A 125,267-nucleotide genomic window follows, 5' to 3' on the forward strand; every position below is an offset into this window, starting at 1 on the left:
AGCTGGGCCCCTCCGTGGGGCCCCGCGGCACAGGGGGCCACTTCTGACCAAGCCTCCCGCAGGCTCCAAATCCGATCCGCCCTCTCGCCTCCAGAGAGGTCAGGGGACCCGCCTCCCATGCCCTCCGCCCCCGCCCCGCTCCGCGCCGCCGCTCGGCTCCGGGAGGGGCGGGGGCCGCCCCCCAGCGGCTCGCTGGGGGTCAGTCCCCTGCTCCCAGGCGAGCCGCCCCTCCATCGGGACCCAGGGGCCAAAAAACACAGCCGATCACAGCGCGGTGCACTGCAGCCTAATGCAGCGGCCTGCGCACCAAGCGCGGGAGCCAGGACCGGTGGGTGCCAGGTCCCGAGGGCGCTAGAGTCGGCCGCTTGGTCTCGCCCGGCTGTCGCTCCCCAGGGCCGGGACCCACTTTGCCCAGCCTGGACAGGGTTCTGTCCCTGAGGGGTGCGGCCTACCGACCCCTGGCCGCGTCTCTCTGCCACCAAAGGTCGCCTATCCTAGCGGCCAATCCGATTTCCCCTGAGCGGGCGAACACACGTCGTCCCATACCTTCAGTCTCCGACCCGGGGGCCACTACCTCCTACCCGTGTTCCTCAGTCCAAATTCTGCGAGGCCAGATTCCCGTCCATTGCCCCCACCCCTATTCGGGGATCCCTTTCCCAGACTTAATCGTCGTCTTCTAAACTCTCCGTCGCCAGAACCTGGGCCTCACCTTCTTTGCCTGTTTCAATGTCCCCCATTCTTGATCCTGGGGCCCCTCTGCGATCTTCGCTCACCTCAATCTCTGCCACTTCTGAAGCCTTTCCGGACCTCTCACCCTAAATCCGGGGCCCAACCCCTCTCTCCCTGGGCCGGGGCCCCCTCTGGCAAGCCCTGGGTCAGCAGGGCCTCCCCTCCTGCCGGTCCCCGTCCCTCAATCCCGGCAGCCAGCACTCTCCGCGGACCAAACCGGCCCCGGGAAGGCGCCGCCGCCCGGGGGACGCCAACTCAGCCCGATGCGTCCTACCTCGGCCAACAGTCGGAGTCCCCCGGCGGCCACTCCCGGCCGGCGCCGTCCCCTGGTGGAGATGCTGCGCTCCCCGCCGTCCGCGCAGTATGGCCTCGCTCGGGGCCACTCCTCTTAGCGCTGAAGCTTTACAAAATATTAATAATAAAGAAGGCAAGAATGAAAAAAGAAAGCCTTCATTCCCCAACTCCCAAATCAATTTTTCAAGGGGGTGGGGCAGAAGAATTTGTTTGGAGGGCGACCCAAACTTCTGCGAGAGGCCAGCGGGGCGCCTGGCCTGGCCGGGGCGCCCGGGCCAGCGCTCCGGGCCAGGCGCCGCGCTGGGCACAAGCTGGGGGCGAGGGGAGCCCTCCCGCAGGGTGGGGGGGGGCGGCGACGGCACTATTTGACGTGGAGCCGCCGGCTCATCCCGGCGCAGGGATACGAGGCGCTCCAATGAGTTCAAATGTCAGGAAGTTTGAGGAGGGGTGAGGCGGCTCCCGGCCGGAGTATCCCTCCGCCGCCAGCCCCAGCTCTAAACCGAGCGGCTCCTCCTGCGCACCATGGCACTGGAGTAGTGCGGGGAGCGCACCCGGAGCCTCGCGGCCCGCTGCGCCCCGCCCGGGACCCCGCTGCGCCGCCCGCGGCCCCCCCCCAGCCCGTGGGGCCGCCCCTGCACCCCCGCCCCCTCCCCCGCCCGCCGCCGCCGCCACCACCGCTGCCGCCGCCGTCTCCTCCCGAGGCTCCGTCTGCCGCCTCCGCCGCAGCCCGGCTCCGAGGCTGACAAGCAGGTGACAGAGGAGCCGGCGCGCGTGGCTGCGAGTACCCAGGAGAGCGCGGCGCGGACTGCAGCCGCCCCGGCCCGCCCGCACGACGCCGGGGCCCGGGGCCAGCGCGTCGCCGCTGCACGCTCGCCGGGGGAAACCCGCGGCCCCAGCCGCAGCCCCAATCCCGCCGGGGCCGCGCCTCCCTGGCTCCGGGGCCACGGCGGCGGCGGCGGCGGCGGCGAGCGGGCAGGCGGGCGGGCGGGCGAGCACCCTGGCCGGCGGGGCCCGCAGCGCGCCCCGCGTCCCATGGATATAGCAACAGGTCCCGAGTCGCTGGAGCGGTGCTTCCCCCGCGGGCAGACGGACTGCGCCAAGATGTTGGACGGCATCAAGATGGAGGAGCACGCTCTGCGCCCCGGGCCCGCCACTCTGGGGGTGCTACTGGGTGAGTGCTGGGTCGGAACGCCCGAGTGGTCATGGGCAGGGAGCCGGGTCCTCGTCCCGAGGTGGAATAGGCGTCCGGGCCAACGGATAAAGGAAATTGTTTGCAGGACATGGGGGTGTGGGGAACACAGAAGACTCCTGGAGTGATCACGAGAGGGGCAATAAGCTAGACGGGCATCCTGCGGGGTCAGAGGTATGCAGGGACATCACCTAGGCGGAGGATGGACAGGACAGCTCCAGCCGCCGCCCCCTATCCTCATCAGGCCTCGGTTCTAGAGCTGCCACTCCGGGAGGGAGGTAGGGACCGGGGTGATGGAGGACCCAAGTAGCCACCTTTGCAAGCTCGGGAGTAGTGCTGGGTCACTTGGGAAGGGGGACTTTCTAAAAGAAAAATATCCCCTGAGTCACCCAAACCACAGGTTTTGGGGAGATTGGGGACAGAAGACCACGAACGCCACTGTGGGGCGTGTCAGCCAGCGAGCGCCCCAGCCTCACCTCGCCTGTCTCGGTCCCAGCCGGCTACTCCGCGCGGTGCTCGTTCTTTTACGTATTAACACCAAGCGCTGGATCTCCGGAGAAGGGGAGAGCGCAGCGCGGAGCCAAGGCTCGAGGCCCGTGGCCTGTCTGCGCCGGAGTCTGCGGACTGGGGCGAACTAGATGAGGCTGCCCGGCCCTTGGCGCGGCAGCCGGGGGAGCGCAGGCGGTGGGCGGCGCGCTGGGGCTGCCCTCGCCCTTGGAGCCGGGGCTGCCGGCACCGTGCGGCCAGAATGCCTGGGACAGGCTGGTGGGCGCTGACGGCCCGGCTCTCGCCCTGTGCGCTGCAGGCTCCGACTGCCCGCATCCCGCCGTCTGCGAGGGCTGCCAGCGGCCCATCTCCGACCGCTTCCTGATGCGAGTCAACGAGTCGTCCTGGCACGAGGAGTGTTTGCAGTGCGCGGCGTGTCAGCAAGCCCTCACCACCAGCTGCTACTTCCGGGATCGGAAACTGTACTGCAAACAAGACTACCAACAGTAAGCGCCTCTCGTCCTCCTCCTTCCCCGCCGCCGCCCGGCACTAGAGCCCGGCCGCCCCCCCTTGCCAAGCCGGGCCGGCGTCCGCGCTACCACCGGCTCTGCGTGCCGCTGGGCCCATCAGCTCCGAGGGTTCCGCGGGCTGCGCGTCTCCGGCAGGGACGAACCATCTTAGCAGGGCCGACATTGGTGGGGTGACCCGGGGCCTCCGGCAGCCCCTAGTTGCCGTCCTTTGTCCGGAAAAACCTGCGCTGGGCCGCTGATTGGGGTGCAGGACAAGGCCCTGGGCCGATTGGGGGATAGTTGCTGCGGTTCTAGAACAGGGCCTGGCCCCACTGAGGCCTGAATTGGGGACCAAAAATTGATTTCCAAACAAAAGCAGTGCTTTAGGGAGTCCGGCCCTGGTGGTGTGCTTGTCCAACCCAAAGGCAGGCTTTGTGGGGATCTGGGATTCCTGGAGCAAGGAGGTGGAGTGCAGGAGTGCTGAACTGCCTGAGCAGCCCCCATACTCCTTTCCTGCCAGTCTGCCTGCTGCACTTTTAATCCACGATGGAGAGAAATATGTCCATTCTCCCCAAACCGGTCCATGCGGGAATTTTGCACTTAAAATTTTCGTTGGCTGGAGAAGCTGTATAGAAAGAAGACCTCAAGAGGTGGCAAACCACAATCTGGGGCTCCCCGTGGGGGTGAGGAACTGACCAAGTCAGCCTTCCCCAGCAGGCCTTCTTTCTTGCAATGTGTGTGTTGGGGAGGAGTGGCCTGTCCTGCCCTGGTGTAGCTCAAGTCTCAGGGTTGAGGCCAGAGGCTGTGGGTTGAGCTCTACCTGCTGACTTTTGTTTTTAGCTGAGACTGTGGATTTGTCTGGCAAGGGACTTGGGACAATTAAAAGTAGAGGAAGGCTTTTATTTTTTTTCTTCTGCATGGGTTTTGTGCCTGGCAGTATGATTGAGAGGGAGGCAGAGGGGCACAACAGCCGAAAGAGGGATGTGGGGATCCCCAGGGCAGCATTGCTGAGACAAGTGGGTACCTGCGAAAACTTTCTAATGAGGCCCAGAAAACCCTTTCAGATGGGGCTACAGAGTAGGTAGGCTGTTCAGGTGGGTTGGGGCTCAGAGGGAACTGTGCCCACGCCTCTGGGAGAAGGCTGGGCTTCCAGTGGCTGGTGGTCAGTGCAGCCTACCTGCTCTGCCTAGGGACTGTCTCTAAATCCAGGCCCTGATGGGAATTGGAGCAGCTGCTGTGCCCCTTCTCTGCCTCCACAACCCCTTGGCTGAGGCCTGAAAATAGTGGGACTGCAGGCCAGAGCCCCCGAGAGGGCATCAGGCTCTACTCTAAAAGACTCTGGCTGAGCCCCACACTAGGGCCTAACCAGGCTGTGCTTTTCCTATGTTCTTCCTGCTGCCTGATGTCTCTGCGAGTAAGAACTGGGGCCCGGTTCAGAGAGTCAGCTCTTTTGCTGGTCCCAGAGCCTATCTGAGGTCTCCCCTCTGTCTGGAGCACCCCGACCCCCAATTGGACACACTGCTGTTGATAGGGTTTGCGCTGTGCCCTGGACTGATGGGATTCTAGTTCAAGGAGAAGGTGAGGCCGCCAGTCAGCTCCGCCACAGGCAGGCATAGGGCAGCACAAATAAAATGGGGAAAGGAGTTTGGGGTAAATGTGGTCAGGGGCTTTGGGAGAGCTCAGGGAGCCAGCCCCTTGGTGGGGCTCACCAGCCTCCAGCCCACCCACATCCTGCGGTACTGTAGCCCTGCTTGCTCTGCCTGCCCGCCGGAGCTGGGCTCTGGCAGTGCCACTTCCCACTCAGCTCAGCCACCGGCCTGGACAACTCAACACATGGGGACAGGAGGCCCAGGAAACTGGAAATGGGTCTCTGGGTCATTTGTGCATGTTTTTGACATTTTTTTTTACATATTGGAAAGACTCTTTTCAACCTCTTGTTCAAATCTGCCAGTTCTCTCCCCACCCCCAGTCGTTTATGGAGCTTCTTTTTAAAACAAGGAGAGGATACTCCTGGTTCTTCACAGAACTATAAAGTCACAAAATCTGAGTTGGATGTTCCCCTTAGACTTGAGCGGCCAACCCCCTCATTTTACAAAACAATTAAACATTTGTGATTGCTCTGTCAAAAGTATATTTGTTTAGAAAAGAAAAACAGCACCTAAGAGCTTTCTTCTTCAGGGCAGTAGGGGTGTGTTTGCAAGTGAATTTTGGATCTGGGCGAATCTCAGGTCTCAAGTCCCTAGTCTGGGTCTTGCAGGGCTGCAGTATTCAGGCGGGCATTATTCACGCCCCTCACGGTGTCCCCCTCCTCCCTCACCCCCTCTTTCTTCCAGTAACGCCAATTAGGTATCTGCACTAGGCGAGCTGGTTGGGGGCTGAGGAGGAGTTATCAAGACAATCCTGGGGACAAATACCCAGGCGGGTCTCTCCTGGGTTTCTCAGGGAGAACCGGTGCAGCCAGGCAAGCAGGGGCTCAATGGGAAGCGATGTTCTTTGCACAATAAAAATATATTTCACGATTTATTTTTTTCTTTGAGGATCGCAGAGGCATATTTATTGCATCTGTGTGTAAATGCTTTCAGACGAGAATCCAGGCAAGTGGGCACAGAAACGTGCCTTCTCGGTGTTGTTTTGTCTGTGCGTCAGCCGTATTGGGAAATTAACAAACCCCCTCCACCACCACCGTAACTTTTGAAAAACGTGTCTTCCCTGCGAGGAGCGGCGGGGTTGGTTCATAGAAAGAGGTTACTATTTTTGTTAAGCGTCTCTTCCTCAACTCCGTTTGTTTTCAAACAGAGTTGGGACACCCAGAAGCAAAGCATTATTTTACGCACCACGGGGGTAATTAATTGACATTCGGGCGCATTTAATAGCATTTGATCAAATCCACCGGCACGCCCTGCACGAGCAAAGAGAGCACGGGCCGGCGTTTGGCATCTTCACGAAAAACTCGGAAAGCCTCCTTTTTCTCCTACCTGTTTTTTTGTTTTGTTTTTTTTTTTTCAAGTGGGGGGCTTCTTCTAAGGAAAAATCCAAAAGCATGAGATCCTTCTCCTGTGCCCGAGGCTCTGCCCCCTCGTTGCTCGAGTTTCTCGGACAGGAAACCGGTTACAAACCGGGAGGAGACGCGGCCTCCAAACGTAAAATCACGAACACCCCACTCCTTCCACCGGAGAACACATGAAAAAATGACATTACCTCCCCCCCCCCAATTTTTTTTCTTGGCAGCTTGGCCAAATAGAATTATGTAACTCTTTTTTTGCCGTCTGTCGCTCGTCTGGAAAAGGTTTCTATCCTGAGGAGGTGGCGAATTCCTCCTGGAGGAGGCTCCGGAAGGGGGGAGGGTCGGCGGGGAGAGTCCAAAAATCTGTCACAAAATGGAGTCTAATCGCTTGTAAGACAGCTCCCAGGTCTGGCGACCGGAGACCCTTCGGTGTGCGAGCGGGAGCCTGCGTGCTCGGGAGGACGCGGGGCTCCCGCCCGGGCCGTGCGCCCACCTCGGCCTCCGGGGCTGGCGGCGCCCTTCCGCCGGCGGGGCCTGCCCGGGCGGCCTCGCTGCTCCGCCTCACTGACAGGGCCCCGCTGAGCCTGCGAGGGTCCACTTGGGCTCGTCTGCCCAGGTAGGATGCGTCCACCTCGGCAGGAGGGGGTCACCGAGGCTTTGATTGAGTTTCACAAAAAGTCGCCTGAGTCCCGGGGTGATTTTTTTTCTTTTTTTTTAATTTACCCCAGCTGGCCGTATGTAGCTCCAGTGGCCCAACCCCGCTCTTCCAGCACATTCCTTTCCTTGGAAGTGTTTACACCGGGAAAGGCCTTCCTGGGAGGCTCACCTCCCCTCGGAGCACTAGCAGAGCAGAGCCCCGGTGTGGTGCAGGGAGAGCAAAGTCGGCCCCAGTCTTTTCTGGCTGCTGCTTCTCCCAGCTTGTGAGGCCTCCCATAGGCCTTAGTTCAGGGTGCCAGTTACGAGCAGCACACCCTCCACCGGTGGTACCCGAGCTGGCATGGCCCCCATCAGACTCATTCAGGGCTGTAGACTCTCCTGCCCTCAATGAGGGCAACGGTAGAGGGTCTGTCCTGGAAATGGGTCTCCTTGGAAGGAAGAGCCAGCGCTTTGCCTTATGAAAGGGCCTCCCCAGGCTCTCCTTGGGGAGCTGATCGCTGAAGGGCTCACTTTGCCAGCCCAAGCCTAGGGACTGTCTAGCCCCTGGGAAGGCGCCTCTCCGTTTAACCCCAACCCCTTAGCTGCAGGCGGAAGGGTAAGCAAAGGCCTTCCTGAGGCTGCAGTCCTCTGCTGCTGAACGGAGGCATTATTCACAGCTGACTCCTGACTCACCCTGTATTCCCCAGGCTCTGGGCTCATGTAGCCTAATTTGTTTGCCGGCTTTTTCTCGAGTGGGGGAAGCAGGCTATGAGTATCTCCTCTGGGGTATGTGATTGGTGACCCTCAGCTCCCTCCCACCCTATTCACTGGAGCCAGGCTAAGGACCACAAAGCCCTGGCACCCACCTGAGCCTCTTCTGTAAAATGGGGACGTACCTGCCTGGGGGAAAGTATTCTTCTAAGGAGTGGAGATAACGTGCCTCAAAGGACCTGGCATCTTGTTGCCTGGGAATTATAGTTGTTACTAGTATTGTTACCATCAGTGTGGCAAGGAATGCCTGGTCTTCGAGACACACACCACACTGCCCATGGGTTCCATGCCAGAGAGCGGTGCCCTTGGAATGCTAGGCTCGCCATCAGCCTCTCTATGCAGGGAAGATGAGGGGCACCCCTGGGAAAACCATTCCCTTTGCCTGAGTGGGACGCGGTCCTGCCTGCCTCAGTGATGAAAAGAGCTTTAGACTCTGAGGCAGATCTGGGTTCACCTCGCAGCCCCAACACTCAGCAGCTGTGTGATCTTAGCCAGGTGGCTGCCCATCTCTGAGCCCTGGGTTCTCCATTAGCAAACTGGAGGTGATGATATCATTTCTCAGGAAGTTGTGAGGATTACACAGGGCACCTAGTGGGGCTTCCTTCCGTAAGTGTTCTATATTCCATGGGATCCGTTCTCCACTGCCATACCTCCAGAGAGGCAGAAAAACTTATGTTGTAGGGGTGAAAACAGATGCCAACTGATGCATTATCAAGAAGGGCAGGCAGCAGGGTTGGGGCTGGCTTGTTGGCCTATTTCTCTTTGGGGGATGTGGGGGGTGGAGGTTGGTCCAGAGCAAAGACCTTTCCACTGGGGACAATTGGAGTCTCTAGGGTCGGCATATAGCTTGGAAAAACATACTCAATGTTATAATTTCATATTTGAAAACTGTTCAAGATTATTGTTTTTGTGATTCAAATGACAGAAAAATAAAGCTCAACCAACATCTCTAAGGCTGAGAGGGGATTCAGAAGAGGGGGGTACATGGGGGAGAGCTCTTGTGTGTTTCTCATAAAGAAGACGAGGTTTAAAAGGTGAGCAACACCAGCCTAGGTGGTCAGAAGGATCCTCCAGCCCAGAGAGGTTCTTTTGGTCCCTGATGGGCTGGCATTGCCTCCCCAGGGAACTTCCTCTGTCCTATGGCTGTGAGATTTTTAAAACAAAAAAGGGAGGGGGGAACAAATAAAACAAGTCAGTCCTACTTTGGCATTAGTTAGGCTGAGGAATGGAAGATACTCTCAATGACATGAGTTATAACTTCCAATTTGTAGGACACCACAGTCAGGCCTCAGCTTCAGGGGAGGGAGGAAGAGAGGGATGGTCCACTCAGCTGAGGCGCCTGTGCAAGCTGTCAATCAATTGGGAGTACTGGAGGACCGTAGGCCCTTGGCGCTCTGGCTGACCCAGCCCTCTCCAACCCCCCAGATTCTGTGCTGATGGCAGCAAAGAGCAAAACCAAAATTATATATATTTATTGCCACTGTAGTCAGAAGTGGAGAGGCAGTGGTAGTGAGGGGAGGACTAGGCTGAAAACCATATTTGAAAAAGTTGATTCACGAAGGCAGAGGAAGCAAAGTGGCAGACGTTTGCCATTTCATCGACCGGCTGGTGTTCTCCATTCATGTCATAAATGTCTCCTGTCATTTGAAGCCAAGAGCAACATGATTTGGTTCCCCGGTGGCCTATAGGGTTTTTCTCCTTTTTTTTTTTTTTTGCAGTAAATGTTTATTTGTTAATAATATACTTTAAACAGCCTAGCCTTGACCTCAAGTCTCCCGAAGCATCCATCTTCTCTCAGAGAAATCTTTCAAAGTTTGTGTAATTTTGGGGGGAAGGTGTAACTGACGGGGCAGTGAAGGGCCTATGTTTGCTTTAACTGCTGCTGCTTGGTGGAGTGGTGGGGTATAAGGGGCCACTGTGTTCGGAATGGCAACTTTCTTGGGTTTCAGGCCTGGCTGACAGCACTTCCTTGCTGCCCTGTACCTTCGCTTCTCCTGATCAGTACAAATAAATTTCTGCGTGGGCCCTTCCTTTGTTATTCCCGGGGCAATAGTCTATCCATCCATTTCTGTTCAGCTTCTTGACTGGCAGCCGCTAGACCTGCCCGGTGGACCCTGGGGCCCAGGAGGGGGTTAGGGGGAGTATTGGGGTCCGGAGGATGTGTGAGTACATTGTGGGTGGAGGAGCTTTGTCTCAATTGGGAGCCTGGCTTGGACTGGACTGGACCAAGAGTGCTGGCTGATGGCAGAGCACCTGGCTGGCCCTGCCCTCGGTGAACTGGGGGAAGTGTCGATGAAGGAAAAACCCGGTTCCTGGAGTCCGGTTCCAGAAGAAACAAAGATGTTTGCTTCCTGGCTGGCCCGTGCTATAAGAGGTTTCCCTGGGAACTGTGAGGTGGTTGCCAGCTGGGGAGGGTTCTGAGGGCTGCCCAGAGCAACAGAGGTGCTCACCAGGGCTGGCAGGACTGAGGAGCCCTAGGAGCTGCTGGCTACAAGCAGAAAGCTGAGTGAGCCTGCAGGAGCACAGGTCTGCCAGAGGTCCTCCCTCCCCCCCCCCACCCCAGAATCAGATGCCTCTGTCAGGTACTGCGACAGCAATGATGGGAGAGGAGGAACAGCACTGGGCTGAGACAAGCTGGGTGTGGTGACTGCTGGTACCCTTCTCCTGCCTCCTGCTTTCCTCTGGGACTCAATGACTGTTGTCATGTAACTCCAAGATTGCCATAGTTACTGGGCTGTTGGGGTGTGGGTGCTGGCCCACCCAGGCCTGGAGCTGCCCAAGCCTGTGGAGAAGGAGAGGATCAAGGCGCTCTGGGTCCACCTCTTCCAAATGGAAGTCCCCCTGCATGGGGCACATTTTCTTGAAGGAAAGAGTAAGATTGCAATGACAGATCAAGGATGGAGAACAACTCTGTCTTCCAGTGACACAGGCAAAGGGCCTTCAGGGAAGGGCTGATGGCTCTTTTTGAGCCTCAGTTTTCTCCTCTGTAAAATAGGGGTGATAATTCCAAATTCACGGGACAAAGTGAATCTGTCTCAGAGCATAAAGTGAAACAAACCCAAAGGTGCCAGCCTGCATTGGGCATTCAGTCAGTGTATGTTTCCTTCCAGCCTGCCTGCTGGGAAGTGAGCAGGGAGTCGCCCTGCCTGGCAGGAATGCATTGTCTGCCTTGCGTGGGAGGCCCAGAGAGTGTAGCCTCCAAAACAGGCCTCCCTGAGGGGCCTAGCCCACCCTCCTGATCCTCACCCAGATCTGGGGTCTGTGCAGCCCGTGGATGGACCCTCCACTACTATTGAGGCATGTAGGTGCCGTTTCTCTCCAACAGACTCTTGAACGTGGCCAGTGTAGATATGACCTCGCAGGAGCAGAGCCTTACTGACCCCAGAAGGGCAGGCCAAAGTAGTGTGTGTAGAAGGAAAAGGAATTGGTGTTACTTGCGTGCTTGCGAGGTGCATTGACCTTTATCGCTCTAGCTCCGTGTATAGTTGAGGAAACCGAGGCTGAAGGAGTTAAGTAACTTCCCCCTGGTCTAGAGTTACTCTGTAGCAGATTTTTCCACCGGCAGGTCTGACTCCCAAAGCCAATGGGATCCCGAAATCCTTCCGTCCTGATCTTCCCGAAGGCCCAGATTCCAGCTCTGGACAGTTGGGATTCTCCCTAGAGCGCCCAGCCTGGAAGGTTTGCGGGGGATAACTGCCCAAGGTTGGGAGGGGTGGGGGTCACTGCCCTCTTCGCGCCGGAATGCCCTTGTAGGGCCAGCCTTTGCTAGAGAAGGAAAGAGGTTAGAATAACTGCCTTTCTCCCGGCGGGAGAGCTTCCTTCGCCGCCCCGGGCGCGCGGGCGGGGTGGCTCTCTGCCGTCTCCATCCGTGCCGTCCTCCAGGCACACCTCTCTCGGAGGGGGCCTGCTCCTTTCCCCCAGGGGGACAGCACGGTGCATCGGCTCCTAGGTTCCCGGGCTCCTCGGCCGAGCCGCGGGCGCCAGCGGTGGTTGATGAATTTCGGTGTCACCAGGGGTTTAGCCCGGATTTGGGAACCGCGCGCTCTAATACGCGCACACGGTCCTGCCCTTTCTAAAGCGCAGCCCTTTCACCCAGCCGCTGATTTATGAAGGAACCCGATCCGAGGACGGGCTGGGCTGGAGCCGGGAGCCCTGGGCCCCCGCGGCAGCCTTCGGACTCCTTCGCATTTCTGGGGCCCTTGGCGGCTCTGGGCTCTCTTTCTGGGCAGGACTGGGGGTGCCCTGTCAGATGGGGACTCCCACGGCCCAGGAGGAGTGAGTCCCCTCTGAGACAGCTACACTCTCTGAAAGGGCTAGAGGCTGGCAGAGAGAGTTCGCATTTTCGTTCGAAATAGAGTAAAGCCCTCACCCCTCCCCAAATCCTCCCGGCGACCCCCTTGGGCAGGCCCAAAAGCAGCGAGTTGGAGAGGTTTGTTTATCGAGGGAACAGAAAATTGAAAAAAGAGTCTAAGACCTTTTTCCCGCCTGAGAAATGTGCAAAGTCCCTCAGCTCCTGGAGGCGGTGAGGCGGCCCCGAAAGCCGAGTTCTCGGCGCGGAGGCTCGGGCGACCCCAGCCCCCCGCCCCCTCCTGCGCCCCGGCCGCAGCGCAGCGGGAGGGCGGATTTTTTTCAGATTTGGTTTGCAGGGGGGAAATGTGGTTGTATCAATCCACAAATATTTACTCTTAACAGACTTGTATCTGTGGAGATTTCGAACAAAGACAGTTTAGGGGGATTACAAAAACTCTAAACCCCGTTTTTCTCCCGGACTTGGTGCTTTAAATGCCAATTACAGGCGAGCCATATCCAACAGCAACGGGGGGAGGCGGGCAGGGTCGGGGACCGGGTGGGGGGCGAATCCAGCCATTAAATGTAACTTTTCATTATGAGAAGGATTTCGCCGGTTTTATCTTCTAATAAGATTATGTCACGAACACAAGTACCTAGGATGGTGCTGAGTGACAGGGCTCTGTCGTTTAATCAGAGGCTGCGCCGCTCAAACTGCGGGGCCCTTTGTCCGACGGAGTGAACTACGGAAACTTGCCGTCCTAATCCCTTTATTCATGTCAAGCAGAGAAAAGAAGCCGAGCACCTTACAACCGTGTCCCCTCCACCCCTTCCGAGGGCAGGAGGCGGGGGCTCTGGCCCTGTGGCCCCCGGCGCCTTTCGTTTTCCGAGCGCGCTTGGGTCTCCCGAGCCCGCCAAGCGTTGCAGCAGAGGTGGGGGAGGGGGTTGCTTTACTGAAACCTCAATTGTCAGCTTCTGGAAAATGGGGGCAACGGACCCATGAATAGACGATACTGTTTGGGGGAATTTTTTTTGCCTCCCCAGATGGAGAGCATGGGCCTGCATTGTCCCCTCTTCCCAGGAAAGATGGCACTGTGGGGTGCACACCCACCATCCCCCATTAGAGCAGACTGACAAGAAGTGAGAGGCCACGTGGAGATGCTAGGCTGGGGTGCTCCGCGGGGCGGATTTCGTTGGATAGCTGGGACTGATGTCGGTGCGCGTCCTCCTGCGTGTCTCCGGGGTTGACCATTCCCGCTGCTCACTCGACCCGTTTCTTCCGAGGGCAAATTCCTTTGTTCGACCCCCGCGGAAACCCGTTTCTGCACCGGGCCCGTGGCGCCTTTATTTCTCGCCACCACCACCGCTGCTGCCACCCTTGTCCCAGTTTGCAGATCTTTCCTGCGGCACCCAGACCCCTCGACGTCGCCGCCTAGCCCTTGCCCGGCTGCCTACTTGGACAACTACAACTCCAGCCAGCAGAGCAGGCGCCGCAGGCGCGTACTTTCACCGCCGGCGTTCGCCTTCGGGCACAGCGGGAAGCCGCGGGCATCCGAGAAGCGGCCGCGCGCGGTTCCGGGTCACTGCACGGGCTGAAAAAAGCAAAAGCAAAACCAACACCCCGCCAATGAAACCTGCGCGCCCCCACGGCTCCGCTCTGTGCCCCTCCGGAGGACCAGGCCGGCCACCACCGGCTGGCTTCTAGGGTCTCAGACCGGAGGCCTGAGTCATGGGAGCTGGAGGGGCACTTCGGAGGAATTTGCCTCAAATACACCCGGCTCCTTGGCTTCCTTTTAAAGCCCTTAGGCTGTGTTCAGTGGCAGCGGCCCGGGGACCCCAGTGCGCACTGGGAGCGCTCTGGAGACGCCTGACTGCACGCTGTCTCCTCCCTCTGGAGCCCAGGCTCCAGCACCGGGAGGATCGGGCTGAGAGCAGGGTGTCACCTCGTAAAAGCGACAGGCAAGGGCTGTTTTATGGGGAGGGAGAAGGGGCAGGAAGTGTTGCTTCCATCTCTCGCCGCGCAGGGACAGAGAACCCCGATGGAGGGAGCCCTATCTGGGTAGGGGACGACCAGGGGGACAGAATGGGTCAGAGGCAGTGGGGTCCTCGGCCATTAAGTGTGGGACCGGAACAGGCCAGAGCTGGGAAGGGGACTGACCGACAGACCGGGAACCCGGAGCTCACCTCCCTCCCGTCCTCTGCTCTCCCGGAGCCCCCTCTGCAATCCCAGGCTCAGCCAACAGCCCCGGCCCTGCCTCCCAGGCCGGGGGTGGGGGAGACTTTCTCCATCGAAACACTTGATACCAACTTTGTTTTTTTGGCAAGAAAAATAAGCCTTGTTTGGAAAGGGGGGGTGGTGGACGAGTGAGCGAGGGAAGGAGCGAGCCTGCGGCAGAGCAAACTTTGCGGATTAGGTTTCAGCGCCTCCGCCCCACCCCCAGCCCCGCGGCGGTGATTTGTGTGCGGGGGTCTATGACCCTGCGAGGCATCAAACGGCCCGCGGGAACCAGCCGAGTTCAGAGGGACAGTGGGCAGAGGGGCGGCCTAAGACAACGCAGATGGTTCATATCAGCCCTGCCGGGCCGAGCCCTGGGCTCGCAGCGTCTACCGGCCAGCCCGGGCTCCTGGGCAGGGAAGAGGCCTGGGGTCTTCAGGGGAGGCCAAGGCCTGAGCCTGAGTGGTAATAGGGGACCAGGGACGCAGCAGTCAATGCCCAGTCGGCCCCAGCTGAAAAGAGGCCGGGCAGCCAGCGACAGAGTTCCTCCACCTTCGTCTGACCCCATCCAGCTCAGAAGGAGCCTGACCTTCCTTGCCAGCCCAGAGTAGCCTCTGAGCATTGACTGATCAGGAACCTTTGCCAAGTGGCCTTGTCTACCCCACCCCTGCCCAGCAGGCAGCTGATACTCACCCAGGTCATAGTGCTCCTCCCCCAGGGACCGTTAATTGCCTTTTTCTTCTCAGGGAGGTGCTCTGCCTTCAGCCTGACTTCTGTGATGGCTTTGGGAAGCCCCCACCTCCCTCTGATCATTCATTCATTCATTCATTCATTCATTCACTCATTCATTCTACCATTGTGGTAGCGTGCCCTTCCCCTCCCTGCCCACTTGAGCCCTGCTGCCTAGAATGGGCTAACTCTAAGGGACTCTTCTCCTTTCTCACTCAGAGAAAGGAGAACTCAGCTGGTTCTCCCCAAGGGAAAGCTAGGAAGGAGGCTAACTCATACCTTGCCCAAGAGCCTTTCTTTGGGGGTGGGAGCCCACACTGGCCTTGGCCTCTGAGCCTGCTGCCCTCCTCTTCCCAGAACTGGCGCCCAGCTGGCTGTTGACACCAACAGGCCCTGGTCTCCCTGCCCTGATCTTCAGGGCCTGGCTTTCTCTGCAGCCTCCAACAACCCTCTTCAGTGACCACAGCGAGGGTGCAACAGAGCCACACCCCCCACCAGGACCTTGAGCTCCTTTAGAATGTCCCAGCTGAAGGGCTCTTCAATATCCTTGTAGAAATGGGGAAACTGAGGCCCAGGTGTGGCCAGGACTTGCCCAAAAGCTCACTTAGATGTAGCAAAACAGAGGCAGGAACCCCAGTCTGCCCACCACCAGGTTAGAGGTTTATGTGGCCACTCCACAATTCTTTCTAGAACCCTCTCCCAGACTCTGGCTTTTGCAGCAGCCTACTCTGTCCTCCCTGGACTGAGGTCACTGGGAGGGGAAGGTCCTTCGATTCTGGCTCCTGAAAGGGGGGTAATAGGTAAGCCTCCATGATGAAATGATTTTGAGAGCTTTTTGGATAACATGGGCCACGTGGGTTTGAGTTTTATCTTCTAAATTGGGACATTGAGGGACAAAAGCCAGGTGAGCACCGTGCCACATCCCACCATCCCTCCATCCTTCTTGTGTCTGACTCCCAGATACCCTGGGCTTGGCCCTTCCTCTCTAAAGCAGTGGGTGAGGGGGAGCAGTGGGCTTCAGGGACCTCTCGGGGCTCCATCTCCCGGGGTCCCTGCCTCAGGGGAGCAGCCGGCTGGGTTATCTATACACGGAAGACACATCTGTCCTCCACATGTTGGAGGCCAAGCAGAGGACATGTGGTTTGGGACGTGTTATCTTAATCATATTTATTAGCCAATCCTGAAATTAAAAAAAAAAGTTCGATATTGTTACAATTCGGAAAAGATCCCCAAAATCTACAGGGCGACAGATCAGCAGAGGCTGCCAGCAACAGCCAGGTTTCTTTCAGCTGGAATCAGGACATGGCTTTGGAAGTTCTTTGGGTTGTTCTAGTGCGATGGAATCTCTATGCTGTGAAACAACACTTACCGCTTTCATTTTCCCAAGCAGAGATCTGAAGCAGAATTAATTACCTTGCCTTGACTGATAGTTGTTCTGTTGGAGTATGGTTCTAATCCTTATTAACATTCTCTAAAGTCAGGCATGAAATATGACTTTTACAACACACTCTTTGGCATATGTTTTTCTTTCCCAGGATATTTTTCAGGCTATCTCTGAGCTCACTGCTGTTCATTATTTTTGCCATAGGCCTGAAGTCGCCAGCCCCAAAGCCAGTCCCGCACAGAGCACAGCCAAGGGGGTGGAGAGTGGGAATGACACATCTCTGTTCACAACGCAAATTGCGTCTGATTATTAAGCTTTGAATGTTTTCCTCCATCATGTTTTTATTAAAAACTCCAGCAGCATATTTGCTCTTGATGGTGTCTTCATTTAGGTTAAAAAAAAGAAAAAAAGCAGGGGGGTCCCCTTTCGATGGCAGTATGTAAAGAAAATAATTCTTATGACCGCAGAATTACCGTACAAACCTGGTTCTAGTAAAGCTGGCCCTGCTTTGACAAGCCCAGCAGGCTGGGAACTTTTTTCTAAGTGTTCCAGCTGCTGGGGAAACAGACCAGGGAGAAAGTCCACAGAAGCCTCTATTCTGCAGGGTATACGGGGCACTTCTCAGGAGTTAACACTTCCCAAGTTTGTGAGCTGCAGAAGGGGGCCTGGCTGCAGGGGGCTTACTGACAGGTAGGACCAGCCCAAAGAGCACAGGATGGCAGCAGCAATAATGACGATCATAGCTGATGCTTCGTGAGTGCCCCTGGTCATCAGGCACTGCTCTGAGCACTTCCCTGCTTTACCTGTGCCAGGACCTAGTGCCATTATTTTCATTTTCAGATAAGACAACTGAGGCACCAAGAAGTTGTGTAACGTGCCCAAGGTCACACAGCTAGTAAGTGGAACTGGGATTGAAGGCCGGGCATTCTGTCAGGAGAAAACTTTCAGCCATCCTTTGAGAGGGCAGATTCTGGCCCTTTGCTGGGTTCAGTGCCTGTTGCTGGTTGGGCACCAGAGCTCACTGTAATGGCCAGTGTTCACTGTGTTCTGCCTGTAGTAAAGGTCTGATTGAATCTTCTCACTGGCCCAGGGCAGGCAGTGTTATTATCATTTCCTGTTTTGGCAACACTGAAGCTCGACCTGAGAGGTGCAGTTATTTCCCCAAGGTCACACAGCTTCAGATAGCAATGATAAGACTTACCATTTACTGAGCACATGTTATGTCTAGGCTCTGGGCTGAACTCTTGGCCCCCCCAGATCTTGATGAGAGTTCCTAAAAGCCTTATTGTTTACCCTGGTTTCCAGGTGACAGAACTGGGGCTCAGAGAGGTGAAGCCACACACCCAGGGTCACACAGCCAGTTGGGACTGGCACCAGCATGGAGCCAGCAGCTGCAGGTACCAAGACTTGTCCTCTGGACTCTCCTCAGCCTTGGGGGGCACTCCACCAAGACTTCTTGGCGGGTCTCACTTGGGCTGAACAAGTATCTTGGCAGTAGGTGGGGCGTATTTCGGCGTAAAGGGGAGCAGTGTGTCTGTGACCTGCCTCATGCCAAGTGGGCACCCATCATCCCATCCTAGCCTCACTTTACAGATGGGAGCGAGGGTACAGAGAACTTAAGTAACTTGCTCTGGGCCACACAGCCAGTGAGGCGCTGATGGGAACCACACTCTAGTGTTCTGGCTTCAGGGTGGTGTTTCTCAGAGAGAGACTCTGCATCCACATCTTCACCATCAGCGTTGTGCCTCTTGAGTGCTTGGCAGATATACCCTGACAGGAGGGAAGTTTGGAGAGGGGAGGTGATTTTCCGGATTGCACTGCAAGGTATAGCTGGCCAACTGGAATGTGCCCTCCTGCTCTGCACAGGGGACAGGGGAGCAGCCCCACCCCGTGGATGGGAGCTTGGCCAGCCCTCACAGGGCCGCCTTCACCCCGTCCTGCCTCCTGGGCTCAGGCTGCCATGTACAACAGCTACAACAGCTGGGGCAGGCAGGCGCTGTCTGCCCTTTGAAGGGGACAGCCGCCTGAGTGTGTCACTTTGAACTGCAAAGGGGCCTGTGGTGAGGGCTCGGCCCCCTCCCACGTGCCCCTTCCCACCCACCCCTCCAGGTCTGGTTCCAGTTGGCAGGTCTGGAGCCAGAGGGGCAGGCAGGGCAGCGGCCCCCCTGTGGGATGTCAGCCTGATAAGTGAGCAGCGGCAGACCCCTGGAGGAAGCTGGAGCTGGCCGCCCACTGGTCTCACCATCCCACGTGGCAAGAGTTCAGCCTAGTCACCGAGGTGCCATCCTCCCACAGACATGCCCTTGTGGCTGCCAAGAAACATCTCCCCAAACGTCAAAGATTTAAATTAAAATAACAGTAATGATAGTACTAATAATAATAACTTATAAAAGGAAACATCTTCCCCTGGGGCACAGGGAGTATCACGGATTCCACCTCATGCTCTGCTTGGTGAACGCTCATGGCAGGAGGTCAGGAAGGGTGTTAGGTAAGAGACTGGTGCGTGCGGGCTGCCAATCACCAGGAACCCAGCTGGGGGCCTTTGGAGGCTCAGCTGTGTCCTGACTAAGCTGGGCCAGGATGGGGCAGGCCCACCCTGCCCTGGGAGAGCTCCCACGCAAAGAGGGCGGGGTGGGGATAGGGGCAGAGTTCAGCAGAAATCCTGTCAGCACAGTCCCTGTGCCGAGAAACACTGGCCTCTGCTCTGATTTTGTGACCCCAGAGCTGATTCCTTGGGAAGCCAAGAACTGAACCCGATTCTTAGCCAAGTAGACAGAGAAAAGATGTCAGTGCTTTGGAGACTGAGGATTCAGAGTTTGATCTAGGCTCTGCCACTTACTGGCTGTGTGACCTTGGGTTAGATACTTCACCTCTCTGTGCCTTGGTCCCCTCAAAGTCTATTGAGGAGGAAACAACTGCCTTCGGGTGATGAACTTTAAAGGAGAAAGCAGATGCAATGTCCTCATGTTAGGTGTGTGGTTCTTGCTGATATTATTACCGATGCCCCTATAGTCCTTTGTGTTGGTCCATCTTGTCTTGGTTATGTGTGTCGGGCAGTCTCCTTGCCAGAGTTCTCTGTGTGCACCATGCCTTGGCTGCGACAGGGCACGATGCATAGTAGATGCTCAGTTAGTACTGATAGAAAGTATAGGGGAATAAAGGGGAAGAACAGCTCTGGGGCTAGACCGGCTGGGCCGGGCTCCAGGCTCAGCCTCTTTCTAATTGTGTGATGCTTGGTGAGTGCCTCAGCTTCCCTGAGCCTCTGTTCCCTCATTGGTAAAATGGGGATAATCAAACAGCCTAGCTTCTAGGGGTGTTGTGAGTATTAAATTAGGTGATGAATGCAAAGATCTGTGCCGGTAAATGTGAGCTATTTTTGTTAGTGGGAAGGGCCATGGGCAGGGATCTGGTTATAACGCAAGACAGCAAGAGTATGTGCTGGGTTACCCTGGGCAGGTGCCTGTGACGTAGGAAGCTGGAGGTGGGAAGGGCATTCCAGGTAGGAACGCTGGTAGCTGGAATATTAGGGGTTAAATTGGTGGGCCGAGAAAAGTGGGCTGGGATAGTGAGCCTGGCTGGAGGGGCTGCGCAGGGGCTACTGGGACCTGGGGCTGCAGAGGGGGGCGGGGGCCAGTAGCTATGCAACAGGGTTTGGATTTTATTCTGTAGGCAGGAGGGAGCCATCGAAGGTTATTGGACGGGGGAGTGGCAGGACTGGAGAGGCACTTTATGGAGATGACACTGGCAGCGTATGCACGGGATTGGAGACTGGAGACTGGCAGGAGGAGGCTACTGTCTCCTTGGAGGCAAGGACAGTGGAGGGGAATGGAGAGGGGACAGATTTGAGCCAAATTTAGGAGGCAGTTCTGAGGGTTGAGAGGATAGCATGGGGCAAAGGGAGAGTCAGAGAGGCCTGGGGCTCGGAGCTGCGGTGATGGAACCCCCAGGTCCTGAGTACTCTGGTCTGGTCCCAGCACGGGTGAGCCCACTTGGCTGAGTCCTTGACTGGTCTAGCTTCATGGGCATATGACCTGTGCAGTCACACAGGCCCACACTCCGAAGGACTCTGCCTGGTTTAATGCTCTGGCGTCGCCCTCTTAAAATTCTTAATACTTTCTGAACAAGTACCCTGGGTTTTCTTTTTGCACTGAGCCCTGCAAACTATGTAGCTGGTCCTCGTCCCTGAGTCTCGGGCTCTGGCCTCGTGGAATGGAGGCCTAGATGGGCTTAAGCTAGAACAAGGCCTATAGGAATTGAGATCTCCCTGCTCCATTGGCCTGAGGCTTGTCATATTCTTCCTCCTGGCTCTCATCCTGGCCTTCTGGGCCTTCCTCAGCCAGGCCCCACCCCCTCTCATCCTCCACGCACAGCCATGAGCTCACCTGCTATTCTCCACTCATCTCCGACACTTGTCCATATCCAGGTCTTGCTCAGGCTGTAGTGGTTGTGCCTGAGCAAGTGGATATGTCCCCTGGCCTCCATCATCCTGTTTGCTTCTGGAAAAGTCCTCCTGTCTGAAAGCTTGGCACGAGTCACCAGTTTCATGAAGTCTCCCTGGCTTCATACTCTACCCCCCCGCCCCCCAAGACTTGGGTCTATCCTGTAATGCTTGTTAAACATGCACATTCCTAGGTCTGTGGGTGGACTTGTACTCTCAGGGTGAAGCTTGTGAACCCACATCCCTAGCGGAGCCCCTGGGGAGTACCTGTGTACACTGAGGTCTGAGAACCTCTGCCCAGGATACCCCCAAGCCTGGCCCAGGGCTTCGTGTCTGTGTGCTGAGGGAATGAATGAGCGGTGGTGGTCTTCCTGAGTCCAGGCACATTGCCTGGCATGGCATGGTACCGGTGGATGGGTGACTCTGGATGGAAGGTGGGATGGCAGCAAGTATGGATCTAGTGGATGGTTGGGAGGACACGTGGCCTGTCCTGGAGAATCTAGCTGGGCCAAGATTCTTCCTCTCTCCCTGAAAGCCCAGGATGTAGGGGCCAGGCGGCTCATAGTGGAATGGGGGCGGGGGGCAGAATGGGGCATGGGAGGGCAATATTAGTACTCTCTAGGAGGCAGGAAAAGGGCAAAGGTCATGGGGTCCACTGTGTCATCTCACCAATGCTCCTTCGCCCCCTAAAAGGCTACCCGCTCCCTATGCAGTTCTCTCTGCACATAATTATAGCAGCATGGTAGAAGTAAAGGGTTTTATTTTTATTTCTAAAGCCTGTACACTGTGCAGGTACCGAGCTAAGGACTCATGTTATCTCACCATACCCTGACAAGTCTAGGAGGCAGGGTCTGTTATTATTCCTATTTCAGAGATGTGGAAACTGCGGTACAGAAAGGGGAAGTCAGCTGTCCAAGGTCACACAGCTTAGTTCAGTCACCCCACTAGGCTTCTGAGATGCCTGATCCCCTTTGTGGTTCCTGCTTGTGGTATCCCAGGGAAGCACCTGGCACAGAGTAGGTGCTCAGTGAGTATCTGAGGAAGGCAGGGAGGGAGGAGAAAAGGAAGCCAGGCTCACCCATGCGACCGGAAGGACCCCTGCTCCAGGAAGGGCTGGGCTGATGCCGAGGCCTGTCACAACCCAGTATTCTGGGGATGAGAAGTGGGCGGGGGAGCTCAAAGAAGAAGCACCTGACTCTGGCAGGATGGGCTGAGAGGGAGCATCTAGAAAGTTCTGCCGTGTAGCATAGAGGCCAGGAAAGCCTCCTTGCCCAGCAGTGATGGGCACCATGGAGAGGCCTGGATGGGCCAGTCTCCAAAGATGACATCTCATTTCATACAAGCATTCCAGGATTACATGTGGGACCCCCTCCAGGCCAGGCCCTGTGTGGGTACTAGAGGCCTGGGGAGCAAAACGGATGCAGGCCCTGCCGTCAGAGAGCTCATGATCTAGGGGGCAGACCCAGACCCAGCCCGATGGGCCCTGGAGCACTGAGCAGGGTGGGTTCTAGCCAAGGGAAGACAGATGCCAGGCGCAGGCCCAGCACATAGTAGGTGCTCAGCGGCCATCATGATTATCAGTTGCCCACCTACTGCAGCAACCCATTAATCAGCACCCCAGAGTACCAGGCCCTAGGCCCTCCCTATTTCTACTCCAGTGAGCTGTGCTGTCTCAGATGTGTCCCTTGACCTCTCTGAGCCTGTTTCTTTACCTGTAAAGTGGGTACAACCCTTCCTCCTCTCCAGGTCATTTGAAGGACTAACAATGGGAAGATGTGAAGCACTTAGCACAAAGCTTCTTACTAAAGACAATATAAAATTCAAGGAAAAAAAAATGTTTCCTTTATAGCTATTATTATTGTGATGGTCATTATTTTTGTTATTAATAAGAATTCTAACAAAACAAACCACAAGCAGGCCAGTTGACCCCCTCCAGGCCCTGCAGAACCTGACTGTGGCCTCGTTTCCCCCTCCCTCCCACCTCCTTAGAGCCAGCCCCCACCTCCACCCCCCTAACTCCCTGCACAAGGAGCAGGGAACAGAAGTGACTAAGCCGGTCCTGACCTCGCTGGAGCGCCAGCCTCACAGGGGACAGAACCAGGGAAAGGCAGGGCCCACGAGGCTAATGCCGTGGGTGGAGGGCTATGACAGAGGGGAGGGGCCTTAGTAAGGAGACACCTGGAGGAAGAGGTAATGAATGCTGCCTGCCTGGGGAGGTGGGAAAGCCTTTACGAAGCACTGGGCATTTGGACAGAGTTCGGAAAGGCGAGGAGGAGGGCTTTCCAGGCTTGGGGAATGGTGTGGGCCAAGGCCTGGAGACATGGAAGACTGTGGCCTGTTAGGAGACGCACAGTGTCCCTCTCTCCCTCCCCTTCCCACCTTGTCCCTGGCTGTCCTCTCCTCAGGTCAGTGCGATTCAGCAGATTTGATTCCAAGTCCTAGCACCTGCTGCATGCCAGGCTCTGACTAAGCTTGTCACCCACACCCTGTGAAGGCCCATGGCACACCGGAGCGGTAGGTTTGATTTTATTCCTATTGTATAGAAAAGGAGACTGAAGCTCCGGCACAGGAGGCACCCTGCCCGAGGCCACACAGCCGCCTCACAACCAGGTCTGATTCCAGCCCCTGTCCCTCCCTCACCCCCCGACTCTCTTCTAGGCAACTGCTTACTGTCCACTTGCTCGTTGCCCACAAACCATTGTCACACAAGGGAGCATGCAGAACATCCTAGAGCTCACACACAAGCAAGAGGGAGTGGACTGTTGGGATTGGGGAGATCGGAAACAGGTCCACGGGGGACTGAATATAAGAAGTTTTGGAAAAACCAATTGTAATCGGAGGAAAGGCACTCCGGGCTGAGGGTGCTGCTGGGGCAGAGGTGTGGAGACTGACAAGCCCGGCCCACACTCATATTCTGCACGCATGCTTGATGGAACAGTGCAGTCACTCATGACCTTGGAAGTCCAAAGGGGAGTGTGTGTTTCAGAGCCCGGTGGTCTGGGTCTTGGTTCCATCACTTTCTGCCATTTAACCTCAGTTTCTTCCCCTATAAATTGGGCAATCTAAAAATCCAAATCAAGATTTCTAGCAAATGAAGAATCGCTGGCTGCTTTGCAAATATACCCTGCCGGCAGGCAGGGCGGTTTGGAGAGGGGAGGTGATTTTCCCAGGATTGCACTGCAGTCCTCCTCCTTCCCTCCTCCTTCTCCTTCTCCTCCTTTTTCTTCTTCCTACAAAATTGCAACTGAGGAAACTGGAGCTCAGAGAGGTTAAGTGGCTGCTCTGAGGCCATCCAGCTGGGAAGTGAGTGGTTTGGACTCAGGCCTGAGTTTTAATAACTCCTAGGGTTTGGGCACCTCTTAGCGTCATGGGCACTGCCCCCAAGGGGAAAGGAGGTGAGATACTGAGGCCCAGTTTGAACCCAGGCAGTGCCCTGTGGGCTGCCGGCCCTTCAGTGGTGCACAGTGGGAGGCATCCACTCCCACAGCCCAGGAATGGGCTCTGGAGACAACGAGTGACAGAGCAATGGCCGCTTCCTGCAGAAGGGCGGCCTGACAGCATCCTTCACGCCAGTGCTTTCCCTCGATGCCCCTCCTGGAGGCTTTGGTCTCACATAGGAACTAGGACCCCACTTGTGTTCTTTCCAGTGTTTACAGAGAGGCTACTGTGTGCCTCGTCACAGGTAGTGAGGACACAAGTCAGACACAGCCATGTCCCTAAAGAGCTCACCATCCAGTGAAGAGAGAGGCACGTCCCTGGCAGCAGCTCCGTAAAGGCTCTGATGGAGAAGCATGGCGCATGGAGGGCCCTGAGGACAGGGTTCCTCTCCACATTGGGGGGTGTGGAGGAGGGCTACCTGGAGGAAGAGCTGTCCATGCTGATGGCAGAGGGACTATCCAGGTAAAGAGGGAAGGAGAGCAGCTTTTGGGCAAGGGAAACAGTATATGCAAGGGCCTGGCAGTGGGCTGTGGTGGGGGTGCAGGGAGAGGTCAGGTCACACAGGGTCTTGAGGGCTGTGTTGGGGAGTCTGGCCTTTACTTTGGGGGCCGCTGTCAGCCATGTAAGGATTCTAAGCAGGGGAGTGCCTGGGTCAGATTTGAGCCTGAGATTTACTGTGACTGCTGAGTGGGTTGCAGGGGGGAAGGGCAAGGCCAGGAGGAAGCAGAGGACATGAGGAGGGCGCGCCGCAAGGCAGGGTTCTGGTGTGCACTCCTGAGCACCCGTGGAAGTCTGGGTGGGTATCCATGAGCCTGAGTTCCGTGCGCGCCTGGCCCATGGTGGGGACTCGGTGGACATGTGTGGGTCACATGTCAGTGGGCGTCAGGCATCCACGTCTGTGTGCGTGCATCCAGGCACGTGGCTGCGTGAGTCCATCCTTGGTGGTGGTATGTGGTACCAAGGGTATTTTGTGTGTGTGCGCGTGGAGGGTTGTGAGATGGCAGCCCTCTCTGCCCAGCCATGCTTCCTGGGAGAAGCCCAGGGAGTCTTGGGCAAGAGGGCAGAAAGCAGCTGGCTTCGGCCGGACCCACTAGACCTGGTCTTGACACCCCGTCCCCAGCTGGAGGCTGCCGGCCCCACGTCTGCTTAGCTTTAGTACCAGGCTCTCTGTCAGGGGGTTATCACTGCTGTAAATTGTCGGAACAGTTTAATCACTGCAGTACCTGCCTGGCTCGCTGCAGCTGAGCTGCTGGGTGGTGGGTGGTAGGCGCAGCGTTCCGGAGCAGGCAGCATCTGGAGGGGCCGGCTCAGAGCCTTCGCAGGATCCATGGCTGCTTCTCCCACATTCTGAATGCCAGCACCTACTGGGGCGGGGGCCCTGGGGCAGCACCTGTGTCAGTGTGTGTGCGCCTGGACGTGCTGCTCTGCAGGTGTGTCGTGTGCCCGCACTCCATCCTCTGTGCCTATGACAGTGTCTGCCTGTCTCCGTGTCAGTGAGCTCGGGTCTCGGTGCACACGCGCGTTTGTACCTGTGTGCCAGTATCTGTGTCAACATGGGAGGGCGTGCTGCGTGTAATTCAGCGTGTGTGTGGACAAGGGCAGTTCCATGGTGTGTGATGTATATGCATGTCTGTCTTGGGGATGCTGTGTGTGAGAGGGTGCCGGCCATGGTGGGGTGAGATGTGCGGCGTGGGGAGGAGTACATGTGTCAGTGAGGCACTGCATTTTGTTTGGACACGGGGGTTGGGTGTGACCAGGGGAACCGCTGATAGCCCCTCCTGGCCTGTGACGTCGTCCGTCCTGTCCTCCGTGGCTGGCTCCAAAAGCCCAGCCCAGGTTTGAGCAGGAATTTCCTCTCACCTTTATCATGGTCTGAGGGTGGAGGGTGGGGTGTGATGATGGATGACTGTTCTGGGGCTGCAGGAGAATGCGGGTGCCCTCCCCACTCCCTCTCTGAGGTGGGAACATTCAGCAGCTCCTCCCCTCCCCTCCTTTCCTTTCCCTCCCGTCCTCTTCCTCCTCCTTGTCCTCCTTTCTCTGCTCAGGTGCTGGGCCCAGGCTTAGCTTCAGAGCCAAAGGTGTGGATACCCAGGAAGCCTCCCCAGGTGGGGCCCAGACCCTGAGAGGAGACAGACACTGCCCCCTTCTCTTCCATGGCCTCGTGGGGGATGTGCCTTGGGCCTGTGGGCAAGGAGCTTCATCAGGGTCCCAGGCTGGGGTCTCAGGGCCTAGCAGTGAGGAGGGGGTCAAGATGGCACAGTGCCAGGCAGGGCAATGTTCCTGGAGCCCAGGTGAGCCCCCGCTGGTGTCCCTGGCACGTGGGTCACTACAGGTGTGCTCCAGTGCGTGTGCCCAGCTGGTGTGTCCTCACAGGTGTGCCCAAGCCCATGGCCCCCAACAGGTGTGCCCTGACAGGTGCTCCCTGACTGACTTTCTCAGGGCTGGGTTCCCGGGGGCCCCAAAGCCTGCAGGACCCCCGCAGCCTCTGCACCCACCCACCCCCTAGCCCAGAGGCCCCTGCTGCTCGGCCCTGCCCTCGGCTCTGCCACCCTGGGGAGCTGACCCCGACCCCACCCAGCCCCCCATGTCCCAGCTCGGGGGCTCACAAAGGGAGAGGAGGGAAGAGAAAGATCGTAGAGATTTGTCTTGTCTCAGGCTGACAGCAGAGCGAGTGATTGCCAGGCCCGCTTGGCAGTTTTTAATCATTTTATCTCTGTTCTCGGCTCTCCGGGGAGACAGCCAGTGCTTAGCAGTCTGCTCAGAAAGACCTCGGGGCGCGGGGCGCAGCGGCGGCTCCGAGCTCCCATTATTAGCTGTGCTCTTCCGAGCGCGCTCCGATCTCTCCCGGGGGAGCCGGTGAAAAATTAACACGGGCTGGCGGCGCGGGCGTCCGATGTAACTGTAATTACTCCATTGATATTCCTCACACAATAGCGCTGTCATCAGTCATTTACATAAACTTTCTCTCCGCAAAGACGGGCGGAGGTGCCTAATCCTATTGGGTGCTTCCACAGCATGCATTATACATGGCGGCGGGCTCCTAGGTGAGGAGGGGCGGGGAGGGCAGGGGAGGGGAGGGGAGGGCAGGGGCCAGGACTGGATGGAAGAGAGTTGGGAAGGAAAATTAGGAAGGAACTGGGAGAGGCAGGCTGGAGAGGAGGGGATGGGTGAGAATAATTGAAAAAGAGAAATGGACAGAGGAGAGGAGCCAAGGGCAGAGCACAGGGCCAGCTGGGTGGGGTGGGCGGGCGCAGAGCCCCAGCCACACCTCAGAGGTGGGGTCCCCATGGGCTGGAGCCCAGTGGGGCTGGGCTCTCACTCTGCCTGATGAGGGTACTACTGAATCTGGGGCCAGCCCTCCAGGGTTGGGTGAGGGGGGCTCCTGGTCACCCTGCCCCTCCAGCATCTGTCTGTTGTCCTGGGGCAGATGAAGCTGATCCTCCAGGGACCTCTTCTGGGGACAAAGCCTTGCCCCCTCTTCTGGGGACCATCTCTGTTTTACCCACGGGCGGTGGGGGGGCAGGCCTTAAGTCCCACTGGGCATCTGGGCTCTGGCTGGAGGCTCTTCAGCTGCTAAGGAGTTAAAACCTCGCTGGAAATTACCCCCGTAATGACCTAATTAAAGACTTCAGGGCCACCTACTCCAGGGTGAAAGCTAATAACACCGCCCAACAATAATAATCCTGGAGGAGCCCCCCCACCCCATCCCCCGTCATTGCTGCAGCCTCACCCCCCTTCCCAGCACCCTCGCCTGCCCCCCTCCCCTGGTCCTGCCTGTGCAAACTGTCAGTGACTGGGGAGAGACAGGGGCCCAGCCCCCCAGTTGGGCAGGGAAGGCTCAGGAGGGGGCCAAGGAGAGAGGCCTGGGATAGTCAAATTTCCGTTGCTGAATATTTAATGAAGCTTGCGCGGTTTATTTGGTTGGCCTGTCGATTTTTATTCTTCTGTCAATAGCTTCTCATATGTGGGGCTGTGATGATCTTTAGCAGGGCCTCCCCAGGGACGGCTGCCACTAAATGCAATTATGGATTTTATACCTCAATGTGTTTGATATTTCCACTGATCTAATTTGCAGCCTGGTAGTTTATTGTTTGGCATTTTAATGGCGTTCAAATGCTATGGGAAATTTGATTTCTTTTTATAATTCCTCCTTAACGCAGTTAATGCGGGTGGCGGGATGGCCCAGATTTTAGAGTCCAATGTATAGAAAGAAGAAGGGAAAAAAGCGAACACGCCCTTGTTTGTATTTAAGGATGTGTCCATCGAAGGGGGATCTCCCTCTGAGCTGTGGGGCCCAGTGCCTGCTGCCTGCCTGCCTCCAGGCTGGGGATCCCTGATGGCTGCAGCGGAGGTATGAGGGAGCTAACGGTGACACCCAGGGCTCAGGCGTGAGGGACCTGCAGGCAGCCTTTTGCTTCCACTGTCAGGAGCTCCGTGGCCTGTAGGCCTTGTTACAGGATCTCTCCAAGTGGCTTTTAGGTCACTGCCCTGTCCAGTTCTGAGCAGCTTCAGAGGCAGGGAGGCCAACCCTCCCACAGTCACCAGTTTTTGTGACCTATCTAAGGGCAGACACAATGCCAGCCCTGGGCCTTTGACAGTGGGCTGATTCTGCCACATCTGTCATTTCTGTGACAAGTCCTTGTGGGGCCGCAGCCACATTCACCAAATGTATCCACGCTCAAGTCCCAGGTCAGGGATGTGCCCCCTTCTGGCCCTGCCTATACCTCTCCTTCCCCTCCTTGGAAAGGCTAAGCATGGAGGTGTGGCCAGACCCGGGTTCCTGAGGCTGTGCTGGTCCTTTGCTAGGCTAGACTAGAGCAGAGAGGACACCGAAGTCCACAGAGTGAGGTGGACGTTCCCCACCACCTTGGGGCAGCTCCCCCAGCTGAGCCACCTTCTTTCCTGACAGTGAGTCCACAGGCTGACCAGCTGGCCAGGGGTAACCTTCTGCCCTTGGTTAGCAGAAGGCCCCCTTGGTGGGGCCGTGGAGGCCACCGGGAGCCTACTCCCAGGAGCTGCCTGCCCACAGAGGACAGCTTGGGTCAGACTCCCAAGAGTTGTTCTGGATAAGCTAAAACATCTTCTGGGGAAAAGGAGTCTAGAAAGGCTCAGGAAGCTCTTCTAAGCAACCCTCCTGAAAGTGAGCGGGAAAATCGTATAAGACTGGTAGACCGAGTCCCTCTGTCCTGGGTCCCTGGGCTGCCTGGGGCACGATGAGGGAGCTCCTCCTCAAGCCTTCCAGGGAGGGTGTGTCTAGGCTCCCGGTGGCCTAGAGGCCCCAAGTTTTGGTTAGGAATGTCCCCTCTCCTGGAGCACAGTGGAGCCTGGCCCAGGACTCTGGGGATGGAGAAATCATTCAAGCTGCCCTTACTGGGCACTCACTGGGTGCTGAGCAGAGTGCCAAGCACTCTGCACATGTTGTCTCGTTGCATCCTCAGGTACCAAGTGTAGTACCATTATTACCCCATTTCACAGAGACACAGACTGAGACTCTGAGAGTTTTACAACACCTGCCTGAGGTCATAGCTCATCAGAGCCAAGACATGAACCCAGGTGTGTGTACCTTCAGAGGCCCTTCTCTTAACCATGGCGCCTGACACACAGTATGGTCTCCCCAGGTCGGGCCAGGCTGGGGGTGCCGATGCAGGGAGAACCTGTTGCGTTTAATTCTTCTGTCCTTCTTCCCTTTTCTTCCTCATCCCCCCACCCTCCTCAGCATCACTGGCCCTCATTTCTGTCCCTGGGCCAGTCAACCACCATAACCCACTGGGCTACTGGCAGAGCCACATGGGTCGGTTCTGTCTTTGCAGGAATTCTGGACCTTTTGGAAAGGAACGGCTGTCCCTCCCATCCTTCTGGGGGATTGGAACCTTGCCCCCTCCCCCAGGTGTCTGCTGTGTCCACTCCAGCTTCCACACGGTCGCTATGGGCTGTCCAAAACACCGGTCCCACCAGCCTCTGGCCCACTTAAATGTGAGCAGTCGTGGGAACAGCTCACACTCACAGAACCCCTGCCCCAGGCCAGGCCCTGGGTGGAGCATTTAACACACACTTTCTCACAACTCGGGGAGGTTATCCCCACTTTACAGATGAGTCTCAAGAGGACACATTCCTGCTGGGGGCCGAATGAGACTCAAAGCTTCCCCCAACACCCCCTTCCAAGTAGACCAATTCTATTACCCCGTAGCTTTCCTGTGCATCTAATGCCATGGCAATTGTGTGTATATGTGTGTCCTCAGCCAGCCTAGGAGGCTGACAGGGCAGGGGCTGGGTTTGTTCTACTCAGAGTCGATCTGTTGGTACAACAGGGCCTGGCACACCCCAGACCCCAGAAAGATTGCTGAACAAATGAATGAAGGAACAAGTGAAGCACCATAGCCCAGGCTGTCAACCTTTCCTTACAGACATTCTAAGACCTCCTGGCACCATCAGGAGAGATCCTGGTCTGGATGCAGGTGCCGAGGTTGTTCACAGTTTTCTTTCCACGTACCCCTCAGGCCCCATCACCAGATGCCCAGTTCTTACCCCCAGCTCTCTTTCCCTGGACACTCAGCTGTCTTTCATGCCTCTATGCCCTGTCCACACTCCCAAGCAAACCCCACTCGTCCTATAAAGACCCAGCTCTGGTACCCACCCCTCATTCAGCCTGCGCAGTGACCTGCAGGCCTGGCCCTGCCTCCTCGGGGCGTCCCAGCTACCCCAGTCTCATCGTGTGGCGTTGCCACTGTCCCCGCTGCCCTGGCATTGCCTGGAGGTGAGGCTCTCCGCTTATAGCACAGACACTGGGGAAGGTCTGTTGAATGAATGGGGGAGTGAAAGAGGGAAACCAAGGAAGTGCTGTCCTTCTGGTCATCTCACATAACTGCCCTGCCCGTCAGCTAACGCAGGTAACATCTCAGATCACTGCCCATCCTGGCGGGCTGAGACAGATGGACCTCCTGTGCACTCAGAAACTCCCGCCTTGAGGTGGAAGGGAAAATGCATTGAAACTTCGTGGTCCCTGAGCGTGGGTGGGACGCTGTCAGCAGGTGATGAGTAAGCAGTCCCCTGGTGGCTTCCCCCTGTCCTGAGAGCTGTCTGGTGTTAAGTGGACTGCCCCCCTTCCAACCCCCAAACAGCAGTGAAATCAGACCTGGGTAATCTGATGTTCCACTTAGGAAAGAAAACAGGATTCCCCAGCCTGGGAGAAGGTGGGCAGGGGACAGCCTGCTAGCATCAGCTTTAGCCATCAGGGCCTGATAAGATCTTCACAGCTTGTTATCCTGGGTCAGGCTGACGTGTGTGCGCACGGCTGGGGGCAGCTCTCCTGGTAGCTGGGTCTGTTCTCTGTAGCCTGCCAGTGGAGGGGTAAGGACAGTGTGGAGACAACTGCATGAGGAAGGAACTGGGGTCCCCATCTGCCACCAGGAGCACCGACTTTCCTTCCTTGACTCCTGATAGAGCCCAGAGGGGATGAATGTGGGCAGTGCAGCTCAGTGGGGTCACACAGATGAGGGCTCAGCATGAGCCTTGCTCAGTCACTTCCCAGCTGTGTGCCCTTGGGCAAGTCACATACCCTCTCTGAACCTCAGCTGCCTACTCTAACTGGGGAGCACAACCCCTACTCCTGGATTATTTACGAGATTTAGTGACATCCTATTTGTCCCTGACACAGCTGAGCAGTTAGGTCACCATGTCATTCATTGTCCAAACCGAGACGCTTTCAGAGTGAAAGGGAATGGTATTAATAATTGTGCTGGGACCACCGGTATAAACCAGGACTGTCCCAGGCATCCTGGGATTTACGGTCACCTATCAAAAAAGTACTTTTCCACAGGTCAGGGACGGATATGTCAAGGTATGTCATGGGTGCTCCCTCATCTTTCACCAGTGCTTGTTGGTAGGCAAAGGTCTCAGAGGGTCTCAAAAAGGGATTAGCTAGAAACAACACAATGTAGCATTTCAGGAGCAGTTACTACACGCCAGGCACTGTATTCTCTTTTGGATTTGCCACAGTAGCCCTATGAGGTAGCTGCCACTTTTATGCCCACTTCACAAAGAGGAAACTGAGGCTCAGAGGGGTCAAGTAGCTTGCCAAGGTCTCCCAGCCAGGAAGGGGAGCAGGTCTGGTCGATTCCCAGGCTGGAGACCTAACCACTGGACGGCACTGCCCGTTCTGCATCGGCGCAGGCCGGCCCCTCTGCCCCAGCAGCAGAGAGGAGGCCAGGCTGATAAAGGGCCATCTGGAGACCAGGTGGGAGCCATCTCACCCTGCCAGGTAACCGGCTCTTGGGCCTGCACAGGCCTCCCGGGGCCCTCCATGCTCTGTACCCCACCGGCAGGGCATCTCTGCAGAATCGGTGTCCCAGACTGGAGGGTCTCCCCCATCAGCTCGGCAGCTGTCAGGATTAAAGAATGAGATGGGAAGAAAAATCCATAAACTGTGGTTTTGAAAAACCTGTTTGTTGGGTGAGCTATTGATTGACTGGCAGTCTGCTCCCAAGTCAGCACTTAAGCTTAATGGCGACAGGGGATGGTGGGGTCAGCCACAGAAAAAGCAGAGAGACATGTTAGCCCCCTCCATCGTCCTCCCCAAAACAACCTGCTTGGGCCTTGCTGTGACAGTCCCCTTGGAGGAGGGGGCTGCCCCTGTAGCCTCAGGACACTTATCCCTGGGGATCTCTTCCCTACGTCTGAAGCCCCTGTGAAATGCACAGAGCAGTGCCCTCCGTGAAGCAGCGCAGGGTAAGAGTAGCTTTGCCCGCAGCTGAACTGAGTGAGAATCCTACCGTGCACTTCCTAGCCCCTCCCTGAGCCTCAGCTTCCCTTTCTGTAAAATGGGACCGCTACGCCCCTTGCAGGGTGCCAGGAGACTCACATGCACACCCAGCTGGGCTCAAGGTGGACGCTGAGAGAAGCTCCTGGGTATATCTTCCTGAGTCAGGTACTGGTGGAGACGCTTGTTTCACTTGGGGTTCTCTGGAGCAAGACAGGGCTTTTCAGCAATTATGTTGAGTTCCTCAGAATCCCTGCCAAGAGCTGACAGGGACGGGCCTGGGGGCTTTTCCTGCCCTCCCAGCCCACATGCTGTCAGTCTTCCCCAGAGAGGCCTCTGCTCCCTCTCCCACCTGGCCCCCGGCAGCAGGCTGTTCTTCCAGCTCGCTTCTGATCTCTGCCCGGCTGGGTTGCCCCCCCCCCACCGGAGGCCCCCTGGTGAAGAGCCTTCCTCAGCCCAAAGAGCCCACCTCTCAAAGAGACCACCTCCCCCACACAGACTGGGCGCCTTTCTCCACAACTCTGCACTTGGCCCTGGGCAGCCCCTTCACCAGCACCTCCTGTGGGCCTGGTCTGCCTTGTGGGGGCCACAGGGAGGACTCAGACCTGCACTCGTTCTGGGGAACACCCCGTCTGATAAGGGAGACACATTTGGACACCGGTGATACCAGACTGCTTGAGGGATGCCTGGCAGGGAGCAGAACCACTCCTAACCCAGCCTCTGCACGGGGTACCTGGCTCAGCAGGCGGAACATCGGCAGATTTCAGCCCTCTCACCCCTTTGGGGAGCATCTTTCAGCCCTCTCACCCCTTTGGGGAGCATCTTGCACAATCATATAGGGCAGCCTAGGAGGAGGGAAGATCCACAAGAAGACAATTCTGTAGACCCTTGAAGTCAGAGAGGGTGCTTGTGAGGCTAAAGGCTGGAAGATCTGCTCTCCGGGTCCTGGAGCACACAGGGAGGAGGGCAGGGCACCAGGCTGCAGGAGGACGGCTCCATGTGGAGCCAGGGAGGGTGGGGGGCACGTTCCCAGAATTCTCAGATTCTGTGTTCAAGAGTTTGAGTTGACTCGAGCCACAAAGGGGCTTTGAGCAAGGGAGCAGTGGCCCCCCAACTGCTTTGTGGAGGCAGGTTAGGGAGAGAAGCTGATGAGAGAGGAGGTGAGGGAAATGCTGTACCTCTGGGATGGAAGCTCGGTGAGGGCAAGGCCCCCCTGGCCTGTTCAGCATGCTGAGTACATTACCTGGCACCCGCTAGGCTCATGGGAAATAGTTCCTGAGAGGATTATTAACCCAGGGTAGAGGGTTAGAATCTTGGCTCAATTCTCATTTGAGGCCAGAGATCCCTAGCTTCTTGGCAGTGTGACCAGGGGCAAAACAGTAGGCTAAACCCCATTCTTCTTGAGAAGAGGAAGAGACCTCGATTTGGTCCCCTGTGATGTGGCCTGATGCCCCAGAGTAGGAAGTGTCGACAAGGCGACTGTCTGAGGGCCTAGAAAAGCAGGAAGGTATGCTGACCCCTCTTACCTTATTTATCCATCTACCCCACCCTTTCCATCCATCCACCTATCCATCTAGCCATCCACCTGTCCACCCATCCATTTATCCATCCAGCCACCTACCCACCCACCTATCCACCTATCTAGTCATTGTTTGTCCATCCATCCATCCATCCATCCATCCATCCATCCATCCATCCATCCAATATTCACTGAGCGCCCACTTTATCCCAGACCACGTGTTAGAAAAATAAGACACAGCAGTGAAACCTAAGGTGTAGCCTGCCCTGTGGGCTCACGACCTAGTAGGGGAGAGAGACAAGCAGTCAGGTGACTGGATGCAGCATACTCCACCCCCATGAGGCCAGGGCCAGTTTGCACTCTGTAAGACAAGCCCCTTGGCCCCTAGGTTCCAGTTCTGGGGGATGAACAGAGTGCAGCTCTTAGAGACAGTGTTCCCCAAATCAAACTCCCTTAGAGGAGATGGACTTTCTTAGAGGAGGGATAAATCCCTCCAGACATTTTTCTACACATTTACATTCAGTTCTAATGCTGGTAACTTTGGGACAAAATAAAATCGTGCCACACATACTCTTTGGCAACCTCTGTTTTTCAGTTGCTGGGCCGTTCCTTTTACATTGGTGTATTTAGCCCCTGCTCACTGTCTGCGGGCCCAGCGTTCATTTAACCAGCCCCTAACAATGGGCAGGGGGTTTGCATTAGATTTTCACTGTTACAAATAATGCCGCAGTGAACTTCCTTGTGCAGCACAACAGCTTTGCACGGAGGCACAGGAACTAGGTTTGGACATGAACTGGGAACGGAGAGTTGAAGACCACAAGAGGGGAAGGGTATTGTCAGTGAATGGAAAAATGTATGTGAACACCCAGAGGTACGGACCACTTCCTGCTTGGTCTGGGGACTGGTCCTTGGCTCCTGAGGGGGGAACCATCACCTGGCTGATCCCTTCAGGAAGCCACACTGGGAAGAGGCTCAGAGCTTGCGGGACCCGCCTGCTCAGGGCTGTGCAGCTCCGGCCTATGTGTGGGCATCCCTCTCAGTCCTCTTGGGGAAACCCAGAGGTCTTCGCACAACCCCAGGCCCCACTCCACAAGCCACCCTGTGTCCTTAAGGAAACCCCACACCTCAGGAGTAGCCAGCCCAGGGCTGTTCCGGGCATGGACTCGGGGAGTTCAAGGGGACACAGCAGCTGCCATCTCTGCCCTCCCTCTCCTGCTCTCCTGACCCTGGGAACTCCTTGGGTGACAGGAAGGGCAGCTTTCCAGCATGTGGCACTGCTCTATGAAGTATGCATTTTTATTTCTTCAGCACGTTGTGAAATTCATAACACCCGGTAATGACTTCCTCACTGTACTGGGTAAAGAGAAGGAAAGGAGAAAAAAAAAAAAGGACCTTGAAGAAAAATGAACCGTGGCGGGCGTGGACTCCATTTGTAACAATATGGAAATTGATTGTTGAGTCGGAGGAATATTTCGTAGTTTGCTTAGCTGTGCCCGGCACTAATAGCCGGGAACATTAGTGAACCCAGGGAATGAGTTATGGGCACATTAAAGAGGCCTCGAGGCTTTCGGGCCTCCCTCGAAGGCAGGTCCCAGCCCCCTGAGTCTGCCCGCCATGGGCTCTATCTAGCTCCTCCCTGCCCTGGGAGATCCAGGCCAGGCCAGAGCTCTGAAGCAGGAGGAAAACACAGGTGCCATCCTGGTGGTGTGGTGGGCAGGACTTGGGTTCAAATCTCAACTCCTCTCACTGGTTTGCTGCGTTACCTTGGGCTGGTGAGTTGGCCTGTGTCTTAGTTTTCTCACCTGTAAAATGGTGCCAATCATCCCTCGCTCAGGGAGTGTGGCAGCGGTAGGAGCGGTATAAAGAAGGAGCACAGGGATGGGCAGCGTGTGGCTCAGATGAGCGGATGGATGCATGGGCTGTGACTCTCCAGCTAAAGATGGTGGCTGGAGTCGGGTAGATAGATGCTGGGCGGCCAGCTGGGACCGAGGAATTGGGTTAGGGAGGCGATGACTTCCAGTCTCTTCTGAGCATCAGAAACTTCCAGGCCCCGAGCGCCCCCTGGATGGGACACTGTGACTTCTTGACTTGCTCCCGTGAGGTCTTTCCAGGGCCCTGAGACCCCATTGCTCGGAAGTCACAGTCCTCACTCCCACCCACCCAGCACCCTACTTTCTGTCTCGGCGAGAGGCACCCCTCATGCTCCGGGTGCTTAGGTCGGATGTCTCCTTCTCCCTCGCCTTCTACATCCTGGCCATTGGATCCCGTGACTGTCAGTTAAATCTGTCCCCTTCTCTCTGTCCCCTTGCTCATGCCTAGCCCCGGCCTCCTTCCCCTGAACAACTGTGTTGGCCCCTCCACCCTAAAGTCAGGGCACACGTTTAAAAATGTCCATCTGGACTTGTCACTCCCTTGTTTCCAAGCCTGCAGGATCCTTCCAAGAAGTCGGGATCTTCTAGGAACCGGCCAGAGGCATCTCCTGCCCTAGCTCCCTGCATCCTATCCTCCCAGGCCCCTCCCACGTAAGCTCTAGCACCAGGGTTCTCAAACCCAAGAGGCTATCAGAACACCCCCCCTCCCCCCCGAGGGCTTGTTAAATGATACACTCTAGTTTGTACAAAGAGGTTTGTTACACTAAACCCTTCCCAGAGTTTCTGATTCGGTAAATCTGGGCTGGGGCCTGAAAATGTGTACTTCTCCTAAGATTCCTGGTGACGCGGAGGCCGTTGTTCTGGGGAACCTCGCTTTAAGAACCACTGTTCTGGGCAGACAAAATATTTCACTGTTCTCAGATGTCAGTGTCCTTCTTGCCGCCAAAGCTTTGTCCCTGCTGTCCCTGCTGATAAGCATGTTCTTTCTTCCTCTTCTCAGCCTGGTGAACTCCTGTCCATCCCCTCTCCTTGTGTCGCTAGGCAGAGGCCAACCTGGAACCCCTCTGTTACAGTGCCCTTTTGTCCCTGTTGGTACAGCCGGGAACACTTGCCTGACCACCTCTGAGTCTCCATGAAAGCCAGGCATAGGAGGCCTCAGGTAAAGGGTTTCCTGCCCTCCCAGGTGTCTGGGCCGCTTGTCCTGGCACATCAAACACGGGCTCTGACTGCCAGGGGTATGGGCCATTTGTGGGGACACAGACCCAGGTCCGCCCTCCTAAAGGCCAGAGAGAGCAGAGGCCTGTGGGAAGACAAGGCCAGGGTCACAGGCCTGACCGGTCAGCTGAAAGGCTGCTCCGAGGGGGCAGCCCAGTGTTTTGTTTTAATCATGAGTGAGATGCTGACGTGGGCCTCCCTGGGGGCAGCGAGGGGGAGACCAGCCCCGTGGGCGTGTGGAGGCGCTTCTGCAAACAGTGAGGAAAACCCAAGTCAGCAGCAGCGGGGGAGAGCGAGCCAGCAGTCCTGGAAAGAGGACATTCATTATGCCAGGAGGGTGGCAGGAGAGCGCCTGGATACCCCAAGACTCCTCGCTGGCTGCTTGGCCTGCCCACGGCTCTGGCCTGGCCCATCGCCCTTGCTGCCCCAAGGACAGCGCCAGCCTCGCAGGGGTCCCTTTCGGAGCCACCGTGCAGCTGGAAGTTGTTGGCCTTAGCAAAACTTCCAGTGCATCCTTTCCGTGGGTGCCCTGGGCAGCCCTGGACGGCCGGGAAACTGCTCGCCATACCTATTTTAAACACTAGTGTAATGGTTTATGGCCCATAGAGGGATAATTACGGCGTGCAGAACCTGGCTTTTATGGCCCCTCCTCCCCGGGGTGCACTTAGAGAACAGTATGTGTCATGTAGCCAATTTAGATAATGATTCTGATAAAGATAAACGGAATTGTTTATTATAAGTAATTGGGTCTGCTCAGGCCCAGATGAGGCGGTGATGGGAAGGAGGCCGGGCGTGTGGGGACGTGGGGACAGGGGCCTGGACGGGGCTCCAGGGTGGAGACAGGCCCGCTCCCCTCTCACTCTGCCTGTGTGTCGCTCTTTCCCTCCTCTCTGTCTTCCCTCTCCCCCTCTCCTTCTCCTCTCTGGGGCTCAATGGATCCTCCTCCATCTGCAGCCTGGGCAGCGGCTGCTCCTGGGCATAAATAAATCATGGGGGTTTTCTGTTGAGTCAGCTGAGCGGGGGAGGTACCTGGAAGGAGGGCCAGCAGGAGCGGGAGGGGCTCCGACCCACCCCGTGCTCCAGGACAGCCTGGCCTGTCGCCACAGACCCCATGTAGGTCCCCAGGGCCCCGAGGACTGCTGCCCTCCTGGCAGGCAGCTGGCAGGTGTTTGTGTGGGAGGGTCCAGGCAACTCGGGGCAGCTCAGAGCTGAGACACAGCTCGGTCTCAAGGGGGATGGTGGCCCCTGTTGGGGGTCTTTGTGAAGGATAAACAAAATGAAGGGCCTTCAAGCCCAGCCCCTCCCCACAACACACACACACCTGAGACCTCTAATTATGCCTCAACCCCAGGCAGGGCCGTGGGAACGCTGCCCCTGTAACCTGCCCGCCTGACCCCTCTCCCCCAGTTCTTTTCCTGAGGCCTGCTGGGTCTCTTTGTAGGGAGGAGAGGGATCCTGAAGACCTGGATTCTGAAATATGGGGTGCTCAGGACCCACGCACCAGAGTCTCTGAGATGAGGGGTCCCCAAAAGCCAGGCCCTGAGCTGGGAGTTCAGTAAGCCAGGGTGTCCACAGAAGGATCCTGCAAACCAGGGCCATGGAGGGGGATGTAGGGACCTACAAGTCAGGGTCTTAGATGCAGGATCCCACAATCCAGCTTGAATGGGGGACCCTACAAGCCAAGGTTTGGGCTTGGGGGAATCCCATAAAATGAGAGAATCTTATAAACCAGTGTTCTTGAGGTGAAGGACCTACATGCCAGGGCCATTGAGACAAAAAAACAAAGCCACAAGCCAGGGTACCTGAAGTAGAGAGGTCCCTTAGATGGGACATCTCATAAGGCTTGGGGATCCCACAGTAGGGGCTTCCAGTTGCCCATCAGACCCAGGTGTAGGGGCCCCGGCTTGGCTGCCTGAGGCTGCAGCTCCCTCGGATTGAAACCCAAACCGGAGGAGCCACCTGTCACCATGCCTGTGATCCGCAGCGTGATTGAGAGGGGCGCGGCAGGGAGGGGGTGCTGCAGGCCCCCAGGCATCCCCTCTGTGTGGAGCAGCAGTGCAGCAGGAGTCTGAAAAGGAGAAAGAGCGGGGATTTTCTCTTTCTTCCCCGCCTGCTTATCTGATCACAGGGGAGGGAAGGGCTCTGCTTCAAAGGCAGAGTCCTTATCAGCTGAGATTTGTTTGGGGCGTGATAACTGCACCTGGCAGGGAAGCCTTCCTGCAGGTGGGGGGCGGGGAGGCAGCCGGGCGGGGTCAGAGGCTGCAGGGTGCGTATGTCCTCACCCACGATCTGTGAGCATGCACACATCTTTACGGGCTTCCATGGTCTCTGTCAGCAGGTCTGAGTGCCGTGTGTGTCTGTCTGCATGTGCACATGTCCCACCTGTGTGTGACAGTCTGCATGTGGGTGGGCACAGAGCAGACCTGCCCTGCACAGGGGACAAAAGGAAGGGGTTCAAGTCCGGGCCTGGGACTGAGCTTCCCTGGCGAAGCCGGGCCTCCCTGTGGAACCACGGGGAGGGGTACAGCAGGGACGGGGGAGGAGAAAGGGACACGATGCTGATGGACAAGAAAGAATCTATGGGAATCAGGTGAGGGGTCTGGTCCAGCCCAGGGCCAGGCAAGACTGAAGTGGAAAACGAGCTACAGGACCACGGGCCACAGGCAGGGGCAGAGCCAAGGGCTGGGCCAAGTGTGCCAGGAGTTGACTTTGTCTGAGACCAACCCCCCCTCCCCGTTTTTCTTCCACGTCCATGTTTTTTAATTAAACTTTTAATTTTGAGATAATTGTAGATTCACAGATAATTGTGAGAAGTAATACAGAGCGGTCGGCTGTACGCTTTATTCAGTTTCTCCCAATGGTAACAACTTGCACAACTAAAGTACAATATCACAACTAGGATATTGGCATCAAGACAATGCACCCATCTCATTCAGACTTCTTCTGTGTGTGTGTGTGTGTGTGTGTGTGTGTGTGTGAGTGTGAGAGTGATGTAGTTCTATCACGTGTGTAAGTTCTGTACCTACCACACATACGACAGAGAGCAGTTCCGTCACAAGGATCCCTGCTGGGGCCCTTTTCTAGCCACACCCAGCTCCTTCCCAAGTCCTATCCCTAACTGCCTGGGGTTTGGGATTTTGCTTAGTGAATGGCCCTCTGTCTACCAGGTTCCAAGCTGAAAACCAGGGCATTGTCTTGGTAGCTCTCACCTCTACTCCCAAGAATCCAATCCCATGAATCCAATCACCCAGGCCTGGGGATTCACCTAACCCTAATCATTTCTGGGATTTTCCCCTTCTCTCCATCCTCCCATCATTGCCCTGGCCCTTCTCCCTATTGTATCAGGGCTTCCCCCCCCAACCTGCCCCTGCCAACCCACCTACTATGCTGTAACCGAGGCAGCTTTAACCACATCACTACATACCCCAAATCTCCGCTGTTACGCTCTTAGAACAAACACAGGACCGGCTGCTCGCTCTGCCCTGCCCGTCCCCGGCCCCCCCTCTCTCACTCTGTGTTCCAGCCATTCTGAGCTACTCACAGCCCCCGGGATGCCACATTACCAAGCCATCCCTCTGCCGGGGCCCAGTGCCCACCCTTCTTGGGTAACTCCTGTGCCTCCTGCAGGTTTCAGCTACTGTGCACTAGCCAGGGAGCCTCCCCAACACTCTGCCTGGTTCACTGCCGCTCCCCTGGGCTCCTGTGGCCCCTCTGCTCCCCACTCAGCCCCATCCCGTGTATTGTCACGGTCTGTTTACTCGCCAGTCTTCCCCAGAGACAGCAAATAACTTGAAGGCAGAGACTGTGTCTGGTTCAGCGCTCTGAGCCGTGTGTGTGTGCGGCAGGGAGCAGGTGCCCAAACCTAGTTGGTGTGAACGATGAATGGATGGGTAAGCAGGTGGTAGGTCCACAGGTTGGCCTGGTATACCTGCCTGAGGTGGGGACAGCCAGCTGAGGTGGGGCTGGAGCCCGTGGAGGGAGACTGCTTGCATCATTCTTGCCGAATTGCAGCCACATGTCCCAGAATATGGCCTTCCCCTGTGACCTCTGCCTTCTGCCCTCTGACCTGATTGCCAAGGCCTGAGCCAGCTGGCTCTGGAGAAGGAGATAAAGGAACTATTGAGTGCTTCCTCGATGCCAGGCTTGGAGCATGCCACAGGGAACAGAGTGGGCCAGTGGGAAGAGTAGGGAGTAGGGAGAGTTGTGACATAATATCCTGCGTCCGTTTTTGCCAGTTGTGTGACCTTGGGCAAGTCCCTTCATCCTGTGCAATGGCGGTGAGAATACCTTCTACATGCACTTCCTGGGAGGAGGCAGGCAAGCGGGGGGATGAGTGTGGTAACGCTGTGTTTTTCTCGTGGTCTAATTAACTTTTTGGAGGTCCCCAAACCAGGAGGGTGTCCCCAGCTAAGCCCTGAGGGCCCCAATAGCCCTGCCCTTGAGCCCTTCTGTGGGGGCCCCTGTAGACAGGAAGAGCTAAGTCCTCCCTGCTCCAGCTCCCTAGCTGGTTCTCCTGAAGGGGACAGGCAAGATGGGGGCAAGGACGGTAGGACCGAGGGAGCTGGCCAGGGTGCTAGAAGTTGGGGGTCCCCGCCCAGCACAGCGGAATTCTGTCCCAAGAGGGCAGACAGACAGGCAGACAGGAAGGGGAGCACCTAGACGACTGACGGCACTGATGGGGATCCTGGCTTTGCCCCCCACCCTCTGCGATGCGGCACAGAGGGAGGGGCGTTTCTGTTTTGTTCCCCAGTGTATCCCTAGCACCCAGAACAGTGCATGGCACCTAGAAGCTGCTCAAAAAATATTTGTTGAATGAATGAATCATTCCATTGATTCATGGAGTCAGGGGTGGGCACTGGGCCCCGGCAGAGGGATGGCTTGGTAGTGTGGCATCCCGGGGGCTGCGAGTAGCTCGGAATGGCTGGAACACAGAGTGAGAGAGGGGAGGCCGGGGAGGGGCAGGGCAGAGCGAGCAGCCGGTCCTGTGTTTATTCTAACAGCGGAGCTGCGGAGATTTGGTCAAATCACTTCACTTCTCTAAGCCTCAGTTGGAAATAGGATTATAATGCTGCTGTTTGGTTTTCTTTTAGATAATAATTCACATAACACAACTCACCATTTCAGAGCGTACCATCCCGTGTTTGTTGGTGTATGTGCGAGGTTGAATGCTGCTGTTTAGGTCATTGAAAGTGATATTGGTGGATAAGGGGACCCACAAAGTGACTGGCTCGCCCTGCCCTGTGGATGGTGGTGTGTGTCTTAGTTGGTGGTGTACACCTGCTACTTTCTAAAAGGGTGGGAGGCAGCTTCCAAGATTCTTAAAATAAAAGCAGTGGATCAAATCTCTGGAGAGTGCAGGGGAAGGAAATCGAGCACCCGGGCTAATGTCTCACCAAGAGGAGGATTCAGTGGAGCTCTGAGCATCCTAGCAGCCAAGACAGAAGGGGAAGTAGGAAGCAGTAGAGGATTCCCATTATGTGACCACAGGAGGCTGATGAGTTCATCAGCAAAGATTGGTTTTTTTCCTGTTGCCAAATTCATTTTCTTGCAGGTGTGTCACATGAGGAATGGAAAATGGGCCGGTGTCAGACCTTGCCGGGTGCCTGCCCCTCAGAGGCTCTCATTAGACCTTTGATGAAGTGTAATATTGCATCCGCTCTGCAGCAGAGGCTGTCTCCCCCCAACTCATGGTTTCAAGCTGACAAGGATGAAGGGCTCAGAAGCCGCTTGGAGAAGGCGTTTCTGGGGCTCATATGCTGAGGAAGGAATGGAGGTGGTGCGCCAGGGAACTCGAGGGGTATGGGGGCAGGCAGATAGGGTTTAGGACCCAACAGGAGGGTGGTGGCACGGAGCTGCTGTCCATCCCTCAGGACTCCGTGCCTCTGGAGGGTTAGAGCTGAGCTTTCTGGCAAGTGTAAACTGAGGTTGGATGGCAGCATTTCTCACCCTCGGCACTCCTGACCTTGTAGACCAGACAATTCTCTGTTGTGGGGGGCTGTTGTAGGATATTCAGCAGCACCCCGGCCTCCACCCACAAGATGCCACTAGCACCACACCCCCTCGTCATGACAGTCAAAAATACCTCCAGACACTGCTGAAGTCCCCTGGGGAGCAAAATCGCCCCTGCTAGGGACCAGCTGAACTGGAGGTCCTTCCGACCATACACTTTGGTGTGGCCACATTTGGAGATGTTACGCACCGATGCCCCCAAAATGTCCTCCATCCGGGACCTGGCTTTTGCCCATCTGATGACAGAAGGAATCACACTCTTCTGACGTGGCACTGGCCACCTCCCAGCCCCTCAACGGGCCCCGTTGCCTTCTTTTAAGTCACATGCGTGCATTTTTTGAAGATTTTATTAACATTTTGTTCTGAGCTTTTAAAACGGTAAAATAGGTGGGAAATGGGCAAAATAAAAGCACTACTCCTAGTCAGAAGAAGCACTCTTCTCACAAAAGGGGAGGAAAACATGGACATTAACGAACGTGAACACAGCAGTGCGTGGAGAACGCCAGACAGCATTTCTGAAGACTGGGCGGGTGATGATCTGACACACAAAATGCGCAAAACAGGCAAAGTATCCTTGGGAATCTGATCATATTTTTAGTCCTCTGCAAACAGAATTCTGCTTGTAACGTGTAACTCTGCTACCCCAAAGCGACTTGTTTCTGGGCTCGCCATATGCATGGGAGCAGGGCCTGCCTGCCTGGATCGGGGCGGAGGTGAGCGGATAGGAGAGGGAAAGACCCTCGCGATCCCAGAAGCTTCATGACTGGGGGGGCGGGGAACAGCAGGGCTCACTGCAGAGCCTTCACTACTTCCCCAGGGGCATGAATTCCCTGGTCCTGCAGCTCCTGGGCCAGAGTTTTGAGAGCAGGAGGACCGTGATGCAGTCATCCACTCAGCAGGCAGGCATTTGGCAAGCAATTCATGCTGTGGGCCAGCCACCAGAGTAGGCATGGGACATAGGAAAATAGGTGAGGCACCGCAGGGAGCTCCTGTTTTGTGAGAGCACCCAAGGCTGTCCATGTACTGACGTGCAGGTTGTTCATTGCACAAGGTCACGCAACCAAGGGAGTGAGTAGGAGACTGAAATCCATCTTGCATGGGTTCACCTGGTACAGGGCTACGTCTGGCCAGGAGAAGGGTGCCACCTTCGTTTAGCATCAAGGTCCAGCGTGGGCTAGCAGTCCAGTGAAGGGAGCTTGGGGCTTCACTTGGGGGAAGTAGCAGTGGGATGGGAGACATCTGTTCAGAAAAGGGGCAAAGGGATGTGATGGCCGTGTTGGAGATTCCTGGATGTGGAGGGCAGAAAGGGAATTCCAGTGGGTGCGAAGCTCAGGAGGCATGCATAAGGAAGGACACTGTGTTGGAGGAGAATGGTGGCTGCGTGGGAGCAGGGGGAGGGGTGAGAATGAGGCCAATGGGGCAGGAGAGGTGAGTCTGCAAAAGGCACCACAGGGCAGGTTTGGAGTTTGGGGGAAGGGAGTCAGGCAGGGTCTACAGCCAGGGAGGGACTTGTCAGCTCTAGGTCTCTTTGGCCAGGGCATGGGGAGTGGGCTGGAAGCAAGCCAGCTTCGTTTTGGCCTCCCCCCTCCCACAGGCAGCAGGGCTCCAAGGGCCTGGGGCACCCCGTTTGCTGACCCTCTGCCCTCCCTGCCGCCTGTCAGCCCCCTCCCTCCGGTCCAAATTCCCACCTCCTGATTAGATTTGGGAAGGACTAATTAGATATAATTCATTATCCTCAAAAATGAGATCAGAAATCAGGAGCTCTCTTCAGAAGAAGGTGGCCTCGCCCCTCATCCATCATGCCTCTAAGTAACCAATTTAAAGTCAGGCGGACGCACACGGCAGCATTATTACCTTGTCATAAATAGTTAGGGGAAGGCCTCCGAACAAGGCAGCATTATAAATGGTTTTTATCACATTAGTTTGCAGTTATTTGTCATCCACTTTGCTTAAGATAAATGCTGAACAAATAATCAAATTATCAAGCCAAAACCTCAGAAAATCATTTGCATTAATTGCAGCAGGAGAGGCCAGGCGTCCCAATCCAGAGAGCCCCTTGCCCCTCTCCAGCCGAGTTTAGTAGGTGGGGAAAGAGGACTTCCTGGCAGGGGCAGAAAGTCTGCACTGGGGCCAGAGGCACCCAGAGGCCCAACCATGGGACAGGGCAGGCCAGACCCAGGGCTGGGGTGCAGGATAGGGAGGGCCATTCAGGGCGCTGAAAGGCTGTGCTTTCCTGGGGCTGGGGCAGGGTGTTTGAGGGTGGATGTGCTGGGCCTCCTGTCTTGGTGTACACACACACACACACACACGGACAGACACACACACACACATGCCAACTCATACACATGCACACACTTAGGCACACTTACTCTCTGTTGCTGGAAGCTGGTGCCTTTTGTCTGGCCTCAGAAGGGCCCTTGTCACAGGCCTGAATGGGCCCCCTGCTCCCACAGAGCATGACAGCTTCAGAATTGTGCCCCAGGCCTGTCTGGTTCCTGTCCTGGCCACCAGTGCTGGGCAGGTGGTGAGGAGGGTCCTGGGTCTGGGCGGAACATGTCCAGGGGCACCCGCTGAACCCCTTCCAGCTGGGCCCGGAAGGCTCCCTCCAGCAGCAGCCCCTCAGTAGAGAATGGCAATTTCACGCCACCCCCAGGAGGTCCTCCTGTGCCCCAGCTGGGCTTGGGATGCGCCAGCCCTGCAGGCGCCCACCCCCCTCACCCCGGCAGAGCCCGGCCTGGCCCCTCCGGCCTTTTCCACCTTCAGACCAGGGCAGGGACCTGCTCGATCTTCTGGCTGTGTGTGAGTGTCTACACTGGCTTTATAGGGTGACCTGTGTTTGCGTCTACACTAAACCTGGAGGTTGTCCTGGTGTGGCCAAGGCAATATAAGCTCTCCATGGTCAGTGCAGAGCTTCTTGGAGCTGCCTAAGCAGTGATTTCTGAGGCCAGTGTAATAGTATAGTGATTAGCATGGACACTGGAGCCGGATGGCCTGGGTGAAACCCCAGCTCGACCACTGAGACGCGGGCAAATTACTTTGCTATCTGGGCCTCCGTTTTCTCAAGGGTAACTGGGAATAGTAACAATACCCACCTCCACAGGCCACTGTGAGGGTTAACTGGGTTCATATTTGTAAAACGCTTGTAGGAAAGCTGAGAACACCGTCAGCGCCATGACTGTCCTTGAAATACTATAGGTCAGAGCAATTACAAGGCTGGTGTGTACACTTGGGCCGTCTTCTCTTCATGGTTCTATCTAGCTGTCCCTTCCATCTTCACCTGACACCAGTAGTCCCTGAGCACCTGGTGTGGGCCAGGTTGGACTGGGGACACAAATGACGAAACAGGCAGTGTCGGGGCATTTGGTAGGTGTTGTGATCAGGGGCACACAGGCAGCTGCTGGGGCAGGAGCACTTAACCAGGCAGGGGACCCTATGGCCAGTGTCCTCGAAAAAGCAAGGTCTGAGATCTGGGAGGGGAAAGAGGTAGCCTGGGAAAGAAGAGCGGAAAAAGTTCCCCACAAAGGACAACCTCTGAAGGCCGTGTGGACACCCCATGCAGGTGACTCAGGCCCAGGTGGACACCCCATGCAGGGCTGCCTTGAGGTCCTGTTGGCTTCTCGCCAGGAGCTCCAGCAGGGCCAGGGTGGGTTTCGGAGCAGAGCAGGATTGGCCGCTCAGAATGGGGCAGGCAGATGTCTCCAGGGCAGCTGTTCTGGGCGGTGGGCGGAGGGCTGGCGTGCGGGGGCACCGAAGCTGAGCCACAGCACATGGTTGCTGTCTGTTTATTGGGCAGCAAGTAGGTTTAATGGGCCAGCCCGGAGGCCCTGGGCCCTCAGAGGAACGATAGACAAGGGAGGTGCCTCCCTCCTGCCCCAGCTACTCCAGCTCAGCTGGGCCCCGGGAGCCTGGGGCTCTGTGGGGCCGGGTGGTGTCCCTACCCACCCCTCCCCGCCCACTAGCCTGCGGTGGGGCTGAGGCCCGGCATTGAGCAAGCACCTGGAAATGCCAGGCCCTGGTGGGAGGGGCTGGGCCTGCCCCTTACTGTCCTCAGAGCCCTGAGGGTTCCCTATAAGGTGCAGTCATCACAGTAGGGAGAGAGGACACCTGGCCAGGCATGACCTTTGCCCCAGCCCGGGCAGGCCTGCGGTGCCCCCAGCCCAGTGGCCCCTGCAGCCCCCAGCCACCTCAATCACTCATCGCCCCACTCTCTGAACAGCTGGTGCTTCCAGGGAAATTACCTAATGAATCAACAATGTGGCGACTGAGGAGGCGGAATGGCTGGGAATGGGCCTTTCTCCCAGCCCTCGGCCCACTGGGCACGGATGGCACCTGCGGGGCAGCAGAGCCTCCTGCACGCTGCCCCCCGCCCCCAGCACCCTGCGAGTTAAATCTGGAGTTGGGCAGACCTGAGCACCACTGCCAGTCCCTGCTTTGCCACTTGCCAGCTGTGTGGCCTTACGCAGGTGATTTTACCTCTCAGCTTGCGTTTTGTTTGCCTCTGTACAAATGGGGTTAATGTGGTACCTTGTGCTGGAGGCTGTGCCGATTGAGAGAGATGGCTCAGGTGTGGTGCTCAGCATGGGCCTGCACGAGTCACTGCCCAGCACAAGGCAGTCTAATAACAATAATTATCGCTACTATACCTGCCCGGGAAACGTTCGTTTATTTATAGGTCCCAGTGACCCTCACCAAGGAATTCCCTTTCAGCTGCAGGTTCCCTAGCTATAAATTGGGACCAGGAGCCTCTTTGCTTGAGGGTGGTGGCAGGGACTGAAATGTCACAGCCTGTACAAGGCCTCTGGCCTGATTTCCGCCCCTGGAGACCTCCTGGCTCCCAGCCTGAGAGCACAACCCTGGGAATTCTGCAGAACCAGTTCCCTGGTCTAGCCATGTGGGACTCCCACGCCCTGCCCTCAGGGGAAGGATGCCTGCTCCCAGGGTGGGCACAGGAACCTGGGGAGGAACAGCGGAAGTGTGTGGGGCTGGCGCTGGGCTGGGAGCCGGTGGGCAGCCTGTTGGAGCAGGCCCCGAGCTGGGCACAGAGGGCCCATTGTTGCTGGGCCCAGCCAGACCAGGTCCTTAAGAGCGGCCACCGCTGCCGAGTTTCGAGAAGTGTCTAGACAGGGCAGCCTCAGGCCCTGGCCTGACCTTCTGGGTGGGGCTGTGCCACAGGGGACAGGCAGGGAGCTGGTACCCTTGGTTCAGACAGACAGAGGAGGCTGGGGTGGGGACAGGGCTGCCAAGCAGGAAGAACAAATGGGCACAATCCAGACACTGCTGGCAAAGACCGCATTGGCCATGATTCACTTGGGACCTGGGGAGGGGCCTGTACCTGGGAATCAAAAAACCCTGGGTTCCAATTCTTATTCTGTTGCTGTGTGACCTGGGGCAAATGAATGCCCCTCTCTGAGCTTCGCTGGTCTTAGCTGAACAACGTAAAATTTAAGAACTCTGTGGTCCGAGAGACTTGGGCTCAAATCCCAGCTCTGCCACTTCTCACAGCTGTGTGACTTTGGCAAGGGACCTCTGTGAGCCTCAGTTTCCTCATCTATAAAGTGGGGATAATAATAATCCTTTCCTCATTTCTAAAATGAGATGAAACACATAAGATGTTTAGAATGGTGCCTGACAGATAGAGTGTGTAATAAATGTTAACAACTATAGCTATTGTTACCATCTTCTCAATTTGTTTTGGATGAAACCAGACCTGCAGATCGGTTGCCAGGCAGTGCCTGGCACAGAGCTGGTGCTCATACTGGAAAGTGCCTTTTCTGAGAGAGCGTGCTAGGGCCCTTGCCCTTCGCCTCAGTTGCCCTGCCTGTGAAATGGATTCATTTCCAATCAGGCCACCCACTACACAGGGCAGCGGGCCAGACCGTCAATGGGGAATCCCCCTCCCCAGCCTCTGCCTCCCAGTGCGAGTCTATTTTTAGCAGAGTGGGTAGGAGTTGTTGCTCTTATCTCTGCCTGGTATTTTTGGCACATCCTGACTGAGAGGGCTCCTCTACCCTCCGGTGCCAGCAGCGCCCTCTGAGCCCAGCCTAAGTCTTGTGCCAAGGTCTTTCCTCCTTCCCCAGCCCAGGGAGACACCAGGTGGAAGGGATGCCAGTCCAGCCACCCCTCGTTTGCCTCCAGCGGCCTCCAGGCCACCCACAGCTGGCCCCAGGTCTGAGGCTGTGGGGGTCTTACATCTGTAAAGGGGAGCTGAGCACCACGCTCCCCTCCCCCCACACACTCTGTGTGGTTTCCATGGCAATGAGCACAAATCCGCCAGCCCTTCACAGAGGAGCCTTGTTTGTTTTGCCCACATAGCTCTGGAGACCAAATCACAGGCCCGGCCCCCCAAGTACCCACTCAGCCCAGCCCACTCCCCCCACCTGATCAGATGGACAGGCCCAGGGTGGGGCTCAGCACAGCCCTCCTCCTCTGGACCAGGCTGAGCAGCCATCAGCAGGGAGCCCAGCAGTGTCATCTCTCAGTCCCTTCCCCACTTGGAGCCTCACTTCCTTTGTCTGTAGAATGGGGATGTGTCACAAGGTAGAACTTATGATACGGCCTGTACTAGGTGCTTAAGGAATGCACAAGTTGTACAGAATCTTTTTTGTCCTTGCCCAAGGTAATTCACCTTCCTGGGCCTCAGTTTCTCTACCTGCGAAATGGGGGTAAAGATCTCTATGTCATTAGAAGGGGTGAGGGTGAAATAAAATGATGTATATACAGTACTTAGCACAGTGTTCGGCACGGAGCAAGTGCCCTTCAGTAGGGATTGGTTTCTTCTTCCCAACAGTGTTTCTATTGTTGTTATTATTATCATCCCCCGGTGGGGGTGGGGAGCTCTCATCATACCCTCCTGCTTCTCTGCCTTCCTCCAGCCAGCTGAACCCAGTCCCCCTCCTCATCCCCCAACCCCACGGAAACCTGATTTGGGGGAGGGTCGGTGCAGCCTGGCACAGACCATTGTTGGGCCTCCCCCTTCAGCTGGGGCCAGGAGGCGGGGGCGGGGCTGCCAGCTGAGCAGTGACATTCCGCAGCCCTGCTAACCGCTGCTCCTGACTCTGGTGGCTAAATTGAGTCTTGGTTTCCTTAAAATGACTATTTATTGCTTTAATGCAGTATTGAGTATTTACTGAGTGTTGGCAAAAAGGCTGGCCCAGCGTGGGCTCCGTCCGGCTGCAAGCCAGGAGGGCTGCTCCAGGACTGATTTGGAAAAGGGGGGAGGCCCCTCTTTTCCAGAGAAACAAAGGCCCCTCAATGCTTCCAGTGCTGAGTTGCAAGGGCGGGGTCACAGAGTCTCTGATCTGGACCCCACCCCCCATAGTGTGTGTTCAGGAGGCGGGAGCCAGCCTGACACCCCCACCTGCCCCTCACCAGCCGTGGAGAATTGCTGGCCTTTGAACAGAGCAGGCACCAGCTGCTCCCCACCAGCCCCTGGGTAGCCCACCTTCTCAGCAGGGCTAGCCTGTGCCAGCCTGGGGCATTTCAGCTGTGTTCCCCTGCACGAGACCCCCCCACCACACACACACACACACACACTCACTCACTCACTCACTCACTCACTCACACACGAACACCCAATGAGGAGGGTGAGGGACCTCCCTGAGGGCTGCACCATTGTCTCCAGGGTTAATGGAAACGCTGACCAAAAACCAAAAGAAACCGTAATTTGAGGGGCTGCGATGTGCTGGTGAAACAAAATAGGAGGCGGAGGAATCCTTTTCATCATAGCTCAGGTATGTGGGTTGCCTGGCCCTGTGCTAAGGGGCTCTGCCCCGGAACTCAGTCCTCCTCATAACCTGGGAGGTTGCTACTATTTTTGCCCTATTTTACAGATGGGAAAACTGAGGTTTGAGAGACTTGATCTGAACCCAGGTCTGGCGCTGGGCGCCCCACCTTCCAGGGACCCAGGGTGTGTGGGCAGCCAGAGGTGAAGGGGGGTGCTCGGTAGGCTGCCTGGAGGAAGCGCCAGTTGAATCTAACCCTGAAAGATGGAAAGCCTTCAACCCACAGCCCTGGAGGGGCAGGAAGAGGGATGGGTTAGAACAAATGCACGGAGGTGGGCCAGAAGATTCCAGCGTACAGAGTAGCTGAGGGAGGCTGATCAAGTGAATGGGGCCAGATCAGGGAGAGCTTGCCTTTGTGTGGCTGGAGCCTCAAATCCATTTCTAGAAAGAGGAAGGGGAGGCCATGAGAGAGAGGGAGGGAGGAAAGTTGAGGGCAGAGAAAGAAAGGACAAAAGGACGAAGGGAAGTGGGACAGAGAAGTTGTTACAGTACCAGCAGTGAGCATGCGAACAGCTAATGTGTCGGCAGCCTTCCCACGGTGCTGAGTGCTTCACGCATATTTAAACATGTGGAAGGAGAGCTCGGCTGGCTTAGGACTTTGGAGGCCACACTGAAGGAGCAGGGACTGCTCTGTCCTGTTGCAGAGACTCTGAAGACCTCTGAGCAGGGTGACAGTTTGATTTTCACTCCCAAAGAGGCAGGAAGCCAGCGTAAGACCTGGCAGGGGGCATAGACAGAGGTGCCACATGGGCAGAATAGAAGAAGAGAGGACCGAGGGTCTGTGCGACTGGCCCTCAGCCCCGGGGGCACGGCGGGTGTCACCTCCAGGAAAGCTGGTGAGAAGGAGCAGAGCTTAGGAGGAAATGACAAATGGAGCATTTTCTTTCTTTTTTTGTATGTATTATAAAAGTCCTTTTTGCTTGTTGTAAATAAATCCAGACAAAGCAGAGGTAAGTCTGGCAAAATCGGACAGTCCTCCCCCCTCCCCCCACCCCTTCCCAGAGGCAGTTGGCTGATGGGTAATGTTCCAGACCTTTCCTACATGTGTGCAAGCATGTTCAGTGCACATGCAGCTGCTTTTCCTTTCTGTAGGATCTGTTCGTGCTCTGCACTTGCCTGCTCCACTTAGCGACATGCTAAGAACATGTCAGTGCACGTGAATGTACCTGGTCTTTGCAGCCGCGACGTAACAGTCAAGGGAATGGGTGAGCTGTGATTTATGAACCCATTCCCCTACTGACAGCCCTTTGGGCTGTGGCCAGCGCTTCGCTGTCACACACACAATACATCAGCAAACGTCCTCGTACATATATCTTTGTGCACATGTGCCGCACGACAGGAACGGGGATGTAAACACATTGTGCTGGGCTGCCCTGGGGGCCCAGGAAGCAGGCGGGTAAAGGGGTCTGGAGCCCTGGGAGGCGGGGGGGCTGGAAGGAGGGGTCAGTGCTACAATGGTGGTGGCTCGAGGGCTTTTGGCATAAAAGTAACAACTGAAGCCATAAGAGGACAGAGCCCCTGGCATTTAAGAGCAGGTGGAGAACCAGGAATCTGCAAACATGTGGGGAGAGACCAGGACCATAATTTCCAGAAGAAAGGGATGGCTAAATGTGGCAAATGGCAAAGGAGGGTGTGAGCTTAGATGTCCAGCCCCTTGCACAGTCCTGGCACATAGTAGCTGCTCAATAAACATTGTCGGGTTGAATGAATGAATGAATGAACGAATTAATGAGGTCCTTGTGTCTGGAAGATGGTGTGTGTTTTCAGCTGAATGGTAGTTTGGGGTAAGTGGAGGAAGCTGAAGCCAGGTTGATTGGGGAGGAAGCACAGGTGAAGAAGTAGTGGCAGCGGGTGTAGACAGTCTCCTCAGAGCATGGCAGCCAGGGAAAGGGATAGGTGGGCAACTTAGGAGAGGAAGGACAAGGAAGAGATCCCAAGGAAGTACTTTGGTGTTTGGGACTCAGGGACAAAGACTTTTATTGAGGCCAATGGCCTGCAGGGGCCTCAATATTGGGAGGTGGTCACCATCTCATCGTTACTTCACCAGAACGCTGCAAAGGCAGATTATAACCTCCCATTTTACAGATGAGGAAACTGAGGCTCTGGAGGTAGAGTCATGGGCCCAAGGTCAGAAAGCTAAGATGAATCCACATCTTCTAGACTCCAAAGAAGTCCCCACCTCTCTGCCCCCAGCTCTCACCTCCACCTGGGGCAGTGCTTAGCAAAGGGTAATACTCAAACAGAGAGAGAGGAGCCTGCAGGCAACCGGTTCCTTTTACCCAGTGTGGGGGAAAGCCTTCACACTTTTCCTCCTTTGTGAAACCACCACAGATGCTTTACTGGGTAAAGAAATGCAGATGCAGTGAGACTTGTTTGCCATTTAGAAATGGACACGGAGACTGTGGTGGGCCTGAGGTCCAGCCCAGCCAAGGGGGTCTCTGGGTGAAAGGAGGGGGAGGTGGGAGTGAGGGGTGGGGAGGAAGAGTGTGGCTGGCACAGGCCGAGAAGAGGGGAAGGCGTCCAGGCAGTGGACTGAGACTGGCAGGAATAAAGGGTGGCTAGGTGACAGTGTGTGTACAAAGCAGGGAAGCAAAGCAGGGTGCTGGCTGAAGGCTGGGACTTCCTGGTGCCTGAGACGGGATGGGGCGGGGGAGCGGAGGGTGGTGAGGCCTAAAGCAGGGCTGCGCCCAGAGGCAGACACAGGGATGGCTGGCTTCCATGGATGTGAGGCTGCGGGAAGATGAGGTTGGTGAGCGAAGGCAGTCTTCGAGTAGGAGCAGAAGGTGGGGGGCTGGCCTAGCCACAGCAACCCCAGCCTGGGGGCCAGTCACGCCCCTGTCTGCCTGACCTCTGTGTCCACCTGGCAATAACCCAGTAGCCGCTTTCAGGACAGCCAAACCTTCCTAGATGTTTTCTCCTGAGAAAGAGTTTCTCTTGGGTCTATAGTTCCTGTTTGTGTGTGTGTGTGTGTGTACACATATGTCCGGGTGTATGCCTGGGCACCTGTGTGGGCCTCTGTGTCTTTGTTTTCATGTGTCTCTGTGTCCTTGTTTGTCCTGTATCTCTTACGTTCTTGCACGTTAGTGTGTACCTGGGTTTGTGTGTCTTTGTGTGTGTGTGTGTGTGTGTGTGTGCATGGGCGTGCACTGTGTCTGCAGGTGCCTGTGTGTACCTTTGTTTCTCTGTGTAAGTAGGTGGCATTCCAGTCACCTTATGTATATGTGACTCTGTGTCCACATGGCTATGTCCACTGGTAGACACGTGCTATGTATGTGTTCCTGTGTCTGTGTACTTGTGAGGCCGTGTGTCTTTGGGGCTGGGGCGCAGTTGTGTGTAGGGCAGGATGGAAGGAGGCGCCATAGGAGCCCAGAGTCCCTCAGAGTCTGGGCAGCCCATTTCCCTGCCGCTGCCCCCAGGGTGACTCCCAAGCACCCCAAGCCACAAGGCCGGACAGGAGCCACAGTGACCATGACAGAGGCCAGTAGGCAGGTGAGAGGGAAGAAGGCTGGAGGTTAATGACAACTGCAGGCAGGACCTGCCCAACTGACAGGGGCCAGGATCCCAGCCCCGTCTGGGGCCCCAACCTGGCAACTTTTCCAGAAACCTTGCACTGGGATATCTCCCAAATCAGAATGCCCAAGAGTATCTCTGGCCTGTGCCTCAACGTCCCAGAATGTAGGCCAGCAGGACTGGGTTCCCCAGAGCGTCTGCTGAGCTTGGATCTGGGTGATCTCCCTCTAAGGAGCAGATCCCTGAAACAGCCCCAGTGGCCTTGCATGGCTAGTCATATGCCGACGTGAGCAGAGGCAGTGCACATCCCCACAGGTGTAAGCACATGTGTACACGGGTGCCTAAGCAGTGGCATGTGGGTATAGATGGTGAACTTGCTCAGAGATCAGCCTGCAGACATAGTTGTACGCATGTGCAGTCCTAAGAGGTGGCCATGTGTCCATGTGCACGTGAGTCTGTGTGGACAGTGTATGTGTACATGGGCCCAGACACTCATATTTGCATATGTCTGAACAGCAGAGTGTGGCAGACACAGATGTGTAGGTAGGTGTGAGTAGCTGCATGTGTGTGTACAGATATGTGCACTTATAGTGCTAACATACACGCAAGTGTTGGCAGGCACGCGTAGGTGGATAGGGGTGGGGGCCCATAGACTACTAGTATGTGTGATCCAGGTATGCACACATATGCGTGTACATGTGTGTGTACAGGGAGGGGTGTGTATTAGTGGAGTCCTGTGTACGGTGCTGGAGCTGTGTGCCAGGAGAACTCACATGGGGGTGGGTAGGCCTGAGGTTCAGGAAGCTGTGCACACACACCTCTTCTCCCTGACCAAGCCAGCTGCTACCACTGTGGTTGCCTGGATGGGAGTGCAGGACAGACAGACACACAGCCAGGGGGGCATCCAAGGTGGCAGAGGGGGCAAGGGACACACGGGGTGTGGGCACCTCCCCACGCCGCCCAGAGCTTGGCAACCTAGGCACAGTCCCCATGCCCAGCTCGCCAGTCCTGTGGGCAGGATTCAATCCCACCGCAGTAAACCCTGGCTCTGTCTGCTACCGTCACCACCACTGCCGCCAAGCATGAGCTGGGGGAGGGGAGCACGCTCGGAAATCGGCCATAAATTTCTTGAGATGCTTTAATTTTTTAAAAGCCCCACGTAGATGCTTTGCATTGCGAAAACCCACAAATATTGGCTAAATGAGGTGAGCCAGCAGAAGGCCTGGCCAGGCCCGCAGCCCTCCCCTCCCAGCAGCTGGGCCAGGGCTCAGCTGGGGCCCCTGGCCTGGCCAGCGGGGCCAAGGGGCCCATCTTTGTTCCAAGCAGGGCTCAGACTGCAGAGTGGCTGGGTAAATAGTCGCCACAGTAATCGCAGGCTGATTTCAACTAATTAAATCCTGCGCCAAGAGCCCACTCCAGCCAGTATCCCGAGAGGCCACGAAAACACAGACACCCCAGACGGGGCTTTGCTCCAGGTCGGGTCTGGCTCTCTAATCCCGTATCTTTTGAAAGATAGGCGCGTCCCGGGATGAAGGGTCAGCGGGCCTGCCCTGCGCTGAGCGGTGGAATTTTTCAATAACCAGCAGCTGGGTCACCAGGCACACAAAGGCAGTGCAATATCCTGTGGGCTTACGCGGGAGAGAGCACGGGTGCGCGGAGCCAGCTCCCTCCAGGCCCCGGGGCAGCGGCCCCCCACAGCCCAGGCCCCCAGCGGCTGAGAGGCCACTTGGCCAGGCCTCCGCTCCCCTCCCACCAGAAAGGAAGAGACAGCCCTGGTGGCAGCCTGGCTGCCCCCTCCTCCCAAAGTGGGCTTTCAAGTAAATTCATCTTCCTTATTAAAACCCAGCGTTGGTGCTCTCAGGCCCCAGCTGCGACTGTGGGGGGACCTGCCTGGGGCAGAGCTGCTGGGACCAGCCCCTTCCAGGGCACAGTGGATGCTCCTCACTGCACAGGGCAAAGGTCTCCAGCTCTGGAGGGAAGGCCCAGCGTTCAGATCCCACCGGGCCTGTCTACCTGAGGACATCCTGGGTTGGCCATGCCCTTGGCCGTACACTGGCTAATGACCTTGCGCAAGGTGCTCATTTGTCCCCTCTGTGAAATGGGGATCGTCAGTTGATGGGAGGTTATTAGGGCGATTAAATGAGGCCAGTGTCCGGCACGAGCCAGCTGGGTGACCAGGACATGGCAGCTCTCTATTCCCTCCCCCAGCCTCAGTTTCTCCCACTGTGTAATGGGGATCTGGCTCTGGGGAGAAGCAGCGTTTGTGTCCCGTGGGGTGTGCACACTGTAGAGGGCTGTCCTCAGCAGGAATCATGAAGCACATGTGAGAGTGATTAGAAGCTGCAGAGCGCCGGTTGATTTTATTTTATTTTTTCCCAGAGAAACAATAGTTGCCCCTCTCCCGAGTCTGGAATGCTTTCCACCCAGGGTCTGGGACCCCTCATTTAAATTGGCTGCGAAGGGACAGGCGCTGCGAGCCCGGGAGGAGGTTGTTAGGGATGGAAAACCGGGGCCCAGGAATTTACAATCCGTTACTTGAGAGGTGTCCTGCCTCCCCCTCAGCCCCTCCAGGCCTACGCAGGCCCAGAATGTGCCGTAAAGATGTCACATTGGGTGGGGGGTGCTGAGGAGGGATCCAGGGCCTGGCCTGGGGTGGGGGCGGGGGGTGGTACATAGCCAGGGACAGAATCCCAACTGCACATGTCCCAGCTGGATGAGCCCGGACAAGAGCTTCCCTCCCTGAGCCTCAGTGCCCCTCTGTACAGCAGGACAAGGAAGGTGCTGGGGGCCCAGCTTTTCTTTATCATGTACCCCCTTACCCAAATCATGCCAGCTATGAGGCAGGTGCTAGCCTGGTGGTGGTGCGGTCCCCAGACACATGGGGTGCCTTGCACAGGGACTTGGTCAAAATTGTGCACCTGGCTGACTGGCCCCACCGGACTCGGAACTCTGCTCCCATAACAAGCAAGAGGCTCTTTATTTGTCTTTTGCCAAATCACACACTGACCCTCTCTCTTACTGGGGGCTCTGACACTTTGTAGCTGTGAGCCTTGGCACAAAGCATGCTGGCTCTCTGAGCCTCTGTTTTGTCATCTGTGAAATGGGTAGAGACATTAACCTTGCCTTATAGGATGGATGGGAAATGGGATAAATAATGCATGAGCTGGGCCTAGAGCCAAGCACCCAGCAGGCACCCTACACAGTGCTGTCAGTGCTGGCGCAGGGCACCTCCCAAGGGAAAGGGCATTTGAGTGGACCTGTGGGAGCGAGTGAAAGGGGGAGGGCGTGGCGTGCTGCTGGCTGGGCCTTGTGGTCACCTAACATACCAGGCCCCACCAACAACTCACCCCCAGGGGGGAGAGTCAGATTGAGAGCTGCATAGGAGCCTGACGATGGGTCACATGTGGGGACAGCTGTCCAGGGACAGGGAAGACCCCGGGGTCACTCGGAGAGGTGAGGATAGCTGTTGGTGGCCTGAGGGAGATGGAGACAGAGGAGGAGACGTGGGTCTGGAGGCCAGTCAATGAGGTCAGCGTGTCCTGAGGCCTGAGACGTGCGGGGACGCTAAGGTGGAGCTGTCTCCAGAGCTGTCCCCGGAACTGTGAGGAGGCGGTCGAGGGCAGTCTGGCGCGGGGCCTGGGAACACTGAGAGTCCCCATTGGCAGCCCCGTCTGCCCTGAGCAGACATAGTCCCAAGAAGTAAGTGGAGATGGCCATTCTCCAGGCACCCTAGTTTTACCAGGTCCCCAGGCTCCAAGCTGCTCAGTTTCTGCTCTTGGCAGAGTGGGCCTTGGACAGCATTGTCCGGAGCTCGTGGTGACTGTGGTCCGGTGGGGCCAGTCAGCCACTTCAGTCACCAACGCCTGGAGACTGCCCAGCCCAGAGCCCTGAGCAAGGACATTCCTTGTCTTCGAGATGAACATTTAGGAGCCTTCTGCTCAGGGATGGTGGGAGGAGCAGGGGTGGAGGGCACATCCCCAAGGGAAGACTGCATGGAAATGCCCTGCCAGTGTGTGACCGTGGTGGGGGAAGGGAGCAGAGTAAACAGCCACTGCCCTGTCCTCTCTGTGGCTGTGGCCAGGTACACAGGCCTGTTTGGACAGCTGCCTTGTCTGTCCCTCTGTTTGGGAGATGCTGGCTGATAGGTGGGGGTGGGCAGACTGTTAACCCCTCACTGCCTGCAGGGCTGCATGCTCACTGCCTCCCTCCATGGTGTACAATAGAGCCAGAGGGTGGTCCTGGCTGCTCCCACCCAGCTTCTCTTAAGGGGGACACCTCTAGCTCCGAGTCAGAGACAGTGGAAGGGAAAAGGTGAGGGCGGCTCCAGGATATGGACAGTCTGTCTCCGGACCAGGGAGCCAAGGGCAGAGGAGAAGGGTCTCTCTCCCAGTGGTGAGCACAGGCAGAATTTGTCCCTCTGTCCAGAATCCTCCTCCTCACCCCCACACCCTGGCCCTAGGGCGCCTCCTCTACCTACGTCCATTAAAAAGCCAGCTGCCAGGCTATCTCTGGGCTGCCCTCTTCACAAACACCAGCTCAGCCTGGAGTGGAGCAAGGGGGTTTCAGAGCCCCTCTGAAGTATGAACAGGCAGAGGTGGGGCTTGGGCCCATTGGAGTTGGGGGGGCTGGGCTCAGATCCCAACAGCCTGACTTGGGGGGAAATCCTGGAGCCACTGATGAATCAGAGCTGCTCTGGCCCTCAGTGCAGTGAGACCAGAATGACTGCGCACCTGGTGTCTCCAAGTGGCCCCATCCACCACCATGTGTCCCATCTCGTCACTGCTCTCCCATCTGCCAGGCACCAGAAAGGTGCCACCCATCCCAGAGCCCAGTCCATTTAACAGCCCACAGGACTCTCAGACAACACACCCCCTTCTCCCACTCCTGCACCCCTACCGCCTGCTCCTCTCACCTGCAGGGTAACAACAGTGATCCTCTTAGCTGGTCACCTGCTCCCTCATCTGTGCTCCCCACACCCTGGGTCCCTGCTCTGCAGCCAAAATGATCTTTTCAAATTGTAAATTGCTCAAGCCCGTCCCCCACTTAAAATGGCCCACAAGGCCATCAACAGGGCATGGGTTAAATAAATGAGGGTTTGCGCATACAGTAAAGTGCAGGCAGCTTGCTGCTCCAGGCCAAGACAGGGCGTCCTCTCCCACTGTTATGCAGGTGGGAGGGGGGAAGCGGGTGATGCAAGAACAGTTTGTAAATTATCATTTGCATTAAAAAAAGTGGACAAAAACCCCCACAAACTCTCATTGCAAAAAAAAAAAAAAGTCAGGGGGCGGGGAATGGATACACACCAGCGTGTGCTCCTATTTCATAGGTATCGTGGAAGGAGGCTCAGATTGGAGACTTTGGTTGCCTCTGGGGAGGGGACCTGGAACCTAGGGAATGGGGGGAGGAGACAGAAGGGAACACCCTTTACATCTGAATATTAAATCAGTATCTATTCAAAGAGAAATTCAATTATCTTTAAAATACCAAATTTTTAAAGTCTGTAAGACGCTTGCACACTCAGACTGGCGCCTGTGACTCCCCAGCCTCCTCTTGTTCCAAGCTCCCCCCACCAGCACCCTCCCCAAGCTCCCCCCACCCGCCGTGCCTCTTAGTTCCGGTGATGGGCGCCCGTCTGCAGGCCTTTGCACTCACTGTTCCCTCTGCTGCCTGACCTCACGTAGCTGATCGTCCTCCTTTTTCTCAGTCTCAGCCCAGACCTCTGTCTTCAGGGTGTGCCTTTCCCACACCCCCGACCCCCCAACCCAGCCGGAGCTGGATGAGGACCAATTGCCCCACTCTTCCAATTCACCTGCCTCCCTTTTCAGCGCGTCGGTCCGTGTGGGCAGGGCAGAGCCCACTTCTGGCTCGCTCACCGCTGTCCTCAGAGCCCAGCACTGTGCATGGCACACAGAAAGCAGCCCATCAGTATTTGGGGGAATGAAGGACCTAACGGGGAAAGAGGATGCCCTGGGAATTCTGAGGGGGCTGTCGCCGTGGGGGTTGGGAGGTGCCCACCTGGGCCGTGACGCACGAGGATTTTGCCGGACTCACAAGGTGGGCGGTGCTCCAAGCAGAGAGCAACGCGAGGCGCAAAGCCCAGACAGTTGGATGTCGCCAGCAACCTGTCTGCCAGTCCCGGCTCCTCCGCGCCCAACCTGTGTGTCTCGGGCAAGTTACCTTCCCTCTCTGCGCCTCAGTTTCCTCCTCCGCAAAATGGAGGCGTTGGCAGGCCCTCTCCGAGGTGCTGGATGCGGGGTCCGCGGATCTCACCCGGAAGGCGCGTACACAGTCGGCGCTGGATAAATGCTGGGGGAACTGCTGCGGGCGCGGGGAAAGGGTTAAAGCCAGGCGCTTTTTAATTGTCAAATGACTGCGGGCGATTAGCGCTGGCAGCTTCCTCAATAATCGCTCTTCTCTGTACCTGCTGGGAGCTTAATTAAAAAACAAAGAGGCTCAATTTAAAGGCCATTACTATGCTAATGCGGCCGGGCGGGCGGTGATTAAGCGGCTCCGGCGGGCGGCGGGCGGCTGGGGCGGGGCGCGAGGCGATCAGTTACCCACTAAACGGACCGGCGGGCGGCGGGGCCCGTGAGTCGCGGTGCCCAGCCCGGGCGTCCGGCCCTGACCCGCCCCGATCGCCCGCGCCCGCCCCCAGCCGGCTGGACCCTGAGAGCAGAGACCCAGGTAGGTGGTCTCCCAGAGCCTCTTCTTATTCCCTAGCAAAGGGACGGTCCGACTGGTTGTGGATAGGAAATGAAATAAATGCCAGCCACACCTGCAAGCGTTCCTCCACCAGAATGTCCCCTCCCGCCTCCCACCAGCGTTGAGTCCTGCTCCACTCAGGAACCACTTCTCAGATTCATCTCAGGCCCCTCCACTGGGGGACGTGTTCTGCTCACACACTACACTAATGGTTGTGTCCAGGCAAAAAGTCAGCCAGGCCGCTGGCTGGGAGCAGGTCTCAGGCTCCCAAACTGCTAGGGCATTTGCGCCCCTGTCCAACCACCTTCCCAACCTCCAGGAAGGCAGGAGAGCATGGTGGTTACCAGGCAGGCTGACCTGGCACAGGGCCCTGGCCCTACCTCACCAGCTGGGTGACCTGCAGAAGGACGGGACTGCTACCTCCCAGGGTTGTCATGAGGCATTGGTGAGGCCCGTGTGTGTGAAGCTCTGAGCACGGGGTTGGCCTGGTTCCGGTGAGTTTGACATTTAGTAGGAATGTATGCCAGGGTGGGCTTCAAAAACTTGACAGCAGGAGCACAGGTGTGTGTGTGGAGGGGATTAATCCAAATCTCATGAGAGAGACTGGGCAGTGAGGCCCTCAGTGAGTAGGCTAACAAAGTTAATGTTATCTCTGGATGCATCAAGAGGAGTATAGGGTGGGGAATAAGGGAGGAGATGGCTCTTCTTGCCACTGGAGGACTGAGTTGCTGGGTGCCATGCTTTATTTTAAGGGCTGTTTGGACCAACTCAGACTTGTGATATGAGTGTGGAGAAACAGCCACCAGAATCTGGAGGGTTTAACCAGGAGAAGGAGGTGTAAGTGGAGGGGTCACTCTCTTTGAGTCTCCAAAGGCTGAAGGCTGAAGGGCGAGAAGGAGCACACTTAGTGTGTAATGGTTTTGACGTTGAGCATGTTTTCATTGGCTGCCTGGTAAATTGGTGATCATAAACATTAGTCATTTTGTTGGTAACATTGAAAACCACCCTACCTGAGCCTCGGGGGAAATTCAACTTGGTAAATTAACCAGTACAAGATACAACTGATAACAATGAAACTATCCATGGTAAAATGTGTCATTGGCTACAAATTAACCTACAAATTAAGGGAAGAGTCAAGTCTTGATAATCAGTGAGATGCAATATGAGCACAAACCTGATGGTAGAGCCAACCTTTATTGAAGTTTTTCATGGAAAATAATTTATCTCAATGAAAATAATTTTAGTAAAATAAAAATGAAAATGGAAAAAGTCGTAAATTATTTAACTACACTAGAAAGAAAATTGATCAAAAAATTAAATTGCCTTAATGGAGTTTGTTCCAGAAAACACTTGCTCAAAGGAAGTTTATCAATATTGTTACAACCCTAATTAAAATGTTGTGGTCTATGTACTGGGAGTCCAAATTCCTTGGGGTCAGAACGATGGGGCCAGAATGTCAGCTTGGTCAGCTGCTAGGCTCTCCAGTGGTGCCCCAGATTTCTCCCTCTGAGACCTCTTTGTTCCTTACACCGGGAGGGGAAGTGACCCTGGGTCTTGTTCCCCACTGATTCCTCATCTTCTAGCACAGTGCTTGGTTATGGTGGGTGTTTGGTAAATGCTTACAGAATCAACTAGTCTTATAGTGAAAACCTTAAAAAGCAGTTTCTGCTTTCAAGAGGAGGAATTGTGGCATAAGATTTGGCACAGAGCGAGTGCCTAAGTGTGTGTTGAATGGATGGATGAATGCATGGGTGCGTGGGTGCATGGATGTGTGTGGTTGGCTGGCTGGCTGGCTGGCTGGCTAGACGGCTCAGTGAGTGGGTGAATGGATGGATAGATGGATGGATGGATGAGTAGATGGGAACAAAAGAAGCCTGATCTGTCCTCTTTAGCCCAGCCTTCAAGGCCTCCAGCCTGATGCTTCTCCTTTCTCACCTGTGCTCCAACCTGAGTGACCCACTGTCTCCTTAACCCTGCAGACGGCCTCCATTTTCTTCATGCCTTTGCTTTTTTCAAACTCTCCCTCCCAGAATTATCTCTCTGCTTCTCTGCTCCTAGACAGAGCCCAGACTCTGGAATCAGACACACTCCTGATCCCAAACCAGCCTGACCACTTCCCCCATTCAATCCTTTGCACTCTTTATAGACCCTTCTCCGGGAAGTTTTCCCTGAACCCAGCCCAGCCCGCCACCTGGCCAGGTTTGCACCAGATCAGGCCCTGCCCTGGATCCCTCAGCCCTATTCTGGCCACTCAAGACCCTGGACAGAAATCCAAAGGCCTCTACATCTGGTGGTGTGGGCTTTCTCATCTCCCACCTGTGTTATCAGCCCCTCACCTCTGTAACCTTGGCACCCCCAGCTACAGAGCACCAGGTCACAGGCCCAGCAGCTCAGAGCTGAGGGAGCAAGTGCAGTCATTCCAAGCGTTGTGTGTGGAGGAGGCTGAGGCAGGAGAGGGCTTCAAGTACAGGGAGGTCCGGAAAGCCAGGCAGCGAGGCAGGGAGCCTGAGCAGGAGCTCCAGGGGCCACTCCCCCTCCCCAGCCCCCAGCTTCAATCCCAAGTCTGACACTGAGGGGTTGTTACCCTCTCCAACACCACTTTCCTCTCTCATGAAAAGACGGTGACAGTGCCTGCCTCTCAAGGTTCTTACGGGGGAGGAGTCCGTGTGCAAATAAGGCACAGGGCCTGGTATGTAGGAAACACTCAATAAATCTCAGTAAGTAATAATAACAATAATAATGGCTGCTGGATTTGGCAGCTAGGAAGTGGTGACTCAGTGAGAGTGGGGGAAGGGCACCTGGGATCCACTCAGGGGGGGTTGATGAGCAGGTGGGAGGAGAAGGCTCCTACTGTGAGCCCAGCATAAGGCCTGGGTCATAGTAGGTGCTTAATGAATGTTAGGTGGATGAATGAATAAATGAATCCTCCCATGAATTGAATTTGCCGATGAAGGGCAGAAAAAAGAGGGAAGAGTTCAACCCAAGGGTTAATGGAATGTTGTTGCAAGTAAAGCCCTTAGCTCCAGCCTGGCCCAGAGCTCACTGATGCTCCCACGCCTCTCTGCCCAGGTTTTCTTGCAATGTTTCCTGTCTGGAGGGTATGTGGGAGGACAGCCAGAGGGATGTGATCCTCCACCTTCCACCTGCTCTGGGCCACTGTCTCTCCCTGATGTCACCAGGAGAGGTCCGGTCCCCAAAGAAGCCCCAGTATCTCCAAATGGAAAAGAGACTCTCGGGCAGAGTCTGGGTCTTGCCTCAACACCAAGGATCAGAGCCCCAAAGGTGCAGCAAGCCGTGTGCCCGTAGCAACTCCCTCTGTAGGACTCTGCATGTGTGTGTCTCTCCTGGCAGCTCCCAGCAGTATCTCGAGCATGGGCCTCCCTGAACTCGTATACACAGCGGCCCCCTGGACGCCGTCACATGGCTGTTAGAAGGCAGCTCAGATGGAACATGTCCAGAGCTGCACTCCGGATCCTCCCCCGGCCCCCCCCACCTCTGTCTACATTTAATTTAATGGCAGCTCCATTCTTCTGGTTGCTCAGGTCCCCAAAACCTGGACTCACCCATGCCTCCATCTTCATCCCGGTCTACCTTCAGGCTGCATCCCACTACTTCTCAGCACCTCCCCTGCTCTCACCTGGTCTGAGCCTGCATCATCTTTTGCCTGGATCATTGAGAGCACCTCCCAACCCATCTCCCTGCTCCCTCACTTCACCCCCACACAGTGCCCACTGAACCCAGTTAAAATGTCAGTTGGATCACATCCCCCCTTTGCCCAAAGCCCTCCCTTGAGTCAGAGCCCACTTGAGGCGCCCCCTCCCCTGCCACTCACCTGTGGCCTCCTCTCCCGCCACGTGGAACTCCTTGTCATTTCTCCAACACCCCAGATACACTCAAGCCTCTGGGCCTTTGCATTTGCTGTTCCCTCTGTGGTGAACGGTGAAGCTCTTTCCCCAGGTGTCTCAGTGAGCCTCTGACTGCCCTTGGTAAAACCTCTGCCACACCCATCACTCTTTTCTGCCTCATTTTTCCCCATCACATTGTCGCCGTCTGTTGTACGCTGTATGCTACCGATGTATGTATTTGTTGCCTGTGCCCTGGTCCAATAGAACGGAAGGAAGCGGGAGGTTTGGGAGGGACTGGCCTGACAGATAGAACTGGCTCCCTGTTTTGTCGCCAGCCGCCAGGCAGTGCCTGGCACAGTAGTCGGCGCTAAATAAATACGTGTGGAATCACCGAATGCGTGTATCCCAGGCTCCCGGCTGTGCCCGTCCCTCCCTGGCTCTGGCCCGTGACCTCCAGCCCCGGCTGTGGGCTCCCGACAGCGCCCCGGTCCCGATCAAAGGGCCGAGGAGCCAGCGGCCCCGCACAGCTGGGTCTGCGCCCCGCAGGAAGCACCAGGGCAGCCCTCGCGGCAGGCGCGGCCCCGGCGGCGCGACGAGGCTGCGGAGAGGCCCTGCGAGGCCCGCGCGCTGGCGGCCGCTGGTCCGAGCGCCCGGCCACGCCGCGCATTCCAGCCGCGTGATTGACGCGCGCACCGGGGCCCCCGCCTGCGGCTCCTGCCACTGCCGCCGCCGCCGCCGCCACCGCCGCCGCATCAAAGCAGATGTTTGCAGCTGGTTTGAGTTGGATCCCCATCAACAGGCCCCTTTTTGTCTCAAAATAAAAAACAGCTACGCCGGGAATGATAAGGACGCGGCAGGCACGTGGGGGAGATGTCAACGAGCTGGGGAGGGAAGAGACCAAGAGCTTATTCTGCGCGCTTTCCCCCATCAGCTTCCACAAGTGACAGGCCCATTCTAGCAGCAGCAGCTGGACCCCCAAGAGTGTCCAGCGTCCTGTGCCCTGTGCTCCCTGAGCTCCAGCTCATCATCCCTCAACAGGCATCATCACAGGCGGCACAGGCCCGGGGCAACGATAAGGCTACCGCTGTCGTATTGAGCACGTACTGTCGGCCTGACGACTCTGCGTGTGACCCTTCCACCCCTGGATTTCTCCCACCAGTGGTAAAGGACACTTGGCACAGAGAGGGGTAAACACATTAGTGTGATCTCCTAGAAGTGGGGATTGTGGTCCCCCGTTTTCAGATGGGAAAACAGGTTCAGAAAGTGGGGTTGGCTTGCCAGGGGGTCAGACAGCTCCTAAGCGGCAGAGCTGGGACTCAGACCCGTGACCATTCCTTCCGCCTCCAGCAGCAGGTTCCTAACTGTGTGTCATGCTGCCTCTTCCAGGAAGTCCCCCGCTCTCCTCCAGGTTGACCTTTCTGTGCCCCCCAGCTTGCACAGCATCACCCATCAAAGCACGTCATGCTCTGCCAGCTCTGTGGGACGAGATTTGGTCTGATTCTGTTCTCCAAGCATGTTTTTGATGGCTTACGTGCATTTTATTGGGATTCTTTCAGTTCCCCAAGCATCTTTCAGGAGCCTGACTCAGAGCCAGCCTCCATGGGGGTTTGCTGGGTGAATGTGAGAAGGTGTAGCCAGTGGGGACAGATGGGCTTCAGTTCCAGGCACCACGCCTGGTGGTCCCCATGGAGGGAGTGTTTCCAGAGACTGTGGCACTTGGGCCTGGAGAGGCCCTAAAGGAACCAAGGCTCAGAATCTGCCTGGTCCCCAGTGTGGCCCTGTGAGGGTCTGACAGAGAAGCCCAGACCTCAAAGGTACAGACAGACAGACAGATAGATAGGGAGAGCACAGACCCAACAATGTGATCAGGGGCTTCAGATTTAAATTAGAGGTAAGGAAGGGAAGGTTCCAGAGCTTATACCAGGCACCATGGTGAGAGACTGGGGAGGGAGAGGAAGCACACACCAGCCAAGACGCCCTCTGTGCCAGGCACTGGGCTAGACCTTCTCACACAGGTTAAAACTCACCAGGTTCTCCATCACCAGATGAGGGAGGGATCAACACCCACATTTTACAGAAGCGGAAACTGAGGATCACAGAAGGGATGTGGCTGACCCAAGGCCACACAGCTGGTGCTGCAGAAGTGGAAAGCCACACCTCTGAGGATGGGGGCGGAGGGCCGACAAAGAGCTCTTGAATGAGCGGGAGAAGGAAGGGACACAGGACAGGGGGTCTGAATGGCCCACCGTGAGTCAAGTGTCCAGGCCTGGCCCAATCACAGGGGAGTTATTTAATACCAACATGGCATCCTCGGGGCTTTCCCTGCGTAATAGGGTGCTGTTGGGGTTTTTCTCCAGGACCCCCAGATCAACAGGCGTGCATAGAGCTTCGCTGATAAAAAGTTAGGACACTGCACTCCAGGTTGTATAGTTGTGACTGGGGAGGACAGGGGAGGGTGAGTTGACTTCTCTTGCCACTTGGTGGCGTTCTCAGACCTCCCCTCTCCCCCATCCTCCCCTCCCCACCCCCGCAAAGCAGAGTATCCAATATTCTCTTGTCCTACCTGGCTGCTCATTCTGTTTCTCACAAGGTTGGTCATTCATTTAACAAACACTCATTAACCACCTCGTCAGTGCCAGAGCCCAGGGAGGTGAGAGTAAATTAGACCCAGTTCCTGATTGCTAGGGCCGTGGGGGCTTCAGACATACAAATATCTGGGTCTCTGGGCATCAGCGAAGACTTTCCAGGGGAGGTGATGCTTGAATGGGGTCTTGAAAAATGAAAAAGAGTCTAAACAAGAAGCAAAGGAAAAGGAGAGAGAAGACAAGCCTTGAAGGCAGATGGAATTTTAAGTGTCAAGGAGGCAGGAAGAGCCTTGCTTTGTTCAAGGAGCAATGAGGAGCATGGCAACTGTAGCAGAGGCCCTGAGGCCAGGTGTGACGGGTGGAGGGGGGCCTTGAGTGCCACAATTGGATGTTTGGGCTTATCCTGAAATTGATGGGCTTTCTTGGACTGAGAACCCAGCGAGGGGCTATATAAACTGTAAAGTGCTGTGATGGGGTATGGGAATGGCAGTGCAGTGAGGAGGAAGCAGAGAAGCTTCCACTCAGCAAGGACCGTGAACAGGTGCTGGAAGACCTAGAGAGATGATGACAGCGACCATGATCCCCACTTGTTTAGCCCATCTCGTGGGCCTGGCCGTTATCCCCATTGGACAGATGGGGACACTGAGGCTCAGAGAGGAGAAGGGACTTGTGTAAGGTTCCAGTGCTAGGAAGTTGTCATCTCTGCAGTTGTCAGTGGTTTTAGAGAAATGAATTAATCAGATTTGTAATCCATGTTCAAATACTCCCGAAAAAGTTGGTTGCAAGGTTTTGTTTATTGCCTTGATGTGTTTCGTACATTGAGCATTAAACAAATAAACCAACAAACACTCAGGGGAGATGGAGATGTGATCTCATAGCCTGGGACTTTTCAAAGGAAGGACACCCCCTAAGAAGGGAACTCCTTGCTCCACAATCACAGTGTTGGGGGTAGGGGGAGCGGAGAGGGTGTTTGTGAGGGAGAGATGTTCAGTTTGGTTTAAGAAAAACCCAACGCTCAGCCGTACCTACTGGGTACCAGGCTTATGCTGAGTAATGAGAACTCAGGTTGAATCAGGCCCCTGCCCCAGGATGTTCAGAGCCCTGAGGGCAGGCAGACATGGGCGTGGTGCTCAGAGGGCAAAGCAAGGTTATTGACAGGGAAGCACAGTTGGATACACAGAGCAGGGAGGGAGTATAGGGCGATGCTGCCCTGTGACCTTGACCGAGTAACCCGCCCTCTGCACCTTAATGTGCTCATCTGTCAAATAGGGAGGGAAACAGCATCTTCCTTTTAGGGTTCAGGATTTATGAGGTGATGCAGGTGATGCAGATAAGTGAGCTTTATCTGTGCTCAGTAATGTTAATGAGACAGAGAATTGAGCCAGCAGTGCTCTGTCCAGCTTAGACCAGACAGAAGCCAGAAGGACCGACCTAGGACCCAGGGTGATCATGAGAGGAAGGCATGGTTGGGGCCTGAAAACCGAGTGTCCTTCCTGGGTGGTTGCTCCCAGGAATGCCGGAGACGCCAGCAAGGGTGACAAGAGAAGGGCAGACACTAGCGCTGTGGCGTGCCCTCAGCACTGTAGATAGGTACCGTCAGTCCCATTTTACAGATGAAGAAATTGAGACTCAGAGATGTTAAATGTCCTGACCAAAATCACACAGTGAAAAAAGTTACGGAGCCAGGATGGAACTCCAGGCTGCCTGCTCCAGCTCCCCATCCCTCCCACGGTCCCACACCTACTGCTCCCCTCCCAGGCGGCACTGTCTCCCCAGGGCAGGTGGACAGGGCTCCCACCAGACCAGGTTGGGGTGGGGACTGCCTTGCCCTGCTTCAGGCAGAGCAGGACGGTATGGGTTGGTTTAGTATTCATTCAACAAACATTTAGTGCTCATCTTGGTGTGTGTGTGGTCCTGTGCTCAACACCGAAGATACAGAGGTGACCAAGGGGAAGGTGGACCTGGAAACATGTAAAGTGGAGTCCTTAGTCTAAGCGCTACAGTGTGGAGGGGGCGTGAGGATAGGGAACTCAGAGAGGGAGGCATCTATTTAAGACTGGAGAGGAGAAGGGCAGGGGGCTTCCTGGAGGAAGGGACGCCCAAACCAGATCCTTCCAAATTAGCAGGTATTTTCGGGGCAGAGGTTGGGAGTGAGGGGGTGGTGATCTAGGCAGTAGCAGAGCATGAGGAAAGGGTTGGCAGTTTACATGGAAAATGGGGGAGTAGGGTTGTGTGGGTTACCAGCAAGCCTACATGCCTATAATGTGGTCACAAAGCCTCCCTCTAGATTTGGAGTTTCTGGACTGGGGCGGGGGCGATTGGCACCCAGAGGGCAGGCAGCTAGCAGAGAAGCCACAGCCTCCCCATGGCACTCCACCATGCCCTGACCCCAGGGCCCGCTCCATCCCCACCTCCCAGCCCCAGTGTGGGCAGCAGGGGCACACATATCTGGAATCCCCAGCACAGCTCTGGGGGATGGGGACTATTGTCCCCATCTTGCAGGTGAGGCAACTGAGACTCTGACTTTCCCAAGACCACAAAGTCAGTGAGTGGCTGAGTGAGGATTGAGATGAAGACCTGGGCTCCAAATCCACTGACTGTGGTGCTGTTCAGGGCCTCTCACAACAGGCTCCAGAGCCACTGGGGGCAGGAGGGGAAAGACAGCGGGCCAGCTCGGAGCCTTTCATCCCAGCCCACTGTGCAGTTCTGCCTCTCTGGTCAGGATTTGCAGCATTCCTGGAAACGCTGCTCCTGGCCTTATGAAACCTGCCCCAGCCCACTGAGCACTTCCTCTGTGCTCACCACTTTATACTGACAACTCACTGCACACTGAGAAGTAGGCTGTGTCGTTGAGCCCATTATATAGATAAGTAAGCTGAGGCTCAGAGGGAGGAAACTACTTGCCCAGTCACCAGCCAGAAGTGACAGCCAGCATTGAACATGAGTCCATCTGATGCCAATGCCACCTGCCTGTGGCTGGGCCTGTTTCTCAATGGCTGCTTCCACCAAGTCCCTCTCAGGTGGGAGGGACTGAGAGAGGGAGTGGGGGCTCACAGAGAGGAGCGACCCCACTGTTGGTGCCCCAACCCCTCCCACGCACACAGCCGCTCTCACCCCTGCATGGTAGACAAAGGCACCCCATAATTGGGAGCGAGTATTTCATGCGTCCCCCCTGATGTTTTATTGGGAAGAGAAAAGCTCGGAGACCAAAGGGATGGCACATTCCGTTTATAAAGTGTGCGCAGTTTGTTTTATTTCTCGAGTTTTTGCAATCTAGATAACAGATGATGCCCCGAGTGACTGGCGCTGCCTCCGTAATGGCGGCACTGAGCCTTTGGAGAAGTATTAATAATAGATTGTGTTGATGAGTTTGGAGAAAGTAGCAATCGACCCCCTGCTGCCAAGGCATTAGCACGGCTGTTCTGAATGCAGCCTGCACAGTGGCAGTGCCTGCAAATGCAGGTCACCCGCCCTGCTGCCCCTCCCCCAGCCTAAGCCGACCTCCTCTGGGGAGCCACCCAAGGTGTGCTGACCCCCTGAGACCCTGGCCCTGCCATGCTGGCACAGAGATGTGGCCAGTGCCTGTCCACTCATGGGCACGGAGCCCCGCCTGCAGAGCTAAGGGGGCCCCACTGTCAGGAGGGAGAGCCTGGGAAGGAGACAGAGGGGCAGTGAGGGGAGCAGGGCAGCGGGTTCTGCAAACCTGGCTCCTGCCCTGGCCCCTTGGCAAAGCTGGATGGGGGGCGGGGGGCTCTGCCTGAGGCTGCCATGGACAGTTGGGTAGGTTGTACCCTAAACAAAGGTATCTAGCCAAGGGGCCAAATCGCAGCCAAAATCCAGCTCAGGTTCCCTTTGCAGTCAGGCATGGTGTGGGCTGACAGTAGAGTCCTGTCTGCCTGCAGCAGACAGCCGGGCCAAGCCTCAGCCAATCCCCACACTCAGGGAGGCCTCCTGCCTTGTGGAATCCCTGCAGAGTGGGAGCTGACGGGGGCACCTGCTGTCACTCTGATGTGATCCCTACTCAACGAGTTACATGCTCAGAATCACTGAATCCTTTGAGGGAGGTCCTGTTGGCACCCTCATTTTATAGTAGAGGGAACCGAGGCCAGAGAGAGTCAGGTGAGCATAGAGGAAGCCACCTCCCCCAGACTGGGGCATCGAAGAAGGCTTCCCAGAGGAAGTGGCCTTGGAGTTGGGCTTCGCAGGATAAGTAGGAGCCTGCTGGGTGGAATAGTCGGGTGACAGAGGTTGCTGGGGATGCCCCCAATTTCAGTGCCCTGGCCTGTATCAGGGGAGTAGGCAGCACTCGGATTGGCCCTGTCCGCCGCACCCCACCAGCTAGCCACCCCACCAGCTAGCCGTGGGCGGTGCTGATGGCAGCCCCGGGAAGGGAGGCAGGCCGAATGCCTCGCATTTATGGCTGTTTCTGTTCCAGAACCGATTAGTAGAGAATTGCAGCTGTAATCTGTGCCTGTGATGGCGGGCCATAAAGAGGGATGGGATGTGTGCAGCGCTCCCAAGGTGGCGCCCGCAGACGTGGCCCGGGAACGCGGGGAATGAAAAATGGTTTTAATTCCCTCCCAGCAGCAATAATTTGATTCTTCATAATTTTTTCCATCAAAGTGTTGTTGAGGCTGAGTTCCCACAGAGCAGGGCACGTGACAGGGATGGGGACCGGGAGGATCGGACAGTAGTGTGGGCAGAGGAGGGGCTGTGCTGCTCAGAACCTTCTGTGCATGCTGGCCGAAGGCACAGAGCCCCCCACCCGGCTTTGTCTCCAGAGAGGGAGGGCGGGTCCACTTTGTCATAGAGGGACTGGATTAGATCCAGGCTCAGGGTCAGCTCCATTTACTACCCATGTGACTGAGCAAGTGACTCCGCCTCTCAGCACCTCAATTTCCTAATCTCTGAAATGGGATTAATATTCATTCCTGTCTCATAGGGTAGTTGCACGGGTTAAATGTGTTTCTGCAGGCAGAGTGCTAAGGACAGCGGCTGGCATGCTCAGTAAGGACATCTCTTCATGTTGGAGATGCCTCAGCTGAAATGAGGGAGAAAGAGGTGTCAGCCAAGCCCAGGGCCACAGAAAGAACATGTGGAAAGGCTAGTGTGATGACGCTCTAGAGAAAGTGCAGGCTGACCCGCAGGGCACAGCCTGGGGAAACAGAGTGGGTGAGAAGAGAGGCAGGATCGTGAAGGGCCTTGAGTGCCAGACTCGGGAACCTGGATGCTTTTTCCAAGGGTACTAGGGAGCCATGGAAGAGTCTGGAACAGGGAAGCAGCATGATCAGGTGTGAGTTATAGACAGATCTCTCTGGCTGTCCTCCTGGAGGGTGAGTGAAATGGTTGGAGGGGCCAGGAGCCCAGGGAGGGGACTGGGACAGCCACCCAGGCAGGAGAGGAGGGGCCCAGGCTGGGTGGTAGGTTGAACAGGGTGGGGATCACTTGGATGTGGGGGTGAAGGAAGGGCAGGGAGGAGGCATAGGGGGTGTTGGAATGAGGGTGAATAGACCTGCGGGCTGCTTGCCGTTCCTCTCAGGGCAGGGGCCGACCTAGTTCTGGGGGAAGGTTGGAGCTGACCCTGCACTCTGCCCTCTAGTGGCCACTGTGTCTCTGAGTGGGAAGGCCCTGAACTGACGCACCAAAGAGAGGGCATCTCTGGGCAGGATGCCCAGAGCCCACCCTGAGGCCACCAGAAGAATAGGGCTACACGACCCTCCCCTGTCTGGCTCTGTGCCCAGGGAGGGCGTCTCCCACTTGGGCTGGAGAGTCAGTGTGGCAGGAGGGAGGGGCTCTGAGCCCAGCTAATATGCCCACGCTGTGCACCTGCAGGCTCTTCGCGGCCAAGTGCAGCGGCTGCATGGAGAAGATCGCCCCCACCGAGTTTGTGATGCGGGCGCTGGAATGCGTGTACCACCTGGGCTGCTTCTGCTGCTGCGTGTGTGAGCGGCAGCTGCGCAAGGGCGACGAGTTTGTGCTCAAGGAGGGCCAGCTGCTGTGCAAGGGCGACTACGAGAAGGAGAAGGACCTGCTCAGCTCCGTGAGCCCCGACGAGTCTGACTCTGGTGAGCCCGGCTGGAGCTGGGGGGCGGGCGGCCGGGGGGCGGCTGGCTGGGCAGGGTGCTGCCAGAGACGCCTGCTGTGACCCCAGGATCGGAGCTGCACAGACCGCGCACCCACAGCTGAATGCGTGTGTGCACTGATTGTTCGCACACACACGTGCACACCTGCGGGGCACATGGACCCTCACGTGCGCACACCCTCACAGGCACACAAATGCACCTGCGGATGCTGCCACACATACCTGTGCACGTGTGTACATGTGTGTGATCCCAAATGCACACACGCACAAGCACATAAAATGCACGTGTGGGTCCCCATGCTCAGGACTATAGCACATGGACATGTGTAGACGTGCTCACATGCCCAGCAGGCAAAAGCTCACAGCCAGGTGTGCAAACACACACATGTAAGTGCACGCACACGCAGTAAGCACGGATGCATATGGCTATTCTCGTACATGCATCTCCCACATGCTCACATGTGCTGTGGTTTGACATGTGTGCGCACACACTCTGATCTCAGGCCCAGCACCCTCACCCTCTCTTATCCTTGCCTTGGCCCCCATCCTGGCACGGCACCATGGGGTCTCTGCCAGCACCAGGTGTGTCGGCTGCTGATATCTGGGAAGCAGGGACCTGATGTGTCCTCTTGCCTTTGGCCCCCCCAAAGCCTTCAGCAGTGGGGAAGCAGCAGCCCTGAGCTATTGCTTCCCAGCTGGGTGGGGGGCCTGAGGCCCTCTGTGATGGAGGGAAAGACCCCATTTCCCAGGGTGAAGGTGCCTCTTTACGCTGCTCTGACCCCCGAAGGACTATAGTTTGGAGCTCTCCTGGCAGGAAGGGCAGGCCCAGCCCGGAAAAGCCAGGGAGATGGCTGGCGCCTTGTCATTCCTGGGGTATCGGGAGACTGAGTAGGGAGTGTGGAGAGAAAATGGCCCAGTCTGTGTGGGCCCTTGGGATGACCCAGAACCTGCGGTCACTGCATCTGCCCAGCAGAAGGGCTTTGTTACGGCCAGGGCCCTGGTGGAGGTAGTGAGTCCCATCCATCTGTCCCTCCGTCCATTCCGGGGCAATGGCTGCCTGGACTCCTGTGGGAGAGCAGAGGCTGGCCAGGTGCCTCAGGTGTAGGGAATGGGCTCAGAGGGAGGAGACAGCTTCATCCTCGGAGGAAGACGGGCCTGGAGAAAGGATGCAGATGCAGATCAGATGCAGAGGCAGCGGGAGGCACGTGGTTGGGGGAGGCCATTCTGTCCGTCTGGGGCTGGCATCTCTGAGACCACAACTCTGGGGCATGGAAGTGGCCAGCTGTACATGGTATGTGTGGGTGTGTGCCTGGGTGAATATACATGCTTCTGTGTGCACGTGTGTGTGCCTGTTCAGGTGTGTGCAGGCCTGCGCGTCCTGCCTGTGAGCACGCACCTGTGTGTGTGTGAATACACCTGTGAGCTGCAGGTGCAAGTGCCGGTGGGTGAGTGTGTGTGTGTGTGTGTGTGTGTGTGTGTGTGTGTGAGATGGTCACGAGCACTCCTGGGTGAGAATGTCTGGAGTGTGGTCTTGGCCTATCCATTCATAGTCCCTGGAAGCTTCAAGGAAGAAGGCTCTCTGGGCCCTAGTGCCCAGCTGGCACTGGGCTAGTGCACTGGGAACTGATTTTCTCGAAGGGTGTCATTCTGGGCTGGGGTCTGCAGGGTGCCAAAGGCCAGCCATGGCAGGCGTTGGTGGGAGGTGGTGAGATCCCATCAGGCAGGCAGCAGGTTGCCTGAGGGGCCAAGGCTGACAAGCCGGTTGGGTCTCCCACAGTAAAGAGTGAGGATGACGACGGGGACATGAAGCCGGCCAAGGGGCAGGGCAGCCAGAGCAAGGGCAGTGGGGATGACGGCAAGGACCCACGGAGGCCCAAGAGACCCCGGACCATCCTCACCACGCAGCAGCGACGAGCTTTCAAGGCCTCCTTTGAGGTCTCCTCCAAGCCCTGCCGAAAGGTGAGGGGCTGCTGGAGTGGGGTGGGGTGACCCACAACCACTGCCTTTCCAGACACCACCCCTTCCCCCCTTGCTGAGCATGGGGACGTCCCTCCACCTCCCCACCCATCCGTCAATTCCCCCGAGTCCCAGCTGCTCCGTCCCCTCCCCAGGGGCCTGACCTGTCTTCCTCTCCCCCGGTAGGTCCGAGAGACGCTGGCAGCAGAGACGGGCCTCAGCGTGCGTGTGGTCCAGGTCTGGTTTCAGAACCAAAGAGCAAAGGTGAGAGGCCACCTGCCAGCCCCACTGGACAGGAGTAGGGTAGGGGGTACAGGCAGAAGACAGAGGGCCTGATGTGGGTGGGGCAGGGAATGTTTGGGGGCCGGGGGAGGGGCAAGGGATGGGGACTGGCACGAACCATGTCTTCTGCAGATGAAGAAGTTGGCGCGGCGGCACCAGCAACAGCAGGAGCAGCAGAACTCCCAGCGGCTGGGCCAAGGTGAGACAGGGCTGGGGCCAGGGCCAGGGCCAGGGCCAGGGCACCCGGCTCAGTCTCTCATAACAAGACTCCTAAGAAACCTCCAACCAAGGTGGCTAGAGCTCAGGGAACCTCTGCCTTGGCACCACTTGAGATCAATCAAGTAGAGAGGCGGTGGCACCCACAGGACACAGGAGAGATGGCGGGGCGGGCGGCCAGGAGGGGTGGCCGATTTTCCAGAATGAACACCGTGCTGCCGTCATCTACTCACCGCCACCACGTGCCAGTCAGTGGGCTCGTTATTTGACACCCTCCCTCTCATTTAATTCTCACAGATCCCCATGAGGAAATGTCCCATTTCAGTGATGAGGAGACTGAGGCTCAGTGAGACTAAGGGACCTGTCCTGATCACTCAGCTAGTAGAGGGCAAGCCGGGCTTCAGCCCCATGTGTGCGGCTCCTAAGTGGTACTTTTGACCGCTGCCCACAATAGAATCCAGAGGAAGTCTCCCGAGAAATCGCCAGAGAGAGTTCGCCAGAGGCTGTTCAGGAGTCAGGGTAGGCTCCTGCTGGATGGCGAGGGGCAGTTTAAGGGCAGGGCCCAGGCTGACCCCCCAACACTGGGCTTTGCTAACATGCTGTTTCCACATCTTGGACCAGAGCTGGCCTCCCAGGCCTCGTGGGGACAGTGAGCCTTCGAAGCCTGGAAGGGAGGGCACAGGGAACTCTTTGGGACTGCTGAAGTGGGGTGGGGGCCCCAGAGCTGCCTGCTCCCAGGTCAGAAGGGGCTCTAGGAACCTTCTACTCAGGACTCGGGGGGCCAGGCCAGTGTCCCAGGCCCACCCCAGGGCTTCAAGGCCATGGCGTCGGAGCCTGGTTCTTCCTCTCTCCTCCCTCTGCCCCTTACCCAAGACAGCCCAGCTTCCTAAGGCTGCGGCCAGTGTGTCAGGTCTGCCAGCCAGCTCCCGAGCTGTCACCCCTTAAAATGTCCACGGTCCCCTCGAGCTCATCAGTCACCTGTCCTCCGCACCAGTCCCTGCTGCCGTGTGCACGCAACACCCGCTGCTTCTCCCCAACCTGGTCGCAGCAAATGTTACCACTGCACACCCACTGCCACGCCAGAAGCCCAAGAGTCACTTCTGACCCTTCCTGTCCCACACGTACTTCATCCGCTCTGTGGCCAAGTCCTGCGTGTTTCCCCGTCCGTGTCCCTCGGGCTCTTAGGTGTCTTTCCCCCTCGATAGGGACCGCAGCACCGCTGCCTAACTTCCTCCTCCCACTGGTCCTGCCTCTTCCTCCACCTTCCCAGCTCCTCCTGGCTAAGACCCTCCCCTGGTTTCCTACAGCTTCAGGGGGACCACCACTCAGCTCAGCCCCCACACACCAACTCGCGTGTCTCCCCATGCCTGGCCTTCTCTCCGGCCCCACGGACTGGGCTCCCTGCTCCCACTGGGCAGTTTCTCTCCTCCCTGCCTCTGCTGGGGCAAGCTGCCCCCTGCACTGGCCTGTTGAGCCCCTCCTGGTTCTTGAAATCACACGGGGGTAGGAGCCCCTTCCTCCAGGAAGCCTTTCTGGGTCCTTTTGGCCTGGGTGTGGACCCACCTTGATGTAGGGTGCTCACTGCATCTACCCATTGAGTCATTATTGCCTGCTTAGGTGTCTGTCAGCCCCGAGGGTGTGACCTCCTAGAGGGCAGGGCCTTTGCAGGATGGGGGCAGGTGGGGCACGGAGGGCTCGGACTTTCCATAGACTGATTCTGGAAGAGGAGCTGGAGTGTGTGTCTGGGGAAGGGGGGGTGTCAGAAACCTGGGCTCAGCGGTCCTGTGCACCCAGGACAGCCATAAGCAACCTCAGTTGTGGCGGGTGGGAGAGGGGTGTCCCTGGGGAAGTCCAGAGAAGGTCCGAGGGACTGGACTGGGGGGGGCGTGTGGGAGGTCTGTGGGGACCCTGGGGGCACACGAGTGGGGCCTGCTGGGACAGGCAGGCAGGGCCGGTGGATGAAGGCGTGCTCCGCCCCCAGAGGTCCTGTCAAGTCGCATGGAGGGCATGATGGCCTCCTACACGCCGCTGGCCCCACCACAGCAGCAGATCGTGGCCATGGAGCAGAGCCCCTACGGCAGCAGCGACCCCTTCCAGCAGGGCCTCACGCCACCCCAAATGCCAGGTGACCACATGAACCCCTATGGTAAGCTGCCCCACCCCCTGCCCACCCGAGCACCACCCCTGCCCCTGCCTGGCCTGGCAGGCCTGGGGCCATGACAGCCACCTCCCTCCCCAGGCCCAGCACAGCCTACATGCTTCCTCCTGACAGGAAGGGGACACCCCGAGACCCTTCCATGGCCCCCAACCCTGCTGGTCAGGCACTGCCAGCAGGTCGCCCTGTCCCTCCCTTGCCTCCGGCCATACAACCTGTAGGGCCGACGGGGCCCCCAGGAGCCCCAGCCCGCACCCCGGTACTGACGCCCCTTCTGCCCGCCCCCCCCCAGGGAACGACTCCATCTTCCACGACATCGACAGTGATACCTCCTTAACCAGCCTCAGTGACTGCTTCCTCGGCTCCTCCGATGTGGGCTCCCTGCAGGCCCGCGTGGGGAACCCCATTGACCGGCTCTACTCCATGCAGAGTTCCTACTTCGCCTCCTGAGAGCCAGCTGGGCCGTACGGACGCTTGGGCAAGGGTCCTGGGGTAGGACTGAGGGCCACGGTGGCCAGCCTCGCCACCTCCAGCCCTGCCGCCCGCACAGACTCTACAGCCATACGGTGCCCTCCCCTTGGCCAGCCAGGCCTGGCTAAAGTGCCCACTGGGCACAGCCAGACAGGCAGACAGGCACAGCCTGGGCAGGGGGCTGTGTTCTGCCCTCAGAGACCGTGTCACCCCAGGGACCCAGAGCTCTTGGACAGTCACTCGCCTCCCAGCCCCACCTCGGCCCCCATCACCTCTTTCTCCCTCCTCATCTCCTTTTTGGGAAGCTGAAATTCTCTCTATTTTTTTAAACGTCCTCTCTATGTCCAGCCGACCTCCATGGCCCAGGCCTTGGCCCAGGCAGGCCCCTGTGCATGCCCAGGACGATGTACGCCGTGCCTGTAACCTGTGAGGAGCGTGTGTACCTGTTCCCTGTGCTGGCAGCCACCTCCCCCACCTCTGCAGGCAGGTGCACTGGCCTAGGATTACCCCACCCAGCCAGAGCCTGGCGCAGACATGGGGAAGAGCCTACCAGGTGCGCCAGGCCCACACGGCTCTGCCCCGAGGGGCAGTCATGGGGGAGGGTAGACGGAGCCCAGGCAGACCCAGGGGGACAGAGGCACACACACTCAATGGCACACTCATGCAGATATGCACACAGTGACGTAGAGACACTGAAAGAGACAGAGGCTTCTGCGGGGCAACCCTGCCGTGTCAGGAAGGGAGAGAGGCCAGGTAGAGGAAGGACGCCCTCTTCTTTATAGCAATAGGAGAGGAAGAGGAAGGGGACAGGAGGGGTAAGCATGAAGCAGGTGGGCTCGGCCCAGATGGGGGCTCCCTGGACAGGCAGGACAGTCCCTGACCCAGCCAGCACCAAGGGCAGAGATAGAGCCTCCAGAACCAGGCAGAGTTGGACAAAATGCCATAAACTCCAGGTGGAAAAGGACCTCACAAGTCACCCACTTGATACTCCATCTTATGTTTGGCTCCTGCCCAAGCCCCCTCGGCCTCACTTTTTGCATACCTCCTGTGACAAGGAGCCCACTACTTCATCAGGTCCTGCTGATTTTACCTCTATCATTTTCAGCCCTGGGTCCTTACTTTTCAAAGCCAGGCTTTTCCAGTTTCTCCAGTTCTTCCTCTTAAAACTGTACCCCAATCTTGGCTCCAGTTGTCCTTCTAAAGGTGTGGAACACACAGAACCCAGTCATCCCACTGACATCAGCCAGCCAAAGCGAGCAGGCCCATCACCTCCCTCACTTTAGGTGCCCTGCCTCTGTTATTGTGGCCTGAGAGCCAATGAATGGTTTAGGCCACATAACCTTGGAAACTCATCCGGCCCTTGTGTAACTGAATCTCCTGAACACACACGTGTGACAGCTAAGCCACATCTCTGTGTGTGTGTGTGTGTTGGCTCTGTGCCTCTCACTTAAAGCATGTGGACCCTCGGGGCCTCTCCCTGATTGGCGCTGGCCCATGAAGCAGCCCTCCTTGGATGATACTCCAACTGCACTTCCAGCCCAGTTTTGTGCCCTGCTGGAAGCCAGATACACTATATCAACCCCCGCCCCCAACCTGCTCAACTCTGACCCTGCCAAAGAGAAAGTGTGGTCAGGCTGATGGGCCTTGCTTGCAGTAACCCCTCGCTGGGTTCTGGAGGTCACTGTTCTCGGCCAGGTGCTCACTGCCCTGCCTTGAATTCTAACTTGCAGCCCTGAGGTCTGCCCATCTGCCTTTGGGCAAATGGGACGACGGCTGCCCCTCCGCCCTTGGCCCCTCTGCCTGGCCCTCACTGGGATCCTCCAAGTTCAGCCACCTGCTCTGTGGTTTGGCTCCCATGTCTGCTGGGGAGACTTCAGTCCCTCCAGAGGGATCTGGCCCGTCTCTCCACCCCTCCTGGCTCCTGTGGTCGAATGTCACCGTGCTCTTCACCAGGGCACTTGTCAGAGGGGGGATGTGGCTCGGTGTCAGCTCTCAGGCTGAGCAGCCAGCCTGGCCCTTCTGGGTTCTTCTTGTTCCGCACAGAACTTCCACAAGGATCTCAGCTGATGTCCTCGGTCATTCGGCAGCCTTAGCCCTTCTGTGCCATCTCTCTTGATCCTGGGCCACCCAAGTCCCTTAGGCAGTCATGCTGGTTTCTTGAGAGGTGCTCCCCTTTCTCTTTTCATGCTCACAAAGTCTGAATCATGGTGGGGCACTTGGGGTAGGGGCAGGGTAGATGCCCCAGTCCCCAGGAGACCAGGCCTTCTCTCCCAGACTCTTTAAGTTGGAAGGAACATCAAGAACGGGACACCTGTTCCACGCCCCTCATTTTGCAGCTGGAAAATCTGGGCCAGGAGCAGGGAAGGGACCAGCCGTCACAGCCAGTCAGTGACAGAGCTGGAGCGAAGATCAGGGACTGACTCCATGCCAGCCCCTCATCCTCCCTGGTGAACAACCTCCAGGTCAGAGGCTTAATTTGTCTCAGTCACTCTTGCCACTCCAGGGTCTCACAAACCCAGAGTCCAGCCCGGGCTCTGCCCTCGCCACCGCATTGCCCCCTGCCAGGAGCTGGTACAGGGACGCCCACACTCATCACCTACAGATTGTCGAAGTCAGAAGGGACCTCCGAGAGCTTGTCATGCTCGAGTCACCCCCTCAGCTGTGGCTAGGTAACCCCTTCAGTGAGTCTGCTGAGGCCTGCAGCCCCCAGCCTCCCCCAGGCTCTCCCAGACTGATGTTCACTCTTTCCAGCCCTGGACTGGACATCGGACACGGATGGACAAGGGGCCTGCCCTTGAGTGGCTCTCTTCTAGAAGGAGAGAAATACACACTCTGTCCCAGACCTCATGGAGCACCCAGTTCTCAGAGGAGAAACCCGACGCCCAGAGAAGGGAGACAAGTGTTCAGGGTCACCTGCAGCAGCACAAGGCTAGCAAGCTCGCTGGGGTGGGCCGAGAGGAGCAGCCTCTTCCCATGTGATGGGAGGAAGTGCAGCCTTGACTTGGGGGGCAGTGAGTAGCCAGGACCCTCCTTCTGGGGTGGAAAGCACGAGGGTAAAGAGAAGTAAGGGTCTGGTCTCTGGAGAAAGAGGCAGAAAGTGAGTGGCGGGCAGGGGAAGTTAGAGGCTCAGAAGGAGAAAGGGATCTGCCCCAGGTAACAGCGAATGAGAGGGGACGGAGGAGGGATGAGAAGGTAGGCTGGCGCCCCCAGCCAGAGTGTCATCTGCCTTGCCTACTCCATGGACAGAGGGACACGGTGGTTCTAAGGGTCAGGCCACGGGTCCAGCAGAGCCTGTAAGAGAAGGGGTCAGTGCAAGTGGGCTGGAAATCTTGGGAGGCTTCCTGGAGGAGGCGGAGGTGAAGGGGTCCATCATGTCCAGAGGAGTGGGGTCCAGTAGGATCAGGCCTCCAGCCCAGGGTTGGGGCAGCCTCTTCTCCTTTAGAGGGCTCAGCTTCCTCGCCCACCCACCTGGAGCTGGTGCCCGTCTTACTTCACACACACAGATCCTCGGGGGAGGGAGAACTGGCCTAGCCCTGCCTGGCCCCAGCCTGAGCTCTGGGTACCACCTGGGGTGAGGATCTCACCTGCCGTCTGGGGGAACCCACAGCTCTGGGGCTCAGTCCACCCTGTGGGGAAGGGGGTTCACGCTGACACACACGCACATGGAGACACACACTCACCGCCGGTCGCACACGGAGGCTCACAGACCCACACTCCCAGGCACACACGGCCTGGGGGGCTGGGGAGCAAGAAAGTTCCTCCAGTCTTTGGCTCCAATGAGCCTCTTTGCTGGTGTCCCCCTCCCCCCACTGGGGTTCCCCGGGGAACCCAGCCCAGTTGGGTGTGGGGACCGGGCCACTGGCCATTCCTCTGTTTTCCTTGTACAGACTCACTGCCTACCCGCCATCCCCAGACACATTTTATTTAATAACTTGTCATTGTTAAATTATTTATTAGCGTTTACCACATCACCACCCCGACCCTGCCCTCCACTCTCACCTTTCGCCTCTTCCCACAAAAGCAGAAAATGGAAACCACAAAAATTGAGACATCAGTATATTTGTAAATAAACCAACCTGTACACGCCTGTGGTGCCTCTCCTTGGGGGGAGGGTTTGTGCTGGGCCTGAGACAGTCCTACATTAGACTTAGGAACAGATTTCTCGGTGGCGACCAGGGACAGCCGATCAAGGAGGAACGCCTGGGGTCCCTTGTCTGGCCCACCCCATTCTCCGGTCTCCTTCTGTAATCTTCATCTCCCATCCTTCTCCCATCCCAACCCTGAACCACCTCAATCCTTAAACACATCCATCCCATCTTACACCATCCTACTCCCCAACACTCGTTCATTCATTTATTCAACCAACCAATGTGAAGGGCCTCTGAAGTGCCAGCTGCTAGGCTGAGAACCAGGGATTGGTGGTCCTTACCTCAAGGAAGTAACAGTGTGAGATAAGCTCAGTTGAGGGGCAGTGAGGGCTTGTGACGGGTACCCAACCTCCTCTGGACTGACAGAGCATCGTGGAAGGCTTCCTGGAAGAAGCAACATGTCAAGCTGCGATCCAAAGTTATCTAGCATGGCAGGGACTGGATGAGGAGGAGGAGTGTCTGGGAGTGCTCCAGGCTTATACAAAACCTCAGGAGCAGGCAAAATCTTGTGACTCTCCTAAATTGCAAGAATAGCTAAGTTTGGGGATAGAGGAGAAGCAGTGAGGCTGGAAGTAGGGCTAGACCATCCAGGGTCTTGTTGCTGAGTGGAGAATAGATCCAATTAGCTCTGGTGGACTAGAGGGAGGCAGGGGGGTCGAGTGGGTCACCTTTCTCACTTAGGTGAGAGGTGACCATTGCTTTGAGAGGGCGCTGAGCGTGGGGAGAGGGAGAAAGAAGAGGACAGCTCCCTGAGATAATGGTGAGACAGGCAAGTCAAAGTAAAATGCAGGCTCCGGGATCACTGAGATGGGGGTTTCTGGCACACTCTGGTCTGGGGCTTGTGGAGGGTCTCGGGACATCCACGTGGACGTGTCCTGGAGCAGGGCTGGGCCTTAGAGGAACCAGAGACTGAGCACCGAGTGTTCAACAATCAGGTGGGTGGTCACTGAGGCACCGGTGGGTGAGCTGGCCAGGGGAGTGCAACACGGCAGAGGGAAGAAGCAGAGGCCAAACGCTGAGTAATCATGAGGACCTGGGACTGGCCATGGCCATGGTATCCAGAGGAAATGGTGGCAGGGGTGGGGAATGGGTGGAGATGGCAGGCACTCAAAGGAATGTGGTTCTCAAAGTGTGTTCCTTGACATCTCAAGGTTCTTCAGAGTTCCTTGAGGAGAATCTGTGTGTGTGTGTGTGTGTGTGTGTGTGTGTGTGTGTGTGTATGGAATAGCTCTGTGGCTCGGTCTGCCCGGGTACACTGCGCATGAAGTTGGGTGTCTGCAGGTATCGGTGTATTGTGCACAGCTGTATGCCCGCAGGCTGTCTAGAGCTGCATATATGGATGTGTCTGTGTTTTGGAGAGGATGTTTGCATAACCACACATGGGTCTAGCACTGCACACCTTCATCTGTCTGTGCATCCGAGAGGCTTCTGGGCCTCATGTCCACAGACCTGATGTCTTAACGTTCTCTCCCTTCCCCCTCCCCCTGGTTGCTCCTTCTCAGCCTCTTCTCCCCACTCCAGCTGCGGGGAATCACCTGGAAGCCACCTCTGCCGGCGGGCACCAGCGCCCCCTGGAGGCGTGCTCCTCCCTGTACTGGCTCCTGAAACCTCTGGGTGATTTGTCTTGAAGCCACATGGCTTCTGGGAATCTAGACATGTTGAGGCCTTCCAGTTCGTTTCTTCCTTTGCACCCCACAGCACCCTGAGAGGCAGGTTTTAGGGGCCCAAGTTTCTGAAGGGAAACTCGAGGCTCAGAAGGAGGAAGCAAGTGGTTCAATATGACAAAGCCAACAAGGGGCAGTAGAACCAGAGCTCAAAACCACGTTTGGCTGCAAACCCATGGCCTTGCCATCACCGGGGCTGGCTCCCCAAGCCCACACTCTCTGGCCCTGTTACCTTTTCCTCAGGCCCAGGGACCTTGTCATCCTGGCCACTGACAAGTGGTAAGGAAATTCCCTACCTTCAGAGTGGCCTCACTGAGGTTCAGAGAAATTAAGCCACTCGCCCCAGACTGCACAGCACAGAGGCAGGACTAAACTGGGTCTCTGTGTCCAAGCCCCAGGCCTAGGCTCATGTGAGAGGGGCCTCCAAGCTTCCCCCAGCCCCCCAGCAGTGGGCTGCCAACTCTTGCCTACAGCAACTGTCTAAAATCCTGTCACTGAAAAATGTGCGTGTGGGGGGTAAGGGTTGAAGGGGAGGGGCCGTGCTAACCCACTGCGGCCACATCTCCTGCCTGCCTTCTCCCCCAGCCCAGAAAGTGAAGTGATGGGAGGGGAGGAAATGTAGGCTGAGTCTCTGGAGACAGGAGAGGGTGTAGGCAGCTTCACACGGGAGACACACTGGCCAAGTGCCCGCCACTGCCAGTCACGGTCTGCTCCTGGACTCGGGCAATGGGGCTGGCCTGCTGTCCGACGGCCAGCCTGCTGGACAGTGAGGCAGGGAGGCAGCGCGTCCGGAGGCTGCAGGGTTCCACATAGCGCCTGTGTGAGCAGGAGGGCTGTGCACCACACTCTGGGCAAAGCCTTGCACTTCCTGTTCTCCCAGGAGCTCCCATCCTGCAGCCAGCACTGCTCTGCCTCAGATGCCGCCTTAGGCCTCTGGGTGTCCCCCGACCCCATGCCAGGCAGACCTTGACCCCAGGCACTGATGGATGGACAGGAGGATTCCATTTATGGCTTTGACTTCAGAGCAACCCCGGGGGCTTGACTGCAGAATGGAGACAGCCCCCAGACTGCGCATCCTTTTGGTCTTCATCCCTTGCATGGCAGACCTTCCCAGGCCCAGGACTGCCTGGGCTGAGCATAAAAGTGACGAGAGAGACATAAAGGACTCAGAAGGCATGGGTGGTGGGACAGCCTCCTGGAAGAGGAAACAGCCAGAACAAATCCTCAGAAGCCAGAGCTGCAGGGAACCAGTGAGGTGGGGCACACCCAGCTGCAGGGGACCAGTGAGGTTGCATTCAGGGTCTAAAGGCTGGAGAGGGCAGGAAGTGAGATTCTGGGGTTGCAGAGCCCGGGCATGCCCAGGTACCGTCAGGCCCTTGGCAGTGGGAGGACACCTGACATACGTCCCATCCTCTGATTTGGCTGGGAATAAAGTCAGCACATTATGAAATTTTAAATAATACAGAGGAGTATATGCAATGTACTTTTTTGTGGCCTAAAGAGGAATAGTAAAGAACAAAATCGCTTGTATCCACTCCCTAGATAAAGGAAATGTACATTTTCAATTTCTTGGGGCCCTTGATGTGCCCACCATGGTCCCAAGAGCCTTTATGTCTTCATTTGGAAAATTCTGGTCCAAATTAGAAAGGAAGTGATGCACAGAAAGTTCTTAGCACAGAATCTGTGGGAATGGGCCCAGTGGCAGGCGGGCCCTACTGCACCTCCCAGCTGCCGCAGAACAGCCAAGCACCTTTCTATGGGCCGCACCCCACTTTCACTCCTCGTCTCCCTTATCAAAGCTTGGTGTGCTTTGCTACTAAATCCCTCAGACAGACCAAAAGCTAGTTAGAATTTCGCTACCAAACCTGCAGTCACCGGTCGGGCCACAAGGTGGCGATCGAGAGTCAGGTAAGTGAGAGCTAAAGCAGCTGCCTGGCTCGGCAATTTTGCGTGGATGGCGGAGCCTTGGGTTTACAGCCAAAAGGGGAAGAAACCCTCCTCCCCGGAGGCTTCTGTGCGCCAGGTATTGTATAGGCGCTTCACAGGGACCATCCAGGGCATTCTTCACAACCCTGCAGGTGTGAGCATTCTCATTTTACAGAGCACGAAAGTGGGCTCAGAGATGTTAAGTAACCTGCCTGAGCCTACACAGCTAGGAAATGGCAGAGCTGGGGCAGTGACAGACACGCATGAGGAGGAAAATATAGGGAAGTGAGAGCGGGAAAGCTAGTAACCTCTTCTTGAGCACTTGCTTCAGCCACTCGCAGCCTTGTTTGGCTCACCCCACTGACTTCTCACACTGGACTGGGAGGCAGGTACTGTCACTGCCTCCATTTTATTGATAAGGACACTGAGGCTCAGGAAGGCTGTTTATCCTCAATACCCTGGCTCCTGGGGAATCAGCCCTCCCTGAGCCCAGACAGAGGACCACAGGGGTGAGGAGGGGACCGCTGCGTCCCCCCCACCCGCTAGCCCTGCCCCTTCTTTTCCATCCCTTCTTGAGGAAGGTCAGCAGGCTCAGGCCCTGCCCAGAATGCAGGGCAGCCCCACCTTCCCCAGGCACATGAGGGGACTCCCTCACCAGAGCAAGATCCAGGGCCACCTTCAGAGTGTGCTGGCCCTCCCCCCATGGATGCTTCCAGAACAGGGGCGGTGGGTCACAGCAGCGAGTCCCTGATCGGGGGTCAGTGTTTCATTCTGATCCTTTCAGTCACTGGGACCTACCAGTGGGGGCAACTGATCTGGTAGGGGCCTGGGGCTCTGGGGTTTGGGTGTGTCCCGACCTACCCAGCTTCAGGGAATGCATAATACAGTGCTGTCAAGCTCCAGTCCCAGCTCTGCCACTCACTGGTCATGACCTTGGACAAGTCTCAGTTTCTTTACAAACGGAAGGATGAGCATAGAGCTATCATGAGGGTCGCACAAGTAGGTGACCAGGCCCAGTGTTCATCCGACCCCAGGCACTCAAACAGTAGGGTTAATATTATTCACGGTGCCCCTCACTCTGCCCACCCAGGCGGCTAAACAGCCCAGAACGTTGAACCAAAAGGGGCCCAAGGGCCTTGAAGGGGGTGTGTGGGGCCATCCTGGCCACTGACAATGGCAAAGCTTCCCTATGCCTTTAGGCCAAGGAAGCCTCCAGGAGCTGTGTTTCCTGTGGCACCAGCCTTCCTTTCCCCATACTCTGAGGCTGACAGACACCTGGGCCTTCCATGACCTCAGGAAGGAGTCACAGAGGCACGGGTAGTGGGAATTTGTCCCTGCTCGTCAGCCTGGCCTGTGTCCTGTGGCCCAGTCCTCCTGGCCAGAGCCCTCTGTTCACTGTGATTGGTGCTAAGGTCACAAGTTACAGGGATGCTGGCTCCTTACCACATGGGGGAGCCCTAGAGACCACGGTCAATGCACAGACAGGTAAGAGGAAAGCTGGGCACAGAGAGAGGCAGCCCCGAGGCTTCAGTTTATGGAGGCATTAAAGGGCAAACAAATACATGACTAATAAAGCCTTTTTTTGTTTTTTTGCCTGAGCTAGTTTGAGTTAAGCCTCTGTCACTTAACTAATACTAATACTAAAACACACACCATTTCAACAGGGTTATTGGGTGAATAAATGAGATAGTATTTCCAAGTTCCTGGCATAAAAATCAGTGTTCAAAAAACAAAAATGTAGCTCGGATGATTCTTAGCAGAACACAAAGTGACCTCTGTGCCTCCCCCATCCTGGTTTTGCAACATCACCCCCCTTTGTTTATAGAAATATGGTTTGTGAAAACTACCAAACATGTGCACAGATTCTGAGTATTTAAAAGGAGGCATTGTTTGGGGGACATTTTTTTCCTGCAGATTCCATTCAACTGGGTATTGTCAGAGATTCCTGAGAACAAATGAAAATAATTGTTGGCGTAAAAGACTCAATGGACAACATGTATCATCAGTGCAAGAGCAATTTCTGCCACCTGAGCTCCGGTGGCCATGAGCGCCTGCCTGGTGTAGGGTTCCCTCTGGTCCCACACACCCCTCGGGTTCACCCACAGCTGGAACCGGGAGGCTGTGCCACAGGGCCAGGCGGTGGGGTACTTCATAAGCAACAGAGTTCAACTGAAAAAGTGAATTACTGGTGCTGAGTTACTAATAAGCAAATAATCAGGTTATACCCATCACAAAAACGTCCACAGACAAAGTGATTGTGACAAGAGCAGAAAGCTGGAGTCACGCTCTGCAAAACACAGAGAAGCTGAAACTCTAGGAAGGTAACTTACCGGCAATTGATCTTTCTGATTATACAACACCCTACTGACACCTAGTAATAATAATGACAAGCACACAACCAGGGCAGTGATGCTAGCGCCTGTGTGTATACTGACGACTTGTCATGGGCCGGTGCCTTCAGGCATTCTCTCATTTCATTCGCACTCAAGTTGTATTATCCCCATTCTACAGATGAAGACACTGAGGCTCTGACGCGAGAAGGAGCTTGTTCAAGGTCAAAGAGATAGTGAATGGCAGACCCTGAGAGTAGTCAGGTAACCAGTGTAAACAAGCAACTCTTCCTAGAAGGCAGGCCAGGACAGGCAAGAAAAGCCCCCAATTTTTTGCAACTCTGCCTTTCTGAGGGGGTTGGGGGGGCTTCACCAGACCAGGCTCTAAGCCAAGAAGTGCCTTGGAATGGCCTGAGGGACGGAGAAGGAGGTCTCCTTCCAGGAGAGGACTCAACAGCAGAGCTGAGAGGTGCGGCCCATCCTAAGCTGCTAGCTGGGTGCTGGCCAGCGGGTTGGCTCAGACACGCCAGGACGAGAGAAGCAGGGAGAAAGGGAGACTGATGGCCAGAAAGCCACCGTCCGTCTCGTGGGCCAGGCCAGCCCTATCACAGGCACAATCTGTGCCTCTCACATCATTGCCTTGTGCTGTCCACAGGAGAATGGCAGAGCTCAGAGCAGTCAGCAAAATGCACACAGCCAGTCAGCAGAGATGGGAGGATAGGGAAGGAAAGGGACTGGGTTCATTTTCAAGATTAAAGCCCCTCCCTGCTGCCCTGAGAGTCCAGGCAAGAAATTTTGTAGATTAGGAGGCTAGAAAGTTGATGACTATTAGGCAGGTCAAGAGAAGCAGCAGGAAGAAGTGGGGGTCATCCATGGGCATCCAGATGTAGGAGCTGGTGCGGGAGCTGGGCCCCCTGGGAGCCTGGCCACACTCCCTGAGCCCTTTCCAAATCTGGAAGTGGGGACCTGCCTCAATGGTGACTCCTCGGAACCAGGGCACTGCTCAGGAATGGGCCTGGCCAGCAGCACCACTGCAGAGAGGACGCTGACCACTGAGCAGAAAGGTGAGGCAAACTACTATGACTCCCCCTGCGTTTTGGCTAATTCCTGAGCCCCAAAAATTATATCTCGTTCCATTTTGATTTTTTTTTAACTTTATACAAGTGACATCATACGATGCATAGTTTTCTGCTAGTTCCTTTTTTTATTCATACAGCTGCCAACATTCACCCACATAGTTGCATGTACCCATTATCATTGTTACTACGTTTTCCCGAAAATAAGTCCTAGCCGGACCATCAGCTCTAATGCTGACGAAGCATTATATATAATGCTTATATAATATGTTACATTATATGAGACACAGTCTTATATACTATAAGACCGGCTCTTATATTAATTTTTGCTCCAAAAGATGCATTAGAGCTGATGGTCCGGCTAGGTCTTATTTTCAGGGTGACACGGGACATAACCCTCCACTTATTTACCAATTCTCCTATTGCAGATATTTGGGCTTTCCCAGCCTCTCACCAGAATGAACGATGAGCGTCCAGCTCTGTGGCACCTAATGCACACGGCCAGAGTGTTTCCAGAACGGAACCTGGTAGGGGAGTTACTGGGTTGCCAGCATAGGCACAGGGTCAACTTTTAAGGCAAGATCATGGTTTTCCAAAGTGATTTCACTATTTACACTCCTACGAGCAGTTAAAGAGAGTTCCCATTGCTCACCATCCTTGACAGTACTTACCGATTTTGATCTTAATTTGCTAACTTATTACTATTGAAATTGAGCATTTATTCATAAGTCTTATTCTTCATTTGTGTTTTCTCTGTGAAATGCCTGTTCATGTCTTTGCTCAGTTTCCTTTTGGGCTTTTGTCTTTCTCTTATTTACTTACAGAGTTTGTTTGGTTTTCTAAAATGTATTCTGGATACAAATCCATTGCAGATAATTTCTTCCAATTTGTGGAATAGAAGTTCTTCATTTTAATGTAGCCTAATTTATCATATATTTTTAGGGCTTATACCCTTTTTTGTCTTATTTACAAAATCCTTCCCTACTCTAGTCATGATGACATCCTCTTACAGTTTCTTCCTAAATTTTAAAATTTTGACTTTTTAAAATTTTGACTCTCACATTAAAAATTTTAATCTACCATGAATTTAGCTTGGGATACGGGTGAGATAAGGGTCCAATTTCATATTTTCCAATTTTGTATGGACAACCAATTATTCAAACACCTTATATTGAATAGTTAATCCTCTCCCAGCGATCTGAAAAGCCAGTTCTGTTGTAGGTTAGGTTTCCATGAATATGAGAGTTAATCATCATTGCATTCGTCTGTTGGTCTAATCCTGTGCCAATGCCACGCTATCTTAAGTCCTAACACTTTGTATAAATCTTGATTGCATTTGGGGCATGTGTTAATCACCCTTTCTTCAGGAGCGTACAGCTAGCCTTGGACTTTTGCTCTTCCACATAGATTTTAGAATCAGCTTGTAAAGTGCTTTTTAGAAATCCTGTTGGGATTTTAATTGGAAATACAATCACTCTACATAGATCAATATGGGGAGAATTGATAAAACGTGGCTAATGAGTCTTTTTCTCCTTGAACAAGGTAAATCTCCCTATTTATTTAAGTCTTGTTTAATGTCTTTCAATAAAGTTGTGTAATTTTCTACATCGGGTCTTGCACATCTTTTATTAATGTTTACATTCCTTACTTTCTGTCACTATCCTAAATGTTGTCTTTTTCTGAGTTGTTTTATAAGCAACTGTAGAGAAGAGCAATTTAGTTTTGAATATTATCTTCTGTCCTGTCACCTTGATAAACTCTTATTAACTAATATCTCAGTACATTATTTTGGATTTTTAATGCAGATAATCATATCATCCAGAAATGATAGTTTTGTTCCTTTCTAATCATTATACCTTTCCTTCCTTCCTCTCTTCCTTCTTTATCTTCTCCTTTTCCTTGTTCTTCTTTTGTATTCAACATGTTGGCTAGGACTCCCAATAAAATGCTCATTAGGAGGATGTAATTAGGATCCTTGTCTTGTTTTGTTAAGAAAAATGCTTTTTTATTCTTTACTACTAAGTATGATTTTGCTAAATTTTGCAAGAAAATTCCCTTATATTTCTAGTAAGGTAAGAATTTTAATCATGAAAAGATGTTGATTTTGATTAAATGCTTTCTCTGCATAGATTTTCTCCTTTAACCTGTTAATGTTACTGCGTGTAATTTTTTATATATAAATAACATTATATGACATGTAATATATGATATACTAACATGTAACAATATATAATTATTATATGTAATATATTGATATTAGTATTACATTAATATATAATACACTTTGTTAAACTACCCTTACATCCATGGTATAAACCCATTGGTCATGATTTCTAAATATTTTGTTGGACTCAGTATTCTATTATTCTTTCTTAATTTTTGCATCTAGGCACATGGATGAGGTTGTCCTGGTTTGGGGTCATAAGGTTAGACTGATTTCTCAAAGTGAGCTGAGGAGTGTTCCCTATTTTCTGTATTCTGGAAGAGTTTGTACAAAATTGTAGTATCTGTTTTTTTGAATGTTTAAAATCATCTGGACTTGATGTTTTCTTTTCTTTTTTTTTTTTTAAGATTTTATTGGGGAAGGGGAACAGGACTTTATTGGGGAACAGTGTGTACTTCCAGAACTTTTTTCTAAGTCAAGTTGTTGTCCTTTCAGTCTTAGTTGTGGAGGGCGCAGCTCAGCTCCAGGTCCAGTTGCCGTTGCTAGTTGCAGGGGGCGCAGCCCACCATTCCTTGAGGGACTCGAGGAATCGAACTGGCAACCTTGTGGTTGAGAGCCTGTGCTCCAGCCAACTGAGCCATCCAGGAGCTCAGCGGCAGCTCAGCTCAAGGTGCTGTGTTCAATCTTAGTTGCAGGGGGCAGAGCCGACCATCTTTTGCGGGACTCGAGGAATTGAACCAGCAATCTTGTGGTTGAGAGCCCACTGGCCCATGTGGGAATCGAACCACCAGCCTTCAGAGTTAGGAGCACGGAGCTGCAACCGCCTGAGCCACCAGGCCGGCCCCTGGATTTGATGTTTTCTATGTGGAAATATTTTAGCTACCTAGTCAATTATGTTTCGTGGCTTTGGGACTATTCAGGATTTTTATTTCTTCTTAAGTCAGTTTTGATAAGTCATGTTGCAAGGAATTTGTACATTTTGCCTGTTTTAAAATTTATTAATATAAAGTTGTATGAGATATTCTCTTTTTAATCCCTTCTCTATCTCTACACTATTTCCTTTTTCATTCTTAATATTATTTATGTATGCCTGTGTTTTTTAAATTTTGCCAGATTTTTATCTATTTTATTAGTCTTTCAAAGAACCAAGTTTGGCCTTGTTGATTCCCTCTACTGTGTCTTTACTTTTCTATTTTATTAAATGATATCCTTCCTTCTACTTTCATTGAGTTCTAATGTACTTTTTCTAATTTTGTTGGATGCTAGCTCATTAATTGTCAGCCTTTCTTTTTTAAAATATAAGCATTTGAGTGAGGCTCTACATTTCCCTCAAATGACCACTTTTGCTGGCTTACACAACTTTTGGTATGTATGGTTTTCATTCATCTCTAAGTACTTCAATATGTTCCATTGTGATCTTTTTTCTAATTTAAAAACATGGACTTTTTTTTTTTACTTAGACATTTATCATTTATATCCCTCACACTGTGTGAACCCCTCTCCCTCCATCCACTATCCCTCTGACATCGCACAGAGCCATTACATTTCCACTGTCTCTATTCCTAATGCTGTACTCCGCTTCTTGTAAGTATATACATGTACATATATATGTACATGTATATATATATATATATATACATGTACATATATATATGTACATGTATATATGTATATATGTATATGTATGTATGTATGTATGTGTATATATATATATATATATATATATATATATATATATATATACAAACTTGTAGTTGACATTCATTATTGTTCAGCTTCAGCTTCAGGTGTACAATGCAGTGATCAGGCGTCTACATCATCCCTGAGGTGGTCTTCCAAATGGGACAAGTGTCCATCGGATACCCTACAAAATCTTTACAACATTATTGATTACATTCCCCAAAATTAATTTTCAAAACCCCGTGGCCATCTTGTGGTTACTGACTGTTTTCTAATCCCCTCACCTTCCCCCTTATTCCCACCTCCCCGCCCATCTAGCAACCCTCAGTTTTTCCTCTATGTCTCCAAAACTGTTTCTGATTAGTTCATTCGCTTATTCTTTTCTTTAGATTTCACATATAAGTGAGATCATATGGTATTTGTCTTTCTCTGCTCTGACTTATTTCACTTAACATAATGTTCTCTAGGTCCATCCATGTTGTTGCAAATGGTGAGATTTCTTTCTTCTTTATGGCTGCGTAATACTCCATTGTATAAATGTACCACAGTTTCTTAATCCAGTCATCTACCGATAGGCATTTCGGTTGTTTCCAAAAACATGAACATTTTTCATTCATTATTTTATCAATGACTTTTAACCTACTTGTATTGTAGGTGACCTGTGTGATACCAGTTGTTACTTGTTGAGAATTGCATGATGTTCTAGTATGTGATAACTTATTATGAATTTCTCATGTGTGCATGAAAACACTTGTATTCTCTAATTGTTTTATTTAGGATTTTACCTACATCCATTTGTTCAAATTTTGTATTTGCTTGAGATATCAATAACTGCAAGAGTATACTGAAATCTGTAATAATCATGGATTCATCAAATTTTCTCTGTATTTCTATTCATTTGTGCTTTGTGTATTTTGAGGCTATGCTATTAGTTGAATTCTTTTATCTTCCAAGTGCACTAAAAATTTTATAATTTGGAACTTTATCTCTTCAATAATATTTAATTTAATGACTTTCTTTTGACGCTAATTAAAGCCACCCCAATTTTCCTTTGGCTGGTATTTTTCTGATGTAACATCTGAAAACCTTTATTTTTAGCCTTTTGGTATCCTTATATTTTAGGAGTGGCTCTTATAGACTACATAGTTAGATTTTAAAAATATTGTATCTCTTAATCTCTGTCTTTTAACTAGAGAGTTTAGCACATTTACATTATTTTAAGATCAGTAATAAATTTTCACTTGTATCTGTGATCTAACTTTGTGATTCTTTTTGAAACATCAATCTTTCCATGGTTCTTGTTTCTCCTTTTACTTTTTTAAAAATTGAGGGATTTCCTCCTTTTATTTCATTTTTCCCTCTATATATTTTGTAGTCGCATACTCCTTTTCTATTATTTTAGTAATTATCCTTACATTTTTATCTTTCAAATTTAAAAAAGTCTAAACTTAATAATTATCTTATCCCTTCCCCCAAATAATTCAAGGACCTTAAACCATATTAACTCCAATCACCTCTTCCAACTTGTACACAATTGATAGTCAGAATTTGAGTTCTGCTCCTTTTGTGCCCACAAAGTAGACATTATTGTTGCTATTAATACTATTTTATAAGATAATTTTGGTTTAGATTTACCTACATGTTTACCACTCTTTACTCACTATTTCTTCTTGTATATCAGACTTTCCTTTTGGGATCATTGTCCTTTATTTTCCTTTAGTAAAAGTCTGACCGTGGTGAATTCCCTGTTTTTGTTCATGTCAAAATGACTAGTTCTCATTCTCAAAAGATAGTTATACTGAATATACAAATCTAGGCTGATAATTATTTTGTCTCAGTACTTAGAAGATAGTTTCCCATTTCTTATGGATTTCGATTGTGGCTATTGATAAGTCAGCTCTTAATCTAAATGTCATTTTCTTTTGTAACCAATTTGTTTCTTTTCTCTGGTTGCTTGGAAGATCTTCTCTTTATCTTAGGTGTGGATTCATGTCTCATAAATTCTGAAAAGTTCTCAGCCATTATCTCTTCAAATATTACCTCATCTTGGCTCTCTCTCTTCTTTCCTTGTGGGTCTCAGTTGCATAGACCTTCTCATTCTTCCATCTTTCTCAACCTCCTCTTCGTAGTTTACATCTCCTTTGCTCTTTGTGTGGTATTCTGAATAATTCCTTCAGATCTATTTTCCAGTTTATAATTTATCTCTTCAGCTGCATCCAATCTATTTAATCCATCTGATGAGATTTTTATATCATCGATTATAATTTTCATTTATATGAGTTATATTTAGTTTATCTTCAAAATTTCCTGCCCATTTTTGATCGGCTTTTATTCCGCATTCATTTTTTTGCGGTGTGATTCCACCTTTTATTTCTTTGAACATTTTATAATGATCGTTTTATATTCTGTATTTACAATGTAATTGGTAATTACAATGGCCAAAGTACGTCTAAGGTGTCTAAATATATTGTTTATTATATTGCTGACTCTCACACATAGTGCCTTGTTTCCTTGTGGTTTGGTGAGCACTGATTGTGAGCTCATTCTTTTGTTGTCGTTGTTAATTTAATCTGTGGGAATCCTGAGAGCTTAACTTGAAGGTGCATTCCGACTCGGGTTCATTTGCTTCTGCTAGGAATCAGAAACTGCTATTTGCCTGGGACTACTTCAACCACCTTTGAGAGACCCTGGCTCAATGCAGGAGTCTCCAGTTAGGTTCTCTCACCTTGCCTCTGCCCTAGATTGAATTTGCCTATCACAGTGCTTATTTCAACATTTAGCCTAAGTTTCCTGTTTACCTGTTAGTTACCACACCATGTTTTAGTTTCAGTTTCCCATTGTCTTGTGTTTTTCTTGGCAGAGAGTGTTTAGTTCTTGGAGATTTTTCTTACTTTCTAACAAAACCAGCAATGCATTAAAAATAATGGTTTGTTTTGTTTTGTTTTTGTAATTAATGCAGAATATACTTGAATTTTAGTGGAAGGGACTTTCAGAGCACTAATTCACCATCTCACCAAAGTAGAAATCCCAGGATGCTATTGTTATCCCCATTTTACAGATGAGGAAAAACTGAGGCTCAGAAAATTAATTGTCATGCTCACAACTACACAGCCAACCAGTGGCAGAGTCAAGACTAGAACCCATGCTTTCTGACTCCAGAGCCTGAGCCTGAGTGTTTAATCTGAGGTTTGTTGGTCTCCAAAGGAGAAGAAACAAGCTTACAGGTTTGCAGTCTTGAAGCATGTGGTATAGGCCCAAGCCAACACTCTGGGATGAACCCACAAGCTTCTGCTGGGAAAGAGTAAGGAGACCCAGTCTAGCCCAACATGGGCAGGCCCCTGCCTTCCAGCACTAGTTGCCATCTCAGCACCTGCTCAGCCAGAGCCTGTACAGGGCACTCAGCCCACAGCTCCCACCCTGGGAAGGGAGCCAGCAGGCACTTTCTGCACTTGGGTTTCCATGACAACCAGTCACCCTATGCGATTAGCAGCAAAAGCCACAGGCAGTGAGTGGAACATTCCTGAATCTTGAGTCCTTATTACAGGTAGGTCTTCTGCAGCCTTAGGGGCAATGTGAGGGGAGCTTAGAGGAAAGACAATTTATGTGAAGGGGTAATGTACAAGCGAGCCCACAATGCCCACAATGCCACTCGTTAGACCCTTTCTCCTCACCCACTCCCCAATTATGATGGCCCCAGGGTCCCAGGCCCAAAAAAGTCCAGAAACATCCTGGGGGTGGCCTGGTACTAGGCCCTAAACAACACCAGATTTCCCTTTTTCATTCCACAGCAATCCCCTCCTGCCTCCTCTGGCTAGGTCCTCAGGCTCCTATGATAAATGAGGGTCCCTGCCCTCAGTGAACAATCAGTCTGCTGCAAGACAGACAGGTCCTAACAGCCAATTACGACCCGGGAACAAGGAGCACAGAGGCTATGAGAGTACAGAAGATGGATTCCCTCTAGGAAGGCTTCCCAGAGCAGAGATATTGATTGAGCTGGGCCTCAAAGGCTGACAAGAACTTTGCCCTGTAGAGAAGGCAGGGAAGGGCATTCCAGGCAGAGGGAACCAACTGCAGAAGGCTCAGAAGCATGAAGGGGCAAGATCACTTTAGTACAAGATGAGGGAAGCAGGAAAAGATGGCCATACAGGGAAGCCAGGCCAGAGCTCGAAGGACCTTGAATCCGATGCTGTGAACTTTGGCTTTCTCCTGGGTGCAGTAGGCGACATGGCCCTATTGTCCTATTGTCGTCACAGCACCGAGGACGAACAGAAGCCCGGAAACTCAGGATGGAATAATGTAAGGAGAAACCACAGTAATAAGGACAATGGCTGCGGTGGCAGGGATAGGAGAGAAGGGGACAGATTTGAGAGGTGTTTAGAAGGGCAAACAAACAGGACTTGGTGAAAGACTGAATGTGAGGAACGTGGAAAAGACGGGGCATTAACCCGGAGACAGGATGCAAGAGTAGGGGTGGAAATAGGGGTGGGGTGGCCCTATCAGGGATGTGACCAATTTTCCTCATAAGATGCCAGTGGCGGACTTTCCTGGAGTGCAATATCCAGGACATTTCCTTTCCAGGAGAAAAAGGATGTTTCAGAGCCTTCTTCAGCCTGGAAGCTTCCAACGGTCTTTAACCACGAGGTAGGCAGTTCCAGCTGCAGTTTGCCCTTGACCCCAACCCCTGCTCTGAGCCACACCAACCCAGGTGTCCCACAGCCCCTGCAAGGGACAGTGGGGGCAGCTAGTGTCTCCCACGATGGGGCTACTGGCCCCTCATCTCCTGGGACAGTGACGCCAAATTTCTGTTTCATGCCTTGTTTCCTTCTGGTTATGTACTTGTCACAAAGGTACCTGCGACTGCTGGGTCGTGTAGCCTGGAGCTATATTAATAAGAAATAAATTGTAGAGGAATCAAGGTGATGATTGCAAATCTACGAGAGGTGGCTCTGGAGTCAGAATTGTGTGCAAAGCTCACCTCTGTCCTTCCTAACTGGCTGTGTCTCCTGGCATGCTGCCCCGCTGGACAGGACCCTCAGATACTCCAGGCTCTTCTGCTCATGCTTTTCTCCTCCCTCACGCCCCCTTTCCTGTTCACACTCATCTCCTGTTCATGTTCCTCTCGTCTTCCTCACTCCCTTCCAGACCACACACATCTCCAGCCCACACCTGGGACATGGGAACGCCACCCAGACTAATCCTGGGAATGAGTCATAGCCTCCTGAGCCAACAGTGTTGAGACCCAACCTCTCCCCATTCCCCTCCCTTCATCTCCAGCCTCCATCTTGATTTCCAGGCAGGTGCCAGGCCTGGCCATCAGGAACTAGACCTGTTTCCTGGCTCATCTGCATGGCTGGACTGGGATATTTGACCCTGACTCAGGACTAGGAGGCATCATCCTGCCTCCAGGGGAAGCTGGCAACTCAACTGGGGCACCAAGGCTGGTATCCATTTCTGCTCCTCTTATTGCCTCTTCCAGAAGCCTGCGTCACCCCAATACACATCCCAAAGCTTGCTGGTAGTAGGATAAGGGAGGTGTGGCCGGTGAAGAAGCCTGGAAAGGGGGCAGGGCCAGACCTGAAGCTCAGAGGCAAACCCCGCCCCCTGAGCCCCAACAACCCAAACCCCTTGCAGGAAGGCCCGGGAAAACCAGAGGGGGGTCGCAGGCTGGGCACCCCGCAGGCCCGGGTGCCCCGGGCCTGATCCGCGCCCTGCCTGCTGGAGCTACCCCTCAGCCTGGGGAGGCTCCCAGACCCAGCACCCGCTTCCTCCCCAGGGCGGCGCCCGTCGGCCACAAGCCAAGCGCCGTAAAATTTAAAGAGGTGAGAGAGACACTTCGCAGAAACCTCAGCAGCACGGGGAAATGAAATAAGGCCTCCCTTCGGGGCGCCCTTCGCCCCGCCCACTCGCGGCCCGGGCCGGGTCACCCCAGAGGGTCCAGGTGCAGGCCCAGCGCTCAACACCCCCCTCCCCAGGGCTGGAGTAAAGAAACGCTCCCCTCCCCACGCTGCTCCCCAGCATGAGAGCGAGGCCAGGCACCCAGGGATCTGCACCCCAGTAACCTGCTGGGTGTCTCAGACTGGGGCCGAATCCCACCCCTGCACGTGGTCCTCTCCAGGGCAGAGAGCACGTCCCCTCCTCCACGTGGACAAGCGGACCCAGACCACCCCCCCATGCTTTTCCGGGAGTCCGATGGTGCTTCTGGTTCCTGCCACTCCACCCTCCCCGCACCGCCGGAGAGCCCCCCCAACCCCTGCGTAGCCCCCGTCTTTCCCCCCATGATGGATGGAGCCTTCAGGGAGCCAGCGCGGGCGGGCTCGGCTCAGGCGGAAATGAAGAGGATAAGATCTGCGAGCCGAGTCGCCCCTGACACGGTGATATCCGCCTTGCTCGCTGTGCTTTGGGTGATGGATGGGGCGGAGCAACCCCACACACACACACCCCCGCCCAGGCCCGCGAGCGGTGGGCCCAAAGGTCCCCGCCCCACAGCCCCGGAACCCCGCCCCAACGACAGAGCTCTAGCGTGTGCGCGGGCGCGCGCGCGCGCGCGCACACACACACACACACACACACACACACCTCCCCCCCCCCCTACGGTGCCCCTTCCAGAAACACTGCACTGCTGCCACACACGCGGCGGACTGCCTCCCCACACTTCGCCCCCTAACTCATCTGGTCGTGCCCACGTACATATATGGGACTGTCCCTTCCCCTAACACCTTTGTAGCAGACCCTTCTCCTGGCACTTACAAGACTGCCCTTAGCGCAAACCACAACTTACACATTTGTCCATCTGCCTGCCTCTTGCCTGTATACATATGCATACATCCAGGCAGTCTAGACCCTCTTGCCCCTAACATGGTGTACCTAGAATCTCATGGACCACTCAGGAAGGTGACTACTGTGAAACTCAGCCCTGGGTGGAGGGTCTTGGCACAGGAGTAGGGCAACAGTTGTTACTTGCATTCATCATCTTGTTTGTCCACTGAACAGGTCAGGCTTGACATGAACAGGGATAGCTGACAGCGCCAGTACTGTCCAAACAGGCTTCACTGTCAATGTTGCCATGGTTACCATCTTCCTAGCACTATCTCACAGCAACATCATCGTTACTATGGTTACTGGCCCCCGCATCCCCCTTCTCTGCTTTGCTACCATTTGGTTGCCATCATCATTCACTCATCCCCTCATTCTGCTCAGCAGCTGGGGATACAGGGATGAGTAAGCCAGTGCCCACCTTTGGGAGTGCACAGTGGAATGGGGAAGACAGGGCAACCAATGGCCTTATACATTCCTCAGAGCCCTGAAAAACAATCAGGCCTTGCCACATAAGTGGTTTGGTAGAAAGGATACTCAGGGGACAGCAGGCAGAGAGGGCAACAGTAAGACGGGCAGGAAGCCATGGACAGCATCACCACCACCACGTGGAGCCCCGTGTGCTTGGAGACGAGTACACTCTCTGGGGTGTCATGGGCAGACTGTAAGGAGAGGAGGTGGGTTGCTGCTACACTATGTAGGATCTTTAATGACCCAAGATTCCCTGTGGCACGGTTTTCAGAGTCTGACAGACCTGGATTTCAATACTGACTATGCCACCCCCAAGCTTAGGGACTTTGGGCACATCATTTCTGCACAGTGTCTGGCCCTTCAGTAAGTGCTGTGGCAGTCCTTTTTACTCATTATTTCTAACCATGCAAAAGAACTTTGGCAAATCCCCAAGGATAACACTTTTGGCCTCTGGGAGGAGCTCAAGTTCCTCTTCTCCCTAACCTACCTCCTAAGGCCAAACCCCAGAGGAACCAAGGTGGGTGGTTAAAGCCAAGGGTATTACTGGAGGACGAAGTCTGGGAGTGGGGCTTTCCTGAAAATAAATCCACCTGTGTGCTCCCTCTCCTTTGTCCACAGGCTGTCTACGGAAAGAAAAGAGTCAACCCCTGGGACATGACAGGTGGGTAAAGACTAGGGCTCCCTCACCAGGGCCAGGGATTCAACATGGTGGTGTGAACTCAAGGCCATAGATAACTGTTCTTTAACTCGAGTTTCCCATCAGAACCAAAAGGAGGGCCTTTTTGAAATGTGAATGCCTGGGAAATCCTGACTCAGCAGGTTTGGGTTTGAATCCTAAAGGAAGCTCCTAGGGGATTCCAATGTGCACCCTGGTTAATTTCCCAGATATCTTGGCTGCTTAGACCCCTGGGACCAGCACTCAGTGGGCATCCTTGGTTCTGTCTAAGCAGCTCTCCTTTCTTCTCAAGGACACTATCTCCATGCCAGCCCTCTGCCAGCCGTCTGCCAACACATGGCTATTTGGAGAGCTGCCATGTTCTTCCATGACTCAGTTGATTGGTCCAGAAATGGAAAACTGACCCAGAATCAGCCAATCAGAATCCTTCCCTGGGATTTTAAAAAATTATTTCATTAAAGTTTTAAATATTAAATATTTTATATATATGGAATAGAGAGTAATATAATAAACCCCTTGGCTCATCACCCATATTGAGCAATCATTAACATTTTGTCGTATTACTTCTATCTGATTTTGCCCTCTTCCTGATCCCTTTTCATCACTTTCTTCATTACTACTTACCCATAGGTAACTATTATTAATTGGTGTGTATCCTGCCCATCCACATTTTCATACTTTTATTTACATAAGTGTCCATAAAAATAGTGTTATTTGTATATTTTTAATATTTAAATAAGTTGTCCTACCCCATTATGTTTACATGGATGGAATCATTCTCAACTTATTTTCACTCAACATTTATTTTCTGAGATCCATGTCGATACATGTAGCCCTAGTTCATTCATTTTACCTGAAGAAGAGTAGCACATTGTATGAAAACACAATAATTTCTTTATTTACTTCACTATTGGCTGTGGACATACAGATTGTTTCCTGATTTTGTTGCAATTGCAAATGATCCTGCAAGGAGCATCCTTGGGCTTGTCTCTTTGTGGAAAAGAGCAAAATGTCTCTGGTGCATATACCAAGGAGTGAAATGGCTGAGTCCTGTGCTGCGTACATTGTCAACTTGTATTTCCAAATTGATCTCCAAAGTGGTTGCACTAATTTAACCTCCCACCAGCAGTGTTCAAGAGTCCATTTCCCCACATCCTTACTAATAATTGATACCGCCAGACTTTTTGTCCATTTGATGGATGTGCTGTGGTATCTTATTGTTGATCTTTTTTTATCCTTCCCCAATTATTAGTGAAGTTAGGCATCTTTTCATTTTTTTACGGGAAATTCCATTTTCTCCTTTTCATACTAGCTGTTCATATCCTTTTCCCATTTTTCTGCTGGTTGTTTGTCTTTATCTTATTTAATTAAAAAAGTTCCTTATGTAAGCTGAATATTAATCCTTTACAGTTTTCTTACTTTGAAATATTTTCTCACACCTTATGGTTAAAAAAATTCTTTTTTTATTATTTAGGATATCTTCTATATATATATATATAGCAGTTTTGGCCCAGGAATAGACAAAATAATGAAGCAGAAAGGAGAATCAAATTCATCAGTCTTTTCCTTCATGGTTGGTGCTTCCTCTTTCTTTCTCTCTCTCCTCCCCCATGTTTACGAAGTATTTCCCTACACAAAACCATAAGATATTCTCTAATACTTTCTTCTAATTATTGTGAAGCCTTCGCTTTTTTTACATTTAGCCTTCACGTCACCTAGATTTTTACATATGGCCTCCCATATGTATTATTTTATATTGCAGATGACCGACTGTCCCAGCACCATATTCCCCACTCCCCATTGATTTGTGAAGCTATCACTACCAATATACAGATTTTCCGTATATGTGTAAGTTAGTTTCTGGGCTCAGCTTTCTGTTCTATTGACCTGTTTATCCCTGTATCACTACCACACCGTTTTCATGATTATATCTGTATAAGAAATCTTGATATACGCGCTTGTATGGCAGGTGTGACAGACTGGCTAACTCTTCACCATCCTGTTCCTCGGGTTCTTGGGACCACAGCTGGGCTCCATGTCACAGCCTCCCTTGCAAGTAGGTGTGGCCACGTGAGTGAGTTCTGGTGAATTAGGTGCATGGAAACAATGTGCACCACTTAGGCATTGCTTACAAAACCTCCTACACATGATCTTGCAGTTTTGCATTCTCTTTCCCCTTCCACCAGCTTGATGCAAACATGCATGGTGACCTTGAAAGATGGGAGCCAAAAATGGAAGAAACTCAGGTCAATGAATCGCTGCTTGAACGAGAGAGGCCCACTGATCAGGAGCCTCTATTCTGGATTTTACACAAGCCAGAAATACACTTTTATCACGTTTGAGCCTTAAACGTGTTGAGGTCTGTCTGTTTCAGCCGCTAGTGTCACCCTAATACAAAAAGGTTAGGCAGCTCTCTGCTCCTTTGTTCTTCCTTTTCAAAATTGTCTTGGCTGTCCTTATCTTTATAGGAACCTTAAGTTCAGCTTACCAAGTTCTTTTTACAAACGCTGTGTCTTAGTTGGAATTCTATTTAATTTCTATGTTAATTTGTAGAGGCTTGCTTTCTTTACAATATTGAGTCTTTCCATTCATAAACACAATCCATTTATTTAGATATTATTTATTTGATATTATTAGCTCTCATTTGATTAGATCTTATTAGATCAATAAAATACATAATTTGTTTTATACCGAGGTCTTGTGTGTCTTCTGTTAATTTTGTTGACGCTGAATGAAATGTTTTTCTTTTTCACATGGTATGTCCTAATTGGTTGCTGCTCTTGTATAGGAACCCCAATGTTTTTTGAATATTTATCTTGTATCTGGTAACCTTTCTAAATTCTCTTATTCTAGTAATGCATGGTTTTGGATTTTCTACATAGAAAAATCATATAAAAGATGCCTCCACTTGTTATTCTCTCTGCTTTATCCTATCTGGTTTACTCCTTCAACCTTCAGGTCTTTGTTGAAATATCATCGAATCAGTCAAGCCTTCCCTGAACTCTATATAAAGCAACACACACGTGTACACACACACACACACAGTTGTTTATCCATCTTAGCCTACGTCATTTTTCTTTTTAGGGCTGACGTATAAATTATTGGTTTATTTTTGTCTGCCTGCTCCACTCAAATGTAAGTTCTATAAGAGCAAGAACTTTTTCTGTTTTGCTTATTTCTCACAGTGCTTTGCTCAATTGACTTTTTTTAAATGTCAAATTTATTCTTTGCTTTCTTATCTCTATTCCATATATTTCTTCTTTTCTTTCTTTCTTTTTTTTTTTTTTTTGAGACTTTATTGTTTTAGAGCAGTCTTAGGTTTACAGCAAAATTGAGAGGGAGGTACAGAGATTTGCCCCTGCTCCCACACATGCATAACCTACCATATGATCAACATCACTTGCCAGAATGGCTTTTTTTGTTTGTTTTGTTTTTACCACGGATGAACCTGTATTGCCACATAATAATCACCCAAAGTCCATAGTTTACCTCCTGGTGTTGTACAATCTATGGGTTTGGACAAATGTATAATGACCTATGTCATTATAATATCATACAGAATATTTTCATGGCCCTAAAAATCTCTCCCCCCGCCACCTCTGGCAACCACAGATCTTTTTTTTTTTCGTCTCCCCAGTTTTACCTCTTCCAGAATGTCATATAGTTGGAATCATACATAATGTAGCCTTTTCAGACTGGCTTCTTTTCCCTAGCAATATGCATTTAAGATTTCTCCATGTCTTTTCGTGGCATGACAGCTCATTTCTTTTTCACATTGAATAATATGCCATTGTCTAGATGTACCAAAGTTTTTTTCATCCATTTACCTACTGAAGGACATCTTGGTTGCTTCCAGGTTTCGGCAATTATGAATAAAGTTGCCATAAACATCCATGCGCAGGTTTTTTACGTGGACGTAAGTTTTCAACCCTTTGAGCAAATACCAAGGACTGAAATTGTTGGGTGTCATGGTAATAGTATGTTGAGTTTTGTAAGTAACCACCAAACCGTCTTCCAGAATGGCTGCACCATTTTGCATTCCCACCAGCAACGAATGCGAGTTCCTATTGCTCCACATCCTCGCCAGCATTTAATATTGTTGGTGTTCCAGATTTCGGCGATTCTAATGGGCATGTAGTGGTATCTCATTGTTTAATTTGTATCTCCCTGATGACATATGATGCGGAGTATCTTTTCATACGCTGATCAGCCATCTGTATATTTTCTTTGGTGAGGTGTCTGTTAAGGTCTCTTACGCATTTTTAAATCAGATTGTTTGCTCTCATATTGTTGAGTTTTAAGAGTTCTTTGTATATTTGGATACCAGTCCTTTATCAGATGTGTCTTTTGCAAATATTTTCTCCCATTTGTGTGGCTTGTCTTCTAATTCTCTTGATACTGTCTTTTGCAGAGCAGTTTTCAGTTTTAATGAGGCCCAGCTTATCAATTATTTCTTTTATGGATGTCTTTGATGTTCCACTTTTTTTCAATACAAAATCAAAGGGATTGCTTCTAATATTTCACCACTTATTATCTTAATTGTAGGTTTTTGGTAGGTTAAAAAAAGTGTGTTTTTAAAAAATATTCATAGCTTTCTAAGAGTTTAAATATTTTATTTTTATTTCCAATGGTTTGTCTCCATCTATTGAGATTTACTTTCAATCTATTAATGTGGTGAATTGCACCAATAGAGTTACTAATATTAAACCATCCTTGTTATCCTGGAATAAATGTGATTTAGCCTTGGTGTATACTTGGCATAGAATTTAGGATTCATTTTGCCAACATTTTACACTTGATCTTAGCCAAAAGGCCGAGAAGCGATTGCTAACATTTTAAAAGAAATTTTGCATCTATGTTCCTAAGTGAGACTGGCCTATCATTTTTCTTTCTTAGAGTTTTATCCAAATCTGGTATAAAAGTTATCTCAACCACACAAAAGGAGATGGAGATGACGGTTCATTCTTTCTATTCACGAAACAGTTTAAGACAAGAGTTACCGAGTTCTTGAAGTTTTGGTAAAACTCACCTGAAAAATATCCGGGTTCTGATGTTTTCAATGTAGATAAAATTCTTAAGTGGTTATGGGTCTATCTGAGTTTTCTTTTTTTTTCTGAAGTTAGTAGTAATCATCATTTTTTAGATTTCTAAAAAGTATGTCTATTGACAAGTTTCTAAATATATTGGCATAGAGTCATTTAAACTATTTTTTAAAATTTATTTTAATTAAGTGTGTTTTTCCAGGACCCAGCAGCTCCAAGTCAAGTAGTTGTTTTAATCTAGTTGTGGAGGGCGCAGCTCACAGTGGCCCATGTGGGGATCGAACCGGCAACCTTGTTGTTAAGAGCACTGCTCACTGAGCTAACCCGGCTCCCCAGCATAGAGTCATTTAAAGTATTCCCTTATGATCCTTTTAATCTCTACTGAGTTTGTACTTACGTCCTTTTTAAAAAATTTCTCTCTTTTTAGTTTCTTTCACCTTGCCAAAGGATGCGTATTTTATTAGTCTTTTCAAAGAACTAACTTTTTATTTTAATGATAATTTCTGTTGTTTGCCTTCTAGTTCACCTCTTAAATTGAAAACTCAGTTCAATTATTTTCAATCACTTTGTTTTTTCTAATAAAGGTATGTTAAGGCTACAATTTTCTAAGTTCCACATTGGTGGCAACTGGCAAGCTTTGACACGTATAATTTTAATTGTTCAGTTATAAATATTTGTAATTGATGTTATAATCTTTAATTCATTAGGTACTTAGAGGTCTGTATATAGTGCTTCTTGTTATTTTTTTAGTCTCCTTTTATGTGCTAGAATGGGTCGATATTTATAAACATTCTACATATGCATGAAGAGAATATGTGTTCCCCATTTACTACACTTAGAATTCTACTCGGATTCTTTATATTAAGCTTGTTAATTCTGTTGTCCAGTCTCCTGTATCTTCTTTACCCTTACTAGTTTTACTTTTTTCTTACTCCAGCTGAAGTATGTTAAAATCTCCCAGTTTAATTGGGGATTTGTTGATTTTTGCTTAATGCCTTCTAGGCTACATCAAGTTCAGTGTTATATTTTCCTGAGAAGTTGTTCTTTTTATCATTAATTATAACCTGCTTTTCTTAATATTGCTCATTTCTCTAAAGTTTCTATTTCATTCAGCATTAACATTGTTATACCAGCTCCATTTTGGTATCTACTTATTACTACATGTTTCTTTCTCTACATTTACTCCAACCCATTTCATTCTTTTAGGTTTGTCTCTTGTAAATAGGATATACAAGACAGCTAAATTTTTAAACCAACCTGAAAAACTCCTGTCTTTTAATGAGTGAATTTATTTATACTTACTGTGATTATTATTTTATTTGGAATTATTTGTAACAGCTGTGTGTTTCTCTTCACTGTGTTTTTCTTTATTCTTTCTTTTCTGCCTTCAACTGAATTAATCATTTCTCTTTTCCATTTTATTGATTGAGAAGTTATATTTTCTATTTATCTAAGCTGAGTAGTTCTCCTTGCATCATAACAGAAATAGCTGATGGAACAAAGGAAACAATAACATCTCTATAATTTTCCATAACAATATAAGGACTAAGATATTTATGTATCAGCCCCATCATCTATTTTTTTTATTGTCTAGCATTTAGTGTCACCTTATTTTTAACTCTCCCATTAGTTAGTTAGTTGCTTTACAGCTCAGGCTTACCATATTTTATCAAATCTAAGATGCTATGAATTTTAAGGAACACTATTTTATGTACCTCTAAAAAACAAGAGGGGTGATGTCGGCAAAAATGACAATGTAAGAACCTCTGAAAATTCCCTCCTCCATAAAAGGAATGAAAACAGTGGCAAAATCATCAGAAACAACTTTTTCAGAACTCTGGAAATTAACCAAAGGCTTGCAGCAATCTGGAAAGGATTTACTTAAAAAAGAAAACAAAACCCAATAGCTGAACCTCAGCAAGAACAGCAAACTTTATAGCATTTTAACTTTCACAATTCTCATTTCCCCCCTCCCTGGCTCTTCAGTAGCCCTTTCACTGCAATTACAGTAAAAACCAGCAGCCTGGCAGCCATTGGAAGGGCCAGAATGGGTTGATGCCCTTTCAAAGTCCCAATCTCAGAGAAGACTCAAATGACTAAAATCAGAAATTAAAGAGGAGAGAGCACTACTTGACCTTGCAGACTTAAAAAAAAAAAAAAGATTATTAGGGAATACTATGAACAAATTAAATAACCTAGATGAAATGGACAAATTCCTAGAAAGACAGAAACTACTGAAACTGGCTTTTTAAAAAAGTTAAAGGGCCAGCCCGGTGGCTCAGGCGGTTAGAGCTCCATGCTCCTAACTCCGAAGGCTGCCGGTTCGATTCCCACATGGGCCAGTGGGCTCTCAACCACACGGTTGCTGGTGCAATTCCTGGAGTCCCGCAAGGGTTGGGTAGCCCGTGCCCCTGCAACTAAGATTGAACTCAGCACCTTGAGCTGAACTGCCACTGAGCTCCTGGATGGCTCAGTTGGTTGGAGTGCATCCTCTCAACCACAAGGTTGCTGGTTCGACTCCCACAAGGGATGGTGGGCTGCGTCCCCTGCAACTAACAACAGCAACTGGACCTGGAGCTGAGCTGCGCCCTCCACAACCAAGACTGAAAGGACAACAACTTGACTTGGAAAAAAGTCCTGGAAGTACACACTGTTCCCCAATAAAGTCCTGTTCTCCTTCCCCAATAAAATCTTAAAAAAAAAAAAAGTTAAATATCTGAACAAGAGACCTGTAATAAGAGACTGAATTCGTAATCAAAAACTTTTCTGCAAAGAAAAGCCTGGGAGCAGATGGCTTAACTGGTGAGTGCTGCCAAGTGTGAGGGTGGCCCTGCTTCTCAGTGAACACCCTCCAACTTGAACATGAGACCTGCTAAAGTGTGAACTCACTTGGCATTTGTTATTCAGTTTGGGTTTGGTCCTCAGAAATCTCAACCTGCATCTCCAGGAATTAAAGGTTTCTTTTGGGGCAGACATAAGTGCTTTCTGGATCTTGACCCATGTCTTGATCTGAGAATTTAACACCCTGAGCTCATCTTTTTTCTCCAATAATTTTTCTGATGCACTAAGAAGCGACCAACCCATCCCGCCGTCCGTATACCCTTTATTTCCACTGGAGAGTTCCACAGCAGTAGCGATTCCATCTAAGGCTTGCCTTCTACAGGCTCTGACTCCAGGGATCTAAAGGTGTGAATTTAAATAACTGCTTCACTACTGCATGCCAAGGACTCAAATCACTAAAATCAGAAATTGATTTTAGGCAAAGGTGTCCCCTTTACCCCTCAATGCCTCTAAATCGACTCAGATCGGAGCGCGAGTGCCAGCTCCCATCCTTAAGGTTCTGCTCCCCTGGAAGCACCGCCACGACCCATGACTGTATCAGACAGGGTTCGGTCGGGAAGCAGAGCCCCTGTGAGTGCTGTGGGAGATGGATTTATTACAGGGATTAGGCCTGACACAGCTGTGGACAGAGCTAGAGAAGTGAAGGTCCAGAGGGGGAACTGGAGGGTCAGAGGCAGTCGCTGAGCAATATGCCTGACACTTAGGCTCGGAAGAAATCTAAGAAGGGAAGAACTAAGGCCACTGAAGTGGGACCACAATGGGGGGCTTGGAGGCGGGGGTCTGTGGGATGCTGTTGCTTCGTAGCTGCCTTCTCTGTGCGTTCACTGCAGTGCATCTTATGCTGCTCCGGGTGAAGAGGAGAAGGGCTGGTTGTGGAGCAAAGGAGGACAGGCTGGGAGGGACTCACTGGACACCTCAGCATCTGCCATCACCACATTGACCACAAAGACTGTCACGGAATAATGGCAGTGACTGCGCTTCCACCTCCTAATTTCCTTTTTAGTCAACTGTCCTCAGGGAAGGAGGTTCTGGGAGAGGCAGCTCATAGCTTAACCAAGTCAACAATAGAACATAACAGCACAGGGACTGTGATGGCTCTATAGCTCAGAAATTTACAAGCCATGGATTGAAACTGATTTGCTCGGTCAAAGCTCCAAATTGTATGGAGAGAGAATCTGATTGGCTCAGCCAGGAGGGCACACCGGGTCCAATTGGCTATGCCCAAGGGGCACAAGTCATGTAGTAAAACATGGCTGGGTGCCCTCCCTGGGAATCAAGGGGCAGTGCTCAGAAAACAGAGTTAATGCATAGCTTAGGCACAAATTCCCTCAACTGGCATTGTGTAGCATTGAGAACTTTGGAGAGGTGCTTCTTATTAAAGTGAGGTACCCTGCTCACAGAGAAAGAAGAGCTCACACTTCCTTCTTGGGTGCTGGGATGGTGGAACCAAAGGGGAAAATCCTTGTCACCCACTCAATAGATCTTCACCGTACGCCACACACTGCTTCAGGCTTCAGAACTAGTGCAGCATCAGCTCTCCTGGAGCTTACAAATCGGAACATTTTAAGTGGTTGGGGACTGACCCCCAAAGGAAGAAGATATTAGAAAAGAAATGGAGGCTGCTGGTACCCATGAGACAAGCGGCTTTTCAACTCAACAGACCCAACGGTCACCAACAGTGTGCTCATCGCTGTGCCCGTCTTGGGTGAGCCCCCCAAGAGGCTCACGTGTGCATACAGAAAAGAGCTCCTGAACGTCCGTTGTCATGCTAGGAGATTGTTCTTTTCTTTTAGATGATGGTCAGGCAGGTGTGGCCACAAGAGGGGACATGGAGAGGCTCAGGAAAGCAAAGTTAATTATACTCATGGATCCTAGAGAGACAAAGCCCAAGGGAGCAGGTTCAACCAAGCAGAACACGGACCTGAGGGCAAGTGCCTTTATTGGGGGTCAGGGTGGGGGACGCTGGAAAAGATGCAGGGGGATTGCACTGGTGCGTTTCACTGTTACGTGTGTTTTCATTGGTGCATCATTATGCTCATTTCACTGGTCCGTTCGAAGATCATGGTCAGGAGAGGGGAGGAAGGGGAACTTGTGACAGAAGCCACCTTATCACGCTGGTGCGTTTGTCACCTGTGGTCACCTGGGCTGGGTGCTCACAACCTCTTTGTGGGAGGTGTTGAGGCAGCAGGAAAAACGGGGATAATTATGAAAATTTTCAAGTTTATAATACAGAGTTAGAAATACGGTCTGGGATAATGTGAGAGAGAAGGGGAGGCTGAAAGAACTGAATCCGAATACTGGTTTGAGCTCAGTGAAACGTACCCATGGTCTTTCTTCCTCCTCTTTCCTTCCTTTCCTTCCACTTTCCTTCCCTCTTTTCCTTCCTTTCTTTCTTTCTTCCTTCCTCCTTCCCTCCCTGCACCCCTCTCCAGGAGAGATGGGGAAGCTGGGGCAGTCTGTGGCTCAGTGGTTAGCCATTATATATTACTGGTCACATATTTTACACTCGGCAGCATGAAAAAAGGGCATAAAACTGCAATTAAATGTCTGAACTGTTGCTATTTTGGAAATTAAAACAGCCTACATTATCCTCAGTGCAACTCCGATTACTGACTCAGGGCTGAGGAGCAGTTATTCCCACCACTTTAACCGACTTCTTTCCCATAAAAACCCGTTGTTAATGGGTCCCTGGGGACCTCTGAAAATAACAAGATCTGTAATAAAGAAATTAATAACATGCAGAGCAGGCCACAGCTAAAAAGCTTTTAGAATACATTCATGGTTCTGTTCTGAACGAGGAATACTTGCACCCAAATACCTCCTGTCTTTGATTTCCAGTTGGTGCGGTGGGGGGGGGGGCAGGGAAGTGGGGGCTACCTGGAGAATTCGGCCACCCCTTGCTGTCAGCCTCCCTGCAGAGAACAGAGCAAAGGCAATCCCTAGTCGGCCTCCACCCTTCTGCTTTCTTCTCTCTCCCTTCTTGCCTGTCTTCATCTGTTCTGCTCTTTCTCATTATGACTTTCTCCTTGCTCTCTCTCCTTTGTTCACTCTGTGCCTTTGTCATTTTCCCTTTTTCTATTGCTGTTTCTGTGGCTCTGATTGTCTTCCTCTCCTCACTTTGTTTTTTCTCTTTTCAGTTCACACTTTAACCCTTCCTCAGTTTCTGTCTCCAATTAAATACTTCTCTGTGACTTTACATTTATATCTATCCATCCATCCATCCATCCATCCATCCATCCATCCATCCATCCATCCTTTCTCTCTCTCACCCTCCTCTGACACCTTGGTTTCTCCTCCTATTTCTATCTGTCCCCATCCTCCCCTGAACCCCCACTCTTCTGCCTCCCTCTTCCATTTTCCCAGTCCTGCATCTCTCAAAACTCCACACATTCTCTCTATGAATCAAAAGCTCCTTGTCCTGTTGTTCATCTAATGCAAAGTCAGGATTTTCCTAAAGAGAATTCAGTTGGAAATTAAGTGGCCACTAAGAAAATGCACCTGCCTAGACAGGGTCACGTTCCCCTGGAATTCCGTGTTCCTATTCCATGTGGGGTGGGGGGGGCACGAAAGCCTTTGGGGGCACGTCATCAGCCTTAGGAGGGGAGGGGCGATTCTCCACCTGGCCTCCACTAGTGCCGAGGACAAGAGCTTTGGAATCAGACAGACTACGTTCCAATCCCATGTCCTTCCTCACTTCCTCACTAACTGTGGGACCTTGAGCTAATCACCGAAACTCTCTCAGTCTGTAAAATGGGGATAAGAACAGGGAGGTAAATATAATTTGTGCCCATTTTTGCAATCTACCATGGCATGGTAAACGGAAAACAGAAAATGGGATGGCAGAAATCTTTTGCAAGTAACTTTGTAGCTCCTCCCATCAAGAGGTGGAGCCTATTTTCCCATCCTTTGAATCTGGGCTGCTCTTGTGACTTGCTATGACCAATGGAATACAGGTGAGCAGCAGTATGCTGGTTCTAAGCCTGGCCCTAACGCTTGGGACTCCTGCCATTGCCATAAGAATAAGCCTGGGCTAGCCTGATGGAAGGCGAGAGCCTACATGGTCAGAGACAAGCTGTCCCAGGTGAGCCATCGTAGGTCAACCAGCCCCCTGCCAACAAGGCCACTGACTGCAGACCCATGAATGAGCCGAGCCCAGATCAGCAGAACTGCCTCACTGAGCCCAGCCCAAACCACTGACTCACAGAATCCTGAGCTAAGCAAATTGATTTGTTTTTTACCACCTTAACCCTTTGAAGTGTACAATCCAGTAGTGTTAAGTGTATTCGCATTGCTGTGCATCAGATCTCAGAACTTTTTCATCTTGCAGAACTGGCACTCTATACCCATGAAACACTCCCTATCTTCCCTTCCCTCCAGCCCTGGGCAGCCACCACTCCACGTTCTGTTCCTACAGATTTAACTTCTCCAGTTACCGCACAGAGGTGAAATCGCACAGTATTTATCTTTTTGTGTCTGGCTTATGTTGCTGAGCATTGATGTCCTCAAGGTTCACCATGTTTTGAGCCATTAAATTTGAGGGTAATCTGTCACTCAGGAAAAGGTAATTGATGAACCTGCCGTCCTCATTATTCACACACACACTCACACGCACACACATTTTTTCTTTTGTTGAATCTTTTTCTATTTTGCTCTCTACAAGTTTTTGAAAGTCATAATTCTGTATCTATTCTTTTAATGGTTAGTCTTAAAAATTTTTTGCCCTTAAATTATTGACACCCATCATTGAACATGCTTTTCATAAAATGTCTAAAGTTAACCTATGTGACTCAGCTTCAAAAAAACAAAACCCAAGAAATTTGAGATTTTTCTTATTCTTTCTTCCACACACACACACTTTCAGGTATGAATCGTGGTCCCAGCTTGTTACTTAAAATAATGTTTTAGTATCACTAGTTGTTAGAAATTGCCAGCAGGTGTTAGCATTTTGTTACTTCACCATTGCTTCATGTAGCCCCCTACCTCCTTCTGGCTTCATTTTCCCTCTTGCTGGAGTTCATCTTTTGTTAGTTTTAGGAGGGCCTGTGAATGGCACACCTTCTGCTTTCTTGTATGTCTGATGTATGTCCTGAAATCTGAATGACGGTACAGAATTCTAGGTTCAAAGTTATTTCTGATCAGCCTGTTAAAGACATGTCTACACTTTTTTTCTAGTGTCTAACAGAGCTGATGAGAAGTCTGATGCCCATTTGAGTCTCATTTCTTTGTAGATAATTTAGCTCTTGGGGGGGGGCACATCACTTTTATGATTTCTGTAATTCTGGTGGTTAGATGATTGCACTTTTGAATCCAGGTTCCATGTCTCGTAACTTTTCTTTCATACAGTCCTTCTCTTTTTCTCTTTATGTTCTAGAAATTTATTTCAGCCCATTCATTTATGCTTCAGCAAACTTTAAAAAAAATCAACAATGATCTATTTTTTTACTTACAAGCTCATTGATTCCCTTTCATGAATGCCATTTTGATAACTTCCTGTTATTGTTCCACGAATGGAATTCCCTCCTTAATCTGGGATCCTAAATGTCCTTAATTCGAAGTCTTTTCTGACTGCTCACTCATCTGTTTCCTTCAGTGACGTCCCTCCTCTGCTGAGCTCACTGTTGCTCTTCGGTAGTGCTGGCATTCTGGGGCGCTGGGTGACCCTCACCTTTGAGGAGGAGCCCCCCACCTCCCAACAACACATACTGTGGCTGTAGTGGCTCCTTCTTCCTGCCTTGGCTTTTGTCTGCTTCCTTCTTTTGGGGATACCTGTTCCTCTAGCTCAGAACATTCTCTTGTTTTCGAGTACACTTCTGTTTGAGTTAACTGACTTTGTAAATCTTCTTCTACCAGTTCCAGGGCTGGATGAAAGATGGCGAGATTTTTGTGTTCGCTTAGTCTCTGCCAGAAAAACAGATTTCCTGCCCATTGGTAACTGAGCATTCAGCAAAGTGTGTGACCCCAAAGCCCTGAGGGGGGAGCCCCTTGGGAGCCTCTGGGAGGGCTCCTTCTGCAGCTTTACTAATCAGCACCCAGAGTCCAGGAAGGCTCAGACCCAGTGTGGGTGAGGTCGTGCTACACCGCGGAGAACAGGGTCCCCTCAGACCCCACCTTCTCCTCTTCTCCATCCTTGTTTCTGTTCCACTTGCTCCTCTTCCTCCAGCCCCAGTAAATCATCCCTGTGTTAGTTAAAACTCTGGGTTATCGTGACTTTTAAAAAACGAGTAGTTTCAGCAAAAGGGGGGATTTATTGGTGGAATCTTGGAAAGTGTGGTAAACAGCCAAACTGAGGACGGGCAGCTGAGCCTTAATGACGGGCCGGAGGAAACAGGGTGCTGTGGGCTTCTCTCTGCACACCAGCGTCACCCTCCTCTCCCACTCTGAACCGGCTTCCCCTCAGTCCCTATGTCCACATGACAGAACACCTGCCACCCCACCAAGTGCTCCAGAGCTGGCCATGTTACAGCTCTGGCCATCCGGGGCACCTGAATCAACTCCTTCTATCCGAGATTAAGTTCCCGGAAAGGACTCACCACTTCAGCTTGGGTAGATGGCTGGGTAGACAGGGGGATGCCCTGCTCAGACTCCCCTTTAAGGAAAAACCTGCCGGCGGCTGCAAGGAGGGTAGCTAGCTGCCAGCCTCCACCTGCTAACTCTTTCAGGCCTGCCTCAGCTGCCAACCAAGGTCATGGTCTCTGGATGGCCCCAGACAATGACTGTGGCACCACAAGGCTGGGGTAGAGGGGTCCAAAGTGGACTCCTCCACTGACAACCTTTATCCTGGAGCTTTCCACGGAGCCAGCACAGCCTGTCAGACCCACACCACAGTCTGTCAGCTCCCCCCACCTCCTTTCACAAGCCCAGTTCCCGATAAACCATCTGCATTCCTAATTCTCAGTTCCTGCTTCTCTGAGGACCCAAGTGACAGACCTCTTGGCCATTATCTGAGCCCAAGGGGTCAGGATGACCTTGTACAAAATAGCTGCTCTCCCAGAGACACGGAGGGAAGGGAAATTGCCTAGAACAGGGGGTGCCCAGGACACTCCATGTCCTGTAACCTCCAGTTGCGGATTTTTAAACATTAATTAATTCATTTTTAATTGTGGTAAAATACACAGAAAATAAAATTTACCATCTTAACCATTTTTAAGAGTACAGTTCAATGGCATTAAGCAGTCACATGGTTGTTACTGTCACCTCCCTCCACCCACAGCACTTCATCTTGCGAAACGGAAATTCTGTACCCATTAAACACTAACTTTCCATTCTCTCCCCCAGCCGCCCCCCAAAATTCTGATAACCACTTTCTGTCTCTGAGAATTTGAATTGGACTACTCTAAACTAAGTACCTCAGATAAGCAGAATCATCACCATATTTGTCCATTTGTGACTGGTTTATTTCACTCAGCATCATGTCCTCAAGGTTCATCCAAGTTGTAGCAAGGGTCAGAATTTCCTTCCTTTTTAAGGTTGAATAACATTCTACTGTGTGTGCATGTGTGTGCGTGTGTGTGTGTGTGTGTGTGTCTGAAGGGCCATCCCAGTCCCAGAGCTCCTGCTGAGACGAGCAGAGGTCTCTGTTGTAACTAGATCGCAGTTCAACTTCATTGTCTCCCCAGTTCTTGGGGCCTGAAGGGACCAGATAAAGTCCTCTATCAATCTGGTTTGCAGCCAAATTTGAAAACCACTGCAGTAAACCCTGGAACAGTTCCAGTCAGACTGTCAGGGCCGCCGCCCAGGGCGAGGTCAGTCACAGCAGTGTCTCAGGCTGCCCAGCCTCGCACCCCTGGGCTCTGGGCTCTGTGTAGAGACTAGACCCACCTCAATGGACACTCCTCCCCTCAGTGTCCCCAGGACCCGGCCAGCTCAGGCCCTTGGAGGCACTGACCAACTCCTGCTACACTTCAGCTTGCTGGCGACCTTCACACCAGAAGCTTCAAGGACAAGGCCTCCTGCCCAGACACTGACCTGCAAGTCAGTGTATTTCACACCGCACGGCTTCGTTCATGCTGCTCCCCCAGGAGAAATGTCCTTCCCACTTTGGTAAACTCCTTCTCATTCTTCTTGGTTCAGCTCAAGAGACCTCCTTCATGAAGCCCTTCCGGACTCCTCTCACCACACCGCACCCCCCTTACTGTGCTCCCACTACAGCCCCAAACCACCAACCCCATGTACGTGTCAGTCCCTCCAACCAAACTGGACACTCCTTGAGGGAAGAGCTTGGCTTGGCTCTCCTTGACGCTGCCAGCATCCAGCAAACACCTGGCACAGAGCAGGCCCCAGTGAGTATCGAGTGAGAGGGGTGGACCGGCCTGAGCCCCGGGAACAAAGTATGTCTGACCTGGTTCCAGTAATGTCCAGATTTCTAGTTGTTGTTGGTTCTACTGATGGTGAACACTGTCCTACTGCCCTAATGTGGGGGCAGAGGGGAGCTGCTTCTGTTCAGCCAAGTCTGCCCACCAGCCGAGACTGAAAAGACCCAGACAGCAGGGCCAGGGTGAGGCACGAAATCTAAGGAGGCCTCGCTCGCAGGTGCCAGGCCTGCACCTGCACACCTGAGAGCAAGAGGGCCTTACTTTTTGCTCACTGGGCACCTTGCCTGCCTCGCCCCAGTCCCACCCCTGCCTTGCAACAACAACAGCAGCAGCAGCAACAGCCACACCTGACATTTGTGGAGTGGTTACTATGTGCAGGTCACCCAGCTCGTCAATTTGCAGGCACGAAGTCATCCATCCACACAAAGCCCTATGAAATGGGAACCTGGCTGTCTCCACGTTACAAATGAGCACTGTGGTGAGTGCCTGCCGAGCTGGCACAGACATCCGCTCCCAGCCTGGCCTGGTACCTTGCAATCCTGCCCTGGAGAGAGAGCCCCTTCCCTCCACTGTTCCCACCTCCGGGCCTGTGCTGTGCCAGGCTCCAGTGAAACACTCTGGTGCCACATTTCCCTGAATCTTCACAACAGTCCTGTGCAGTGGGCGCCATGGTTCTCCTTACTTTACAGGTGAAGAAACCGGGTCTCAGGGACATGTGGCGCTCCCCCACCCCCACTCCCTCCGGCCACCCAGGGTGTCAGTGGCACAGCAGAAAAGAGTTCTCTCCTGTCTCCCCAGAGGACTCCTCTGTGAGACCTTGCACCCACCAGCACCACATCAGGTATTTATGGTCTTGCCTGTAAAAGGACAAGCCATCCCGATAAGATAGAAACATTTTATGGGGCAACAAAAATATAGATAAAATTTTATAGTGCAAATCAGGAGGAGGAAAGTATTAAGTTCCACAAACACCTTTAAATTTTAAACAGCCCCATTGCAGGGTCCCCAGAGCCAAACTTAAATAATGGATCAGAAAGGGGATAAATCTCCTAGGTCCCCTGTGTGACAGTGGGAGAGACCTGATCGACAAACAGACAGGAAGGGGGGTGCGGGTGGCCGCCCGGTGCAGTGCCGGGCCCTGGTGAGCCCCAGTGCGGGCAGAGAGCCTTGTCTTTATTGTACTTATAAAATATACATGGCCCTTTATTGAATTGCCTGCTGTCGAAATCTGCAAGAATGTTATTGCCTTTTACTGTCCTGGAGAGAAGCAGAGCAGCAACATCTGTGTAATTTCATAAGATGCAGGAGCCATAAATCTGATTGTGCCGGATATAAGATCGATCGTAAAAAATCACGCATTGAACAGAGATCGGGGCTGGGAAGCAGAGGGGCCGCGCAGCTTGTGGGGGGCGGGGGCGGGGGCGGGAGGCGTGGCCCCCCGCCCCCAACGTGCGGTCCCAGTGGGGCTCTGGCCAGCAGGTGCTTTGGAGAAGCAAGACACTCTCTGTGGGGTCAGAGCTTCCCTGGGGACCCTGTGTGGGGTCAAAACCCTCCCAGACCCAGGCCCAGGCCCATGGGAGACTGGCCCACAGGCGGGAAGCAAGAGCTGGGAGGGAAGGGAGCCCAGGAGCCACTGTCCTTGACACATAAGAGGAATGGACGGATGCAGACACACTCACTGCACCCCCAATATCAGGGACACGCTGACACACCCAGGGACACAAAGGTACAACCAAGACACGCACACCCCAACCCGTCCCGACACCCCTCACGCCACCACCCACAATGACCCAATTGCCTGATCCTTCCTTTCTATCAAAACTTGCTTTATATCTTCACAAAAAGCACAATTATTTAGAATATATATGCTGATATTTGGGATGGAGACAACAAATAAAACCCCTCTCTTTCCCTCTGAGATTGGAACCCCTGGGAAATAAGATGCAGACAGATCAAACATCAGCTGAATTACTGATCCAATCGGACTGGAGGGCACGGCTGAGATGAGCGACGCAGTGGGCCTCCTCACGCGCCTTCTGGACTGAATGGCCCTTGGAGGGGCACAGCCTTCTGAGGAAGCCTACACACCCCGGCTTGGGCCAGCCACCAGGTGCTGTCCCTCCAGGCAGGACCATGGCGTCAAGAGAGTCCAGAAGGGCTGGTTGGCCATGCTCAGTTCCTGTCCCCAAAAGCACCAATCAAGGCTCACCTCCCCTGGGGCAGAATCAGTGAGGGACGCAGAGACGCCAGGAACGCTCCTCCTGGAAATGCCAGTCTACTCAGCAATGGACGTGTCTCCATCCCTGGCCTCTGCCCTGAGACAAAGTCCCAAGAATCTCATCAGAAAGTGTGAAAAGAGGGGAAAGGCTCCTGCAGGACTTCTGGGCTCTCTGAATGCCTGCAAATTATCTTTTCCTGTCACTCACAGGGGCCCTGGCCCTACAGTTGTGTGAGAAAGGTGAGTTTTTGAAGGAAAAGGAAGTGATGCAGAGATAGGAGCTGTTCGCTCGCAAGGAGATGGTCTTCCAACCGCACTCTCTCAGTTCTCTGTTGTTGCATTAACAAATTGCCCCCAAACTTAGGGGCTTAAAACAAAGACATGTGTTAACTCACAGCTCCTTGTAGGTCTGGGATCCTACAAGGTGTGGCCTAGCTGGGTCTCTCACAGGCTGCAGTCAAGGTGTCGGCCCCCTGGGGCTCAACCTATCTCATAGCTCAGCTGGTGAAGAATCCATGTCCAAACTCACTTGGGTGGTTGCTGGCCGAATGCATTCCTCAGGGGCTGTTGGCCAGCGGCCACCCTCCGTTCTTTGTCACGTGGGCCTCTCCAACATGGCAGCTTGCCTCATCCAAGTATACAAGCTGAGAAGGCAACACAGAGAATACCAGCAAGACGAAAGTCAGCCTTTGTGACCTAATCACACGAGTGGCATCTCCCTGCTTTTGCCACACTGTATTCGTCAGAAGCGAGTCTCACACAAGGGGAGGCAATTACACAAGGGCCCGAATACCAAGATGGGGATCGCGGGGAGCCATGCCAGAGGCTGCCTATCACAAGCACTCTTTCTAGAAGCTCCTCTTCCCCAGCCACGAGCAGGAGCCAGAAGGATCCCTGAGGTTGGTGGTTCGAAGCAGACTACAATGAGAAGGTAGATATGGTGAGGCCAGACTGGGACTATAGCTAGAGGCTACTGGGACCAGGACCAGAAAGAGGTGACCCTGGGTGTAAGAGTGGGATTCTTTACGTGAAAGCCTTAGAGCTGCCCTTGGGGGTGGATGAGGTAGCAAGACTATTCTGGGCTAACCAATCAGCCATTGCAAATTCCATTTTCCCTTGCAACTTTCTACCGTAGGCCCAAAAGCTGTTACTCTTTTTCCCCCAGGGTCCTTTGCAACCAGGATAACCATGTGCTCCAGTGCTGGCCAATGAAATGCAGTATTATGGATGGCTAAGAAGTAGCTAGTACCACCCACCTCCCCCTTCTTCCTGTCTCGGACGCAGACGTGCTGTCTGGGGTGGTGGCAGCCACCTTGTGATAAGGTGACGACCATCAGGAGAGAAAAGCGCACCTGCTAAAAATACTGAATTAGAAAGACAGAAAGAACTTTGAAGCCATCATTGAACATGGGGTCAGCCACCCCACGGTCAGCCACCTTCCTCCTGCCATCGTTTTACATGAGAAAATAAGCGCCTATGTGTTTGAGCCAATATTCACTGAGTTTTCTGTTAGCTACGCAGCCAGACACATCCTCTATCCGGCTGATCGCGGTAGCCAACAGAGAAAAATGCAGCTTTGAAATGGGTGTCCCCTTCTGCGATGCAGTGCACTAGTTTACAGACACAAAAAGGCAGAGAGAGATGAAATTTTTTTTTTTAAAGGAATGCCATCCAATTTGGCAGGAGTGTGGGAAAGCGATCATTCTTACGTACTGTTGGTGGAAGTATAAACTGGTTTAGCCTTATTGAGAGTAATTTAGCTATATCTATTATACTATGAAATACATAAACTCTCTGACCTAGAAACCTCGCTTCTATAAATCTATCCTACAGTAATAATCACATTCCCATGTAACGTGGTAAGCATAAAAATGTTCACTGAGCATTGCTTATAAGAACAAAGTTGGAAGCAATCTCTATTTCCATCAGCAGGCACACAGTTAAATACATTATGGCTAAAGTCTGTGCCACCCACCATGGTGGCCACTGGCCACATCGCTACTCAGCACTTGGTCTGACCAGTGCAAACTGAGATGTGCTATTAGTGTAAAATACATGCTGTGTTTCAGAGAATTAATATTTAAATATAATGTAAAATACCTCATTAATATTCATATATTATTTACATATTGAAATGATAATATTTTGGACCTATTGGGTTAAATAAAATATGTTATTAAAATTAATTCCTCTTGTTTCATTTTCTCTTTTTCACTGTGGCTACTAGAAAATGTAAAATTACATGTGTGACTCACATTATATTTCTATTGGGCAGTGCTGGTTTTAAACAGCCTCTAAAAGAGGGAGGTCTAATGAATCCTCATTTGGAAAAAGGCCCACAATACATTACTAAGTTAATAAAGAATTTGTACAACTAGACAATTAGTATGATCCCAAATTTGGAAAAGAAAACCAGTGAGCGTTGTATGTGTAGACAAAATTCTTACAGGACCTACTGAACCACTAACAGGTTATCTTGGAGTAAGATTGGGGTCTTGCTTTTTGTTTTTATTTGATTTGTTATTATTATTATATTGATTGTGTTCTTATTTGATTCTGTTGCACCAAGCATGTATTTCTTCTGTGATTGATACGATTTTTAATGGGAAGACAGAGGAGTAAGAGCAGCACAGAAGCAGCTGTGGCCACATTTTGACCATGGAACCTTGTGTGTTCAAAACGAGGTTTCTGAAAAATGCAGAGGCCCACGGGGGCAAGAACTGCAGAAAAGCCTAGGCGGGGGCGAGCCCAGGGGACACTGGCTCAAAAGAGACATCCAGTCATGTAGGACGTCACTGCAGCATTCTGACCGCACCTGCCCCACTACTTGAGGTGGCTGGAAGCCACCCCTCCTGAGGGGGCACGAGATGTGAAGGGTCTGAGGGCTGCTGTTTGACAAAGCTGCATGCAGTTCGCCCACCTCAACGGTCTCAATTAAGACTCATTTGTAAGTAACAAAAGCCCACTTCTAAGCAGCTTAGGAGAAAAGCGCGTTGTTGGTGCTACGGGGTCTTTATTACCCGTCAATCTCCAGGGCTTCATGGTTAAGCAGGAGGCTTAACCAGAACTGGACTGCCTGCATCAAAGAGACTTCTCAAGGCCCCTCTCGTCTTGCAACCTGGGGCCTCCCCACCCTCCCGGTGTCCACTGAGAAGTTCTTGGCCATTGCCTGGGCCAAGGGAGTCCCTGTTGCCAGGGAGTCGCTTAGGAAGCATGGCTTCTGGGGGCCTCCCGTATTTATATAGAGGGTGGGAAGGTCTCAGTTAGGGGATTGCTATGGGCTGGGCGGACATTGCAAAATGTTTATGTCTCAGTGTGACTTTGTTGTTGTTCTCCTCATTAATTTTCAAAGTGCCAAATTCAAGAGCCTCAGGCATGTTAAGGTGGGATTACTGGAGTAGAGGAAATCTGCTGGACCACCTGTCCCCAAGGCCTTGTCAAGGACTCTCGGTGAGGCGTCTACCACGTTCCCAGTGCAAGGGAAGCCTGTCGTGACACCTGCCACGCCTCACTCCTCACTGGCAGCTGAAGGCAGGACAGGGCCACCTGGATGTCTGCCTGTCCTTCACATCTAAGATGTCCAAAAGCTACCTGGCACCTCTCTCACTCCTTAGTTAGTCCTACACTTTTCTTCTCCTTCTCCTCTTCCTACTCCTCCCTCGTTTTTTTTACATTTCACCACATATAATTTTTCCAACTTTATTGAGCTATATTTCACATACCCTAAAACTTAGCTGTTTAAAGGGTACAGTCCTGTGGTTTTTAACAGAGTCACAGACTTGTGTAACCATCACCACTATCTAATTTTAGGATATTTTCATCACCCCTTAAAAGAAACCCCATACCCACTAGCTGCCACACCCCCATTAACCCTCAACCACCAGCCACTAGGAACCACTAATCTTTCTGTCACTACAGATTTGCCTATTCTGGACACTTCATATAAATGGAATCATAGTATGTCATCCTTTGTGACTGGCTTCTTTCACTTCGCATGTTTTTAAGGTTCATCCATGCTGTGTGTAGCATGTATCAATACTCCATTCCTTCTTATTGCAGAATAATATTCCACATATGAATACACCATGTTTTGTTCATTGACTCATCAGTTGATAGACATTTCAATTGCGTCCACTTTATGGATATTACGGATAATGCTGCTGCGAACACTCACGTACAAGTTTTTCTGCGGACACATTTTTCATTTCTCTCAGGCGTTTACCCGGCAGTGGAACCAAGCCTTCTAAGCTTCCTGTGAAACTGACCTTTCCGCACATTCTCTAGCTTCGCAGGCCACTCCTCCCTTTGACATCCATAAAACAGCCACGTGAGCCCTCACGGGGCAGTGACTCACGGACTTTCCTTGCTCTCGTGTAGCAGAAATTTCTGAGGCATGCTTATGTGTTCTGCAGACTCATCTCATCGCAAACAGGCCCGTGGCTTCAGGGGTTTCTGCCAGGAATCCCTGCCTGCCTGTCACCTCTTCTCCAGGATACTGTGGCTCTCCTCATATTGCTTTACCCCAAATGTGGATATAGGCACCCCCCAAATTCTCCCAAAGCACAGCCAACGCCAGACTGTAACATTTCGAATTTTACTAAAACCTAGGGGTGGGGATCCAAAGGAGGTATGGAGAATAGAGGAAACATTAAGACCAGATGTTCCCAGGGAAATAAAGGGAGGGAACTCTGCTAGAGGCAGAACATAGCCAGATTCTCTCTACCCCGGAAGGGTGTATAAGGCATGTCTTCCCTCCATCCACAGCTTAGTACAGGCACAGATGAAGGTCTGGCCAACGTGGTCTCCATTTCCCCCACCCTCTACTCTCCTCGTTGATCTGACC

At 53.1% G+C, this 125,267-nt stretch overlaps 1 protein-coding gene across 2 annotated transcripts; it reads left to right on the forward strand.

The window, feature by feature from the left end:
* The first annotated feature begins 1,507 nt into the window (after nt 1–1,507).
* On the forward strand, nt 1,508–83,134 carry LMX1B (LIM homeobox transcription factor 1 beta). Of its 2 annotated transcripts, none has more exons than XM_033122180.1 (8): nt 1,508–2,194; nt 3,018–3,204; nt 73,734–73,966; nt 75,761–75,942; nt 76,126–76,203; nt 76,354–76,420; nt 78,419–78,583; nt 78,885–83,134. In XM_033122180.1, exons 1-8 carry the CDS (start codon nt 2,056–2,058, stop codon nt 79,040–79,042), a joined length of 1,209 nt encoding a protein of 402 aa, XP_032978071.1. In that variant the 5' UTR covers nt 1,508–2,055; the 3' UTR covers nt 79,043–83,134. The 2 variants fall into 2 exon arrangements, with proteins under 2 accessions (XP_032978071.1, XP_032978072.1); XM_033122181.1 differs by having other exon boundaries at nt 78,419–78,562.
* Nucleotides 83,135–125,267: the final 42,133 nt, after the last annotated feature.

Source organism: Rhinolophus ferrumequinum, chromosome 12, assembly GCF_004115265.2.
Source record: "Rhinolophus ferrumequinum isolate MPI-CBG mRhiFer1 chromosome 12, mRhiFer1_v1.p, whole genome shotgun sequence".
Classification (NCBI taxonomy): domain Eukaryota; kingdom Metazoa; phylum Chordata; class Mammalia; order Chiroptera; family Rhinolophidae; genus Rhinolophus; species Rhinolophus ferrumequinum.

Excerpts from the sequence above, each read along its gene's own strand:
- LMX1B (XM_033122180.1), top strand. The coding sequence starts at position 2,056 with ATGGATATAGCAACAGGTCCCGAGTCGCTGGAGCGGTGCTTCCCCCGC. Across the intron at positions 73,967-75,760 it reads CCCCGACGAGTCTGACTCTG|TAAAGAGTGAGGATGACGAC; the intron begins GTGAGCCCGGCT and ends GGTCTCCCACAG. Across the intron at positions 76,421-78,418 it reads CTCCCAGCGGCTGGGCCAAG|AGGTCCTGTCAAGTCGCATG; the intron begins GTGAGACAGGGC and ends CTCCGCCCCCAG.